Genomic DNA, 140,807 nt, shown 5'->3' on the forward strand with positions numbered 1-140,807 from the left:
CTACAGTGCCACCACGTGTTGTAAAAGCTGAGAGACAATAAGTTGTTTCTTCAAATATTTCTCTCTAAAAACAAAAAAATGAACCAAATTTACCACCTTCTAAATAAAGTCAAATCTAGGACTTCAAATCTAATAATTAGAAACAGAAAAAAATGCAAACTGAAATATTAAGAAGGAATATACGACGCCGCTGCCGCTGTCCATTGTACTGAAGTGATTTTTCTTTTTTAAAACAAAATAGGCTACAGTTAAGCCATGAAACAAACAAAACCAACAAACAGAGAGCAGCATGGTATCAAAAGGTAATTGTCACAACATACAAAAATCTTTAAGTAAGCTAAAATTTAAAAAAAAAAATAAAATAAATAAATAAAAATAATTAAAAAAAAAAAAAAAAAAAAAAAAACTTCCATAAATAGGGTATGCTGTCTCCGGCGTACAAAAGCAAAGCAAATTCTATCATGAAATGTCAAAGCTGTAAAGCGATATAGGAATACAAATACAAATACGCCACAGTCACGAGATGCTGAAATAACTTACAAAACTAAAATGTATCATCTTAACAAGTTAGCGGAAATATCACTTTTTCAACAGGAATATACGACGTCACTGCCGCTGTCCGTGGTACTGCAGTGATTTTACTTTTTAGTTACAAAATAAGATATAGTTAGGCCATAAAACAAACAAAGTCAACAAACAGCAGCATGGTATCAAAATGTAAATGTTCCCAAAATAAAACAAAACAAAACAAAAAAAAACTTTTATTAATATGCGTGGTCTTCCAGTGTATAAAAGCAAAGTCACTAAGTAAAAACACAGCAAATCAGACTCTTTTGATTAAATCCCAGAGCTGTACATTGATAGTAATACAAATACGCCAGAGTCAGAAGATGGTGAAATAACCTACAAAAATGCATCATCTTAACAAGATTAAAATTAGTGAAAATATTATTTTTTCCACCTTGCCACATCATCCAGTATTTTACTTTTTAACTTGAGTTTTGGTTATTCTGTTTGTTATAAGTATATAAACGGAAAAAAGAAAACTAAACATAAACATCGTCGCTTACAATTTTACTAAGTCAAATACAGTAGAAGTGAACTAAAATTCAGTGTCTTACCTTCCCAGTAGTAGGAAGAGTTTGTGTGCGCGTAAAAGTATCGTCTCCATTAATGCTGATCAGTTCTGCGTCTGCTGGAGGAAACGGCGAGGGGAAAACGACTACATCACTCTTTATTGTGTCTGAACTAAAACACACGTCGTACTGTTGTGTGGATTTAGAGAAGGACCAGCTGCCGTCTGGATGTGTGCTGATCACTGGAGCGCTGTACCTGCTGAAACTGCCGTCTGTCCTGTAGCATTTAGCTGCTATTAAACCCACGAGACTCAGTAAAAAGATGACTGATACTGAGACAATAGCGATGAGCAGATACAGATTCAGATCTGAAAAACTCTCCTCTTTAACAGGAACTTCTCTGAATGATGTCTTTATGTCATCCAGACTCTCGACAACCACAACATCCATGGACGTAGTCGCTGAGAGTGATGGCTCTCCATTATCAGACACTGTGATCAGAAGTGGATGCGTTTTTAAGTCATTGTCACTCATTCGTCTCTTAGTCCTTATTTCTCCAGTGCTGCTTCCAATGCGGAAGAGATTCGTTCCTTTGGGTTCAGTTAGATGATAAGACAGAAGTGCGTTATATCCAGAGTCAGCATCAACAGCTCTGATCTTGGCTACAAAGTATCCCGCTTCAGCAGAGAAGGGAATGTTCTCGCTATTAACTGATCCAGGTTCAGAATAAGGCGGTAAAATAACCGGACTGTTGTCATTCTCATCCAGAATAAACACATTTACAGTCGCATTACTGCTCAGAGGAGGAACACCAGAGTCTGTTGCCATAACTTGAAACTGAAATCGTCTTGTTTCTTCGTGATTAAATGATTGCAAACTGAATATTTCTCCACTTAAAGAGTTTATATTTATCAGTGTTGTTATAGGAACACTGGAGCTGGAACTGTCTAACAGTGAATATGAAAGTTCTGCGTTCTCACCAGTGTCTAAATCATCAGCTGACACTTTTGTCACGAGACCTCCAGCTTGACCATTCTCACTTAGAAAAGCGTTAATAACGGGAGCTGGGAAATGTGGAGCATTGTCATTAACATCAGAGATATGTACAGAAATAACAGTGCTGCTAGAAAGAGACGGAGTTCCTTCATCTGCAGCTGTAATTGTGATGTTATACAGAGAAACAGTTTCTCTGTCCAGAGATCCGTCTACCACTAGAGAATAATGATTGTTATATGACGTCTCCAGTTTGAAAGGAAACGAGCCTTTCAGAGCACAGTGTACAATGCCATTTTTACCTCCATCTTTATCAGATACTGTGACTAAAGCAACTGCAGTTCCCGGTTTTGCATCTTCTTTCACGTTTTCCAACAGAGGAGTCGTAATAATCTCTGGCGCGTTGTCATTCTCGTCCACAACTTCTATTAAAACTTTACAGTGTGTGCTTTTAGGAGGAACGCCTTTATCTCTCGCCTGAACACGCAGTTCAATTGCAGGATGTTCCTCGTAATCAATTTGACCTTGAGCAACAATTTCCCCTGAGTTAGAATTTATTGCAAACCGGTTCAATTCATCGGTATTTCCATGTCCAAGAAATGAATACTGTATTTCGCTATTGATACCCTCATCCAAGTCACTAGCAGAAACAGTAATAAGTTTGGTTCCAACTGCTGTGTTTTCCTTCATTTTAACTTTGTACAAAGGTTTGTTGAAAATAGGTTTATTGTCATTTATATCTATGACGTCAACAACAATACTCAATGTTCCAGATTTAGGAGGTTTTCCTCCATCAATAGCAGTAAGTACTAAATGAATAACAGCTTGTTTCTCTCGATCTAAAGCTTTCTGTAGTACTAGCTCAGCTAACATACTCTGTTGCCCGCTATGAATATCTAAAGAAAAATACTCATTTGAACTGAGTTTGTAGTCTTTCAGAGAATTATTGCCAACGTCTGGATCTTTTGCAATAGGAAGAGGAAATCTGTCCCCCTCATTTGCATTCTCTGTGACACTGACAACATAAGTGCTGCCTGGAAAAAATGGAGCATTGTCGTTCACATCCACAATTATAATTTCAAGCCGGTAAAGTCCGTGAGGATTTTGAGCAAGAGCCTCTAAGTTCAGCGCACATTTCTGATTACTGCCACACAACTCCTCACGATCAATCCGGTCTTTAACAAACAGCGAGCCCGTTTTCACATTTACATCAAAATATTTTGCATTTGATCCAGGCATAATCTGAAACATGCGCGATTCTAGTTCCTGAGCACTGATCTTCAGGTCTTTTGCTATATTCCCGATCACAGTTCCTTTATTTACCTCCTCGGAGACGGAATAGACAATCTGGCCAAGTGAAGATTCCCATACAGACAGAAATACAACGACCCAGAAGCCATAAGATTCTGTAACATCCATGATTGTGCAGCAAAATGTCCTGCGATTATTTAGTGTAAAAACGATTAAAACACCTAAACAGACCTCTCTCGATACAATCCGACATCAAGACGCTGAAGCTACTATAAGCCTCAGTTATTTATTTACACCCCTTTAACGCATTTCCTCTGGTTCTGATGCTGTAAAGGAGGAGCTCAAGTTACTCTCAAAGTTGTGGTCTACAGTGCCACCACGTGTTGCAAAAGTGAAGAGACAACCAGATGTTACTTCATATATTTTCTCTAAAACAAAGAGTGAACCAAACTTATCACCTAAAAAAGTCACATATAGGCCTTCGAAACTACGCAATCATTAGGAAGCAGAAAAAAATGCAAATGGGAATACTGAGAAGGAATATACGGCGCCGCTGCCGCTGTCCATTGTACTGAAGTGATTTTTCTTTTTAAAAACAAAATAGGCTACAGTTAAGCCATGAAACAAAGTGTATCATCTAAAGAACTTCGTGGAAATATAACTTTTTCAATAGGTTTATTTGACGTCACTGCCGCTGTCCGTGGTACTGAGGTGATTTTGCTTTTTAAATACAAAATAAGCTATAGTTAGGCCATGAAACAAAGTCAACAAACAGCAGCATGGTATCAAAATGTAATTGTTCCCAAAACAAAACAAAAAAACGTATATTAATGTATGCTGTCTTCCAGTGTACAAAAGCAGTCACTAAGAAAGTAGAAACACAGTACAAGCAAATCAGACTCTGTTGATGAAATCCCAGAGGTGTACATTGATAGTAATACATATACGCCTGAGTCACAAGATGCTGAAATAACTTATACAACTAAAATCCATCATCTTAACAACAAGTTTAAAATTTGTGGAAATATTATTTTTTTCCACTTTGCCACAGTATCCAGCATTTTACTTGTTAACTTGAGTTTGGGTTCTTCTATTTATTTTATGAATATATACACGTGGAAAAAGAAAACTAAACATAAACGTCGTCGTTACTTGTGTAAGTTAAGTACAGTAGAAGTGAACTAAAATTCAGTGTCTTACCTTCGCAGTAGTAGGTAGTATTCTTTTTTTACACCTTGCCACATCATCCAGTATTTTACTTTTTAACTTGAGTTTTGGTTATTCTGTTTATTTTATAAGTATATAAACGGAAAAAAAGAAAACTAAACATAAACGTCGTCGCTTACAATTTTACAAAGTCAAATACAGTAGAAGTGAACTAAAATTTAGTGTCTTACCTTCGCAGTAGTAGGAAGAGTTTGGGTGCGCGTAAAAGTATCTTCTCCATTAATGCTGATTAGTTCTGCGTCTGCTGGAGGAAACGGCGAGGGGAAAACGACCACATCACTCTTTATTGTGTCTGAACTAAAACACACGTCGTACTGTTGTGTGGATTTAGAGAAGGACCAGCTGCCGTCTGGATGTGTGCTGATCACTGGAGCGCTGTACCTGCTGAAACTGCCGTCTGTCCTGTAGCATTTAGCTGCTATTAAACCCACGAGACTCAGTAAAAAGATGACTGATACTGAGACAATAGCGATGAGCAGATACAGATTCAGATCTGAAAAACTCTCCTCTTTAACAGGAACTTCTCTGAATGATGTCTTTATGTCATTCAGACTCTCAACAACCACAACATCCATAGACATAGTCGCTGAGAGTGATGGCTCTCCATTATCAGACACTGTGATCAGAAGTGGGTGAGTTTTTAAGTCATTGTCACTCATTCGTCTCTTCGTCCTTATTTCTCCAGTGCTGCTTCCAATGCGGAAGAGATTCGTTCCTTTGGGTTCAGTTAGATGATAAGACAGAAGTGCGTTATATCCAGAGTCAGCATCAACAGCTCTGATCTTGGCTACAAAGTATCCCGCTTCAGCAGAGTAGGGAATGTTCTCACTATTAACTGATCCAGGTTCAGAATAAGGCGGTAAAATAACCGGACTGTTGTCATTCTCATCCAGAATAAACACATTTACAGTCGCGTTACTGCTCAGAGGAGGAACACCAGAGTCTGTTGCCATAACTTGAAACTGAAATAGTCTCGTTTCTTCGTGATTAAATGATTGCAAACTGAATATTTCGCCACTTAAAGAGTTTATATTTATCAGTGTTGTTATAGGAACACTGGAGCTGGAACTGTCTAACAGTGAATATGAAAGTTCTGCGTTCTCACCAGTGTCTAAATCATCAGCTGACAATTTTGTCACGAGACCTCCAGCTTGACCATTCTCACTTAGAAAAGCATTAATAACGAGAGCTGGGAAATGTGGAGCATCGTCATTAACATCAGAGATATGTACAGTTATAACAGTGCTGCTAGAAAGAGACGGAGTTCCTTCATCTGCAGCTGTAATTGTGATGTTATACAGAGAAACACTCTCTCTGTCCAGAGGTCCGTCTACCACTAGAGAATAATGATTGTTATATGACGTCTCTAGTTTGAAAGGAAACGAGCCTTTTAGTGCACAGTGTACAATGCCATTTTTACCTCCATCTTTATCAGATACTGTGACTAAAGCAACTGCAGTTCCCGGTTTTGCGTCTTCTTTCACACTTTGCATAAGAGGAGTCACAATTATTTCGGGCGCGTTGTCATTCTCGTCCACAATTTCTATTAAAACTTTACAGTGTGTACTTTTAGGAGGAACGCCTTTATCTCTCGCCTGAACACGCAGTTCAATTGCAGGGTGTTCCTCGTAATCAATTTGACCTTGAACAACAATTTCCCCAGAGTTAGAATTTATGCTAAAGAAGTTTGTTTCATCAGTATTTCCATGAAATGAATACTGAATTTCACTATTTATGCCCTCATCCAAATCACTGGCAGAAACAGGGATTACTTTGGTTCCAACTGGTGCGTTTTCCTTCACTTTAACTTTATACAAAGGTTTGCTGAAAATAGGTTTATTATCGTTGACATCTATAACGTCAACAACAATACTCAATGTTCCAGATTTGGGAGGTTTTCCTCCATCAGTGGCGGTGAGTATTAAGTGAATAACGGCTTGTTTCTCTCTGTCTAAAGCTTTCTGTAGTACTAATTCAGCAGACAAACTCTTTTGCCCGCTATGAACATCTAAAGAAAAATATTCATTTGATCTGAGTTTGTAGTCTTTCAGAGAATTACTGCCAACATCTGAATCTTTTGCATTGGGCAAAGGAAATCTATCCCCAATATTTGCATCCTCCGTAACATTGAGAATATAGGTGCTGTCAGGAAAAAATGGAGCATTGTCGTTCACATCCACAATTATAATTTCAAGCCGGTAAAGTCTGTGAGGGTTTTGAGCAAGAGCCTCTAAATTCAACGCACATTTCTGATTACTGCCACACAACTCCTCACGATCGATCCGGTCTTTGACAAGCAGCGAGCCCGTTTTCACATTCACATCAAAATACTTTGCATTTGATCCAGGCATAATCTGAAACATACGTGATTCTAGTTCCTGAGCACTGATCTTCAGGTCTTTTGCTATATTCCCGATCACAGTTCCTTTATTTACCTCCTCGGAGACGGAATAGACAATCTGGCCAAGCGAAGATTCCCATAAAGACAGAAATAAAACGATCCAGAAGCCGTAAGACTCTGTAACATCCATGATCGTGCAGCAAAATGTCCTGTGATTATTTAGTGTAAAAACGATTAAAACAGCTGAACAGACCTCTCTCCAAACAATCCGACATCAAGACGCTAAAGCTAATATAAGCCTTGGTTAGATATTGACACCCCTTTAACGCATTTCCTCTGGTTCTGATGTTGTAAAGGAGGAGCCCAGATAACTCTCAAAATCATGGTCTGCAGTGCCACCACATGTTGTAGAAGTGGAAAGACCAAGTTGTTACTTCATATACATAAAAGAAAAAGTAAACTAAAAGTGTCACCACGCTCATTCAGTAAAATCGAAACATTCGTGTCAACTCAATCATTACGAAACAACAACACCGCTGAGAACGAAAGTACGTCACTGCCGCTGTCCGTGGTACTGAAGTGATTTTGCTTTTTAAATACAAAATGGGCTATAGGTAAGCCATGAAACAAACAAATTCAGCAAACAAACAGCAGCATGGTCACACACACACACACACACACACACAAAAAACGGTGTATTAATATACGCTGTCTTCCAGTGTACAAAAGCAAAATCACTGAGAAAGCAGAAATGTAGTACAAGCAAATCGAACTCCACTGATAAAATCCCAAAGCTGTACAGTGATAGTAATACAAATATGCCAGAGTCACGAGATGCTGAAATAACTTACAAAACTAAAATGTATCATCTTAACAAGTTTAAAAATCGTGAAAATATAACTCTCTCCACTTTGCCACAGCATCCAGTATTTTACGTGTTAACTTGAGTTTTACCTTTAGTGTCTTACCTTTTCAGTGGTAGGAAGAGTTTGGATGCGTGTAAAAGTATCTTCTCCATTAATGCTGATCAGTTCTGCGTCTGCTGGTGGAAATGGCGAGGGGAAAACGACTACATCACTCTTTATTGTGTCTGAACTAAAACACACGTCGTACTGTTGTGTGGATTTAGAGAAGGACCAGCTGCCGTCTGGATGTGTGCTGATCACTGGAGCGCTGTACCTGCTGAAACTGCCGTCTGTCCTGTAGCATTTAGCTGCTATCAAACCCACGAGACTCAGTAAAAAGATGACTGATACTGAGACAATAGCGATGAGCAGATACAGATTCAAATCTGAAAAACTTTCTTCTTTAACAGGAACTTCTCTGAATGATGTCTTTATGTCATCCAAACTCTCAACAACCACAACATCCATGGACGTAGTCGCTGAGAGTGATGGCTCTCCATTATCAGACACTGTGATCAGAAGTGGGTGAGTTTTTAAGTCATTGTCACTCATTCGTCTCTTAGTCCTTATTTCTCCAGTGCTGCTTCCAATGCGGAAGAGATTCGTTCCTTTGGGTTCAGTTAGATGATAAGACAGAAGTGCGTTATATCCAGAGTCAGCATCAACAGCTCTGATCTTGGCTACAAAGTATCCCGCTTCAGCAGAGTAGGGAATGTTCTCACTATTAACTGATCCAGGTTCAGAATAAGGCGGTAAAATAACCGGACTGTTGTCATTCTCATCAGTTATAAAAACATTTATTGTTAAGTTACTGCTTAGTGATGGAACACCTGAGTCTGTGGCCTGAACTTCAAACTGAAATGATTTAAGATCTTCGTAGTTGAATGATTGTTTACTGTATAAGTCTCCACTCTCACTATTTATGTCAATCATAGAGACCATGGGAATGACAGTTTTGTCTCTGCTAATTATAGTATAGGAAATATAAGCATTCTCGTTACTGTCTGGATCCTGAGCAGTCACTGTCGCTATAATGGCACCTGCTGGACTGTTTTCCTTTAAATATACGTTCATTAGAGCTTCTGGAAAGCGTGGCGCGTTGTCATTCACATCAGATACGTGAACTGTGATAACACTGGTACTAGAGAGTGAAGGGGACCCTTCATCTGAAGCTATTATTGTGATATTATAATTTGCAATTTCTTCTCTGTCCAGTGCTCCATCTACAACTAAAGAGTAGTAGTTTTTATACGAGGACTCGATTTTAAACGGCACCTGGCCTACAATATTGCAGTGCACTATTCCATTTTTACCTCCGTCTTTATCGGAGATTGTAATTAGAGCCACAGCGGTTCCGACTTTTGAATCCTCTTTAATAGTACTCGCCAAAGACGTCACCATCAGCTCTGGTGGGTTGTCATTCACATCAACAACTTCAACTAACACTTTACACTGTGAGCTCTTAGGAGGGTGGCCTTTATCTTTGGCTACCACCCTCAATTCCACAGCAGCATTTTCTTCATAATCAATATTACCTTTTACAGTTATAAGTCCGCTGTCGGGGTTAATTGAAAATAAATCTGATGCTTTGCTAGTTCCTTGTTTAACTATAGAAAATGTTATATCACTATTTATTCCCTCATCTAAATCTGAAGCGGAAAGGGAGATGATTTCGGATCCCAAAGCAATATTTTCGTTCACTTTAACTTTGTAAAGAGATTTGCTAAAAACTGGAGAGTTGTCGTTAAAATCCAAAACATTGACGATTATGTCTAATGTTCCAGACAACGCAGGTTTCCCTCCATCAACTGCAGTAAGTGTTAGATGAATGACAGGCTGTTTTTCTCGATCTAAAGCTTTAACCAGAATCAGTTCGACAGTGACACTCTGTTCTATGTTCTGCACATCCAGAGAAAAGTGCTCGTTGGGACTAAGCTTGTAGGTTTTAACCGCATTGCTGCCCGAATCCGGATCTTCAGCTAAAGGAAGAGAAAATTTCTCTCCAGGAGAGGAGACTTCTGTTATATTCAGTATCTGACTGATAATCGGAAACGATGGCGCGTTATCGTTGATGTCAATTATATTTATTTCTATTCTATACAGGCTCAATGGATTATGGGCCATTGCTTCTAAAAGCATCGTGCATTTCTGATCATTAGAACAGAGCGATTCGCGATCAATTCGAATATTTACAAACAGAGTCCCAGTCTTTAAATTCACCCCAAAATACCTTTTGTTGGTTCCATATACAATCTGAAACATACGAGGTTCCAGTTCCTGCACATTGATGTGAAGATCTTTTGCTATGTTTCCTACAACGGTTCCCACATTCACTTCCTCCGAGACGGAATATGCAATCTGACCGGAAGATAAAGTCCAACAATACGACAGCAGAATCGCAGTCCATATAGATCCAACATATTGATTCATCTCTGCTTAAACCCAACGATTCAAGATCTAAACGAAACAAATAAACACTGAAATAAAACAAACAAAGCCAGCTCGAACGTGGTTCACTACACAACCGCAGAAGACACCGCTGATTTGAGAAGGTTAGGATTGGTGCTTTGGAAGGAGGAGACATACAAATAAGCGAGTAATTATGGTCTTGCAAAATTTTCACGGTTAACAGCGGCTCCAGGTGGTTTCTAATGGAATAGCAGTGCACTATTATTGTTGCTCCAGGACTGCTTCAAGTATGAAAAGAAAATAGAAACTATGTAAATCGTATTTTTTTAAAAACGCACTTCCACGACATAATAGAATAGAGAGGCAAAAAACGACTTGTGTGATGAGATTATCTTAAAAATCAGGTGAACAGTCTACTATCAGTTTCCACAATGAACATCTATAACATAATCAAGTGCAAACATTTTGCAAGCAATGAAATAAATAAATCAACAAATTCGTAAAACAGTGAATCTTATCTCAGTATGTTCTTATTTAAATCACTAATAAAAAAACAGTGAAGATAATAATTTCAGCTGTGTAAGAAAATATATACACAATGACCACAACTGTCGCTGTCCAGTGGAAAGTTCTGAAATTTAAACAAGGAACTCTGTTTCAGGAAATATTTTAAGAAAAGAACAAAAATACGAAAGAAGAAGTATTTGACGTTATGATAACTTTTATGAACTACTTTTAACTGCAAAAATAATAATTATACTACTAATAATACTAAAATAAAATACATAAAAACGAAAACATCTGTCCCACATTTCACATTCAATCCTGATGACCAGATGATTGTCACGTTGAAAGATATAAAATAAAATAACACCCATAAAACTGTGACACTCAGGACGTTACTTATTTGGAATCATTTACCAATGAGTAAAATAAATACCATTCCATTTAGTACGTTTTAACAAATATTTTGCAGACTGCATTTCTCAAAACCATTCAGCAATTTGGTTCTGAATTCTGTTGTCATTCTTTTTGTTGCGCACACAAATCATGATTTTAAGCTATATTTAGACCTAAATTTGTATGAAATGTGAGTACAAACTAAATAAAAAATGAAAGGACTATAAAACAGCTCCAATTTACCCTAAGGTTAATAATCATTTTCAAAAGAGGAGTACCTACTATATATACGCAATTTAAAGGGTTTACACACACACACACACACACACACACATATATATATATATATATATATACATATAGTTATATATAGTTATATATATATATATATATATATATATATATATATATATATATATATATATATATATATATATATATATAGTTGGTGGATATTGCACATAATATTCCTTAAAAAAAAAAAAAAACACAATGAGTTATTTGCACCAAATAAATGATGAGAAATCATGATTTTTCACTTTCTATACATAAAATACACAGCGTTATGGACACATGATGAAAATTATATGTAATGACAGCTAAACAACTTCTTAAAGCTTGAATAATTGTTTTAAAAAAAATAATAATATTTAAAAAGAAATCACCAGTGCCTTACCTTCTCTGAGGTAGGAAGAGTTTGAGTACGCGTAAAAGTATCTCCACTATTAATGCTGATCAGCTCCGCGTCTGCTGGTGGAAATGGCGAGGGGAAAACGACTACATCACTCTTTATAGTGTCTGAACTAAAACACACGTCGTACTGTTGTGTGGATTTAGAGAAGGACCAGCTGCCGTCTGGATGTGTGCTGATCACTGGAGCGCTGTACCTGCTGAAACTGCCGTCTGTCCTGTAGCATTTAGCTGCTATCAAACCCACAAGACTCAGTAAAAAGATGACTGATACTGAGACAATAGCGATGAGCAGATACAGATTCAAATCTGAAAAACTTTCCTCTTTAACAGGAACTTCTCTGAATGATGTCTTTATGTCATCCAAACTCTCAACAACCACAACATCCATGGACGTAGTCGCTGAGAGTGATGGCTCTCCATTATCAGACACTGTGATCAGAAGTGGATGCGTTTTTAAGTCATTGTCACTCATTCGTCTCTTAGTCCTTATTTCTCCAGTGCTGCTTCCAATGCGGAAGAGATTCGTTCCTTTGGGTTCAGTTAGATGATAAGACAGAAGTGCGTTATATCCAGAGTCAGCATCAACAGCTCTGATCTTGGCTACAAAGTATCCCGCTTCAGCAGAGTAGGGAATGTTCTCACTATTAACTGATCCAGGTTCAGAATAAGGGGGTAAAATAACCGGACTGTTGTCATTCTCATCCAGAATAAACACATTTATAGTGGCATTACTGCTCAGAGGAGGAACGCCGGAGTCTGTTGCCTGAACATAGAACTGCAAGGATTTTACCTGCTCATAGTTGAAAGTCTGCATGCTGTAAATTTCACCAGTCACAGAGTTTATGCTGATTGCCGTCGATAAAGGGACACTGGGATTAGCGAGTAATGAATACGTTACCTGAGCGTTTTCTCCATAGTCATAATCTTGTGCAGAAACAGTGGCTATCTGACCACCAGCTGGACTATTTTCTTTCACATAAACATTAATAGCTGAATCTTGAAATCGAGGGGTATTGTCATTCACATCAGAAATATGAATTGCTATAACTCTGGTTTTCGATAGAGGTGGAGTTCCTTCATCTGTAGCCGTAATTGAAATATTATACAATGCAGTTTCTTCTCTGTCAAGAGTCTCGCTTAAAACAAGCGAATAGTATTTCCCCTGTGTGGTTTGTAATATAAAAGGAGAGTTTTGCGGAATAGAACAATGCACCTTTCCATTTTTACCTCCATCCTTGTCTTGGACCGTGATAAAGGCTATTACAGTGCCTTGTTTTGCATCTTCACTTACATTATCCAGCAGTGATGAAAGTGTAATGTCAGGTGCATTATCGTTGATGTCAAGTATTTCCACAAGGACTTTGCAGTGAGATGCAAACGGAGTGTGGCCTCTATCCCAGGCCTCCACACGGATCTCGTAAGCGCTGATGTCCTCATAATCCAAAGTGCCAATAACTGTTATTTCCCCCGTGGTGTTGTTGACCGCGAATTTATCTGCTATTCCCTTTTGGCCTTGTTTAAAATTATAAACGACTTCGCCGTTGAGACCCTCATCAGGATCAGTGGCATTAAGCTTTAGTATTGTAGTGCCAATAGGCGCGTTTTCTAAGACTTGAGTTTTGTACACAGTTTTCGAAAATACCGGTGCATTATCATTTGCGTCTAAAACATTAACAATAACACTCGTTGTGCCAGACCGTGAAGGTTTTCCTCCATCCAAAGCAGTTAAAACCAGCTTTATTTCTGACTGTCTTTCTCTATCCAATGCTTTTTGCAACACCAGCTCAGGAGAAGGACCACTTTCTGCATCTGTATTCACTTCTAGGCTAAAAAACGGATTGTTTGATACTTTATATGTGGTAATCGAGTTGCTTCCCACATCTGGATCTTCTGCGGTTAGCAAGGGGATTCTTGTTCCTGGTAATGTTACTTCAGATATACGTATAAACTGTGCTTTTTCTGCAAAATGAGGGGAGTTGTCGTTAATATCGGATATTTTTACTTCTATACTGTAAATATTCAAAGGATTATTAACAATGGCCTCCAAGCTTACTGTGCAAGCCTGAGCATTGGGGCACAGTTGTTCTCTGTCCATTGTCTCTTTAACATACAGGACGCCAGTTTTTAAATTCACCGCAAAATTATTCTTAGATGATGCTGAAACAATCCTCAGCCCGCGGGACTCCAAATCATCCACTTTTAGATTTAAATCCTTGGCTAGATTTCCAACAAATGTTCCCGGACTCACCTCCTCGGACACTGTATAAACAATCTGCCGCGACATCACATTCCCGGCTAGATAGGAGAGCAAGAATATAAGGATAATCCATACAAACGTAGCTTGGTTGAACGATGCCATCATTTCAATAATTAAGTAGTTGTGCACAAACAGCGATTTTGTGAAGGTTTATCCAAAGAGAAAAAAACGTTGCTGTCCTCAATCTCCTTTTCCAGTAGACAACAACATTTACCCCCAACATGCAGCTCTTCAGTGATCATATGTGTGTAAGGTGGAGCTCCACGGAATCAAGACTTTATTTTATTTGCTAGTGGATAGTGCCACCATATGGTCAAACTGTATAAGGAAACAAAAGTCTGCATTCTGTCTAGGAATACTGTATGTATTAATTATTCCACAATATATATTAATATAAATGTACTTTGTGTAAACCTAAATCATTTTATTTTCCCTGATTTATATTTGGACATTTTTTGTGTACTTTATAAACAATCATAAAAAAATAATGTTACAAAAGATTCAAAATGTTGAAAGAATATGTCTCTAAAATGTATTTAGAGAAATATATTTGAATTTATATGTTTTTGTCAGATTATTTTATCTTTCATAGGGCTTTTCTTGTAATACATTACATTTATTTTCTCTCGTTTACCTAAAACACTTTGAAGTGGTGGACTGATAAAATCACTTTTCCCCCCTTCTTCTTTTTCTTCATTAAAATTGTTTTTATTGTGGTTTTAAAAGTGGTTTTATTAGTATTTTTTTATGTAGTTTGAAATGTAATTTTAGTTAACTATTTATTTAGTTCTTAACATATTTATTAATACTTTGTAATACTTAAAATACTTAATACTTAAATACTTAAAAAAAATAATAATTAATTAATTAATAATACAATTCTCTAAAATATCTTTTCTGTACAACAGAAGAAACAACCAGCTTTTATAAATTATTATTATTATTATTATTATTATTAATAATAACACAATTCTCTAAAATATATTTTCTGTACAACAGAAGACACAACCAGCTTTTATAAATTAATAATAATAATAATAATAATAATAAAACTCTCTAAAATATATTTTCTGTACAACAGAAGAAACAACCAGCTTTTATAAATTATTATTATTATTATTAATAATAATAATAACACAATTCTCTAAAATATATTTTCTGTACAACAGAAGACATAACCAGCTTTTATAAATTAATAATAATAATAATAAAATTCTCTAAAATATCTTTTCTGTACAACAGAAGAAACAAAGCTTTGCTAAATAGCCCCGACTAGTGCCAGTGAGATGCATAACACTGCCAAAGAGATACTAACATTACACGTTTAAAAAGGCTGCAGAATTTCTTTTTTGCCTATGCAATGGTTATTAAACAAATTATAAATCATATGCTTGACGTTGAGGGCACCCAGTTATATATTTTAATACATTTTATTTATTCAGTAGTTGTTGAAAACATTATCATTATATTACTTGTATTATTGATGCTATCATTGTAATATATATATACATATATATATATATATATATATATATATATATATATATATATATATATAATATTACGTCTTAAAAATCACTTTTTATGTCTTTTTTTATGTATTTGCTGGCTATATATGCCTCAGCAATTAGGGGCTAATGTGTTGGAGCCACTTTGCATAATTTTTAATTTGTTTCTTTTGTCTATGTGATGTCATTACATCTGATTAATAATAATAATATTCAGCTGGAAGAGGACATTTTTTATTATTTTTCTGTAAATAAGGTTAGAGGTTATGACCTCTTTATCAGACAAGTTCTCTCTCTCTTTTATTTATTATTTATTTATTAGTGTAAAATTACTTCTCAGTGTATATTTTTTATTCCGACGTTGTGTTCTTGTACTCAGACACTAAAAGAGATAGTGTGAAAATGATATAATTGTTTACTAAACCGTTTGTGGACTGTGAAAAACATGCTTTTAAAAAATGTCTCTAAATCTTTCTTGTAGCTGCTTAACATACTGATGTTGCATGATCTTGGACTTCACACATTGGAATGGTTTCACAACATGGTTTAGGTGCTAAAAACGCAAACAGAACATTTTAAGATCTTGCTTTGTCATTTATAAAATGTCATTTTATAAAAGTGTTTGATCTAAGTGTATTAAATACCATCAATGAATATTTTATATAATCAATTTCAAATTTACAATGTTAAATTCATTACATTTAATGCAACATACTTGTGGTAATGGACAGCATGTAAGCATAAAACCATTAATAATTGAAAGCTCAATACAATATGGATCATAAATTTAATTTCTCCGTCACTTACTTGCTTAGTAGAGAGAAGCATTGTTAACTAAACACAGCTGGTCACACTTATATGATCTGTAGGGGAAAATTAAAAGGGAAAAATGTAATGATTGAGCAAACCAGCTACAATGCAAAGGTTAAATTTAAAAACATTTTAAGAAGGATATTAAGTACCTGCCTGAATGGCTGAGCCCCAGAAAATTAATAATATGGTGGGTTTGAAAGGATGTTTTGACAGTTACAGATTTAAAAGCAAAATGGTAGGAATAAAGAACCCTAAACTTTAACACAAAGAACAAATTTATAAACGATTCATCAGAACAATATGATTTTTGATAAAATTGTTGTACGTACTACACTGTAAAAAAACAATTTGTTGAGTCAACTTAAAATAATTTGTAACCTGGCTGCCTTTTAGGTTCAGTCAACTCAAAAAAAGTTTATTCAACTTGAACTGTTAAATTTTACTAAGTGACAACTTAGATATTTGAGTTGAATCAACTTAAAATTTAAGGCAGCTGGGTTACTTACCCATCTGTTAAGTTTAGCAAACACAAATATCTAAGTTGTTACTTAGTACAGCTTAACAATTCAAATTGACTAAATTTATTTTAGTTAACTGAACTTAAAATTTTAATGCAGCAGGGTAACAAATTATTTTAAGATGACTCAACAAATTGTGTTTTTTATTTTTTACAGTGTACCTCTGTGGAATATTGACTATTTACAATATATATATATATATATATATAGAATTTTACTGTTTTTAAGTTGCAAAGGAAAGTATTGTAGTGCTTTTTTACTTGGTCACATCACTTGACATTTTTGGAGTCATTAAATTTGACTACAACTATGAAAAATAAATGTTAAAAATGCAGTGATGGCAAACTTGATGTTGCATGTGTTTTCATTTGACACTTTGACCTCAACTTCCTCTTCTTATGGAACATAAAAAAGGAGAATAGAAAGTGGTGCATTTCACCTGAAGACACCAACAGTAAAACAACGATTATCATTTGTATGCATCAGATAGATCTGAGAATATTTACGACAGCATGAACTCTACTGAACCACAAGCAATGGAAAAAGAAGATGAAGAAGAGATGGTGATCTATGCTAATGCAGATGAGATATTTAATGAAGATCGCAGAACAGGGGTGGAGGACTCAGATACAGATACAGACTCATTATGTTAATAAACACTAGCACAAAGAAAAAAAATTTCAGAGCTATAAACAAAGATTTCAAAATATTTCTTTCAGGTCTGTCATTTTTAGGAAGTGTGAGGAGCAGAATGTATGGAGGAGCTGCAGTGTGTGTTCTGCTGTTGTGTGTTCTGGTGACTGTCATCATAGTGCAACGCGTCCAGCTTCACTACTGTCAAACTGTGACCAAGAACTTTGGAGATGAGAGAGAACAGTTTCAAAACATGTCTACAGACCTCGAGAAAGAGAGAAACCAGTTACAAAAAGAGAAAACAGACCTTATAAACGAGAGAGACCAGTTACAAAAAGAGAAAACAGACTTTATAAACGAGAGAGACCAGTTACAAAAAGAGAAAACAGACCTTATAAACGAGAGAGACCAGTTACAAAACAATTATACAAACCTAATGACAGAGATAAACCAGTTACAAAACGAGAATACAGACCTCATAAACCACACACTAAATGAGACTAAAAATAATGTAACTCTTTAATTAAGAGAAATCAAGATTGCCAACCTCATGGAAGAGTTAAAACTACCCAAGATGACCGAGGGTATCTCATTGACTTATAAGAAGCCATAAATTGTTCATTATTAACCAATAATAATTTTCACAATCAGTATGATATCATGAAGTCACACAGAAAGCAACAATGAAAATCTAATTCTGATCTGTCGGTTCAGGTTATGGAGGTCTGATGAGTTCAAAAACCTTTTCTGCCTAATAACTCATTACATGAAATCTATGTTTATTTGGAACAATTAAATCATCCATAAAGGACATTGTATCTGAAATATAATAGACTGTATATGTGATGTGTCTTTTAATACTTTGTTTTTGTATGTTTAAAAGTACTTTTTAAGTACTTTATAATGCTGTTTTTCTCATTAAATGAAGTGATGAACTCACACTTGTCTCAAACTTGTCACCCAAGCAGAACAAATAAACAAAGTGAAATAAGCGATTTCAAGTAAAATATATAATGAATTATTTTACGTTAAGTAAAATCAGCTAAACATGTATTTTATGTGCATGAGGACAGACACTTAGCCGTTACAAGCTTCAAACTAATTTGTTCAAGATCATGCTGTAAAAATAAATGGTTGAGAAACTTTAAAAATCTAAAGCAAATTAATGTGTTTAGACTGAGAACCATTCTCTCAACTATTGTCCTAATAATTGTACTAAGCAGCTACTTTTTAATTCAGTGTGAATTTATTTGTTGACTAAATCCAAAATGCCTCATTCAGCCCATACATTTTTCAGGACAACAACAGATGTCTTGTTCAGCAAATTTTAATTTAGTAACAATAAATTAATTAGAATAACTGATTGGAAACTATCATCTTTGTAAAAAAAAAAAATCATTGTACAAAGCAAAGATTATATAATATATAATTTTGGTTGAACATACTAACAATCAACAAATGTAAAAAGATGAGCTCTTTACAACTCAACAAATAATCACAACAAATTAACATCAAAAGTTTAAATGAAGTCAGCAATGGCAAAACGCGATCCCTATATAGCACTAACCACATAATCTACCTGTATTTGTCTAGTTGGGACAACATTTGGGGGGATTCCATTGGTCAGACATTTTTTCGATGTTCATTTTTATTTGTTTAGCTCTGTCTCAGTGAGAATCCAGTCATAACCATATCAAAATGACAAATAACTGAGAGTATAAACTAGCAAAACCAACAGCTAAAGAAGTAAACACACAAATGCATGGAACTCATGTCGACTTGCAACAAATTACAACATGCAGTGTTAAAAGGGTCATCGGATGCGAAGTTGAGAATTTTTAACCAAAGCATGTTATAGACTTTCATTAAGACCCTAAAGAGTCATATCAGCTTGTGGAAAATGGGTATCCAATGACCCCTTTAAATTCTTTACATTTACAACAACTTATTTGTTAAATAATAGTAATAAAGTTTCACAGAAGAAAGAACATCCAGCACTGTTACATATAAAAGACCAGAGATTACAGTGCATCCGAAAAGTATTCCCAACACAACACTTTTTCCACATTTTATCATGTTACAGCCTTATTCCAAAATGAATTAAATTTGTTATTCTCCTGAAAATGCTACAAACAATATCCCATAGTGACAACGTGAAAGAAGATGTTTCGAAATCTTTGCAAATTTATAACAAATAATAATAATAAAATAAATAAATCACATGTACATAAGTATTCACAGCCTTTCAACTTTGTTGAAGCACCTTTGGCATCAATTACAGCCTCAAGTCTTATCGAGTAAAAAGCCGTGAGCTTGGCACACCTATTTTTGGGCAGTTTCTCCCATTCTTCTTTGCAGGACCTCTCAAGCTCCATCAGGTTGGATGGGAAGCATCAGTGCACAGCCATTTTCAGATCTCCCCAGAGACGGTTCAAGTCTGGGCTCTTGCTGGGCCATTCAAGAAAATTTACAGAGTTGTCCCATAGCCACTCATTTGTTATCTTGGCTGTGTGCTTAGGGTCGTTGTCCTGTTAAAAGATGAACCGTCACCCCAATCTGAGGTCTAGAGTGCTCTGGAGCAGGTTTTTATCAAGGATGTCACTGTATATTGCTGCATTCATCTTTACCTCGATCCTGACTAGTCTTTCAAGCCTGCATTTATTTGAGCAAAATCAGTAATATTGTGAAATATTTGTATTATTCAAAATAGCTGCTTTCTATTTGAATATATTTTAAAATGTAATTTATTCCTGTGATCATTCTAATATGCTGATTTGCTGTTCAATAAACATTATTATTATTATTATTATTAATAATAATAATAATTATTATTATTATTATTATCAATATTTAAAACACTTGAGTAATTTTTTTCAGGAATCTTTAAAGAAGAGAAAGTTCCAAATAGCAGCATTTATCTGAAAAATGCATTTTAAAATATATTCAAATAGAAAACAGTTATTTTAAATAGTGACAATATTTCAGAATGTTACTGTTTTTGCTGTGCTTTGGACACTTCTATGACGTTTTGGAGCTTTATGGGGTATTATATTATTCACGAAGAAAAACACAAAGCAAAGAATAGTTAATTTCATGTCTATTACTTTTAGGAAGTGACTTTACGTGTTACAGCTAAAGCGTGCCTGTGGTCAGATACTGTGAGACAGAACTGCAAAGTGCAAACTGCACTGTCAGGCTATGCGTGCTAAATAGCACCTACTAGTGGCAGAAATACGTATAACACAAATGCATGCATTACACAGTATCAGCAGAATTTCCTCCCATTCAAACCATATCAGGTGTGTAATACACACATACAAACTGTAGAAGCACTCTTAAAAACACATAAATAGACGGCTTATTAAAATTGTTTTAAAACATTAAGTATATTTAACTATCCCTTTAGTTAGAAGTTTAATGCAATATCTACTGGAGATTGATGCAAAAATACATGTGAATCCGCATGTGTGTTTCTAAAAGAAAGAGGTAAAGCAAGATGAATAGGCAGACATTATTTGTTAGGGAGGTTAGAAAAGGTGTGCTTCTCAAAATCTGAAGAGATGGAGGTGTTGTCATGGCGACTGTTTCTATGGAGACAGTGCTGCCTAGGTCAGCACCAATGAAGCAGTGTATTTTGTCATTATGCAACATATATCCTTACACACACTCTCCCAATACAGAACAGCAGAAATATATTGTAAAAGCTTTTATTCACATTGCAGTATTTACAAGCAAAGGGCAAATCATAAAGTCCAGCAAGGATACAAAGGCATTGTTTACTGTTTGCATAAGGACATTTCGCAAGTAAGGCAACAGAAATACAAATACTGAAATGAGTAACCCAAGGCATGTCAATGAGATTGTGACATATATGTCAATACTGAACTTGATCCTGTCTTTTATCATGTAAGATTTCAGGCACACTGTTCTCTGCCCTAAAGCAAACAGCTAAAGGCACCAGCATTTTTGACCTGTGTCTATCTGTAAATTCTCAAATCTGCTGCAGGAACTCCAATTTGACTTGTCACTTTTCAGGAAAGTAAGTTCAAATGAATTACATGGCTGTCAATACTAATGGCAACTTGTGGTGTTGTTCTCTGTCCTGGTAACAGGATGTGTCAATCTGAATACAAATCACATGTTTCAAGTGACCTATATTGCTGTTTTTTCTCTCTACACCACATTTTCTTGCACTGTTCTTACGCCTTTTCACCTTCCCACTCACTCTTCAGTAGCTGACACATTGTTTAAATACAAGGAAAGGAATACAGTTTTGATTTCTGCCATGATATCATTAGATCTATAAAATCATATAATGAAATTGCCAAATATTTCACCACAAATAATAAATGCTCAACACATTGCACTGTCATTATATAAGAAGCAGCATTAAATACATTAACAAGCATTTGAATCTCGTTTTCATAATACAAAACAATATAAACCTCAAAAATGTATGTAAACAAGGCCAAAAATGACACTGAATAGCAATTTGATAATACAATTGTTGATTCTTGTACAAAAAAAGATCTAGTTTATATTATTGTTGTCGATTATTGATGTTTGTGGCAAGGCGATATTCTAGCACTGGCTACATATATCTGCAAAAAGGTCGAGTAATAAATGTTTTTTGATAAACCTTTTTTGTTTTCGCACCAAGTGTGAAGTTCAATTTGCACTAAATTAACATTTTTTATGTCTATGGTTTTCAGTAAAATGTTGCTAACACTTTTCAATAAGGTTGAATTAGTTCAGATTAATTAATACCGTAGCTAACATGAACTAACAATAAACAAGACTTTGCTGCTCTATTTATTCATCTTTATTAACATTAGTTAATACAAATACAACTGCACTGTAAAGAGTTTTCACCAGTTTCAAACCTAAAAACTTAAGCTCAGCAGCTGCCTTAAAATTTTAAGTTAAATCAACTCAGACTACAAGTCATTTCAACTCACTACAACAAAGTGAAATAACTTGTACTTTTAAGATGATTTAACTTAAAATTTTAAAGCAGTTGCTAAAAACTTTTTACAGTGTTTATTGATAGCTCATGTTAGCGCATGTCTGTAATATTAGTATTTTATAGTAATATTAAGAAATAATTATTAAATTAAAAGCATTTTATTGTTAGTTCATGTTAAATAACGTAGTTAACTAATGTTAACAAATGAAAACTTTGTAAAGTGTAAAAGTGTACATTGTAAAGTGTTACCGATGTAATTACTTTCATTTTTTTCTTAAATGCTCTTGCCAGAGAAAATCAGTTTTAGGCCGTTTATGGTATTTGGTAGACAGGATAAAAATAAACATTAGTTTCTGTATACATGTGCACCACATAGCTGGCAAACCAAGTGTTTTGAGGTATAGACGATGCCTGGTTCGTTAGATTGTGCTCATCTGATCACAGCTTTCTCATCAGCGTGTTTTAACGTGTAAAAATAGAGCATCATTAATACCAGAACGCTTTAACAGTCTTGACCCTCTTTTTACCTCTTTACCAGCTGTTTTGCAGTTCATATCTGACTAGAACCAGACAGGTCCAGTTTTTGTAGGCGTCTAGTGTCACTTCTCTCTTTCCTCTGTGGTAGAGTCTGTTAGGAAGTCTTTTAGATAAAAAAAAAAGTCCATCTTGTTTGTCTTAGCCATGCAAAGTCATGCTTTATGTGGTTACAAGTGGCTGATATACAGTTGTTAGACCCAGCCTTATTCGCCACAAAGCCGCACTGAATGTCTCTCTCTCTGACACAATGTAGGTCTTGAAAGTCAGATTAAAGTGAATTCTTCTATTAGCCAAAAAGGCAACATGAAGATCAGGAAGTAGGAGAAGAAGTGATGGTCAAAATAACAGAAGTAACTGAATAATCTGAGTTGTGTCTTTATGTCTAGTCTGACACAAGCTTTGCAAGAGCACGGAAAATAAGAAGTAATATAAATAAATAAATATAAATGAGGTGACGAACTACATAAATACAAAATATGAAAGGATATTAAAAAATGCTCTCTTGAAGGTACACACAGAGGTGTTTGAAAACCTTGATCCTTCACAGTCTTGAATCGATTGAAACCCTGATGAACAGTAAAACAGAAGATCAATCTGTCTCTCATGGACAGTGAGCCTGGTGTGGAAGGTTGTAATCCATCAGTCAGCATGTCCAGATCACGGTAAATCACTGCTTGACTCCTGTCAGTGGATGAAAACACCATTAATCATAGAGAGTCAAGGCTGCAATCTTTCTGAGCACATTAATGTTGACATTTTGCATTTGGCAAAGCAACTTATCATTGAATTTGATGGTATACGTTTTTAGCATTTTGAACAATTCTGCACCTCAAGTATTCCTTTAGTTCTTAAATACTGATTTTTAAATAGTTTACCTGCCTACTTATCCATCAAAACAAGTAAATAATAAAAACAACAGGGAAAAAAAAAGTGGAAAAAGAAATAACATTACTGGTTGTTCTTATACATACGGAAGACCATTTCTGTCACTGAATAAAACATAAAAAAGGTAACTGGGACTTTTTATCACATAATTCTGACTTTTTTTTCACAATTTCGAGTTTACATCTTGCAATTCTGACTTTTTTTCTAAGAATTGTGAGATATAAAATCGCAATTCTAAGAAACAAAGTTGCAATTCTGAGCAATAAGTCAGAAATGCATGATATAAACTCAGAATTGCAGGGGAAAAAAATAAGAATTGCGAGATATGAACTCGGAATTGCGAGAAAAAGACAGAATTGTGAGATATAACCTCGAAATTGTGAGGAAGAAAGACAGAATTGGGAGATATAAACTTAATTGTAAGAAAAATGTCAGAATTGTGAGATATAAACTCATAATTGTGAGAAAAAAAAGTCAGAACTGTAAGATATAATCTCAGAATTGTGAAATAAAAAGTCTGATTTGCAAGATATAAACTCGGAATGACAAGAAGAAAAGTCAGAATTGTGAGATATAAACAACTGTGGAAAAACGTCTGAACAGCAAGATATAAACTCACAGCTGCAATATAAACTCGGAATTGTGAGGAAAAAAGTCTGAATTGTGGGATATAAACTCAGAACTGTAAGAAAAAAAGTCAGAATTATAAGATATAATCTCAGAATTGTGAAAAAAAGTCTAAATTGTGAGATATAAACTCGGAATTGTAAGAAAAAAAGAATTGTGAGAAATGAATTCGGAATTGTGGGGAAGAAAGTCAGAATTGTGAGATATAAATTAGGAATTGTAAGAAAAAAGTCAGAATTGTGAGATAAATTCGGAATTGCGAGAAAAAAGTCAGAATTATAAAATATAATCTCAGAATTGTGAAAAAAAGTCTGAATTGTGAGATATAAACTCGGAATTGTAAGAAAAAAAGAATTGTGAGAAATGAATTCGGAATTGTGGGGAAGAAAGTCAGAATTGTGAGATATAAACTAGGAATTGTAAGAAAAAAGTCAGAATTATGAGATATAAACTTGGAATTGCAAGAAAAACTGAATTGCAAGATGTAATGTAAACTCACAAATGACTTTAATTCTCAGAATTGCAAATTTATTTTTTGAAATTGCAAGGAAAAAAGTCTGAATTGTTAGACATTCTCACTGGTAGTGCTTCTGTCTCACTCTTCCTTCACTTCACACCTCAATGCTTGTCATACTCTTTCTCCCACTCACATCCAAATTTAGACACATACTGGTGCATTAATACTGGTCCAACTTCATATATCAACTTAATATATATTCTGATAACATAAGCAAACAGCCTTCTTCTATAACAGCACCTTGCGGATGCCATGAAAAAACAGTGGCATGTTGTCATTTTGGTCCAGGATAATGATGTGTGTGATGTGTCACATTACTGCTAAGAGGAGGGAGTCCTGAATCTCAAGCTTTGATGTGAAACAGAAACTCATTCTCTCTTTTAGAGTCAAACGTGCGCAAGGCGTAGAGGTTGCTGTTCTCTTGATTGATGAAAAAACAGCATAGACATTGACGTCTTGGTGATCTGTTTTGTTACTGATTAGTATTTACAGTAAACACTTTTTTTACTTTATTTATTTTGTTTAACCAGCAGACCCAAGGCAATTTTAGTGGCTGTCTGAACTCAGGTTTAAACTATGAAAGTTTCCCTAAAGTTTGAAAATCACTGAGTAAACTTATTTTTGTGCGATTTTTTGCTTAAAAAGTGACCTTTGGCTATATTTATTTCAAGTAAATGCACTTGGTTTGATGTTGTGTTATGTAATGCAGTCACTGTTTTTTGAGAATGTCCTATATGTTTGAATACTTTTTGCGGTTACTGTATATGCATATAAGTACATACAACTCTAAACGCATTCAGTACCTGTAAAGTAGAAGACCTTGAAGCACTGGTCTCAGTCAGTGCAGCACTTCCTGGGATGCTTGACACAATAAACCCTGCTCCGTTAGGAAGGGGCTGCCGCACTACCACCTTCCCTTTTCTAGTCTCTGCCAAAAACAGACTGTACCAATAGGCATCACTTGAGATGAGAGTAGAGTCAGCGATGGTGGAGGAGTTCCTCTGGCTGACGATGCTGTTCCTACCCTGATGAGCTGCTTGTGACGGTTTCGGTTCTTGACATTTCAGCACGATGATCACCAGGACAGTTATGAGCAGAAGAAACAACACCGAGCCCAAACCGATCAGCAAATACAGGTTGAGATCAGTGAACAGGTCGTATTCGATAGGCACCTCTGTGGTTTCGGTAAACCTCGTGACCACTTGCTCCACCGTGGAGATCTTGATGGTCACCGTGGCGGAGCGAGGAGGATCTCCGTTGTCTCTGGCTATGATGACCAGGCGCTGCTGTCTGGGGTCTCTGTAACTGAACATGCGTGTGGTTCGTATCTCGCCGTTGTACTGGTCGAGGCTGAATAGCGTGGTGTCGGTGATCTGGAGGAACTGATAAGTTATACGAGAGTTCTGCATGGAGTCGGCATCCAACGCAATGACCTTGGTGACTAAAGATCCTTTATCGCTCGACCTCGGGATTATTTCCTCTATAACAGCACCTTGTGGACGCCATGGAGAAACTATGAGCGGTGTGTTGTCATTTTGGTCTAGGATGATAATGTGTACAGTCACGTTACTGCTGAGAGGAGGGAGTCCTGAATCTCTAGCTTCGATGTGAAAGAGAAACTCCTTCTCTCTTTCATAGTCAAACGTGCGTAACGCATAGAGGTTGCCGTTCTCGGGATTGATGGAAAACAGCATGGACATTGACGTGTTGGCGATTTCTTTTTCTACGATGAAGTAAACAAGATACTGATTTTCATGCAAGTCTGGGTCACGGGCGGTTAAGGAGGCGAGCAATGCCCCAGGCTCGTTGTTTTCCATTAGATGAATGGTATAGAGGGATTGAGGGAACGTTGGGGCATTATCGTTGACGTCTAGAATTGTAAGACTGATTGTTTCGTTATCAGTCAAAGGAGGGGTTCCTCTGTCAGTTACATAGAGTGTGATATCATAACTGCTTTTGACCTCGCGGTCAAGCGATTCGGTGACTGTTAACTCAAAAAAGTCTTCAGATGACTTTCTGAGAGCAAACGGTAACATCTCAGCATTGTGGATGGAGAGGACAACCTTACCGTTATCTCCAGAGTCCCTATCGCTCACGCTGATGACGGCAATCACTGTTCCGATAGGGTCATTTTCTTTAATCGAACTCTGAAAAGATTTTATCGTAATCTCAGGATGGTTGTCGTTTAGATCGGTGATGAATACTAAAATTTTACACTGACCAGAAAGCGGATTCACAGCCTTGTCCTTGGCTTCAACGTACATCTCAAAGCTCTTCACTTCTTCAAAATCAATCATGTCTTTTACTCTTATTTCTCCGCTGTTGGGATCCAAAGAGAACTTTTCTTGTGTTTTCTCAGATGTGTATAAAGTGAAGGAGTATGTGACCTCCGCATTGACACCCTCATCCAAATCGGTTGCGTTCAGCTGCATAATCAGTGTCCCGATTGGTGCATTTTCAATGAGGTCAACCGAGTACACTTGTCGATCAAATTGAGGGGCGTTGTCGTTGGTATCCAGCACTTGAACGATGATGCTGGCCGTGCCTGAGCGCGCAGGCAAGCCTCCGTCCACGGCGGTGAGGGTTAGTGTATGAACGGCTTGTTTTTCTCGGTCTAAACTCGCTTTTAGCACTAGGTCCACGTACTTAGTCCCGTCACTTCCAGACTGGATTTCAATCGTAAACGTGTCGCTGTCACTCAGATAATAGGTCTCGATTGAGTTCTCTCCAACATCTGCATCCACCGCGTTTGTTAAAGAAAATCTCTCTCCGGGTGTTGCTGATTCTGAAATATCGAGCGGTATTCTCTCCCTTCTGAATTGAGGCGCGTTGTCATTGATGTCCATAATCTCTAATTCGATATTAAATATGCGAATCGGACTCTCAATTATCACGTCCATCTTGAGGAAGCAAAACGATGATGTTTTGGCCGGGCATAAATACTCCCGGTCAATTTTCTCAGCGATGTACAGTTCCCCAGTGTCTTTGTTTATTTCTAGGTATTTCTTGCTATGGATATAATCCAGCTTTACCTTTCGTTCCAACAGGCTGTGCGCGTCAAGGCCCAAATCCGTGGCGATATTAGCTATCACGGTGCCCACTGGAATTTCTTCAGGGATGGAGTATCTTGTTACAGCCGAGGCGAGACTCCATATCGCGGAGAGGACGACAAAACCGAGCTGCCTTCTCCTCCACGGATCCATTGCAGAGCGCATGGCAATGCTTTCACTGTCTTTCACTAAAAATAAAACAGTGTGTTCCAAAACGAATCGAGGTTAGCGGGTATTTGGATTCTTGAAAACATCCAGCAGAGCATCGCCATAGCGCCGTGCTGTGGATCCCGCCCGCTCATCAGATTCAGCTGAGCTTCAGTGCACCTCTCTCTGCCTCCGTCCAATAGCATTATGAAAGCAAAGCATGGCTGTTCTTGCATCCCTCCTTAAAGTGAATATCAGCAGTGCAGCGACATCGTGTGAAGATAAAGGTTTGCATAAAAATATTTTTTTAAGACAAAATAAGTTATTTATGAAAGAATATAGTATTTCTGCTCAGCATTTTGAGCACTCCTTATTAATGTCCTTATTAATGAAAGTCAATAGAGAATGTGTAGTTTGGCTGCAAATGTTTAAAGTAACAAATAAATGTAGTGACATTTAAAGTACTTTTATTTCACTTTTCTCGACAAATTATAACTTTTGGGCGTCATCCAACAAGAAAAAGGTTCAGCACCACGGACAGATCCATACGGTGCTAACCATATATATATATATGGTATTTAAAAAGTATGTATACACTACCAGTCAAAAGTTTTTGAACACAAAAATGTTTAATGTTTTTTAAAGAAGTCTCTTTTGCTCACCAAGCCTGTATTTATTTGACCCAAAGTACAGAAAACAGTATTTTCTTTTTTTTTTTTTTTTTTTTTTTTTTTTTTTTTTTTTTACTATTTAGAATAACTGTTTTTTATTGTATATTTTTTAAAAGGTAATTTATTCCTGTGATCAAAGCTAAATTTTCAGCATCATTACTCCAGTCTTCAGTGTCACATGATTATTTAAAACAGCTGAGTGCATTTTTTCAGGATTCTTTGATGAATAGAAAGATCCGAAGATCAGCATTTATTTATCTGAACTAAAAAGTTTTAAGAGTTTTACACTATACCATGCAAAAGCTTGGAGTCAGTGTGTGTGTGTATATATATATCTTGAGGAAGCAAAATGATTATGTATATATATATATATATATAGCCCTCCAAAAGTTTGGAAACCCCCTAGAAAAGTGGGGTTTTGGACAATATTGGCATGAATCCTTTTTAATTTGTAATCATTTTGAACTGATAAGGGACAACACAAACTGCAAAAACATATTTTATGACATAAAAAGTTTATACATCTTACATTTTCGATTAATCACAATATCTACCATTAGCAGCTATTACAGCTCTGCATAATCTGAGCCTAAATTCATTGTATTCTAAACTTAATTGGCAATCAACTGTTGAAGCTGTTAAGGTGTGCTGACCCAAAAATCTTTTAAAAACCTGGGCCAAGTTTAAACCAGTAACCAGGCATCACAGCTGGCAAAGAGGCATGTCTGACTTTGACATGTATATATTGCCATTGTTATGTAATCAAAATGGAAATTATTATCGCTGGTCTTCAATGATAATGTCAAGTTACTTTAATGTATTTGCACCAAAAAATGATAAGGATTTATGCTGATATCGTCTAAAACCACACTTTGCCAGGGGTGTTTCCAAACTTTTGGAGGGCAGTGTATATATATAGCAAATCTTTCTGAAGAATCATGTGACTGGAGTAATGATGCTAAACAGGTTTTCAGCTTTGAAATCACAGGAGTAAATTACATTTTAAAATATATTCAACTGGAAAACAGTTACTTTAGATAGTAAACATATTTCAAATCATTCAAAATGTTTTTGCTGTACTTTGGATCAAATAAATGGTGAGCAAAAATTTGGTGACCAGAAGAGACTTCTTTAAAAAACATTACAATCTTACTGTTCAAAAACTTTTGACTGGTAGAGTTTATATAAATATATTCTTGCACTTTTGTTGGTTTGACTGTTTCTATTGTCCTCGTTTGCTAGTCATTTGGATAAAAGCATCTGATTAAATGTAAATTTTTATTTAAAAGCCAACTTAAAGTTCTCTCCTACTTTTTTCTTTTTATTCTAACTGTAGGAGAAAGTGTGAAGAGACAAGAGATACACAGTTTTATATCATTATGCTCTTAATGTTTCTTGTCATTTTGGCACAGTAAGCACCACTGTAGTGGAAACCCTACTTTTTTTAGCAAGAAGAGAGACCAATGAGTTCAAAGACAAATTCTAATAATTTTCTTTATTCTGTACATTTTGGTAATGAGAAGGATATAAAATAGGAAAATAGAACCTATATTCTCATCAGTATGGGTAATTACAATTAAAGCATCCATCTTAATGTTTTCAGAAATACTGCAGGTAAATAAAAAGAAAAAAAAAAATGCAAAATAATAATAATAATAATAATTATCACAGCACTTTTTTAAGTCCTGTTGTTGCCAAATCACAGAGTACATATAATCCAACTAAAATATACACAACTTATATACAGGAAGTAATCTACAGGTGAAAAATACAACTGGAAAAAATCATTTGAAAAAATCATTGGTTATTATTGCGTCCTCTTGATTGTTATTGTTTGGCTTTTTCTTTTTGCCAAACGTTGAGAATGAGTTGCAGACTTCAATGTCTCCATTGTTTGCCAGTTTAAGCGTACAGAGTGTTGATGGTGTTCCGGGAATGTAAACATTATGCTGATAGTCTGGTGGGGGTTGAATTGAATCTTGTTGGTTGTAACGTGTCCATGAGCGATTTGGAAAACCTCCACCTTTGGATGAGGTCTTATAATCTGTTTTAAATGACAAAGAAAAAATGGTTGGATAAACAGTACAAAACTGGTCTTTTTGATCATGTGCTTAGGGATGACAATTATAATGATTTTACCATGCATATGATTTCCCCAGGTCCAGTACTGTGGGACAGATGTGTAAGCATAGTTGTCTGAGTCCTGAATCAGCCTGCGCTGCAGTGTCCTGCCTGTGTTTATTGAAGTATGGCTAGAAAAACAAAAACGTGGACACGTCAGATGCTTTGTGCATGTGAGTGAGAATGAGGGGGGAGGGAGGACAAAGAGAGCAAATGAATCAGCTTTTAATGTTATTACCTTTTATATGTATAATTGAGCTGGTTCTTGGTCAGGGTTTGGTCTTTGTTTCCCTGTTTGAGCTGCAAAGGAAAAAAAGTTTAAATATTTACTACACTCACACATGAGAGGTTAAAGGATGTACTATAAACATAATGCCAATGGCCTCGGAATACATCAAAAACAGTCGCTAAAGCACTAAGTGACTTTACTAATTCATCACCTTGTTGCAGTACACCTACAAATTGGAGCAATGACTAAAAATGCATTTGTTTATGTTATCATTTATTTATGAACTATGCATTAAGAATTTTAAGGTCTAGTTCACAGTGAAAAAAAAAAACAAGTAGCTCAAAGGTAGAAAAACAATGAAACAAACAATATTGTTTACTCAATTGTTGACTTCACTGCTGTTCAGTAAATTAATCAAAATTATTATTATTGTCATTATTATTATTATTATTATTACATTATATTACTCTATTACAATAATTGTACATTATTATATTATATTATATTATAACTACATAATCATATTATTATTAATATGATTTTAATATTACTATTAATTTATTATTGACCATTATAATTGCATATTAATTATATTTTATTTTATTTTATTTTATTTTATTTTATTTTATTTTATTTTATTTTATTTTATCATGGGAACTTAAATATATTATATATTAGAAAATACAGTTTGCCCAGTAGTTATTATTATTAACTACATAATCATATTATTATCATTTATTATTAAATCATATAACAAGATTACTATTGATTTATTATTATGGAACATTCTAACTGCATATTATATTATGGGAATTTAAATATATAGTAGAAAATACAGTTTGCTCAATAGTTATTTTTATTAATTATATAATCATATTACAATATTACTATTAATTTATTAATTAAATCATATTTTAATATTACTATTAATTTATTATTATGGACCATTATTATGGATTATAATATTACAATTATAATTATATTTATTACTATTAATTTATTAATTAAATCGTTTATTATTATGGACCATTATAATTGCATATTATATTATATTATATTATATTATATTATATTATATTATATTATATTATATTGCATTGTATTATATTATATTATATTATATTATACTCAGTAGGTATTATTATAAATTACATAAATCATATTATTATCATTTATTATCATTAGACCGTTAGAATTGGACATTGTTTTATTTAATAATATATATTAATATATTTTATCTAATATATTTTACTGAATACATATCGTTTAACTATTAATTCCTTTGTGTCGTTTACAATGTCATTTTATGTTTTCAATTACAATTTACATGCTAGTATCCTGGGGTGATTTATGTAAGTCTCCATCTAGTGGACAAACGTGAGATTTGCGTCATATGTATATTATCACTTACTTCATTTGGGGAGGTCGTCCCATTTCTTGTACCAAGACTGTGGCTGGCTGGGCTCCAGGTTAAAGTTTTATTTTCCATTTCCTTGATGTTATTTCTAGAAGATGTTCCGGTCGGACTGCATGGTTTGAGAAACATGAAGTCACTTTTAGATGACTCTGGAGTCAAACACATTTTATAGCAGTAGTTTTGACCTATTGGGTTGCTCCCGTTTACTTCTACGCAGTGCGCGGGTCTGTTTGATCCCGGTGATATATGAATGTTCAAGTTAGACTTCTTAATGACGTCACTTTCGGAGTCGTTAGAATGAAATCCACAGCACGAGTTCCTGTCCTTCAATCCTTTAATTGTAGCCAGGACAATAATAGCCACAAGAAACGTGAATGAAACGGCGCCCAGAGATACGATTAAATACAGCGTGAGGTTTGACCGGTACTGAGGGCTGAGCGCGAGGTCACCAAAATCAGGCAAGGATTCTGGCACGCTGTCAACAACTGACAACATGATGGAGGCCGTGGCCGACAGCGGCGGCTGACCGTTGTCCTTGACCAAAACCACCAGCCTCTGCCTTCTGGGGTCGTTGTCCAGCAGCCGCCGAATTGTCCTGATCTCTCCAGTGTACAGAGCAACACTAAACAAACTGAGATCTGTAGCTTGGAGGACTTCATAAAAGAGACGCGAGTTTTGCCCGGCGTCCGCGTCCATGGCGGTGATTTTAGCCACTAGGTACCCGGCGTCAGCGTATCTGGGGACAACTACAACCGCTGCGGTGTCGTTCTCGGGCAAAGGGGATACAACGACTGGAGGGTTGTCGTTCTGATCCAAAACAAACACGTTGACTGTAACGTTCGCGCGGAGAGGCGGAAAACCAGCATCTTCGGCTTGAACCACGATCTGAAAGTTTCTCAACTGCTCGTGGTCGAAAGAGCGCAGTGCGTAAATGTTGCCGTTATCTGAGTTGATGGACACGTAGGTGGACACCGGCATTCCATGGATGTCGTTTTCTAGAATAGAGTAGGATAAGTAGGAATTCTGGTCCGCGTCTGCGTCTTGCGCGGTGATGGTGCAAATCGAGGCTCCTGGCGCGTTGTTTTCGGTCAGGTAAACCGTATATGACGGCTGTTTGAAACGCGGAGCGTTATCGTTGATGTCAGACACTTGCACTAAAATTGTTTTCCTAGTAAACAGCGGCGGTGAGCCCATATCACGCGCCGTGAGAGTGATGTTATATTCTGAAATAGTCTCTCTGTCCAGAAAATCACAGGTCACTAAGGTATAATAGTTTTTAAAAGAGGAATGCAGCTGAAAGGGAACGTGATGAGGAATTTCGCAATCAACATTTCCATTTTCTCCAGAGTCTTTATCCATAACGCTTATGACTGCTATGACAGTGCCAGGTGGCGCGTCTTCTTGAACAGGCGTGGATACCGATGTAAGAATCACTTCTGGAAGATTGTCGTTGACGTCTATGATGTTTACCATAACTTTGCAATGCACCGCCACCGCTGACGGTCCCTTGTCCTTGGCTTGTACATAGATCTCATGCATCCGTGCTTTTTCGTAATCTATAAGTCCTTTCACTTTGATTTCTCCAGTGCGGGAATCCACGCTGAACAACTCGCGCACTCTCATCGGAGCGTGGCCGCTAAAAGAGTACGTGATTTCTCCATTAGGTCCTTCATCGAGATCAGTCGCGTTTAGTTTGATCACGACTGTGCCTCTCGGCGCGTTTTCCACTAGTCTTACTTTATAAAAGTTCTGATCGAACACAGGAGCGTTGTCGTTGGCATCCAGCACCGTTATGTTTATTTGCGCAGTGCCCGATCTTTCTGGCAAGCCTCCGTCCACCGCTGTAAGAACCATCAGGTGATTTTTCTGCTGCTCCCGGTCCAGCGGACTTTCGAGGATCAGTTCTGCGAATTTACTGCCGTCGCTGCGCGTCTGGACATCGAGGACAAAGTGTTCGTTTACGCTCAGCAGGTACGAGCGAAGAGAGTTGTCACCGACGTCCAGGTCCTGTGCGCTTTCCAGTGGGAAGCGCGAACCAGGAGCGGCCGATTCGGAAATATCCAGGTTAAATTCACTCCATGGGAAAACAGGAGAGTTGTCGTTGACGTCTAATATTTCAACTTCCACTCTATACAATTCTAATGGGTTTTCGATCACAACCTGGAGATGGAATGAACAGTACGGATTTTGTTCGCACAACTCTTCTCGATCAATTCGTTCGTTGACAAACAAAACCCCGTTTTCTAAATTCACCTCTAAATATTGCCGCTTCGCGCCTGAGACTATTCTAAACCTGCGGATTGAGAGTTTGCTTGTGTCTAGTCCCAGATCCTCCGCGATATTTCCAACAAAAGCCCCGTGCTCCAGTTCCTCTGGGATCGTGTAACGAATCTGTGCCATAACTACATCCAACACAGACGCGATGAGCGCCAGGCAGGATACCTGCCATGTCCATATCCACATCTCCATTGAAATACAGGCTCCTTCTTAATATGTGCCTTCAGATGAACGACCAAACAAAACATTCATAATTAAAGCTTTAAAATGGTGGATAAAAACCCACCCAAGCGCACAGTAACATTTCGACAGAGACTGCGCACGCTAATGACAGTGAAGTGGTAAATGCCTGAACCTCGTACTTCAGCACTAGTGTGCGCGCCTTTGGCCAATGGCACGTGCGCGAGAGTGAGAGAGTGTGTGTGTGAGTGTGTTTGGATGTGGGAGACAGAAGGAGTGGAGGTGGAATGGGACCTGTGTGTTGGGGAGGAAAGGTGCCTCATGACAGTAGTCGTCGATTTAAGAAACACTAGTTTTTACATCTTTATCCTTTTTAATACATTACATTCTGTTTAAAAATTATTTGTTGTTATATGTGACCCTGGACCACAAAACCAGTCTTGTAGCACGAGTATATTTGTAGCAATAGCCAAAAATACATATTGGGTCAAAATTATCGATTTTTTAATTCCAAAAATCATTAGAATATTAAGTAAAGACAATGTTCCATAAGGATATTTAGTAAATTTCCTACCGTAAATACATATCAAAACCTAATTTTTGATTAGTAATATGCATAGCTAAAAACCTGGACAACTTTAAACGCTTTTTTTCTTAATATTTTGTTTTTGTTGCACCCTCAGATTCCAAATTTTCAAATAGTTTTATCTCGGACCAAATGTTATCCTGTCCTAACATCCCATGCATCAATGGAAAGCTTATTTATTCTGCTTTCAAATAATGTATAAATCTCTTATGACTGGTTTTGTGTTCCAGGGTCACATACAGTTATTCCTGATATTCAGCCGATCTCGTTTTTATAAATCATTTTGTAACGTAACCAGCTATTTAAAGTATTAGTTTATGTTTTTTGAGGAAAACTTTTTAGGATTTTTCTTCATATTCCCGATTTTGAACTTCCAAAATGTAGTTTAAATGCAGCTTCAAAAGGCTCTAAACGATCCCAGCCGAGGAAGAAGGGTCTTATCTAGCGAAACGATCTGTCATTTTTTTCGAAAAATAAAATTTTTTAAGCACAAAAGCTTGTGTAGCACAGGCTCTGGAATGCACGTTCTTGAATGATTCGTTCATTTTGAACAGATCTTTAATGTGACTCGGGAAGAATGAGTCGTCTCGGGGAGTGATTCGTTCAGTCGCGCATGCGCAACATCCTATTAGTGTCTGTACTGGAATTAGTTCACCTGTTTCGAGTCTTCAGGTTTTTCGAGTCGTTTGTCCATCTTATGGGGCTGTCACGTGATGAACGAACGACTCATACCCGAAAACTTGTCAGATAAGAGGTGAGGTGAGCTAATCATAGACTAAAGACCCAGGTAAACAATGAATTAATCTTTTCTGTTTCTTAAAAGATTAATCTTTTCTGTTACGTCATAACACGTATATTTTGCTAAAATGAACGAAATGACTCGAAAAAAGATTTGTTCATTTTGCTGAACGAGACTCAAAGGTCAGAGTTGGTAAAATGATCCAAGCTTCCCATCACTACTACAAATCATGTGTAAGTTCATCGTCTGTGTACTCCGGGTCAAAAAGATAAAGAATGGCGGAAAACTCCATCTTATTTTCTCCTACAACTTCAGAATCGTCCAACATCATTGTAGCTCGTGTAGAGCCTTTAGAAGGTGCATTCAAACTGAAATTTGGACCTTCAACCCGTTGATCCCCATTTAAGTCCATTATATGGAGAAAAATCCTGGAATGTTTTCCTCAAACACTTTCATTTCTTTTAGTAAACAGTATTTTTTCCATACTTTGGAAGCCAATGGCTACCGTCAACTATGTGATTGCCAGCATTCTTCACAATATCTCCTTTTGTGCTCAACAGAAGAAAGAAACTCTCACAGGTTTGGAACAACTTGAGGGTGAATAAATGATGACAGACATTTCATTTTATTATTCAGACTAATATTTAGCATTAAGGCTATATTGCGATGGGTTGCAAGAGCAGGCAACGAAGCTGAGACAAAGACTTTTCAAGATATTTCAAAAGAACTCTAGCTTCTTCCCTATGTAATTCCTCCAGTCTTATCCCTTTCTCATTCCTCCTGCCTTCTCTGACAAGTAAAGAAATTCTGTTTTAAATAAGCAGCAAACACAATCTGTCTATGGAATGAAACTGCAGCAGATGGCACGATCTTCCAAGGGCTCGTGCTCTTTTTAATTAATGTAGTGGGGATTAAAGGGCCGCGGGTCCGGATCATTAGTGAACAGTGGTATTAAAAGGTTTTGTGAGGCATAATCCAGCTGCTCGTGATTGGTTGAGCAGCAGACTACAGGGTTCCCATGATATTCTCCTGCTTTCCATTACCTTAAGTGCATACTAAATGGCATAGAGCCGAGTCGGAAATAAAGCAACTTAAATCGACCCACCGAACAAACACATTTACTCTCATTAATGGCCAAAAAGAGGACACGAATGTGGAGTGGTGTAAACAGTTGTTCTTTATGTTTATTATCATATAGGACTACTGGAGGAGTGTGACTTCTTGTCATTTTTTTAACTAAATTGTTTAAAACTTTTTTTAAACAAAATGCTAAATAAGCAGCCTACAGTATATACACTATACTTACGAGGAAGTCGATCAAAATTTAATTAAGGGTCTTGGACACCCCTTCCCCTAACCCAAATTTGCTGCACCTGAGGATATTTTAACAATAAATAAATAAGTGACCATATAAAGCACATATTATGAATATGTTTGCTGGTTTGTACTGCAAAAGTCTATACACATTTTTTATATAGCCTACCATACAAGAGATGCACCTTAATATAGCGATAAAATTCAATTTTTAAAATATAACCACCCCCACTAATTTCAGGGTGTCATGTGGTCCAGACATTAGACCGGCGCTAATTAAAGGCTCATTTTCCTTCTATCTCTGAATTGATTTAACCAGAGTGGTTTAATGATTTTGAATTAGTCTGTAGCCTACATTAGCCTCCGGTGAACTCCATAAATGCGGATTGACCTACAACAGCATTAGGCTACACAACCGGACCACTGATTATAATTCAAATAGTCTGAGGCTTCAGAATTGAGTTTGACAATTAAATAAATAGATATTTATAGATATTATAAATTTAAATAGTAAATAGTCTACCACATATAAGTTTTCATGTGCTCATCTGATTAAAAATACAGTAAAAATGTGATTTCGTGAAATATTATTATAATACTTTAAAAATTATAAAATTATAGTTTTAAAATGTAATTTATTTCTGTTGTGGCAAAGCTGATTTTTCACCAACCATTACTCATTCAATATGCTGACTGGCTGTTCAAAAAAACATTTCTTATTATTATCAATGTTAAAAATAGTTAAAACACGTAAAACAGTTAAACCGTAATACACTGCCATTCAAAGGTTTGGGGTAAGTTGGAAAAAAAGATGAATTTTATTCAGCAAGGATGCATTCAATTGATCAAAAGTGACAATAAAGACATTTATAGTGTTAAATAAAATTTATTTTTCAAATTAAATGCTGTTCTTTTGAACTTTCTATGCATCAAATAAATTAAGATTTAAAACAATGCTTAAAACAATTCTTTTAAATTGTAAAAAATATTCCACAAATTGAACCATTTTTGCTGTATTTTAAATCAAATAAATGCCACCTTGGTGAGCATGATGGACTTATTTAGAAATATTAAAACATAAAAAAAACTTTTATTTATCAAGGATGCATTAAATTGATCAAAAGTGGCAGTAAAACATGTGTAATGTTATATATATATATATATATATATATAGATAGATAGATATATAGATAGATATGTATATATATATATATATTAAAAAAATGCTGTTCTTTTGAACTTTCTATTTATCAAAGAAATTAAGAGACATTTATAATGTTACATAAAAATTATTAAAAAAATGCTGTTCTTTTAAACTTTCTATTCATCAAATTAAAACAATTCTTTTAAATTGTAATAATATTCCACAAACTGAACCATTTTTACTATTTTTTGATCGAATAAATGTTGCCTTGGTGAGCATAAGTGACTTATTTTAAAATATAAAAAAAAAAAAAAAAAAAAAAAAACAAGGACGCATTTAAATTGATCAAAAGTGACAGTAAAGGCTTACTAAGATTTATAATGTTAAATAAAATTTATTTTTCAAATAAATGCTGTTCTCTTGAACTTTCTATGCATCGAATAAATTACGTTTTAAACCAATTGTTTTTTAAACAATTATTTTAAATTGCAACAATATTCCACAAATGTAACCATTTTTACTGTATTTTAAATCAAATAAATGCCGCCTTAGTGAGCATGATGGACTTATTTAGAAATATTAAAACATAAAAAAAAACTTTCATTCATCAAGGAAGCATTAAATTGATCAAAAGTGGCACTAAAGACATTTGTAATGCTGTTTTTTTAAATGCTGTTCTTTTGAACTTTCTATTCATCAAAGAAATTCTGTTAATTGTAATAATATTCCACAAATGTAACCATTTTTACTGTATTTTAAATCAATAAATGCCGCCTTGGTGAGCATAAGGGACTTCAACTTTAAAATATTAAATAATATTAAAATTCAACTTTAAAATATTAAAACATTTTCAAAAAATGATTTGCCGTGTATGACAATACAGTCAATGATCATTTTCACTTTACCAAATACAGTGCAATAATACTTTTTTTTTCCTTTCCAGAAGGAAACAACAGGGCTTGGAGCCTCACAAATGTGCAAAACAGTAGTGTTAAGTTTAAGTTAGGCAATAAATGGTTAGACAGATACTGATATTGAAAACTATTATATTTCTGCATGAATAAGGAACAATCTAACAATGTAAATGTGAGATTTTTACATTTTAATCTTCATTTTTGTTTGTTTGTTGTTGTTGTTGTTTTTAGTAGAAAAAAAATTCCTGAGTTGAACTTTTGTTCAAATATGGACTAACCCAACCTTTGGGTTAGTCCATATTTGACCTGAAGTTGGGTTGAAACAACTCAGCATTTTTTAGAGTGTATTTATAAGTAAAAATGAATGCATATAAAGCAGTTCAAACAGAATTAATTGCAGAACTCTAGAAGGAAGAGGAATATCAATAAACCTGCAGTGCTGCCTTGCAAACTCAAAATGCATAAATTGGCACCACAGTATGGTTCTGACTGCAGATGTGGACCTATACACTAATTGCACCTTCGTGAACTGCCACGGGGTGGAGGTAGAGTCTTCTCCTAATTACCCCATTCTACCCTGCAGGCCTGTGGAAGCCAATCAGGAGAACAAAGTGTACATTTTCCTTTACGCATCAAATCTCTCTCTCACACATGTACAGACAGTGTGGAGATGGGGCAGAGTGCCACAGACGGAGAATGTCAAGAATGCCATAGGAATGTGGGCACTGCCTTCATCTCACTCTCTCTCTCACACACACACATAAACATGCTCCCACATCACACGTATACACAGACATAGACAGGGTTTGTCATTTTAACATGAGTAGTGGAGCTGGATATGTACTGGCAGGCCCTGCTGTAGGTGGTGGGGGACAAGAATAACAAGCAAAAGACACACAGAATGAAGATAGATTGAAAGAGCAGCTGGAAGGACGAGACTCAGGAGTAGAGAAGATAGTGAAGATGAAGGGAACGAGGGACAGGGGGAGGAACCCAGTGAATAACACCTGCTTCTCAGCTGTGTCAACTCAAGGATTCCCACAGAAGACAGACAGATATTTATGGAGTGGCTAAGGAAATCATCCAGCAGCCACACTGGTATTGGCACATGAGTGAGTCTCATGTATGCCAAACTAACTTAACAGTCAGGGTGAAAGCAAATTTAATACAGTACATTTTTTATATATATATATATAAAAATAATATTATATTAGTAAAATAAGGTTTTGGTTTCATCGTTTATTCTTCTTCTTCTTATTATTATTATTATTATTATATTACTAAAATAAGATTTTTTGTAAGAGTTTCCTTGTAAATTATTATTACTATTGTTGTTATTTTTAGTACTAGTACTAGTAGTGGTATCAGTATTATAGTGTTATATTACAATAATATTATTGTATTATTAAAATAAGGTTTTGGTTTTCTTGTAAATTATTATTATTATTATTATTATATAAAAATAATATAATAATATTATTAAAACCATGTTTTGGTTTCCTTGCAAATTATTATTATTATTATTATTAGTAGTAGTAGTAGTAGTAGTAGTAGTATACTATAATATAATAATATGGTTTTCTTGTAATTATTATTATTATTATTATTAAATACTTTTATAATATTATTAAAACAAGGTTTTGTTTTCTTGTGAATTATTATTATTATTATTGTTGTTGTTGTTGTTGTTATTGTTAAATACTATTATAATATTATTAAAATAATGTTTTGTTTCCTTGTAAATTATTATTATTATTATTATTATTATTATTATAATAAAAATAATATAATAATATTATTAAAACCATGTTTTGGATTCCTTGCAAATTATTATTAGTAGTAGTAGTAGTAGTAGTAGTAGTAGTAGTAGTATACTATAATATAATAATATGGTTTTCTTGTAATTATTATTATTATTATTATTATTATTATTATTATTATTATTAAATACTTTTATAATATTATTAAAACAAGGTTTTGTTTTCTTGTGAATTATTATTATTATTATTATTGTTGTTGTTGTTGTTATTGTTAAATACTATTATAATATTATTAAAATAATGTTTTGTTTCCTTGTAAATTATTATTATTATTATTATTATTATTATATAAAAAACAATATTATTAAAATGTTTTTGCATATTATATAATAATAATAATAATAACAACAACAACAACAACAACAACAATAATAATTATGATGATGATAATAATAATAATTATAATTTCCAGGCACTTCAATAATAAAAAAATAAAATTACATAATTTAATACAAATATGTACTTTACTAATATTTGCTTTTATTTATGTAATACTTAATTTTAATATTTTGTTTAATATTTAATAAATTATATGATTAATTTTATAATATAATATATTTATTAAATAAATACTAATAAAATAACACATATTTATATATTTTTTATTATTGGAATATTTTATAATCTATTTAGAAAAATAGATTTTTAATATATTTAGTTTTTAAATATCTAAATATATTTTATATTGTTCAAAGCATTTATAAAAAATCATAAAACATTTATAAAATGTATACATCTTATCAATTAATACATTTTATAAACATCTATAAATATTTGTATAAACATTTATAAAGTGTTCACCTAAAGTTAACTGTATGATTTAAGAAAATGTATTTTCTTATAAATGCATTTTCAATTTTAAAGTAAACAACATATTACACAGCATTTACATACATATGCTGTATCTATCTGAAATATATTTTAGCCTGGAAAAAAAATATATACTGAAAATGATAGACAAAACAAAGTTTAAAACGCAATGGGTTCTAAGAAGAATCTTTGTATATCTAGAAGTAGTGCCTTTCATATCAGCAGTTGCAAAACATGAAAACATTTGGACATTTATTTTTCAAGCAGTTCTCTATCCGTCCGAAGGGGGGGCAGCAGCAGCGCTCTTGAGTCAAACTTTCTTATTATAAGTGAAAACAGATGAAGCACGTGGCAAATAGCCACATGTAATGCATTTAAATCAGATTTTGTTCTCAAAAATCTTTTAGGGCTAAATGACTATCATAGAGTTGCAGTTTAGCCCAAACCACCAACTTACATGAGCAGAGAAATCTTACATAAAAATCAACCTCTAACCAATCCCATTTATTTTCAATTAGGATCAAAGCCCACTAAGGTTATGTAGATATGCCTTGATGGTTAATTGCACATGAGAGAATTTAATATTGTAAATAGATACATGATCCTGATCCACTTTATTACAGATTAAGCGGTGTGGATTCTCTAATCCTTTAATGACAGGCGTCTAAATGGTTGGATGCATTTGTGAATTGTAGCTATTTTGATTTACTCCACTATTGTAAATCAGAATAACACATACCTGAAGTTCCCGGAATCCTTCCTTTTATCTCACATCTGCTGTTATTTTCACAAAATAGTTGAACATCTTTCTGCACATTGTTAAATGGTTAAATACTTTCTCTTTGAACATTAAATCTACATAATGTGGTGGAAAACAATGGAAAAGACCACATTAGGAACTGAAGTGTGTGTGTGTGCAACCTCATCTGCAGGTGGAGTCCAGAGGAAAACACCACAGACTGGCAAACGCACAGGAGGTGCATTAGGGTTTGACCTTGAGAGGGTTCAGCGTGTGTGAGAGTGTGTGTCCGCAGGGTTGTGCATGCGTGTGTCCTCCCAACATCTGTCAGATGCATTATATTTCATTATCTAGGCTTTCACAACAACTGCTGTACCTGCATAAAACGCAACACTCCTACACTCAGATTTTATTAAAACGCATGAAACATGAAAGCTGTTTCACCTCAAATGTTTCATCTTGCATTTAGAGCAGGAGGGAATAGTACATTGGTTTCTGATTATGTAAACAGCATGTACAAAGTGAAAATTTTAATTTTACTTAATAATAATAATAATAATAATAATAATAATAACAATAATAATAGAAATTTTCAATTAAATAAATTAAATTATATAATATAATTTGATCCAACTGTATAATTTAATACATTAAAAAATATTGTAGAATTTAAATAAAATATATTTTGATATCATACATATAATATAATATAATTTATTATATTAAAATAATAATACAATATTTTTAAAATGATATATTTTTCCTTGTAAATTATAATTATTCTTAATAATAATACTTTTTACAGGCACTTCAGTGAGAAAACGTTACTATTATTCAATTTTATACAAACACATACTTTATTAATATTTACTTTTATTTTTTATTTGTATTTATTTTAGTTTTATTTATTTACTTTTATTTATTAACATTTTCAAATATGTTAATAATAATAATAATAATAATAATAATAATAATAATAATAAATAATAATACTTAAATGAGATAAATAAATTACATAATATAATTTGATCTAACTGTATAATTATAAAATAAATTTTACAATTTAATGTATCATATTTTAATAAGACACATGTATTATAATATATAGTAGTCAACATTTGAAGTGGATTAAAACCTTCCATCAAAGTTGCCCTAAAGCCAAAACAATTCCCATTATTTTCTTAGGACAACTTTGATTCACTTTTTTGATCCACTTCAAATGTTGACTTTTTTAAAATTTATTATTATTATTATTATTATATTAAAATAATAATATATTAATATTAAAATTAGGTCTTGTTTCCTTGTAATAATAATAATAATAATAATAATAAAATTAGGTATTGTTTCCTTAATAACAATAATTTATTATTATTATTATTATTATTATTATATTAAAAATATAATATAATATTATTGAAATTAGGTCTCATTTCCTTAATAATAATAATAATTTATTATTATTATTATTATTATTATTATTATTATTATTATTATATTAAAATAATAATATAATATTATTAAAATTAGGTCTTGTTTCCTTAATAATAATAATTAATTATTATTATTATTATTATTATTATTATTATATTAAAATAATAATATAATATTATTACAATTAGGTCTTGTTTCCTTGTAAATGATTATTATTATTGTTGTTGTTGTTGTTGTTGTTGTTGTTAATATACATTTTCCAGTCACTTAAATGATAGAATTAAATTATTTAATACAATTTGATCTATCTGTATGATTTAATAAATTATAAAATAAATTGTACAATTTAATTTAATGTATCATATTTTAATATAACCCATTTATTTATTTTAATAAAATAAAATAATAATATTATTAAAATGAGTTGTTGTTAATAATAATAATAATAATAATAATAATAATAATAATTTTTTCCAGGCACGTCAATAAGAAACACAAATACACACTTTAGAAATATTTCCTTTTATTTATTTAATATTTTCACATTTTATTTCATATTTAATGAAGTATATGATTAATTTTACATAATTTATTTATTGAATAAATATTAATAAAATAAAACAGACGCAATAATTATATAAATAATTACATTACATAATTTATTTAATATATTAAACTAATAATACAATTAAAAAAACATTTTATATGATTACATTATTAATAACTATTTGTATTAATATTATTATAAGAATTAAATTGAAATAAAACGAACCATTTACCAGAATTTTTAAATACATGATATATAGATATATAAGATAGATATATAAACATACACACACGTGTCTTATGGTATGGTATGCACCTGCTCTTATTTGTGTTTATCCATCTCATATTTCATCTCAGCCTTCATTTCCATGAATTCAGGCCGGTAAATCCTTCTGAGTCAATGTTGTTGCTCAAACAGCAGCATAAACCGCTGGGTTAAAACAACAGCTCCCCAAAATATACAGACGTACTCTGTAGAATAGCATGTTTGCTAAGGCACCTGGCAGCCGCACAGCTCTTGCAAAACTTGACGATAATGCAACCCAACATTCCAGCATCAGAAAAAGCACCGAAAAGTGCTCCTCACAAGACAAGAATTTTCGCTTTTTTTTTGTCAGCGTATGAGCGTGTTTATTTGCCAGAAGCCCTAAGGTCAATGATGTTGTAGCAAATTAGAGGTGAGTGACAGCTGGCTAGCACGGCTGACAGATTTGAGGAATTCGGGCAGTCTGTGAGGACGGCCCTGCCTGAATGTTAAACACTTTTTCCACAAAGCTCAAAGGAACAGTTCTACCTATTAGCAATTCAAACGCACACACATTCTCTTTTTCCTCCCGCTACTTACAGAAATCTGGATTCGGAGAGTTGTTTTAGGCAGAGCTAATGCCGTTTACGTCGACATATTGCCGGCAGATTGGATTAATTAGAAGCTGGAAGCGCACAGCGCGACAATGCCATTCTCTTTTGACCAAAACACGCACACAAACACATATAAAAAGTGCGTCGACATGAGTATGTGTCTGTGTGGTTACGAGAGACCTGTGGTCGGCACACTAAAACAAATTCGTTCCCACTATGCAGAAAGGAGGTAGAGAATGTCCATTTACGTACTTGCAGTTCAGTGGCTGCGGTCATGTGCTCTCGCCAGCGCACAGAGAGAGGAGACCTGTGGTTTTAACCCAGCCAGAAAGGAGGGAAAACGGGAGGGGAGGGAGGGAAGCGGAGCGGAGTGATGACAGCTCATGATGTTATACATTGCAAATGCGAGCTGGGAAGTGACCGAGCGTGGGTTAATAAGCCGTAGAACGAGGAAAGAGTCCAGAGATGACAATGTAAGGGCATGGGGAAGCTGAAAAAGGGGCTTGTGAAAGCAGCAAAAACACGCAAGGTATTTGGAAGCCGTTTTGGGGCGCAATCGCCAGTGTGATGACATCCATCACAGCTGAGTTTCAAAAGAGAGAAAACGGGCACGAGCCAAACAGCGCGTGTTTCTGTTACCTACAGTGACCTTCTTTCCTTCTCTGTCATTCCACAATCCTCTTTTCCCCCCATTATTCAGCTCCTCGCTTCCTTTTTCCATCGCTCTGTTCCTTTCTTTTCACACTTCACTCCCTTTTACACCTTCTTCTCCCTCGGCCGACTTCGGTTTGCCGCCGCTTCCCCTTCCTCCCCGGCCTGCTAATCTATTCCAGAAGAAAAGGCTACCATGGAGAACGCATAACAAGTGCTCATACTTCAGCACGGGCCAAGAGAGAAATAACACAGAGAAGGAAAAAATGGGAGTGGGGTACAGGCAGGCAGAAAAAGGAGAGAAAGTGTTTATTCAAACTCAAAGCTGAATCCTTTGTTGTGGTAGGGACCTGTCTTATATTAGAAGTCTGAACTCCCTTCAAAGTCTGGAAAGACGGAAGATGGGCCAAAAGGAAGAGAACGAACGAGACAGAGGGAGACGAACAGAAGAAGGAGAAACTCCTATTTTGTCTGAAACTGGTAGAATTGGACATGAGAAATGAGCGGAGGATAAAAAAGGGAGAGAGAGCTTGGAAGGGGGGACAGCAACTCCATTGAGAGAACAGATGAACTATGCTCGGTTCTGGACTGCGAACACATTCAAACCATTCAGCCAAAGCTCAAGCGGAGCCTTTGATTTCAAATATTGATATTCATAAGCGCTGTGGTATCTGAGATGCTCAGTCTACAGCACTTGTGGCATAAAGTTGACTTCCACAAGAATTCATTTTTCACTGTCTAAAGGCCTGTACACACCAAGAACGATAACTATAAAGATAACTACAATACTAGCATCAACACAAACGCACAATAACATTCTGGTTATTCTAAGCGTGTGCTTTAATAGGATAGTTCGCCCAAAAATGAAAATTCTGTCATTAATTACTCACTCTCATGTTGTTCCAAACCCATTAGACCTTCATTCATCTTCAGAACACAAATTAAAATATTTTTGATGAAATTCGAGAGAAAATAACAACTTTATTCAACAATTTCTTCTCTTTCAGAAAATACCATGACACTCTCGGATTTCATCAAAAATATGTTCATTTGTGTTCCAACAAAGGTCTTGGAACGACATGAGAGTGAGTTATTCATGACAGAATTTTCATTTTCAGGTGAACTGTCCCTTTAAAGCAGGATGGATTCTGATTGGCTGTCATTGTTTTTGTCATTCATCAGCTGGATTGTTTGTTACTCTTTGTCATTATCATTATGGTTGTGGTGTGGACTCTGCTATTATCTGAAATTTAGAACAACTTTTAAAACTACATTTTTTTTGTTATCCATATAGTTATCATTCCTGGCATGAACCGGCCTTTTCAGTGAGGCATTTACAATGGAAAATACATTTAAGCATATAAGGAAAAAGACATTACATATTATTTAGCAAGGCTGTACCCACGTAAATTAAATGGCAAATCCAGGTACACAGTAAAAAAAAAAAAAATGTTGTTTCAACTTTAAAAAGTAAGTGTTCATGCTGCCTTAAAATTGTAAGTTTAGTCAACATGAAGTGTTAAGTTGTACTACGTGAAAACGTGGATATTTAAGTTGAGTAAACTTAAAATTTTAAGGGAGCACTAACACTTTTCAACTTTTTTTACAGTGAAATTTACTATAGAAATATGATGTTTTGACGTTTATAACTGTTATGGTGCCAGTTGTGGTCCAATCCCCTTAAAACTTTGCATGCTTGTTTAGAATCACCTATTGCATGTGCTCAGCAGGTTTCATTTAGTTTTGAGTTCAACATTTTTTGATAATTATTGGCCTAGAGAGTACAGAGAATTGTACCGCAGTGTTTTTTTCCAGATTGAGAGTGAAAAACCTAGGACTAGTTCACAAAAGTATTTTTTTTTTTACATCTTCTTAATCTTTTAACAAACGATTTGATTGACAGCAGTGGTTCTAAAGGCAAAGTTGTCCGGAATGAGGAGTTCTATCCTATGATATGAATATTGCGTGTATGTGCGAAAAAACTCGCAATGTACAATCGTTTACACCCTTGAAAAATGCGATATAGTGTTCTGAGTTTGGTGGACATATCTCATTCCATTCAGGAGTTATAGGCATTTTACTACAAGTGGGCCTGCCACTTTTGGGCCCCTTTGCGACGATGAGTCAAAAGTTCAACTTTTTTTGATAATTATTGATATTCACTCTCCAGAAAATCTTTCTGCACTGATTTGGTTCCAATCAGGTGAAAAACCTAGGACTAGTTCACAAAGGTTTTTTACATCTTCTCAATCATTTAACAAATGATTTGATTTGACAAATGATTTGACAGCAAATTTCTCTCAGACCTTTTGGGGTTGTAAGTCAAACAGGCCCACCTAGTTTATTCCAATCGGCCTCTGTTAACCTTGTCTAACAGGTGCTCAAATTCCGTCGACCAATAGCGGACATGTTTTTTGAGATACACAAATGTCCCTGGTGAGTTGAAAGTTTAACTTTTTTTGATAATTATTTATATTCACTCTCCAGAGAATCTTTCAGCCTTGGTTCCGATCAGGTGAAAAACCTAGGACTAGCTCACAAAAGTAGGCTCATGATCGAATCTGTCTTCATGTGTTTTGTCCGGCGTGAGCCAAGAATTCCAATGACATAAGCCACTTGAGCCTGCGACTGACGAACGATTTCGTATTTTTGTTCGCTGTAGTGCCCCCGTCAGGCTGATTGGGGCGAGCCTTGGTCACATTGCTGGTAGTGTGAGTACTACCATCCCTCCATGTTTCAAGTCTCTACGACTTAACAGTTTGGTCTGCACAATAAGTTTTATATGGAGACTGCTGATCTGTGACCATTCTAACAATTACAATAGGGTTTCAGCGCTACGAGCTTGAACCCCTAATTGATGGGGCTAATTCAATGCAATTTAATGAGGAAACTTCAAGGGACAGTTACCCAAAACATAAAACCTTGTCAACATTTATTCACCCTCAAGTTGTTCCAAAATGAGTTTCTTTCTTGTTGAAAACAGAAAAAGATTTTTCATACTGTAAGTCAACGGCTACCGTCATTTATGATGTGATTTATATGGAAACACAATTTTTAGGGGGAAAAGTAAACATGAAGGTTCACTCTTAAACCCAACCATCAGTGGAGTGTAAGCAGGTCACACAAAAACATGAGCGAATCATATGTACGAAAACATATCATAGAAATGGATACGAATTACGGTTACGAATTGCTATGAGAATGTGCAATCTGTAAATGTTAAAATACTCAGTTTCAATAATACAACTACAATATATGTGACCCTGGACCACAAAATCGGTCATAAGGGTCTATTTTTTGAAAGTGAGATTTATACATCTGAAAGGTGAATAAATAAGCTTTCCATTGATGTATGGTTTGTTACGATAAGATAATATTTGAAAATCTAGAATCTGTGGGTGAAAAAATGTTTTGAGAAAATTGCCTTTAAAGTTGTCCAAATGAAGTTCTTAGCAATGCATATTACTAGTCAAAAATTAAGTTTTGATATATTTACGGTAGGAGATTTACAAAATATCATTATGGAACAGGAAGTTAATAATGACAGTGGAATGCCATAAACCATAACCCTATAAAACAACTATACAAATGATAATTAAATAGCTTTAAAGCTCAAAGAATGCTCAACTTTTAACAGAAAAATTTAAGTGCTCTTTATAAAATTGTCAGATTTTTGCTTTTAAATCCTCCAAAAATCGACCCTATTTACCTCTATTGTAATTGCCTCACAACAGAAGGATTTAAGGGATTTGCTGAATAAAGTCGTTATTTTTGTTTTCTTTGCGCACAAAAAGTATTCTTGTACCCTTATAAAATTAAGGTTGAATTACTGATGCGCATAGACTATTTTAACAATGTTCTTACTACCTTTTTGGGCCTTAAACGTGTCAGTTGTGTTGCTGTCTATGCAGGGTCAGAAAGCTCTAGGATTTCATCAAAAAAATGTTAATTTGTGTTGCGAAGATGAACGAAGGTCTTATGGGTTTGTAACGACATGAGGATGAGTAATTAATGACAGAATTTTCATTTCTAGGTGAACTATCCCTTTAATAGAAGATTTTTTTAAAGGACTGAAAACACAGTTTAGCCTTGTATTTTTCTTATTTTTATTTTTTAAGAAAACAAGGGAGTTGAAATCATTTTGCGGTAATCAACACAAATGTTCCTTCAAGAAAACTAAAACAGAATATTGAAATTCAGCGAGTTCTGAGAGAATGCGCATTTGATACCTTTCACATGAAGATCTCTGGACTTCATCTAAAAATTCAATCTGGGTGGAGGGCCTGAAGTCCAGACACTGAAAGACAAAGAGCAGAGAAATGCTGGTACAAAAGGTTATACAATCACAACGGTGAGTGTGATCCAGTCAACCAGGCTTGCTAACTCAGTCTAATATAGCTGTTCGCACAACCGGGTGTGCATTCGTTGAACATCAGATCATTATGACCTGCTAATTGCTCAATGCTCTCCAGTGGAGCTGAAATATCAAACCATTACACTAATCAAAAATGTTTGTTGTCTCTGGAAATTACGGGATTTTTAAGGTGAGAGGAAATGAGTTATAGTATTTTGGAAATGTGACACGGCTCATTTAGGATGTTCAAAACCGCCAAGCGGGCCGTGACCTGTCTAGCTACCCGCTAATTTACATCTCTCTCCTTCACTTGCACACATCTATTGCTCCTCCTGGATGGGGCACAGGGGTGCTGGGGCGAGAAAAGGGGGGGTGGAGGAGCATGCAGCGCTGGCGCTTGTTGGCTGACCCGGGTGTCTGCGGTTCTGTCGTGGTCAGAGGAGGGGGGAACGGGCGGTGTTTCTGAAATCCCTGTGAAATGTTCATTTTGGAACGACTTGTTGCTTACATACCTCTCTCACACCCTCTCTTCTATTTTAAAGTGTTTAAATATGGCCTAATATTGCTCAGTACCCCTTTTAGGTTTAACAGAAATCGAACTTTTAAAGGATGCACTAAGTAAGTGTTTGTTTAGGATTAGCTAGCGCTTATTTGCCTCAGCGGTCTTACACTTTTTACTGACACCTGTTGGTGTGGATCCACGAGGTTTGTTTATCTTTATGATTTTATGTTCACTTGTCCTTACACAACACATATCTAAAAATGGATATCCTAGATTTCATCACAACAGATTTCCATGAATGTATTTGCGAGTTGTGTTACACTGTTTTTAGCATATTCATCACAGCGTAGGGGTTTCAGAATACGTAGATTACGTTGTGCGATGAACTTTTGTTCAAATGTATTTATGTAAAGCGCGTTACAAAAAAAGAAACGGTATGTAAAGTAAATGTATATCAACATAATAATGACACGCAATGGGATGTCAACATAGCGGCGACCATGAGGGGGCGCCCCGCTCCATGTAGAATAAAACCGCTTTTTTATCCCTACAAGACTGACAGGACTTGAGTCTTTATCGCACGTGGTATTTCTCAAAACACCCTTTAAGATTTTAATGATCAAAAATGTGACTGAATGCACCGTTAAGCGGGACGTCCAGACTTCCCCCAGCCCTTTCCGTTTAATAAAAGGTCACTCGGTTTATGTAAGCAGTTTTAAAGTGCTGAAACTTTTGAATTCGGTTATTGCTGGACGGTCGAGCCGCTTCTCTTCCATCGCCCCACCTTGGTGATGATAAGTGAGCTAGAAACATCGTCCCATCATCATCCCTGCCCCTGCGCGCACCCCGCCCATCTCCGTTCCACTTCAGCTGCGCTTCCTTCTCATTCAGCAAACGCACTGTCCTGTGGCGAGAGAGGGGTCCTTTCCACCCCACAGCCAAACAAAAGAAGCCTGGAAAAGGAGAAAATCTCGCAAAGACTTCTTAAAGGGCAGGAGGACCCCTGAATTCTGCGTTTTTGTGTGAAGACAGCAGCGTTCTTGAGGATATTGCAGGAAGGAGCACTGGGAAGCTTTTTAATATCCATCTATTGTCAGTGTGTCATGTGGAGTGCGGGGTCACACAGGAGGATGACCTGTTTTTCACCTGTCGTTCTTCAGTGTGCATCTGAACTGCTTTGCTTGCGAGAAGACTCTCTCTGAACAATCCTCCAACACGCGCTCAGATGCTCACCTGGGTCTGTGTCCGGTTTGGGCTCCAGTTTTTCAAACCATCGCCTCAAAGATCTCACTGTCCGGGGTGATAGAAGCGCTGGAGCGATGCAGTCCATCCTGTCCTCTGCTGTCGTGCTGTAAGTTTCACGTGTAATTATTCAGTGTGACTTTTTTGTAGCGAGTCTCCATCTACTGATGGCTCCACCGTTTTGTCCAGCCTGAGCATTTGTTGTGTTTCCCATCTCTGGGTCAGACGATATAGCCTCAGCAGATGCTGTGTTCTCATAATAACACATCCCACCCAGTGTCTCCTCAGATAACAGCAGCATGCACACTGATGATGAGAGTTTCTAGGTCTGAATCCTGCTTAGACTGTAGGGTAGAAGTCCTGTGTTGGTCAATGACAAATAATGAATTAATAAAAAGAGAGAATTAATGGTGTTTGCTACACAAATCAAGCCGTGTAACCATTTACATTTAGCAAAACTCTTATTTTTAAAGTTCAAAAATACTTTATTGTATTATTTTAGTCATGAATATCACAAACGTTGATTTAGGCCACCTTGACCTGAAAAATGTGTTAAAATACGTGATTTTTTTTAACCTAATACTTCCGGCACCCAGTCATGAGGGTTTAAAGGGGGTCCCCTCTGTTTTATGGTTTTCTTGACACATGACAACAAAATGGCTTCCTGCATGTTACACCACAGTGACTTTAATTATATGGCCAGATGTTTTTCAATATTTTAAAAATAGTGCTGTCAAATCGATTAATCGCGATTAATCGCATCCAAATTAAAAGTTTGTTTAACCCTTTAACTGTCACCCCCCATTTTTTAAAATAGGCATGAAAGTGCACTCATCAACACGTTAGAATACAGATCTAAGGTTGGTCTCTTTTTTTTAAAGAAAACAGTCAGCAGATTATGGCAGAAGTGGAAAGAAAATGCGCTGTACCATTTTTATTGTATTTTATATAAAATGCATATTTTACATAACAGGTTTTACCCTAAATTTGATATCAAATTGAAGCCTTATGTCTAAATAAGTTATGTTCCAAATTTGAAGTTGACATGAAAAAAAAATGAGGTTCCTGTGAAAGTTTGTTTAGAAAGTTATACCACAAACAACCACCGGGTACCATACAAACTCTATAGAATTTTTTAAAATGCATTTTTCTGTCACAAAAGTCTAAATTACTTTTATCACAAAATAACCACCAAATATGAAATCCTGAGATTCAGACCTTTCCAATGACATGTTTTTTGTCAAGATTATAAAAAGTTTGGATTCTAAAAGACCGTAACGCATTTTGTAATATGACACTTGATACCGCTGCTAAGGGGGAGGAGACGGCCAAAAGATTTTACAGTACTATTTCCATGGTAACACGATGTCCGATTTCAAAATGGTTTTCATAGGATGATTTTTGGGCTTCTAAGCTTTCAAATGATATATAATTTATGATGATTACTGAAATATTTGATACAGAAAAAGGACAACGAAAAAAAGAGCGCCAAGCGTCCCACAGGTGGGATGGTGACAGTTAAAGGGTTAAATAACATATGTGTGTGTGCTGTGTATTAAATATATACATGTATGTGTGCGCATTTATATGTACTTAAAGGTATAATCAGTACACATACAAATGTAAACAAACTTTTAAATTGGATGCGATTAATCACAATTAATCTATTTTACCGCACTAATATATATATATATATATATATATATATACATGCACATGTAAATATTTCTTAAATATATACGTATGTGTGCATATTTATATATACTTAAAAATATACACAGTACACATACATATGTAAACAAACTTTTAATTTGGATGCGATTAATCACAATTAATCAATCTGACAGCGCTAATATATATACACATGCACATGTAAATATTTCTTAAATATATACGTATGTGTGCATATTTATATATACTTAAAAATATACACAGTACACATACATATGTAAACAAACTTTTAATTTGGATGCGATTAATCACAATTAATCAATCTGACAGCGCTAATATATATACACACCCACATGTAAATATTTCTTAAATATTTACATGTATGTGTGTGTATATAAATATACACAGTACACAAACGTTATGTAAACAAAAATGTTTATTTTGGATGCGATTAATCACGATTAATCGAATTGACGGCACTATTTAAAAACTTTTATTGTATTATTTTAGTCATGAATATCACAAACACCACCTTGACATGAAAAATTTGTTAAAATATGTGATTTTCTTTTTTTAAACTAATACTTCTGGCACCCAGTCATGAGGGTCTAAAGGGGGTCCCCTCTGTTTTATGGTTTTCTTGACACATGATGACAAAATGGCTTCCTGCATGTTAGTTACACCGCAGTAACTTTAATTATGTGGCCAGAAGTTTTTTTTAGTATTTTAAAAATAGTGTAAACTTATGTAAACTTTGTATTTAAATAAGATTAATCACAATTAATTGATTTGAGAGCACTAATATATACACACATGCACGCTCACGCATATTTCTTAAATATATACCTCTATGTGTGTGTATATAAATATACACAATACACACACGTATTATATGAACACAGACTTTTATTTTGGATGCACTTAATCACGATTAATCGATTTTACAGCACTATTTAGAAACTACTTGAGATAAAAATTCTTTTACTTCTTTTTTTATTTTTTAAATATTATAACATTGTACCACTACTTATACCAAGATTTCATCCTTCAGTAATTTCAGATTTTATTTTTAGAGACAGTTTTAGAGACATTTTTTATATGAAGCCCCAGAAAACATGTATTTTATTTAATGCACGTAATATATCCACACAAAAAAAATAAGCATCATTTACCCATATATCAAAACCAGTAGTAATATTTTATTTACCAAAAAGTGTTGTACACTAGAAGAGACCAGAGTTGGTTGAATCAGGGGTCATTCATGGGTCATAATCACCAAAATGTCACTTTGGAGTGTTTGTCCTCCTGATAGTAATAGATTAAAACCTGTCAAAACTTTTAATTTTTATGCCAAAACAAAAAGCCCTTAACCCCTCCAGCTAAAAATAATTACAGAAAGATATAAAACATAAGAATGTGGGTTAATAAAAATGGGAAGCAATTACATTTTGGTAGATTTGGAAGCCTGTGATACATTATGATGCTTGGCTGACATCATTTAAGAAAAGAGAGTGAGTGAGGTTGGTTGGCATATGTATAAAGTATTATTAACAATTTATAGCAGATTTGAACACTGATCTTTAAATACATGCAGACACTCACATGTGGTGCTAGTTTGAGCTAAAATAAACATTTTCATCTTCTCTTCTTGTTGTCTCTCTCTTATAACTGTAGTCTTTTAACACTGTGCCAACCAACCCTAAAATAATATAATGAATTTTGAAAAAAGAGAAATATTTTGTAACACTAAGTCCCTTTTACCTATAGACATATCTTAGCAGTTGATGCACCAGAGATTCAACAAAATTTGAAAAGTGTGCCATCCAACCACAGTTTCCCTTACATAGGTTAGAAGAGCAATTAGAGCGAATGCAAATGTCACACAATGACATGTGTCTTTTCTATTTCTCTTTGGCCAGATGCTTCCAGGTCGTGTTACTGTTCTACAGCCCATTACAGGTGCTTACAGTCTGCATGTGTTACGGATAATAAAACCATATATCAATTGATAGTTCATAAATCAATAAAAGTGATTTGTGACCGACTTCTGTGTTTGTGCAGGTGTTAGCGGTGGAGAACGTTAACTTTGGAGTACACGTAGAGAACCAGACAGGGGTGCGAGACGGCCTGAGCCGGAAACACCATCGGGTTTACCAACTATACAGTCGGACCAGCGGAAAACACGTCCAGGTGCTAGGCAAGAAAATCACAGCCATGGGAGAGGATGGGGATAAATATGGTAAGGAATCATTTGAATGTGTCAGCCTACCTGTATATTAATGTCTATCTATCTATCTATCTATCTAATAAAAAATATAATTATAAATATATAATTTATATAATTATAAAACAAATACATGTAAAATAATCTTTTGATGAAATCGCTAAATAAACCTAAATGTGTGTTAAATAAATGTATAAATACACATATAGCGAATATTTTTTTTAAAAAGTAATTACATCTACAATTATTGTAAAGAAGTTAAAAATCATCTGCCAATCATAGTTGTCTTGCTAAAATGTTATTTCTTTGACAGTGCATCTGAGTGTCAGTTACATCCATTTATATTCCTGCATGTTTGTATTTTTATGTTTCTTCACAAGCCCAGCTCGTGGTGGAGGCCGACACCTTTGGGAGTCAAGTGAGAATAAGAGGGAAAGAGACAAACTACTACTTGTGCATGAACCGTAAGGGGAAGCTTGTAGGGAAGGTGAGTTCATGAAAAATTACTGTGCTTAATATTGTAGGGCCAACATTTAAATCACTCATGCCCTGAAGAGACGTGAGAAAGTGATTTGAAATAATAACCACAAGTCGCCTGTCAGTGTGAAAACCCCATAAAATGCTAATCTTTGCTGGCAAAAACAAGCTTATTTCATATAAATTCAATGAGATTTAAATTTTAGGAGACTTCTTTTCGCAAAACAAAATTTTCAGAATAGATTTTGAGCCAATTATAGCAATATACCTAGAGCTAATTACACTAACTGGACACTTTATTAGGTACACCTTGTTAGTTTTGGTTGGACCAAGGATCAAGAAACAAGGTTGAGTCATAAAGGGTCAGCAACATTACTCAGGTTGGTAATAAGGGGCCCAAAGTTTGCAAGAAAATACTCCCATACTATTACATCACCAACCTGGACGGTTGATACAAGGAAGGATGGATCCATGCTTTCATGTTGTGTGCAAAATCTGATTCTACCATTTGAATATTGCAGCAGGAATTGAGACTCATCAGACCTGGCAACCTTTTTCCAATTTTCTGTTGTCCAAATTTTGCCTGTGGCTTCAGTTTCCTTTTCTTAGCTGACAGAAGTGGCACCTGGTGTGCTCTTCTGCTGCTGCTTCAAGGTTCAACGTATTGTGCTTTCAAAGATGCTTTTGTGCAAACTCGGTTGTTACGAGTCGTTGTTTGAGTTACTGTTGCCATTCTGTCAGCTATTCTCCTGACCTCTAGCTTCAACAAGGTATTTTAACCCACAGAACTGGCACTCATTGGATTTTTTTTATTCATATTCAGACAGTTCTCTGTAAACCCTTGAAAAGGTTGTGTGTGAAAATCCCAGTAGATCAGCAGTTTCTGAAATACTCAGACCAGCCCGTCTGGCACCAACAACCATGCCACATTTAAAGTCACTTATATCACCTTTCTTCCCCATTCTGATGCTCAGCACATCGTCTTGACTGTGTCTACATGCCTAAATGCACTGAGTTGCTGCCATGTGTTTGGCTGATTAGATACATTGCCTTGCAAAAGTATTCATACCCCTTCATTTTTTTTTTTTTTTTCACCTTTTATGGTTCTGCCTTAAGTTAAACTGCTTTAAATAACAATTTTTACATCAATCTACACTCCATACACGATAATGGAAAAGCAAAAAACAGGTTTTTAACATCTTTGCAAATTAATAAAAATAAAAAGCTGATTGCATAAGTATTCATACCCTTATCTGGGAAAGTTGAAATTGTAGCATTCATACTGCTTGTAGATTTTACTACACTTTAAGTGAAGTTAACCTGTGGCAAATTCAGTTAAACGATTATGACTTAGAAAGGCGCACAAGGTCTAATAGCTGAAAATGCATATCAAAGCAAAAACCAGGCCCTGAGGTAAAAAAAAAAAAAAAAAAACCTGCCTGTTTGCATCAGGACAGGATAGCATCAAGCCACACATCTGGGGAAGAGTTCAGAAAAAAATCTGCTGCATTGAAGGTTCACAGAAGCATTTTGTCTCCATTACCCTTAATGGAAGAAGTTTGAAACAACCACAACTCTTCCTAGAGCTGGCCTCCTGGCCAAACTGAGCAATTGCTGGAGAAGGGCCTTGGCTAGAGTGGTGACCAAGAAGCTGATGGTCACCCCAGTTGAGCTCCATGATCATATATGCAGATGGGAGAAAGTTACAGAAAGACAATCATCATTGCAACACTCCACCAATCTGGGCCTTATGGTGGTGTGGCAAGACTCAATCCTCTCCTCAGTGAAGACATATGAAAACACACTTTGAATTTGCAAAAAAGCAAAGGACCCTCAGACTTTGAGAAACAAGATTCTCTGGTCTGATGAACCTCAATTCCAAGCATCATTTTTGAAGGAAACCAAGCACTGCTTATTACCTGCTGAGTACCATCCCAAAAGTATAGTTTGCTGGTAGCTGTTTGTGGGGCTGTTTTTCAGCGGCAGGGACTGAGGGACTCGTCAGAGTAGAAGAAAATCTCAATGCATCAAAATATTGAGATAGCCTTAATGAAAACCTAGTCCAGAGCATTCAGAATCTCAGACTGGACAGAAGGTTCACCTTCCAACAGGACAATGACCCTAAGCACACAGCAAGAGTGGCTTACAGACAACTCTGTGAATGTCCCTGAGTGGCCCAGCCACAGCCTGGGATTGAACCCAAACAAACATTTCTGCAGAAACCTGAAAATGTCTGCCAGACCCCATCCAAGCTGACAGAGATGGAGAGGTGAAGAGGTAAAGTTAAGAATGGCAGATAATTGCCAAATGCTGATGTGCAAACTCTTGCTACCCTTGAGTTATGAATATGAATACTTATGCAACGTACTTATTTTAATATTTATGAAGTTGTGACAGTTCTGTTTTTGCTTTGTCATTATGATGAGTGTAAATTGATGTGGGAAAAAAAGTTATTTAAAATAGTTTAACATAAGACAGCAGCATAAAACGTGAAAAAAAAAGGGTATGAATACTTTCGCGATGCACTGTATGTGTTAAAGGAACACTCCACTTTTTTAAAAAATAGGCTCATTTTCCAACTCCCCTAGAGTTAAACAGTTTTACCTTTTGGTTGGTCAAATCAGCTTCAATTATCTATGCTAAGCTATGCTAAAAGTGCTACCGCCAGACCCGGAGATCAGCTGAATGGGTTTGAAAATGGTAAAACTCAACTGTTTAACTCTAGGAAAGTTGGACAGTGAGCCTATTTTCAAAAAAAGTGGAGTGTTCCTTTAATGAGCAGTTGAAAAGTTTGAAAAAACCTAATAAAGTGGCTGTTGAGTGGACATTAAACATGCCTTTTTTAAATTAAAATACATATGCTTTTCCATTTCAGAAAGACAGCAGCGTAAATGGAGGCTGCATTTTCATCGAGATAATGCTTGAGAATAACTACACCGCTTGGATGTCAGCTCGCTACGTGGGCTGGTACATTGGCTTCACTAAACGGGGACGACCACGCAGAGGTCCGAACACATTACCCAACCAGCGAGATGTGCATTTCATGAAACGCTTCCCTCCAGGAGAACAGCCCGACCTGCAGCCTTGCAGCTTTACCACGGTCAGCAAGAGGAGCAAAAGAGTCCAGCAGACCTCTACCTCTTCTCCACCACTTCAGTAATACAACACTGACAGCTGCACAAGGATCACCTCTTACAGAGGATCTAGAGACGCTCTTCCTTAAAACGCAAGTAGGTTAGACTTTAGGACCGACCTCTTGGCAGAAGTCACAAAGGACAAGGTTGCTTAAACATTGTGTAATCATGCAAATATAACCAAAGACTCCTGGGCAAGTGTCCAGTCACTGAACCCTGACAACAAGGGGACCAAGCACTTCAGAGGCCAAAGAATTCACCTCTAATGTCCAGTGCCACTATAAAAGAGCAAATAGCTCTACTTGCGAAGTTGAATGACTGGAAACTGGCAAGTGCGTGGTTTAATATGCATTAGTTGAGACTCTGCGACTTGGGTGCTTATGACCAAAAGGGCGATTAAAGGACCTGCTTTGTAAACTCATCAAATGTCAACCTTGGGCCTATAAGAGCCATGAGATTGTAAACAAGAACCAAAGTCAAACAGAATGTATTTGTCAAGAAAATCTTATTAGACCTTCATGGTGAATGTGTAGTTTGGGTTTTGCCTCAGATACTTAACATTTTACTAGGAGCATTGAGAGAATTTTATATTATATTCATCCAATGGAAAAAGTGTAATTTAAGGAGCGATACACACTACCATTCATAAGTTTGGGGTTGGTAAGATTTTTAAATATTTTTGAAAGAAGCTTCTATATTCTCCAAAAACTGCATTTGATTAAAAAATAATATTGTGAAACAATTACAATTTACAGAAACTTTTCTATTTTAATATATTTTAAAATCTAATTTATTCCTGTGATGGCAAAGCTGAATTTTCAGCAGCCGTTCCTCCAGTCGTAAGAGTCACATGATCCTTCAGAAATCTTTTTTAAATGCAGATTTTCTGTTCAAGAAATATTTCTTATTGCCGTCAGTTTTTGTGGAAATCAAAAGTCCAAAAGTACAGTACAACAGTTTTTAATATCACAATTGATCAATTTAATGCAGCTTTGCTGAAGAAAAGTACTTGCTTTCAAAGTACAATAATCTTAACGACTCTGAACATTCGAATGGTAGTGTAAATATAATTTGGCAGCACAGAATGTCAAACTAAATATTGTGACCACTAAAAAGATGGTAGAATCCCCCACCACCCACAAAAGAACATATGAGAAAAGGGCCTATAAATGAACACGTGAGCTAACACTGATCTGTATGGAAACCAGTTTCCACCACTTAATTAAAAAATAAATAATTGCAACTAACAATTCTGACTTTTTTTTTCCCCCTCAAAATTGCAAGTTTACATATCGCAGTTCAGACTTTTTTATAATTGCGGCTTATCAAGTTAGAATTGCAAGATATGTATTACTCGTAATTGTGAGTTTCTGAGATATATCCAGAATTGTGCAATATCAATTTACAATTCTGACTTTTCTCAGACTTGCAAGTTTATACCTCGCAATTGTGACTTAACTTGCAATTATGCGTTATAAATTCAGAATTTCAAGATATAAATTTACAATTGTGAGAACAAGTCAGAACTGGGAGATAGAAACACATTTGTGAGGAAAAAAAATTAACTGCAAAAAACTTGTTTTTGTGAGGAAAAAAAAAAAAAAAAAAAGTCAGGATTAAGTTATCTTGCAATTCTGACTTTATTTCTTCTAATTGCGAGTTTTTAATCATGCAATTCTCAGAGAAAAAAAGTCAGAATTGGGAGACTTAAATTCACAGTTGCAAGAAAACGTCAGAATTCCGAAATACAAATTCGCATTTACGAGAAAAAAAAAGTCAGAATTGTGACTTTAATCACGTTATTGAGGGAAAAAAAAAAAAAAAAAAAAAAAAAAAAAAAACTGAATTGTGTGATTTTGCAATTTTGACTATTTCTTGTAATTGCGAGTTTGAGAAATTGTGCAATATAAACTCACAATTCTGACTTCTCATAATTGCAAGTTTATATCTCACAATTGTGACTTAACTTGCAATTGTGCGTTATAAAGTCAGAATTTCGAGATAGAAACGCATATTTGCGAGGAAAAATTTAACTGCGAAAAAGTCAACAGATACAAACTGAGTTCCAATACAAACTCGCACTTACAAGAAAAAAGTCAGAATTTGTAGTTTAATCATGCAATTGAAAAAAAAAGAAAAGAAAAATCTGAATTGTGTTATCTTGCAATTTTGAGTTTATTTCTCAATTTCGAGTTTGAGAAAGTCCGAATTGTGCGATATAATCTTAAAATTATGACTTTTCTCAGAATTGCACATCTCGCAGTTGTGACATAACTTGGAATTGCTTGTTAGAAAGTCAGAATTGAGAGACAAATGCACAATTGTGAGAAAAGTCAGAATTCTGATACAAACTTGCATTTCCGAGAAAGTCAAAATTCTTTCAATTCTGACTCTAGTTCTTATAATTGGGAGTTTATAAAATCACGTCATTCGTATATTAGCATTCATAAATTCACAATTGCGAGAAAAAGTCAGAATTCCAAGATACAAACTTAGATCTGTGAGGAGAAGAAAAAAAAAAAAAAAAAAAAAAAGTTAAGAAATGCGAGATACAAAACTGTCAATTGTGAGACAAATTCACAGTTGCAAGAAAATGTTAGAATTCTGACACATTCGCAAGAAAGACAGAATTGCACATTTTTTGTTGAAATGTAAGAAGAAAAAAAAGTTTTATCTTGCAAGTTTCTAATTATGCAATTAATAAATTCACAATAGCAAGAGAAAATGTCTGAATTCTGAAATACAAAATGGTATTTGTGAGAAAGTCAGAATTGCAGTTTTTAAATCACGCAGAAAAGCAGTCAGAATTGTGACTGAAGTGTCACAACAACATTAATTTTTTATTCAGTGGTGGAAACAGGACTTCCATAGATCTGCACTGATGTTCATGGCTGTGTTACAAACAAAATATCCATTACTGGCCACAACATGAGTTGATTTTCACTCTAGAGAGTTACATGTATCAGAGCTATTTGAACCGACCCCGGAGCTTCCAGCCCTGCAAGTGTTGTAATTCTAAATGTTGCGATTACTGTTGCAAATTACTCTGTCCCAAAACTACCTGGGGCTGGTGAAATCTTGAGAGATGAAATATTTTGATACTATTCATGTTATTAAAATATTTATTTTGTGGATGCATTGATCAGTGGGTTTTCATCTGTTCCATGACACCTTTACTCTGAACATGAATGTATTTAGGGGACCAAACTCTCCAGGCCTCTGTTTTATTGCCACCTGGTGGACCCAGAGGGTATAAGCTACAGAAGGCACACACCTAGAAACTGCAAACCATCCATTATGGACTATCATAATAGCTCCAATCAATAAGAAACCTAAACTGTAGAGAAGCTCCTCAGTGGTAAACACATATAAGGACTGTTTTGAGGGTTTGTCTGACTCTAGTCATCTACTGCATTCCAGATCGACCATATTGGGCAGTATCGTCTCTCTCCCTCCCCCGTCTGCAGACGGACTTTGATCCTCCCTCTTTATAATGTCTCCATCTCTCTCACATCCACCCTTACGTCTCGCAATCTTAAAGTAGCATGCCATCATTCATTCTAATGCCTTATTTCAGTGGAATTCCATTCTGAAGTTCGCACAGACCGGAACTCTGCGATTCTTGAGATTTCAGACTAAAATATTGCCCCGCTTTCAAACATTTTTTGAATTGCTACAGCGTTGAAATGATTTCCCCAAACCGGGCTCGTATTGTGCCTGTTGCCATGGTGGTGTTCGTAAGGAAAGCTAAAATCAAATAAGACGAAAATGACAGCGCTGCCAATTTCCACATATTCGGAGCAGGAGGTAAACTTAAATATTTGAACAGCGGCCCTGCGATTTTGGAAGGTCTTGGCAGCCGCCGCAGCAGGTTACTGAAATCTGGGCCTGTCGGAAAGCCTTCATCTCAAAAGGGCGAATCATGCGTACAAACACACACGAAAAACACGACGGGCTTGTGCAAGCTTCGTAACACTCCTTCACAGTCAAGTACTTTATTCTTATTAATAACGCTTTTTTTCTTTAAAAAATCTTTTCAATATACAACACCATTTTAGACAAGACAATTCTGTTTACAACTAAATTCAGATCAGTTATGGGTCATTCAGAACCTAGACGAGCAGACAGTGAAAAGGGGAACGAGACAGACAGCGCTAAAAACGAGAAATGGAAGGACATATCAGGAGAAGAGTCAAAAAACTACAATTATTCATACGATTTCACAAGAAAAGAATATGAAGTCAATTTCCCAACTTAAAAAAAAAAAAAAAGGGGGGGGGAGGGGAAAGCATAAAAAAACAGAAAACGCAAGACAGAAACCGAGGGGTTGACCAGCACACGTTACACGTCCCATCGCTCGCTCATTCATGCAGAACAGTCCTGAGAGAAGCAAGGCACTCAGGCCTTGCCTTCTCCCTTTAGTTTTTCTTCTTTTTCTTTTTAAATCAATAAAAATAAAACAAACCAAAGATAGATACAGAGTTCATGGGCCCAGGGGGCGGAGCCGGGGCAGCCGTCACTCTGTACGCAGTGGCGGGGTGAGAGGGCGGGCTCCATGCCCACCCTTACGTTCTCTGCTTAATGGCATCGCTCTCTCCATCTTTTCTCCGCCTCCTCCTCCGCAGAGAGGGAGAAAGAGAACTGACGCGGTTTGTGTCGTGGGGCGGCCCTCAAAACGACCGAAGAGGGGGAGAAATAAAACGGACAGATGGAGAGAGGAGGGTGAAGGGGAGGGGTGGTGGTGGTGGCGTTCCTCGACCTTTGATCCTGGCACACTTCCACAGAGACTGGGTCACCCGAACAGTCCCCACACACACTCGCACACACTCCGCACGCCACCAGGGCTTCCCTGTCAAGAGATCACAATCACGTAAGCTTGCGTTTTATTTAATGTGTGTGAACTTGAATCAAAACGTGTGCTACCTGCTATCTGGATATATAGGTATACGTGCGGGATGGCGATCGTCCTTCCGTCTGCCCGTTGGTCGACACGTTGAGGAAGTCCCAGATAAGGATAGTGTCATCGTGGGAACTGCTGATGATCTGGAACTCGTCGAACTGGAGCCGGAACACTCGGCCAGAATGTTCCTACACGCAGACGGACTATTATTAAAACAATCCTTTCATGACCGCTGCAGATCAAAATTAGTCACAGACTGGGAATGACATGACGCAAGACTATGGTGCAATAAATGTGTGACAATGCAGAGGGCTGATTAACAACACATGACCGTAATGAGTGACAGATCAGAAACTGGGAGCGAAAAACAAAGCAGGTAGTCACAGATCTGATATTTGGATATTTGAGATTGTTGGTGTCCTTAAAACTTTTGAGAGCCTAAAAACAGGTCAGATGTTTAGAGATAATGAATTGAAAGCATGCATCAGATTTCTAAAGTCTTGTGTGTCAGGTGGATGGGTTATGAGGAAATGGAAACTCACCACTAGTGTACGTAGACACAGCGTGCTGGCTGGGGCTCGTGGATCGAGAGCGGCTTGGAGGTCCCATACTTTAATTTTACTGCGCACACAAATATTTTAAAACGCATTAGGCAATGCACAAAAAATCTGACGTCATAAATCCAGAGCACATCGGTTAAAATACCCTCTCATTCTTTTCAGCTCTAGAAGCGCATTTCACACATAATCTACAGATAATCTGTGATTCAGTTGTGGGCTTTGTGGGATTAAAAGTGACTGCTCCCTCGGCTGTGTGGGTTTTGTGCACTGCTCATGTATCAGATTAATGACAGGAGCATGGGGAGCAGACAAATGCAACTCTGCAATTAAAGATGTGAGAATAAAGAGATTATTCACATTAAGGCCAGGAATAAACCAGCCATAATCCAGACTAAAAAAAACAAAAAAAACAAAAAAACAAAACACTGCTTAAATGTAATCCCCCAGACTACATTACTTTTCAGATATAGCAGTGTGAGGAGATCAAGGAGAGAGTTTGCTAATGGATATATTTAAAAATGTGCATCTTAGTTCCAAGGCTACTTTTTTTATTTTAGACTTTTTACAAGAGCTTCCCCTCCCTGTCTTATTTGGCTGTCGGCACACTGTTGCAAAAATAGCTTTTCCACATTCTGTTATTCTTCATTGCGCAGCAATGCAAAAAATGACAATAAAACTCCCTTTAACTTCAAATTAATCAGAATCAGGCATACCCGTCATATGCTCCGCTCACGATCCGCTTGTTATCAAAGCGAATACAGCGAACAAGCTCCTCGTGCCCTTCCAAAACCCGCAAGCATGCTCCACACTCGATATCCCACAGCCTGGAGAAACAGATTAACACAAATTTTGTTAGAAAATAAATCAGACATGTAAAGAATACCAACTGGCTGAGTCCAGGTCACATTTTTACCCCCAGAAAGAACAGTTACACCAACCAGAAAAACAAAGAATTAGGTTACATTTCGCATGAAGAAAAAGTCTTTTATGATTTATTTTGCATATTTTCAATATATATAATATATATATATAAGAAAGAATCAAAAGTGTTTTGAATTAGACATCTTATGCTCACAAAGGCTACATTCATTTGATCAAAAATACAGTAAACAGTAATATCCAATGCATGAAATACTATAATTTAAAATAACATTTAATTGTAATATCTTTCCTGTGACAAAGCAGAATTTTCAGCAGCCATTACTCTTCAGTGTCACACAGCCCTTCAGAAATAATTCTGATATTTCATTGCTATTATAAAAAAATAAAACAAAATAAAATAAAATTAAAGCTGCAAGCAGCGTTGATAGGGCCCTTGTACCCGGCTCACCACCACCTGGTGGTTTTAGGAAAACAGCGAATGGTGAGCAATATGCATGTAAAGTGTTAAAGGATGAATGTGTCAAAGTCAGTTATATGAGCCAACCTTCCTGCTGCCAGCTGGTGGTGCTATGACTATAACTGAATATTGGCATGTAAACGTTTTGAGGCCAGGACTTTCAACTAAAATATGAAGTTTGGCACAGATAGTGTAAAGGACGACATACCCTGTCACCAACAGGTGGCGCTATGGTTATACCTGAATACTGGCTTTTAGATGTCTTCAGGCCAGGGTTCTTACTAAACGTGAAGTTTGGTGCAGATCGGACATTAGGGCTGTGCAGATAGAAGATAGTATCGTGTATCGATGATAGTCAGAGACATCAGCTGTTGCTGAAGTGTTTTATGACAGCAAGACGATTATTATTATTATTATTATTATTATTATTATTATTATTATTATGTCAGAAAAAAGGGAAAAAGAAGCTAGGCGCCTATCTTTAGTGATGCAGTGCAGAGAGCCACTTCTGGGACGCATCAGAATCTTGTCGTGGGGCAGCTGATTAGACATTGTATGCCTGAATTGTAACAACTTCCTGTTTCATGGCAAAACATCAAAGTTTGTCAGGCCGCCACAGACACGCCCTTTAACAAAAACGTAAGATTTTTGCAATTTAACGTCACAAAGGGCTTTAGATTACACTCATCAAATTTGGTGTTAATCCGTTTAAATCTCTAGGAAGAATTCGTTCAAATACAATGCCTGACAAGGCAAAAACAGCACAAAACTTGCAGAGAAAATTAAAAATAACAGACTTCCTGCTGGGTTTCGGACTTCGTACTGGGGAACTTTTTTTTGTAGGTGTTGTGTTACAAGTGTCTACCGAATTTCATACATGTATGTGAAACACAGCTCGAGGGGCACGTTGTTGACATTTTATAGGTGGTGCCATGGAGCCATTTTGCCACACCCACTTCTGAAACCCATATCATATGTAAATTTTCATCACTTTTGGCATGTGTGCAAAGTCTCATAAGTTTGAGAGCCTGTTTAGGCCCTCAAAAATGCTATTCATTTTGGAAAAGAAGAAACCATTCCAATAGGGTCCTCGCACCACTGGTGCTCAGGCCCCAATAAAATAAATAAATAAAAGAAGAACTTTTTAGTTTTTTTTTTTAAAAAGATTTACTTTTGGCATTTTTGCATTTATTTTTGATAGGATAGTATAGCAATGACAGGAAACAAAGCGGGAGAAAGACAGAGGGGGGGAAAGATCGGGAAAGGTTTATGAGCCGGGACTCAAAGCCAGGACGCCCGGAGCGCAACAGCACTACATGTCGGCTGCCCACAAGGCTATCGGCGCCGACAATAAGAACACTTTACTGGTAAAAATATACTTTATTATCCTGGGGTTAAATGTCACATGTATATTTTTAACACTTCTTGACATTTTCACAACTACTACTAATCAAACTTGAATAACTGCTTATTCACACACACCTGATGGTGTTGTCTGAGGAGCCGCTGACCACGAGTCTGTCTCTGTACTGCAGGCAGGCAATTCCACGCTTGTGACCGTTTAGTGTCCGAACAAACTCACAGGTGCTTGTGCTCCACACCTGCAGAACACATTACATCACACATTAGATCACACAATAGGATTAAACCATTAAACACTTTAAATCTGTTCCTGATCACTGTCATCTTTCTTTACTTCACTTTAATAAAGTACCAGTACATATAAGCTCAGGAAAAACACCTCTAGACATCTACACACACACACGCACACCAGCCCTGACTGCCCTGCCTCATTATTTAGGGAATGTTTTGATAGGGTGGGGGCTGCAGAATGACTTGGCACCCCTCCCAGAATGATGGGTGGGCTGGACCAGGGCTGTCCGTTTCTGGAATCCAACTGCCCCGGATCCAGCATCTAGAGCAGCAAGAGAATGCGTGCTGAAGAGGAATCTGAGCACGAGCAGTGGACTCTAGCGCTTCTGCAGTCTACAGAGAATTAAGAAACTTTTACACTGCTGCCCTCTGCTGGGAACTTCTGTGCTTTGGACAAACACGCCAACACCTGAATAGTCAAAGATCAGCTGCATGACAATATAGTCTAGCCCACTGCAGCTTGTCACCAAGAACAAATAAACTTAGACAGGATGGAGCCTGAATGATATGCATTGTGAAATCCGAAACAACTCTAAAAGCACTTTTTTGTGCATTGATTGACAGCTGATAATGTCATTCAGAGATCTGAGCGCTGACCTTTATGGTCCGATCCCCAGAGGCGGAGACAATGTACTTGTCGTCAAAGTCGACCACATTGACGGCAGCCCTGTGTCCGACGAGGACCCGGCGGAGACTGATGTCCGTAGGAGAGGCCATGTCCCACACGGCGATGGAGCGATCCTTCGAGCAGGTGACCATCAGCCCGTTACAGAATCGCAGGTGGAGAACAGCCTCGTTGTGGTGGATTAAAGTGTTCAGAACCTCCCCCGAGTTCACATCCCACACTCTGGGTAAAAAGAGAAGGCAAGCAAAGTCAGAGCTGATTTTATCAGCCTTTATTCATTCCAGCTGAACAGACATGTGGAGTGATGGGGTGGGGGGGGCTTGGTTGGTGGGACAAAAAAAAAAAAATGGAAAAAATGAACAGAGGGCTTATAGAGAGGGAGAGAACGATAGAAATCTGACCTGACAGTGGAATCAGAGGAGCCGGTAACAATGACTCTCTCATCGTATTGCAGACACAGCACAGAGCCCGTGTGCCCCGTCAGGATCTTCAAACACTCCAGAGTCTGTTTATCCCATATCTAAATGCAAACACACATATGACGTCTTTTTTACAATTGCAAAGATCATGAATTTCACAATGTCAAATATAAACTTCTGTTAACTATATGAAGGTCCAAACTGCAGTTTCAATGCAGCTTCAAAGGGCTCCACATGATCCCAGCTGAGGATCTTGTCTAGCAAAACGACTGGTCATTTTCAACAAAAAAAAAAAAAAAAAAAAAAAAAAAAAAAAAAAAAAAAAAGTGTATACTCTTTAATGACAAATGCTCATCTTGCACTAGCTCTGCGATGTGCGCCTGTGAACTTTACACATCATGTAATCATGTTGCAAGGCTCCAGACTAACTTTTGAGAGCATACAGTACCACAGGTGATGGCACCAGGAGCCGATTTTGTAACGCTGCGGACGTGTGGGAGTATCAAAAACATAGATAATTCATAAAATTACTAGGGTTTTAAATTAATAAGTACAGTTAGTAATAATACTACATGTACATTTCTTGTTTATTTCTTGTTTATACAGATCTGACAGTAAAGCACTAAGCTTGAGTTGGAAAGCATATTAAAAAAAAAAAAAAAAAAAAAAAAATACACTTTTATTAACAGTAACATGCAAAATCTAAATTTTATACAGAAAATATATTCTACTCTTATTAAATGTACTTTATTCTTCTTCTATAGCATTATATTCTGTGACTTTTCTTACTTCATAGTGTACAACTAAAAAGCAAAATAAATCAAAGCAAAATCTAAAAATGAATGACTAATAAGCTCATCTGCTGCCATCTATTGGTTATAATGATAATCTTATTCATTTTATTTTAATTTTACATAAGCGTTTGTTAACCAAAGTATATTTTGGTCATCCCATTAACAACGACATTAAAATTGGATCACTTAAGAGCTTTAAAATGCTGGAAATAGTTATGTGAAATGTTTGAAAGTCATGAAAAAGTGCTTGAATTTCTCAAAAGGCTGTACAAGCCTTGAAATTAATAATGTAATAACATCCAACTATTTCTGCCACAACATTTAGCGCTACTACTTCTGGTTTTCTGACGTACGTCAACGCTGTTTATAACACCGAATTCTGAGCAGAATTTTAATGATTCTCAGTAGATCTCGCAGCAACCTTAGGGTGTATTCACACCTGTATTGTTCGGTTCGATTTAATCAAACTTACGTTCATTTCCCCCCTTGGTGCGGATCTTTTGGGCAGGTGTGAATACAGCAATCACACTCAGGTGTAGACCAAAATCATCCATTATTGTTGTTTTACCTTTTTCGTAAAAGGTGTTGTTTGACTTTCTTTGCATGTTTGCTTTGTAAACATTGGGTCAATACTTCTGCTTATGTCACACGTGACCTTTCCAATGTGACTACGTAATCTGTGAAGTCATGGACACAGAGGAAGTGCAAGACACTAATTTGTAGGGTTTATTTTTCTTTTTTTTTTTTTTTTTTTTTTTTTTTTTTTTTTAGAAAAGGACCTCAGTTGGGATTGTGTAAAGCAGTGGTTTTCAGTCCTGGTCCTGGGGACTCAATGCTCTGCACATTTTGTGTGTCTCCCTTATTTAACACACCTGATTCAGATCATCAGCTCGTTAGGAGAGAGATCCATGTACTGAACTGTGTGTCAGATGAGACGACATACAAAACTTGCAGAGCAGTGGGTCCCCAGGTCCAGTTTGGACCTATAACCCACCGGCTCCCATTGAAGTCCACTATATGGAGAAAAATCCTGAAATGTTTTCCTCAAAAAAAAAAAATTTGGACCGTAATCTTGAATGACATAGGGGTGAGTAAATAATCAAGAAATTTAAATTCTAGAGTGAATTAATTCTTTAGTAATACTACTTCATATTTTAGTGGAAACTGTGATCCATTATTTTTTATTTTTATTTTTAAGTCTTTACTGTCACTTTTGACCAACTTAATGCATCCTTGCTGAATAAAAGTATTAATTTCTTCCCCCGTACTGACCCCAATAATTTGAGCACTTTTTAAAAACAACAATAACCTTTAACTGATATTGTCACCTACATGACACATCCCTAGAAAAGCATTTGCTAAAATTCTCTCCCACAAGAGCAGCAAAACCAAGGGACTTTACCACAGGGTTTAATACTAAGTAAGAACATTAAACAAACCCCTACATATAACTAGCACTGACAGTCATTCTTGTCTTAGAAAATGTGACTTGAATAATCTCACCCGTTTCAATACCATCTATCTAGTTTCAGTATCATAATACAAAACGAGAGAGATTTGATTGTGTAAATAAAAAACCCAAGCATGTTTCTATTCAACGAGTTCTGAAAGCATCTCTCAATTGTTCCTCTAACCGTTTAAAAATCACACATTGGCGAAATGTGTTTAAACACATCATTAACATAATTCGCAAGAACAGATTCAGTCTGATGTGGTTAGTATTTCAAAATGACACCAGCATAGGGATGCACTCAGACGGTGTGGTTTTTACTGGTGCTGACTTCACTAAACCCACACGAGGTTCACAAGAAATACAATAGCAGAGCGCGGTCGCACCTTGATGGAGTTATCGCGTAAACCGCTGATGATCTTTTCGTCGTCATACTGGAGACAGTAAACACCTTTGCTGTTCTCCGACCTACACTGGATCCTCTGCAGGTTATGTCGGCCACACCTCCAGTTCGCCTCGATGGTCTGGAAACAGGAACAGCAAAGTCAGCAATTTAGTTACTCTGCTAAGAGGCATAACTTATTTGATTTGATCAAGAAAGCGTCCCGTTTTATCAGTGCATTTGAAAATGTAGTATTAAAATAGCTGATGGCTGCATGTTCTGATTACTCAGAGGGCAGCTATGAAGACGACAAAGAGCTGGGTTACACGAGGCTTGCCGCCTACCCCTGAGGCGTAATCACTGGTCGTGCTCGTTCAAATGAACAAACAAACGCTCCTAGTTACTACCTCCTTTTCCTTAAAAACACTGACATGAGCAAACAAGATCTAGAATCATATTACACTAAAAGTACTAGAGAGAAAGACACAATGATTACTCTGCCCACCTCAATGTCTTGAATGATTTTTGGATAAAGAGAGCGGTAGTATGAGTTCGGAGGAACTTCTGTTGTTCGGTTCTTGAACAGGTATTTTTCCCTGCGAAGGAAACAGCAGTAAACATCCCTGATAAACTGACATAAACAAGCATCTTCATAATAAGATATACAAGACAGTCTAAGTGGAGGTTCCCAGCATGTCTGGTGGAGAATTACACCGCTGAGAGATAATGACGAGGTTGTTGTTAAACCTCATGTATAAATGAAGGGGTTTAGGGGATGTAAACAGTCATATCAGCATGGTGACTCACCACTGGTGTCTCTCTGAAAGGCCCTTCCACAGCGGGTCTGTCCGAACCATCCTCTCAATCAGCTTCTTCCACAACATGCCTTCGGATATCACACGCTGCCATTCTTTACACACCAGCTCAGCCGAACAAAGCGAGCGCGCATCAAGGAAGGACAAGATGTTCTCCGCTATATGATCCAGACCCTGAGCTGGAAGACAAATTGAGATGGTGTTTAAGTACCAGAGTGTAAAAGTTAAAAGCTGTAAAAGGAGGATTTCAGTGAATGGAGAGAGAAAAAAAAAAAAAGTTGAAGAATATTTAATCTTTTCTAAAGACAGCATAAAACCACATTCACACACAGTTTACTTCTGTAATCGGATGCATTTAAGTGAAATAGGACATGAAACTAAAGTAAAATGAAAGTAAAATGTATAGGGAAGGGACTGAATAGTAAAAAGTAGACATTAATGATAAAATTGAGATTGGAAAATGCAGGAGGGGTTTCAAAAAAGTAAAAAAGGTGGTTTGATGTCAGCTAAAATGAATTCTAATATGCTGATTTGGTGCTTGAGAAACATTGCTTTTTTATTATTATTATCAGTGTTGAAAACCGTTGGGTTGCTTAATATTTTTGTGGTAACTCATACATTTTCCAGGAGTCTTTGATGAATAGAAAGTTAATTTATTAGAAATAGGTTTTTTTTTTGTGACATTACAAATGTCTTCAGTGTCACATCTGATCAACTTAATGCATCCTTGCTGAGTAAAATTACTGATTTCTTTAAAAAAAAAAAAAAATAAATAAAATAAATAAATAAAATCTTACTGGCCACAACATTTTAATGGTAGTGTACATTTTGATGAAATACAAACAGGAATTTTATTCTAAGAATAGGGCCCTAAGATTTCCATAATGCGGAAACACAGACGGAATTGCAGAATCCAGTTACAAAAGCAGAAATGAATGTTTTAACGGAATATTGCGAAATGTGTAAAAGTTTGGATGAATTAATCAAAAGTAGGTCATAACACTTCAATCAAATTGCGACTTGGACTAGTATACGTAAATATTAAGCCATAAAAAGATTATTTAAATATAAACCCTGCATGTTCGTGTCTGTATGAATGAATGACGCAGACGCGCATTTTGTTTACTACACCTTATGAAGTGCGTGTGACGCTTGTGGTGATTTCAGCGTCTGCCATCTCACTAAACGAGGACATAAATACATGAACAACATCTCCAGAACTGCTCTGAGAGTACTTCATGAGCATTTTACGGGTTTCATTTGACTAAAACTATCATCATATATACACAGAAATTTAAAGGAATTCACGGCAACCCGTTAAAAAAGTTCAGTTTACCTTGAAGAGACCGTGCCAGAAATATATTACTATTATTCAGTATAATATACATACTCCTACTACTACTACTGTGAGTAATTAATAAAACTATTTTTAAAAAAAAAAAAAAAAAAAAAAAAAAAAAAAAAAAAGAAATCACACTATATTTCTTATTAGTTTTCATTTTAATAGTAGGTCTTCTTTATTTGCCAAAAAAAAAAAAAAAAATCTAATTTAATTTTCATTAAGAAAAAGATAAATTAATGTTTTATGCCTTCATCTGTTAATTAGAAAATTTTAAATACACAATACAATTTCATAAGCCTACTGTAGAAATAAATAAAAGTTCTTTTTATGTCAAATTTTCCATTCAAAAATTTAAAAAGGCCAAAACAGAATTTGGTAACCATAAAAATAGGCATTTAATAGGGCCCTAAACATGTAATTTTTGTTAAACTTTTAATAAATTGTGGTTAAATTGTATAAGTTTCATTTTAATTAGACATGCTTTTTCATTCATAAAATTCAATTTAACCATTAAAATGGAGTCCAGAAAATTTTAAAACGGAAAAAACAGAAATCAGGAAAATTAAAACGGAAAAAAAATAAATTTGGGAAAAAACTAATCAGATTTCATAGGGCCCTATAAGAATAAAATGAACTGATGAATTGTGATTCAAGTTTGATTTCAACTTTAGCGACAAAACAGGCCAAGACAAACATGGTCTCTTTAAACTTAATTCTTTTATTTATTTACTTAATTATCTATATTTCAAGCATAATGGACTCACCCTCCATGAGAAATAGCATTTTCAAAACAAGGACTGTGTGTGTGTGTGTGTGTTACCTGGCAGTGCCGTTATGAAGTCCCTTTGGAGCATGGGTTTGAGGTAGGAGTTTATGTGGCCGTGTTGGTAATGGCACATGCGTGAGATCAGGTGTTCCACAAACTCCACCTGGTCAGCCTCAGACCACTGATCAAAGAGCTGGATGCACACGTCCTTCTCCTTCTCGTAATTCCCCTCTGACGGCCGCTTTCTAGAGCCCGTCAAGGGTCCATTACTCACCTGAGGACAGATAAAAGTAGGCTGGGAGAATTGTAAAAGGAAAAACAAACAGATACATATGTTAGATTAGACCAAAACAAGTTCTGTATGGAAAAGGATTGGGCAGAGGCAAATTAGAAACATACTAATCATGGTATTTCAAGGCAGATGCATTTACTTGGTAAAGAACAGTGCTGCAGGTGCTCTACTATTAAAGGGAAAGTCAAAAATGAAAATTCTGTTATTAATTACTCACCCTCACGTCGTTCCAAACCTGTAAGAAAGATAGTAAGGACGTTGTTAAAATAGTCCAAGTGATGTCAGTGGTTCAACCATGTTATGAAGCTACGAGAATACTTTTTGTGCACAAAGAAAACAAAAATAACGACTGTAATCATTACTTTCTTCTCTTTTTGTGTCAGTCTTCCCCACGTGTTTGAACCACAGATGTCACATGGACTATTTTAACGATTTCTTTACTACCTTTCTGGGTCTTTAAAGGAGAACTCCACTTCCAGAACAACAATTCACAAATAATTTACTCACCCCCTTGTCATCCAAGATGTTCATGTCTTTCTGTCTTCAGTTGTGATGAAATTATGTTTTTGAGCAAAACATTTCAGGATTTTCCTCCATATAATAAACTTCATTGGTGCCCCGATTTTGAACTTCCAAAATGTAGTTTAAATACAGTTTTAAAGGGCTCTAAATGATCCCAGCCAAGGAAAAAGGGTCTTATCTAGCGAAACGATCTGCCATTTTTTTCGGAAAATAAAAGTAGCACAGGCTCTGGGATGCGCTCACGTACTATTGAATCACGTCGAAAAGCAAACGCGCAAAGACTAAGAAAGTGCAAGTAAGTCAAACGCTGTTTACGAACAAAAAGGCACAACGATGTCGGACGATTCTGAAGTTGTAGGAGAAAATAACATGGAGTTTTTCAACATACTCTACCTTTTTGAGCCAGAGTACACAGACGATAAACTTGTGGTGATTCGAAGACGTGATCCGTAGTAGTGATGGGAAGTTCGGATAATTTTACAGATTCGGACCTTTGAGTCTCATTCAGCAAAATAAACAAATCTTTTTCCAAGTCATTTCATCCATTGTAGCTGAATCACCATCACGTGACAGCCCTATAAGATGAACGAACGACTCAAAAAACAGCCTAAGACTCGAAACAGGTAAACTAATTCCAGTACAGAACCTAACAGGATGTTGCACATGCCCAACTGAACGAATCACTCCCCGAGATGCATCATTCTTCTCGAGTCACATTAAAGATTTGTTCAAAATGAACGAATCATTCAAGAACGACCCGTGGATGCGAATCCCAGAGCCTGTACTACACAAGCTTTTGTGCTTAAAAAGCATAAAAAATTTTTTTTGAAAACAATGACCGATTGTTTTGCTAGATAAGACACTTCTTCCCCAGCTGGGACCGTTTAGAGCCCTTTGAAGCTGCATTTAAACTGCATTTTGGAAGTTCAAATTTAGGGCACCAATGAAGTCCATTATATGCAGAAAAATGCTGAAATACTTTCCTCAAAAACCATAGTTTCTTTACGACTTAAGACAGAAACACATGAACATCTTGGATGACAAGGGGGTGAGTAAATTATTTGTGAATTGCTGTTCTGGAAGTGGACTTCTCCTTTAACGTGTCAGTTACGTTGCTGTCTATGCAATGTTAGAGAGCTCTCAGATTTCAGCAAAAATATCGTAATTTGTGTTCTGAAGATGAACAAAGGTCCTTACTGGTTTGGAATGACATGAGTGTGAGTAATGACAGAATTTTCATTTTTGGATGAACTATCCCTTTAAAAGAGCCACATACTGTTCTTGTCTTCAGATGCAATAATATAAGTTTCTACAAGAAGTTCTCATGCTATTCATCCCAAACAACTTATCTCACTTGGTGTTCTGTACATATAGTGATACTTGAGCGCTTAAGTGACACTTAAAAACATTTTAAGAAAAATGGCACAAACAAACTTTAAGCAAAACTAGAATGTTTGTCTCTTTGTAGAAAAGTTTAGATAAAGATTCTGGCACTTTCTGGTAGTCAGAAGTTAGGAACATCATGATCTAACGGTGTGGTTGCTCTGCTAAAACATCTGTACGAGCTTTAGGGGAACTGGAACCCGAACACATTTACTAAAATACAATTGGTTTCATTAAAAGTAAATGCAAAAATATCTCTGAAATGTAAAGTTAGCCCTGGAAGTCTAGCATTACATGTCTGCAGATCATGCCACTTGGTTTCATATGATATTCATCTATTTTGAAGTGTCTTACATCACTGTTCAAAGGTTTGGTGTCAGTTAGATTTACTTAAGCAAGGACACAATTAATTAAAAATGACACTAAACACATTTATAATGTAACAAAAAAAAGTTAAATGATGTTCTTTTAAAGTTTCTATTCATCAGAAAACCTTAAAAAAGAAAATAGATAAACATTTTCCAAAAAAAAAAAAAATACTAAGCAGCTGTTTTCAACACTGATAATAATCAAAAACGCTTCTTGAGCAGCAAAGCAGCATATTAGAATGATTTCTGAAGGATCATGTGACTCTGAACACTGGAGCAATTTATTAAATAATAATATTAAACTAATAATCTCACATTATTACCGTTTCATTGTACTTTTTTGGTCAAATACACCCGTCAATAGTTTTTGAACAGTAAGATTTTTAATATTTTTTAAGAAGTCTCTTCTGCTCACCAAGCCTGCATTTATTTGATCCAAAATACAGCAAAAGCAGTAATACTGTGAAATATTTTTACTACTTAAAATAACTACTTTCTATTTTAATATATTTTAAAATGTAATTTATTCCTGTGATCAAAGCTAGATTTTTAGCATTATTACTCCAGTCTTCAGTGTTATGATCCTTTAGAAATCATTCTAATATGCTGATTTGCTTTTCAAAAAATGTTATTATTATTATTATTATTATTATTATTATTATCATCATTATCATTATCATTATCATTATCAAATTTAAAACAGTCGAGTACACTCTTTCAGGATTCTTTGATGGATAGAAAGATCCAAAGATCAGTAATAATCTGAAAAAAAAAAAAAATGGATCAAGTTATGATAAAGACATTTATAATGTTACAAAACGATTTCCATTCAAATAAATGCTGTTCTTCTGAACTTTCTATTCATTAAAGAAACCTGAACACAATTCTACTCAGCTGTTTTCAACATAATAATAAATGTTTTATTATTTTATTGTATTACAATGATTTCTGAATATCATGTGACTGGAGCAATGATGCTAAAATTCAGTTTTGAAATCAGAGGAATAAATTACATTTCAAAATATATTCAAACAGAAAAGTTATTATAAACAGTACAAATATTCCAAAATTACTGTTTTTGCTGTACTTTGGATCACATAAATGCAGGCTTGGTGAGGAGAAGAGACTTAAAAAAATAAAAAATCTTACTGTTCAAAAACTTTTGACTGGTAGTGTAAATGCCAAGCTGAGCACAACAGACTTCAAAAACATTACAAAATCTAACGAACACCACACGTTTGAACAGCAATGCAAGTGTCCAGACAAGTTTGGGGCCTAATTATCCAGTACACCTCAAAAATGCAAAATGAAACCTAAATGTAGATAAAATAAAAGCCTGCACAAATGGACACTTAGGTCTTCCAGACGCAGATTAGGCCGTGCCCTATAACAAACTCCTAAATCAACAGTACTTCAATACTGAAAATCCTGCATAGTCCAGGGAGAGGCTACTCAAAAGTTTCTTATTGTTGCATCCACTTATTATTTTATCAGACTTTGATGCACTTTACTGAGGTACGGCTCGTCCACCTCACCTTAATTACTGTGATCTTTGGGGAGCGGTCTGCAGTCTGCGGGTCCATGACAGAGATGTTCTGCAGAAGAAATCACATTTCATTATTTTTCATAAATCAATAGTTATGTCTGCTTCAAAATAAAAAATAAATCAGAGATGGACCACAATATAAATCAAAACCACTCCTATACATAACCTACACATGAAGACCCTTTCATCATCCACTTGCATACGTTCATAATCACATTGCATTGTTTGTTGGAAAGCAGATGAAAGGACCAGCCTACGATCTGCGCGTGCTGAATAATTGGACAGATTCTCCATCAGCATGCGGCAAAGATGTGGGATCGGGCAGGGTGTGTAGGCGTTTGGGTAACGTGTCAACAGCTGTCCCCTAGCCAAGGCCACCACAAGGATATGCTTACATCCCAAATACAGCCATGATAGAGATGATACCGTGCATATCGCTGCTCTTAATATCCACGACTCAGCACCTGCTTTAATCCGTAATCACTGTTCTCATGAATATCAGCCAGAAACTTTAGAAAGGTGTGTGATATTGAAGCTAGCCACTGACACTAGTGTTATTTTACCAGCACTGAGATAGTATTATAAAGTTTATTAATATAAAAGAGTTTATTTATTTATTTTTTAATGTCTACAAACTTTGAATTACTTCAGTTTCAGCTGTAGTTACTTTAGTAATTAGTAAGTTAGACCTGAAATACAAACAAGTTTTTTTCCCCCCACCTAATAAATCTTTGTTTGTGGTTTCAGTTAACAATAATAACCTAGACTGACACATTATGACAAAGTCTGGGATTCATTTTAAACCATCTTTCTAGGTCAGCAGAGCAGGAAGTGTAGATTTATTATGAGTCTCTGCACTCTATACACAAATGCACATGGCTTGTTATCTTCAAGCAAAGCCATTTATCTATCTTCCTCAAGCTTCACAATACAAGTGGACAAACTCAAGTGCATTCACTCCTACCCTTCTCACAGTATCCATGGCAACAAGAAGCAAATCCACTCTGCAAAACTGATTCTATAATGTTATTGTATTGACTGGGAGAGATATTGATTCAGACGCGGCCTTATTAATTAAAAGCACATTTAAGTCATACAGTTTTATTTTTGAGGATGTTAAAAATGTTTTAAGTTAAAAATAGAAATGTTATATTTAAAATTAATAAGGAGGCTACAAATGCAAATCACGTCAAAAATCTATTTTAATATCAAAAGCTGAATGTTTTAGTAGTTAAATACACTTTTGAGGAATTCAGTTCATTTTTATCATACGTCTTTCATAGGATCGGTGTTCAGAAAAGTGTGAAACAAAAATGAGTGCGTTTAATATGAAAATATCGTAATTAGTTCGCGTAGGCTAATGGTTTGGTGTGGTTAGCCACTTAGCCGCTTGCTATAAACGCTGCTTTCACATCAACAATAACCGTTCGTACCTCGCTAAAAAAAAGTGTGGGGTTACTAAAACACACATATTCACTCATCCAAACATGATTGTTGAATCTATTATCGATATTTGTATATTCGCTGATCGTTTGGCTCACAAACGTCATTTGAAATTGACAGCACGAGCGGTTACTTCCTATTACGCAGCTTTAAAGTCCGGCTAAAATGTGTCGTGAGAAGTAAATATTGCGTTGTTGTAACTGAGAAACGGTTATTTCAAACACATTTTTAAGTAGTTAAGTGTCTTGAGACTTTATATGAAGCACAGCTCGTCAATAGAGCCAAATTATAGGTAGGATTGAGTGGCGCAGAGGCGCCGCAGTGAAGCTCAAGGCACCGGCTAAAGTCGATGAGACTCGGACTCACCACGATGCCGCGGCAGCTTCCCTTCCTTCGCCTCCGCGACTAGCTCAAGAAATATCCTCAGCCCTCGCCAAGAACAACTGTTCGCCTTGTCTACTAACGTCCCAGCTGTTGTTTCAAGGGAAAGACACAGGCGAGAGTTGTTAAAAACGACCAAATCGGCTAGCGATACCTAGCAGGGCCCTCCCTGTCAGCGGAGCCAGCCATTTCTCTCTCTGTGTCTCTCTCTCTCACTCTCTCGCTCGCTCGCTCTCTCTCTCTCCTCACCCCTCCTTCTCCCCCCTCAACTCAGCCGATCCCTACCCACTCCACAAGCTGGTTATACTCAACCAGGCTGTCCTTATAACCGCTAATATAACTGTATAGCCTCTAAAGTCTTGAGAACTTACTAGAAAATGTTTATCAAAGCACAACCGAGTACTCACCATCAGCTCTAAGGTTTTGTCCTCCATCTCCGGCTCCATGTTTGTTCCCCGAAACTCGCAGTGAAAATGGAAACCCCGCCCTGCGACACAAACACGTCACGAAAGGAGGCGGAGCAAGCAGGCAAGAATCTAATTCTCCCATTGGCTGTCAAATAAAAAAGCGTGCGCCAAATGGGCGTTGTCCGCGTCGTGATTGGATCACTTCTGGTGCTAAGGTACAAAGCGGGTACAGACGCACTACGTCATAATCGAAGGGGGATGTAATTTGTAAGAACGTTCGTGGTTGGTCGTTGAATGACAAAAAGGGTTTTGTCTGTTTTGTAAACTGAACAGCGATTGGCTGCGGTCTGGTGCTAGGGTAAAGAATGGGGTTATCCCCGATGGTTCAGATTTTAGGAACATTTCTGATTGTTTGGTTGTGACATTCGTGCCTGCAGCCAAATATTATTATTTTTAAGTACGAATAAAGAATTTATCAAGTTACTAAATGCATAAAAAACTGAAGCCATTAGAATAATGACTTTCTCCTTACCTCAGCAAGTGAAATAATCTTGTCGGACTTCGAACCCATATAAAATAAGATAAAAAAATTCTCCGCAAAATAAACAAGCTGTAAGTGCAGTTTGCAAACAATGAGAACGTTTAATGTCTGTGTCCAGATGTAACAAATGATTTATACAAAATAGTGATGGATCAAAGAAAATGAGAAAATATACAACATAATATTTGCTAAAATATTGTGGGCCCGTAATTCGGATCATTTTTTTTTATTAGTATTCTCCTTTTACATGACCGGATTGCGTGTTCGTTTTAGCAGGCGTCAAAACGCCAACCATGCCACAATTGGTTCAAGGTCCAAATTATTGATTTGCAGCTTGTCTTTCTAAAACCAATCTGTTGTTAAAATACGACTGGACAAAATGGAAAGAAATTAGAGGCTTGTAATCTGTGGCGGGTCACAGACTCTGACATGTGACTTTTTAAAAGGGAATTAAACAGCCAAACTGACATATACTCACTCACACATCACAGTTAACACAGTAACCCCCCACCCTCACCCCATAATCGGTCCGAAAGGACATTCCCATGCATAAAGCCGTCGAATACCAATGAGTGCTGAAGGCTTGAGCTAAGATTTTATGTTCGCAAACAGCAGGAGGCTGAAGTTAGGGTCCAGATGCTGGTACACTGTGCTGTCATATCTCACAAACTGCAAAATTCAGGCACTCATATATAGTTTATTTTGAAAAGTAGCATCTCCTGGGGGGCTGAGGAAAACAAGTGAGGGAAATGTACTGTGAAAGACGGTTCTCGGTCTTCAAGAAGGGATGGGTCCAGTTACTATATGGTCCATTTGAGAGCAAGAAACGCCTCAATGTGGGCACAATGCGATGGGAGGAGCAGGGTGTACCGCTGGCTCAGAGTGCATCACCACCACCATCACCATCACCACCACACTGGTTTACAGCAGAAACAAGGCAACAAATCAAGTCTGGGCTAACCAGGAAATTAAAACGCAGGCCTGGCAATGGGCTTGAGGTGGCTAGAGGTAAGCAGTACAGATCTAATCATTTGCTACTGCTTTCTTCATACACTGAATAAGAGAAAATATAATACATTTGAATAAAATACAACAGCAGCAGATGCCATTATAAAAGGAGAGGCAAAAGGAAGAAAAGGAGTGAGATTAGAAGGGAAGAGAAAAAGTAGATCTGAAAGCCTAGAGTGTTTTCGTGAAGAGCTGAGGCAGGACAGGCAGGCGGGCCACGGCCATGCTGTTGCGATGACCTGGTAATTAGTGGAGAGGAGAAAACTCAGTCTCATCCAGTCCAGAGATGGAGTCGCTGTATTCTAAAGCCAGGGACACGCAGACCTTCCGCCACCTTCTCCAATTCGTATTCTCCCTCCTGCTGATTCGATCTCCTTCGCTCCCCTGCCGTTTGCGGGGTAGGTGAAGGGGGAAAATCTTATATTTGAATTTTGTGTCAGTCCCGACTACCTAGTAGTCATCTAAATCAAAGAACTCATCATCATCTCCCTGGTACTCCATGCCTTGGAAGTCCACCCGGTACCGCAAGATTCCTGAAGAAACAGAAAGATATTGATATAACAAGATCTTTTTCCATTTCTCTACAAATTGTAATTTTTAAAGAACACTTACCACCAATGCCTCCAAAGCCTTTCACAAACTGCGAACCCTCCTGGCTTTTGTCTGTAACGATTTCCAGCGTGGCCCCAAACTTCTTGTAGTTATTGGCGAACCACTCAAGCAGCGGCATGCTCTCAATCAGCTCATGCTCCTGACCCGTCTAAAACAAGAACATAAAGTACTGTTAAATTATACACCTGTCTGAACAACACATTAGCTAAAGTGAAAAGGAAACATTAGACAAAAGATGCAAACATCACGCAGAAGGTTTTCGTTTTTAGAAATTGAGTAAAATGAAGGAAATGTTGAATTTAACAAGAATTTCAGAATGACTACACTCCTAAGAAGGTTCTTTATTCGCATCAATGGTTACAAGAGACTTCTTCAACATCCATAGAAGCTTTCCATTACACAAACAATCCTTTATAGAAGAAAACGTTTAAGATGATTCATATATTCTACCACACTTGGAAAAATAAAGTTACTTTAATAACTGTTCACTGAGAGGCTCTTTGAAAAACCCCAAATGACCCTACTGCTTTGCTAAAAAAAACCCTTCATTTTTACTTCGTTTACTACTCTTTTGCTTTAATGAGCTGAATGAACTCCAGAAGTGTGTGTGAAATCTAAAGATCATATTCCTCACCATGATTTGAGGATGATTCAGAAAGATCCAAGAACATCTGACCACAGATATATTTTAAAATCTGTCAGAGCCAGTTTCTTTCAGTTGAAACAGCTCAGACTTGCATTTTTGTCTGGGACAAGGTTTAAGCCCTGTCTGTGAAACCAGGGGCAAGTATTTCAACCCATAAGCTGCTGATTTGATTTCAGGCCATGAGAATTGATCATTGGTTGCTTGAGTATGGCACTTCAACTCCACAAGAAAGTCACTCAGAAGGAGTTACAGCCATTGGTGCTTCTACATTAATTTTCATAAATAAGACCTGCTGAATCACATATAATCTGAAGGTGGCTGAACGTTTGCTTACCTCCTTGTCAGTGAAATGAGACTTGTCCTTCTCCTGTTCCGGTGTCAGATAGAGTATCTTTTCATCTGATTACAACAACAAAAAAAAGCAATTAAAATTAGAATTTTTTTATATTTTGCAAATATTGTCCAACTGTGAGTGTGAGAGTTTAGGGTGTGTTTACCATTTTCCGGTGTAGTATTTTCTCCATGACAGCGTAGGACATAACGCATAGTGTCCAGGTTCTCGTAAACTATAAGAATCTCCACCGCTCCCATCTCCAGCGCTTTGAGTGTGTCTTCAACTCCAAAACAATACTTCCCTGTGTCCTGACTGATCTCATCGAAGTATCGACCTAAAATCAGAAACACAAGTTAACACACACACCGTACAAGTACAGAACGCCCAGTGTTTTATGCTACAAAAATATTTCTGGCATCTTCATCAAGCGTGTAAATTAACTACCTATTAGTTTCTTTTCTTGGATGAACTTGACATTGGACAGCACTTCCGCCGAAAGCTCAATGGCCTGGTTGAAACCGTTCTCTCCTCCATACGATATGTCAACCAGCTTCAGAACCTTGGCTTGTAACCTCTACATGTGCAGAAGAACCACAGTCAGAAAACAAGCAGAATGATAAATGAAGATTGCAAATCATTTGATGCCAAGGGAACATACCGGATCAAACATGTCTGACTGGCTGAGCTCCGTCTTGAAGTCAGCCGATCCGGCGAGAACCAGTCCTGCCACGTTGACCTTGTCATTGGACACGAAGAGTTGCACAGCCGTCTCCGCTACCTTACGCACATAGTTATGTCTCTTCTCCATTCTCAAACGAGCAAATCGAAGAGCAGACTGTCCTCCTCTACCTAGAGTTAAAGGAAACAAGCTGGTAAACACAAAATTCTATAAAAAAACAAAACAGCCACAGTAAGCGATTTGAAGACATGTTTACCGTGTTTTTTGGGCAGGTCCACAGTAAATTTGTGCAACACCTCCCTTGTGTTGCCTTGTAAAGTCCCAAACAGGGCACCACTACCATCAATCACAATGAAGCCAAATTTGCTGTCATCTGACAGCAGAGCTGTTAGAGCCTGTGGATATAAAAATTGTATTTGGTATTACAGTGTTTTGGTACAATAGATAGACAGATAGATAGATAGATAGACAGATAGATAGATAGATAGATAGATAGATAGATCTTACCTCAGTATGGAACTTGTTGTCACATAAATACAAGGATGTGTTGATTGGTTTAAAAGGCTCAAAATCAATGTTTACTTTCTTCTCTTTGCCTTCCTCTGTCACAATGGTGCCACAATACACCACCAGGCCATTAGGAGGCACTGCAAGATAAACAGAAGGCTTATAGGAGGGGGATCAGGAGAGACCACACCTATTGAAAAGATTAAATCAGGTGCAACACCCAATCGTACCCTCACATACAAAGCAAATATGCATGAACCGCCAGTTTAATTTTTAAACAGCCCCATTTCAGAAAAGATAAACATAGCAAGTACAAAAATTCAGTCATCTGAGAAGTTAAATGGTTGTGAAAGATCTTAGATGAAGCTAAACCCACTCATTTACCTTTGTTGTACAGTTTTAGTCTCTGCTGTACTGAGGTAATGGCTCCCAGCACAGAGAGTCTGTTGACTCTGCTCTTGATGTTCGAAGCGGTGCCGAACTCGTCGGCCAACATCTTCGCAACACGCGAGATTTGATCCTTGGGTGGGATGATGAGGGAAATCATACTGGTGCCATTTCTGTGGAAGAAATAACGTAACAGGAATATAACAGCAAAAGTTTAGGATCGTAATATTTAATAAAAATTAATGTTTTTGAAAAGTCTATTATGCTCACCAAGGCTGCATGTATTTGATCAAAATACAGTAAAAACTATTTAGAAATATTTCTAATACGTTGGTTTGTTGCTCAATATTTTCTTCTCTTTTCTTCATTATCAATGTTTAAACAGTTGTGCTGCTACACATCTTTCTGTAAACTGTGACATGTTTTTTCTAGTTTTCATTGCTGAAAAGATAATTAAAAAAAGAACAGCATTTATTTGAACCTGAAATCTTGTGACATTAGAAATGTCAACTTAATGCATCCTTGATAAAATCTTGCTGACACCAGACTTTCAATGTAATTGTATATTCAATGCATCAAGTAAAACTTTGTCATAAAGTGTCATATGATAGAAACTGAATGGTTCGAGCATACTTGTTGAGCCGTATTCAATATATTTAAAGTTATCATTAAATGGATAGTTCTCTCAATTCATTTACATTGTTCCACAACCAGAAAAATGATGACTGAGGCAGTCATTCTGCTTAACCATTCACTTTCATTGTATAAATGAGAGAACAAAACAAACGCCACTAACTTCCTTACATTTTGGAACATTTCACAAAAGAAAACACAAAAGAGGTTCAACATGGCTGTCAGAAAATGACCGAAAATGAAATATTTTAGGGTGAATGTCTTTGACAACGGCGACTGGTTGTATAACAACATTGAACATTGAGACAACATTCAAGTGCTACGTTTCAACACCGTGATATTAAAAACACGTTTACAAATACTAAATACGTATTAAAAGAAACAAAACATTAGCCTATTTAGCATGATTTCACCCATTTAACACGCGTCATATCCACCAACCCATTTTAAGACGTGATCTCGAAAGTGCTTCACATTTCAAACGACACCATTTATAACATTTCCCGCTCTTTATCCTACAACCACCAGTATTTCATCGAAATAAAGAGCTATACGGTGCGCGGTCTCGTTCTCCGTCCACCATGCTGCTCTCTCCAACAGCTGTTAGCAAGCTGGTTAGCATGTGGTCTCCCCCCCAAAGAACGAAACGAATCGTACATCAGATGTGCTACTGTTTGTCATCCAACACCTGTAAACAAAAATAGAGGATCTGACAGAGCGAGCCTCACCCTCTAGCCGCCTCAAGGCTTTTGATCAACTTCTTAATCTTCCAAATTTCCACGTTCCTGTCCGCTGCGCTGGGGTCGTCCGCCATCTTCCTCGCGCTGTCTGGACCTGCTGAAAAAGAGAATCCAACTTTAGCTTGCTAGCGCGAACTGCTTGAATTAGCAGCTATTTAAAACGCGGATAATCAACAGTGGAAATCTTAAAAGGTCAATCGGGGATCGGACAGAACTGTTAACTCATTCAAATAAGGCTTATTGTGGGTAAAAGAAGAAAAGCGCGAATGAAGTTTGACGCGCTAACTGGCTAAAGCAGTACTGTGCGCGGGCCTCTCGCGCCCGAGAACATCCCTGCCACGCGCCGCTCGCGCGAAACCACCCTTTTGCAAATTATTTCTTTTTTTTAACACGTGGTCCGTTTTCTCGAAGCAAATTTCGTTATCTTAAGTTAATGCAGTGTACTCACAGACTAGAATTATCCGCTCCGCCGCGTCCGTACGGCAGTTACTTTGTGGTCCAGAGCTCGCTCGCCGCTGTTTCTCAGTGACGTGATATACTTATCGTTAGCAGCCGGTTTGGTCTTGCTGCGCGTGGTGCTTTGGTGGAGGCTCACGTGGGGGGAAAGACAGAAATTCCATTTAGTATCACTTCCTGAAAACGACACGCATGGGGGTGTATTTGGAACTGTGTGATTGGAGGATTTTGCTGTCAAACAAAAAGGGAGGAACAATTACTTTTTTATTCTTTTATTATTATTATTATTATTATTATTATTATTTTTAATGCTTTATTTAGTGACAACTCACATAGCAAATAGATACAAATGAAAAATAACAGCAAGTATATAGTAACAATAAGTATTTAAACTAATAATAAAAAAATAAATAACTATATATGTGACCTGGATCAAAAAAACAAACAAAAAAAAAAAAAACAGTCATAAGGGTCAGTTTTTCAAAATTAAGATTTATACACCATCTGAAAGCTGAATAAATAAGGTTTCCATTGATGTATGGTTTGTTAGGATAGGGCAATATTTGTTTGAGATGCACCTAATTTAAAACCTGGAATCTGAGGGTGTACACAAATCACCTTTAAAGTTGCCCAAATAAAGTTCTTAACAATGTATATTACTAATCAGAAATTAAGTTTTCATATATTTACAGTAGGAATTTTACAAATATCTTCATGGAACATGATCTTTACTTAATTTCCTAATGATTTTTGCCATAAAAGAAAAATCAATCATTTTGACCCATACAGTGTATTTCTGGCTATTGCTACAAATAAACCCCAGCGACTTAAGACTGGTTTTGTGGTCCATGGTCACATATGGGGTAGTGAAATCAAATCTGAAATATTTTTGTGTAATTTTTACACATTATTTTGCTTGCAATAGAGAATATTTTCACTTTTGTATTACTGTAATGCATATATTTATTTGTTGTTTGGTAATTTCAGTTTTCAAATGAGCTTATTTTTCATTTTAAAAATTGGATAATAATTTTTTTTCTTTTCTTTTTAGTTAAAAAATACGACCCAGACTCTCAACCGTTTTTGTGAGATGGACCCTTCTGTTTTAAAGGGGTCACGACATGGATTTTTAAAATTATTTGAATACAGTTGAAGTTAAAAGTTTACATACACCTTGCAGAATCTGCAAAATGTTAATTATTTTAACAAAATAAGAGGGATCATGCAAAATGCATGTTATTTTTATTATTTATTACTGACCTGAATAAGATATTTCACATAAAAGATGTTTACATATAGTACTCAGGAGAAAATAATACTTTGTTCAAAAGTTTACATAAACTTGATTCTTAATACTGTGTTGAATGAACCACAGCTGTTTTATTATTATTTTTATTATTATTGTTATTATTTTAGTCATAGTTGTTCATGAGTCCCTTGTTGTCCTGAACCATTAAACTGGCTGCTGTTCTTCAGCAAAATCCTTCAGGACCCACAAATTATTTGGTTTTTCAGAATTTTTGTGTATTTGAATCCTTTCCAGTAATTACTGTGTGATTTTGAGATCCATCTTTTACACTGAGGACAACTGAGGGACTCGTATGCAACTATTACAGAAGGTTCAAATGCTCACTGATGCTTCAGAAGGAAAAAAAAATACGCTTTAAGAGCCGGGGGTGAAAACTTTTGAACAGAATGAAGATGTGTACATTTGTCTTATTTTGCCTAAATATTATTTTTTTTTCATTTAGTGCTGCCCTTCAGAAGCTACAGAAGGTACTTACATGTTTCCCAGAAGACAAAATAAGTTAAATTCACCCTCTTCAAATTTAAAAGGTTTTCACACCCCTGGATTTTAATGCATTGTTTTTCCTTCTGAAGCATCAGTGAGCATTTGAACCTTCTGTAATAGTTCAATATGAGTCCCTCATTTGTCCTCAGTGTGAAAAGATGGATATCAAAATCGTCCAGTCGTTGTTGGAAAGGGTTCAACTGCACGAAAATGTTGAAAAAAATTTGTGGGACCAGAAGGTCTTTTTTTTCTTCTGAAGAACAGCGGGCAGTTTAACTGTTCAGGACAAACAAGGGACTCATAAACAACTATCACTCAAAAAAAAAAAAAAAAAAAAAAAAAAAACAGACAAAAACACAGCTGTGGATCAATATAACCTTTTAACTTCTTTCTTGTCTTTTTAGCTAAAATATGACCCAGTTTTTGACTCTTGGCAGTTTTTGTGAGATTTGTGAGAAGGAACACAATTATTATTGGTAACACTTTACAATAAGCTTAATTAGTTAACACGAGTTAACTATATTAGTTAACATGAACTAAGAATGAACAATATTTTCTATATTACAGCATTTATTAATCTTATTTAATGTTAATTTCGGCATTTACTAATGCATTATTAACATCACAGGTTGTGTTTGTTAACATTAGTTAATGCACTGTGAACTAACATGAACAATGAACAACTGTATTTTTATTGACTAACATTAACAAAAATGAATAAATGTTTTGTTAATTGTTTATTCATGTTAGCTAATACATTAACTAATATTAACAAATGACACCTTATTGTAAAGTGTTACCATTATTATTTGTTTCAAAACAAATAAAATATATATTTGTTTAAAAAAAATACTAATATTGAAACATGCTAAATAAATATAAGACGTCTCTTTTAATATAATTTTATTTTCATACTGAAAACTGACAATACATTGTCATAATGTCCAGTACTAACACACATAGTCCTGTCAGTTTGCATTCACTTCTACTTTACATAAAGAAAACCAAGCCTTCCATTAGGATCATTTTACATTTACTTTTTTATTTCTTTTTTGTAAATGAAAATTATTTATTGTTTTTAGTTTAGTTTAATTTAATTTATTTTAATTGCACTGTGGACTTGGAAGGAAAATATGCTTAACTGTCATAAACTGTTTTAAAAAAGGCTTAATTTTCTTTAGGCAAAATATAATTACATATTTCTTGATGTTACATGATTTAAAAAAAAAGAGAATGAGAGAGAGAGAGAGAGAGAGAAGTGGTATTGCATCCCTGTCCAGGTTCTGGAGTTCCCAATGCACATTTTAGATGACTATGTTATTTAAAACACATTTATTTTTATCATAAACTCATAAGTCAAGGAATGTGCAGCTCTGGGATACTAGGACTGAAGACTAACGTCAGTACTAACACATTTAGCTCTGTTGTTGTCATGTTAATAATATATACAGGTGCATCTCAATAAATTTGAATGTCATGGAAAAGTTCATTTATTTCAGTAATTCAACTCAAAATTGAGAAACTTGTGTATTAAATAAATTCAGTGCACACAGACTGAAGTAGTTTAAGTCTTTGGTTCTTTTAATTGTGATGATTTTGGCTCACATGTAACAAAAACCCACCAATTCAATTGTTGGCCTTCTGGAAAGTATGTTCATTTACTGTATATGTACTCAATACTTGGTAGGGGCTCCTTTTGCTTTAGTTACTGCCTTAATTCGGCGTGGCATGGAGGTGATCAGTCTGTGGGACTGCTGAGGTGGTATGGAAGCCCAGGTTTCTTTGACAGTGGCCTTCAGCTCATCTGCATTTTTTGGTCTTTTATTTCTCTTTTTCCTCTTGACAATACCCCATAGATTTTCTATGGGGTTCAGGTCTGGTGAGTTTGTTGGCCAGTCAAACACACACACACCATGGTCATTTAACCAACTTTTGGTGCTTTTGGCAGTGTGGGCAGGTGCCAAATCCTGCTGGAAAATGAAATCAGCATCTTTAAAAAGCTGGTCAGCAGAAGGAAGCATAAAGTGCTATAAAATTTCTTGGTAAACGGGTGCAGTGACTTTGGTTTTCAAAAAACACAGTGGACCAACACCAGCAGATGACATTGCACCCCAAATCATCACAGACTGTGGAAACTTAACACTGGACTTCAATCGACTTGGGCTATGAGCTTCTCCACCCTTCCTCCAGACTCTAGGACCTTGGTTTCCAAATGAAATACAAAACTTGCTCTCATCTGAAAAGGGGACTTTGGACCACTGGGCAACAGTCCATTTCTTCTGATGTTGTCTGTGGTTCAGGAGTGGCTTAACAAGAGGAATTCGACAACTGTAGCCAAATTCCTTGACACATCTGTGTGTGGTGGCTCTTGATGCCTTGACCCCAGCCTCAGTCCATTCCTTGTGAAGTTCACCCAAATTCTTAAATCGATTTTGCTTGACAAACCTCTCAAGGCTGCGGTTCTCTTGGTTGGTTGTTCTTTTTCTTCCACACTTTCCCTTCCAAGTAACGTTTTGTTAACATGCTTGGATACAGCACTCTGTGAACAGCCAACTCCGTTGGCAATGAATGTTTGTGGCTTACCCTCCTTGTGAAGGGTGTCAATGATTGTCTTCTGGACAACTGTCAGATCAGCGGTCTTCCCCATGATTGTGTAGCCTAGTGAACCAAACTGAGAGACCATTTTGAAGGCTCAGGAAACCTTTCCAGGTGTTTTGAGTTGATTAGCTGATTGGCATGTCACCATATTCTAATATGTTGAGATAGTGAATTGGTGGGTTTTTGTTAAATGTGGGCCAAAATCATCACAATTAAGAATCAAAGACTTAAACTACTTTAGTCTGTGTGCATTGAATTTATTTAATACACAAGTTTCACAATTTGAGTTGAATTACTGAAATAAATGAACTTTTCCATAACATTCTAATTTATTGAGATGCACCTGTATATTGTGATAATACATTCATCTGAATTTATAATTATTCTATCTCTCCTGAGTTAGAGTTGCTAAAATTACGATTTATTAAATTGCTTTATTAAATACTTTATTAAAGTCCTACACCCAAACGCCAACCACAAATCATAGCTACCTTCAAAAACCAATGTCTAAAACAGATAAAGAGTATAAAGAGACTTTAAAGTTTGTATCTAAACTAAATATTGCAGCAGCTCTAGACTCGGCCTAGGAGACTTCAGCTACAATCACAAGAGTTCATTTTTCATGGTCTCTTGGTTCCTTTGCTCAGTTTGTCTCCAAGCTCCTGGATCAGTTCAGCTAGTTCTTCAGTGGCCTGTGACTTTTCCTCCAGGAGCTCATAGCGGAGACTGGAAATGTCTTGCTTGATTTCCTTCAACTCACCTGAGAAAAAAAACACGCATGAAATCTAGAGTTTAACAGGTTTGAAGTCAAATCACAATTACAGCCATTTTTAACGTTTTACGGGTAATCGCTTGACATATACTTGATCAATCAAAGAAATGTGTTTAGGGCCTAAGTCAATCACACGAGAGACACTAATGGATGAATAAATGAGTCTCACCTTCATTGATCTCATCACTTTCACTGTCAATTTGGGCTTTCAGAACATACCGCTTGATGAGACGCTTCATGAGTTTCTGTGAGAGAAAGAAGGTTTAGAATGAGGTTTTCTTATACATGAACAACTCAGGATAAAAAAAAATCAATCAGTACCTGATATCTCGTGGGGTGTTTGATGGGATTTCTAACCGTGAAGCCCTCTTGTGAGTGGTACGGTCGAAAGCGATGAAGCTGAAAAGATATCAAAATCACGAACTGCGATTTCTACATTTAAACAGTTTGAAAACCCTTGCTGATCTCTGACCTTAGAGCGTGAATTGGCCATTCCCACATCCTGCTGGCTGCTGTTGCTGCGAACCCTGGCCTTGCATAAACTCACTAGGCATGCTTTGGTGCGCTGAGCCATGTAATAGAAGGATTTGGGGCTGGGTATTAGATTAAAGGGGGGTGGAAGAGTGCTGCCTTCATCAAAATAGGAGAGCCACAGCTTTGCACGAGCAAACTTCCATTCTACGTCAGCGTCCTCCTGTTCTCACACATGAAAATGTAAACACATGTATGAGAAATTATCCTTTTGAGTATAATTATTTTTATTTTTTTTTGCAAAAGTATGTTTGTCTTACCTCTATCTCCTGGTATGAGTGGTTGATCATGGCTATGAGCATGTTGAGCAGGACCACCACCATTGTGACATTATAGACTCCATAAAGCACATAACCGATGTTCTCAATGAACTTATGATCATACTTTAAAACTACAGAGATCACCTCAGATAAACCAAAGATGGACCAGAATAGAGTTTTAAAGCTTTCCTCTACCCTGCAACATATACAAACATGAAAAACGTTAATTAAACATTCAAAAACAGTGCTTTTTTTAAAAACACATAAAGCTTACTTTCATTGGTGGAACATAAAAAAATATATTTTTAAGACATTGTCATATCTGCTATTTTCAAACACCTAAATCAGACATTAATTTGAGAGCTGAGAGGAAGATTTTTGGCTTTTTTTGTGTTTATATCAGGGGTGGCAAACTCCGATCCTGGAGAGCTGCAGCCCTGCAGAGTTCAGCTTCAACCCTACTAAAAACTCACCTGCCTGTAGCTTCCTAGTCTAGGAAGCTTCATAACCTTTCAGACCTTGATTAACTTGTTCAGGTGTGTTTGATTAGGCCTAAAGCAAAACTCTGCAGGGCTGCAGCTCTCCAGGACCGATGTTCGCCACCCCTGATATACAATTGCGAGTTATAAAGGTAGAATTGCGAGACGTGAAGTCGCAATTCTCAGAAATAAAGTCAGCACTGTGAGATATAAACTCACAATACTGAGAACATTTTCCCCCCTCAAAATTGGACTTTATAACTCGCAATTGCAAGTTTTTATCACACAATTCTGAGAAAAAAGGCCAGAATTTTTTTTTTCACAATTCTGACTTAATTCTAACTCGCAACTGCAAGAAAAACAGTCATAATTGCAAGTTTTAATCATTTACTTCTCACAATTGTGAGTTTATATCATGCAATTCTGACTTTATAACTCACAACTGCGAGTTTACATCTCACAGTTCTGAGGAAAACAGTCAGAAATGCAAGATATAAAATCACAGTTGCAAGAAAAACGTCAGAATTGCAAAATACAAACTCGCATTTGCAAGACTAAAGTCAGAATTGCAAGTTTTAATCATGCAATTCTGACTTTGTAACTTGCAATTGTGAGTTTATATCATGCAATTCTGCCTTTATTTCTCGCAATAGTGAGTTTATATCTCGCAATTCTGGTTTTATAACTCACAATTGCGAGTTTATATCTCACAAAAAAGAATTGTGAGAAAAAAGTCAGAATTGCTAGATATAAACTTGCAATTGCTAGAAAAAAGTCAGAATTGCAAGAAAAAACATCAGAATTGCAAGATACAAACTCGCATTTGTGAGACAATAGTCAGAACTGCACATTTTTATCTCAGATAGATATGAACTCTATCTGAGATAAGAACTCGCAATTGCAAGAAAAACAGTCATAATTGCAAGTTTTAATTACGCCATTCTGACTTTATAACTCACAACTGCAAGAAAAAAGTCAGAATCGCAAGTTTTAATTAGGGGTGCTCTGATCAGGATTTTTGAGGCCGATCGTCGATCACAGGAAGCTGTATCTGCCGATCAGATCACCGATACCGATCTTTTAAAAACCTTCTATTAATAATGTAGAATTATTTATAAAGATACTCCAATCAGGATTTTTAGACACTTATTCGGGGCCTGATCGGGGCCAGTTCTACTGCCTTTTCTTTTGAATTTAACTCTTTATTACAAGCAATCCGGTTTTCCTACCTCCACGAGTGCCATCTATTATTGCCTTGTTTATCTAAAAGTGCTCTTTTCCTTTAAACCTAGCCAAAAACCCATATGTGTTGACTGTGAAACACAGTAGACTTTAACGATATGCATATATGGTGTAATTATGATATTTTCGTGTCAATCCTTCTTCATATTTACCGCAAACAATGAGCTGTCACTTTAATTCTGCTTTAAAACCGCTCCTGGAACGCACTTAATCCGTTAGCATGAGCGTGGAAAAAATATGCACTGCAAATGGAGATATGTGAACGTGGCGTTATGTGTGCTTTGAATCGGAAGCTTTAGATTGGTTTATAAGATCGGCCTTTTTAGAGACCGCCGATCAAACATCCCCAAGCGATTATCGGCCAATAGTGACCGGTAGCCGATCAATCGGAGCACCCCTAGTTTTAATCACGCAATTCTGAATTTATTTCCTGCAATTGTGAGTTTATATCATGCAATTCTGAGAAAAAAGGCAGAACTGCGAGACAAAAGTCAGAATTGCAAGATGTAAACTTGCAACTGCACAAAAAAAGTCAGAATTGCAGGTTTTAAACATGCAATTCTGACTTTATTTCTTGCCATTCTGACTTTATTTCTTGCAATTGTGAGTTTATATCATGCAATTCTGATAAGAAAGGCAGAACTGTGAGAAAAAGGTCGGAATTGCATGATATAAACTCGCAATTGCAAGAAAAAAGTCAGAACTGCAATTTTCAATCACACAGTTCTGACTTATTTCCTCCAATTGTGAGTTTATATCATGCAATTCTGAGAACAAAGGCAGAATTGTGAATTTATATCTTGCAATTCTGACTTAATTTCTCAGAACTGGGAGTTTATATCTCAATTCTGAGACAAAAAGTCAGAATTCTGAGTTTGTATCATGCAATTCTGTAAAAAAAAGTCAGAATTGTGAGATAAAAAGTTGCAATAACTTTTTTTTTAATTCAGTGGCAGAAATGGGCTTCCATACTTCAGTGTCACATGATCCAATGATTATCAAAATTATCAAAATTTAGCTACACTGTAAAAAATAAAAAAACACAATTTGTTGAGTCAGCTTAAAATAATTTGTTACACTGCTGCCTTAAAATTTTAAGTTGAGTCAACTAAAATAAGTTTAGTCAACTTGAAATGTTAAGTTGTACTAAGTAACAACTTATTTATTTGTGTTTGCTAAACTTAACTGATGGGTAAGTAACCCAGCTGCCTTAAAATTTGAAGTTAATTCAACTCAAATATCTAAGTTGTCACTTAGTATAATTTAACATTTCAAGTTGAATAAACTTTTTTGAGTTGACTGAACTTAAAATTTTAAGGCAGCCACGTTACAAATTATCTTAAGTTGACTCAACAAATTGTTTTTTACAGTGTACTTAATATTTTTGTGGATATCACAATATATATTTTTAAAGATTCTTAGATGAATAGAAAGAAATACACAACATTTATCTGAAATGGAAATCTTTTGTAACATAAATATGTTTACTGTCATCTTTGTCCAATTTAGTGTGTCTTTGAAAGAAAGAAATCATACTGACCCCAAACCTTTGAATGTTGTGTGAGTCAAACAGACTAATTTTTTGTATTTTTTAGTATTTTTTAGTATTGTTATGATGTTTTTGTCTTTTGTTGAGCTTGACAGCCACTGGTCACAAAAGAGCAGCGTGAACATTCTGCAAAACATCTACTTTTGTATTCCACAGGAGGAATTTGTAAAAGCCTCTAATTTGTAACAAAACCATGGGAATAAATCATTGATTTTTATTATTTATTTATTCATTCATTCATTTAATTTTGGTGAACTATTCCTTTAACAAGTAAACCTTAAATATAATAATTGTCATTGTAACTTTTTTGGACTTACGTGGTAAAAGCAGGGTTATATTTAGCACCCAAGTAGTAGGAATACAAATTAAACATGCCAATCATGAAGGCAAGGAAGACCATGATGAAGATGACCATGAATTTAAAAATATCCTTCACAGTGCGCCCAAGAGATATCTGTAAGGGTCCGAAACTCTCGTTGGCCGGCAGAACGTAGGCGATACGTGAGAAACTAAGCACCACAGCGATGGAGTACAAGCCCTCAGAGATGAGCTGAGGATCTGAGGGAAGCCACCTGTTCCTGGCTGAGAGACAGGAAGCATTTTTTGGTGTCACCACTTGATGGCAGCATTTTGTTTCAATTCAGACGGCTACAGGAAAGTCTGAGTAGCACGTTTAAGCATTTGATTAAAAACAGAAACAGACCTTCTGGTCTTTTATACTGGTACAGTATGTTACAGTTCACTTTAGATCTTAATTTATTGAATATACCGATTCTGATTTTGCAACATACCATAAGTGAAGTAGGCCACGTCTTCTGGTAATGAGGCATTGATCAAGTCTGCATTAGTCACGTGCAAATCCACATACAGCTGTGCATGGGAGGCTCGCAGGAAAGCCATGAACCGTGCCGTGAATGACGCCACGAAGACTGACAGCATGCCGAAGTCTAACACGTTCCACAAATGCATGAGGTATTCACGCGGCCCATCAGCCCAAACCTCCTTACACTCCGTCCAGATCATTCCTGATGAGGGGAATCAAAGAAAAGAAATAGGATTCATTCATCATGATTGAAATATTTAGCAATTTATTCTAGACTATTCCAGAGTTCAAAAGTGACACGGAACAGAAGAAATAGTTGAATAAAGTCATTATTTATCTTTATGTTTTCTTTGCACAAAAAGTATTCTCGTAGCTTAATAAAATTATTGCTCTCTACACAGGGTCAGAACGGCTCCCGGATTTAATTAAAAATATCTTAATTTGTGTTCCAAAAGATAAACGAAATGACAGAATTTGGTCAGAATTTTCATTTTCAAATGTTAATTTTTTGTGAAAACTGTGATACATTGTCCTTTAGGATTCTTTGATGAATAGAACATATTAATCTTTTGTACATTAGAAATTGTGTTCTTGTTGCTTTTGATTAATTTAATATGTGCTTGCTGAATAAACCTATTAATTTAGTAAATAATTTACTTTTTTATTTACATTTTTTAAAACTTATTTAACCCTTTACTTTTGAACGATCAGAGAATAAATCACTTTTTAATGAATGTGAATAGATGTAACCAATGAATATAATCAATAATCATGCCAATGACATACAGCTTTTTTTTTTTTGTCCTGACCTATTCATCGTTTATTTTAAAAATCATAAAAAAGTGCACTCACATTAGCAAAATTTCAGCCAAATTTTGTATGCAAAATAGTCCATTGTCAGTAGCGTAGAGATGCATAGAAGTCACAATCAAACCAAACAGGTTTCTGTTAGTCAGCAAAATCCGTTTGGTGAAATCTATCATCCTCACACAAAACTTTAGATCATGGAAATTCCTATTGGAATGACTGGATTTTGCCTATAAAATGTCACAGAGCAACATTAAATGTGAAAACTGTGCACTCACATCTATTCAAAATGTAAATATTGCTACTATAATCCAGTGGTGTGCGCTAGTGTTCTGAAATGAGGAGTCCTCAAAGTTTTTTTTTTTTTAATCAAATAAATTCATGTCACATTTTCTTGGTTAAATAAACTTTACTCAGACTCATTCATTCAGACTCACACATAAACACACGAGGCGAGATTTATCGCATGAACCAATCACAGCCAAATATAACCAGTCATATCCAATCATATCACGATGGAGGCATTGCCTTCTCTCACGTAACTGTCCCCCTTTCATTCTTAATTACCCCTCCCTAAACTCACCACATGCTTTAGGGAGACTGTTAAAACTAAATGGGCTCAGGGGAGGCAAGAGAGACGTGGACTCCAGCTGTAACTTTACCTGCTGGTGTCGACAATAGGGCTGGGTGATTTTTCAGATTTTATCGATTACTTTTTAGAAATCGGGTAATCGTGATTTTGAATAGAAATATTACCAAACGTTAGAATTAGACAGTTTGACAATATGGCTGTGATAACAGTAAAGAGAAATGAACGATCCAAACGCATGTCAGCTATTGTGATTAAAGGAGAAGTTCACTTCCAGAACAAAAATTTACAGATAATTTCGTGCAACAGAAAAAAAAAAAAAAAACCTACTATACTAGGTTTCTTTCCATTATAAACAGTGTAGTACAAATTACAATTTTTTCCCATGCACCTACACATGAAAATACTAAATATTATATCCAATTAATGTCATATATAGGCTATAAAATCCACATTACATATATACATACAAGGAGTAAATACTTTATATATATTTAATTTAGTTAACTGACAGACAAGGGAAAAAAAAACTGAGACACGTAACGTAGCCTACATTTGCTGAGTTTCAGTCCATTTTTGTGACAGAAAGGAAACTCAAATGAGAGAAAGCGACATTCTATTTGGTTTTTGTTCACGTTTATTTTGCTGGTATGAGGAAAGTTGAAGTAATCGCACCGGCGCACACAAACACAAAACATATCAGTTCCAGGCTTCTAGCACTGCTAACTTGACAGCGCAGTTGGTACTTTATCAAAATAAAATACAGCGAACCAAACATCAGCTGTGTCACTGTTAGAATGCGACTGAAGTACAAAGTCTATCATTTACATAATAAATAATAGTTTAGCATTTAGATGCATCACAAATATGGACATATTATGGAATATTTGGATTTGTGCTGAATGAGAGAGGTAGGATACAAGAGCACAAAGCTCCATTTTGCAGACAGTTGAATCTGCAAGCTTTTAAAGTAACGTTAAACTCCTTTGTCTGTTAGAGACGCGTTCAGAATCAGCACATGATCACTGTCTAGTGGTCTTTGTTTTCAAGTGCGCAACTCCTAGCATTCGCTGTTCTTCTGCCGGCAGGTACTGCGGGCGCCGCCTTCTGGATTGAGGGTGAATAGCATGTATTCGCTGTAAGGCCTCATGCACCGAACCAAGATGCCCGTACCGTGATGGTTCGGTACGAATACAGGTATCGTTAAACCCCTATCGCAACTTTTTTTTAGAAAATAACTGATCGTTTCACTAGATAAGACCCTTCTTCCTTGGCTGGGATTGTTTAGAGCCTTTTGAAGCTGCATTTAAACTGCATTTTGGAAGTTCGAACTTGTGGGCACCATAGAGGTCCATTACATGGAGAGAAATCCCAAAATGTTCTCCTAAAAAAAAGCATAATTTCTTTACGAACGAAAAAAGAAAGACCTCAACATCTTGGATGACAAGGGGGTGAGTGAATTATGAGTAAAACATGCAAGAAGATGGTAGTGAACCTCTTTTAACTTGAGCGCCGCATTTTTAGAATGCCGTTTTATGTGCAACAGTCAAACGTGTCAATGTTTACAAAGAAAAAACTATGGAAAAGCAGCGCAATCGAATAAAAAACCTGTGAAGAACTACTACTGCATGTCTGATATTTCATGTTTGCATCATGTTGACAGGCTGAAAGCTGCTGATCATTGTTTTTACAGAAGTGATTAATTTAATACTTACATTATGTTGAGAACTTCATGTGTGGTGCACTTGAAATAGAATTTTCTTTAACTAGAGTTTTAATAAAGAAAAAGTTACTTGAATCATGTTATAGTTACATTTTCAAGTTGACTAGTTAAAAATCGTAAAAAATCGAGAATCGGTCAAACATTCTGAAAAAAAGCGTCGAGATTTGAATTTTTTGCCATTTCACCCAGCCACAGTTGACAGAGTGATTTATACATATTTTAATGTTATGTTTTTGTACTACAAATTTTTTTCTCATCCAATAAAATAATAGGAAACACCCCAACGATATGCAGCTCATGCTTGACTGATACTCACCCAGCACCCATTCCATTATTAACATCTCCGTCCACGAGAACTGAGTGGTTTTAATGCGAAAGATTTGCCGTGGATGATCAGTGATGGTTTCGTTAGGAAGGTTTTTGACTCCCGCGAAGCGATCCGAAGCATTGAGAACCAGAAGACCCAGGAAGAGGGTGAACGAGACGGCGTGAGCTACAAACTTCATAAAGGGACTGCGGAGAACCTGGCCCACCTGGAGAGAAGATCAAATGCAGAAATACACTTAACAATGGAGGAAAAAGAGAAGCCTGCCCAATGTTATTAAATGAAATGATTCTGAATGATGATGATGTACCTTGCTGTAGGGCATAATCCAATATGCAATGGCAAGAAATGGCAGGCCAACCATCACTCCCAGCACTGTCCAACACTTCACGCCGATTGACTGTTGCCTAAGGCCTGATAGATTCTCATACCACAGCGTCAGTAACTGCTGCTGGCAGTTCGGATGAGCCACAAACTGTAAGGACATCATTGAATTAGACACTGTCTTGGGAAGCCATTCCAGTTTAGTCTATAAATCATTTCCCAGTACCTTCTTGACTTCATACTTAATGGCCAGTTTGACCCGGCTAAGGCAGGGCCGGTGGTGTTCGCTCGGGGGGCTCTGGTCCACATCTCCATTCAAAATGGCCTCCACTTCCTCCGTGTTTCTGCAGAGATCCAGAACGCCAACCACAAAGTCCTTACACTGCATGGAGAGCTTCCTGTAGTCATTCTGAAACAAAACAGAGGCATGCAGGCTATTAATCACTGGAAAAGTGAACGCTCTGCTGTGGAAAAACATGGATGCGTGTGAATTCATGAAAGTCCCATGTCGCACCTCCAAACGGAAGTCTGATTGATGTTTGCATCAGATCTTCTCAAACAGAAATGTATCTAATGGAGGGCACCCAAGAGAAGCCCATCCTGCTAATTATAGCGTGGCAGTGGTTTAGGAGAACAAATATTTTATGTGAAATTACAGAAGCGGAATCACCGACACGCCATTACAACTGTCAAAGTGATCGTCTGTAGAGAAAAACGGTGATGAGAGAATAATAACGGGGTGATTACAGGAAGCTCTCGATGGAGCAGTTTCAATTAATAGCTCACTAAGCACAATAAGGGGAAAACTGTCTGGATTTGAGAACTCCTGATTAGATATTTCCCCAGAGTGACTTTCAGTGAAGAACTTTTCCTCTACACAGTTAAATCTAAAACAACACACGTCGGCGAAGCGCGCGAAGCTCTCTGGAGAAACGTTTTCTTTTTGGAAAAATGTTGTGTGGAGAGATTCTACTGAACCAGAAACTGTCATCGAACAGCCTCTAATTTATAATGAGGCTAATCTCAAGGGTGGGAAATTGGTTTTCGTGTGGAATAATCTGCCGGTCTGTGAGCTCGAATGAGTGTAGACATTTCTCTCAGAGAAACGCAGCTCATTACAGGGCCATGAGCAGACTTTTCACGATTGGACACTCCCTAGATTAACTGAGAAGCTGTGCTTTGAAATAATCATGAGAGCGCCTTAAAGGAGTTTGTAGTGTGCACAAAGTACATAATGATTAATAGCGATTCAAGTAATTGTAGACCAAAAAAATATTATTATTATTTTTTTTTTTAGGGTTTGCATGAACATGATGCATTTATATACTAAATATGTTTAACATAAAATTTTTAACACATTTACCAAATTTTATGTATGTAGAAATCATAAGATAAATCATTGTTATTATTCTATTCTAATGACAGCCCTATTTTTTTAGAGAAATAACCACTATTTACCACAAATACACCTGACATTACTCTGATAGAGGATCCAGGTAATTATGGTTTAATGACAACAACAGATAAAATAAAATAAAATAAAATAAAATAAAATAAAATAAAATAAATAAAATAAAATAAAATAAAATAAAATAAAATAAAATAAAATAAAATAAAATAAAAGTTGTAATCAATCGTAATTATGACATGAGTCGAAATTCTGACAAAAACTATTAAGACATAAAATACAACATTTAAGATAAAACATCATAATTATGACTTTTTTGTCAATACATAATTATAATATCATAAATATATAATTATTTTGATTTATTTTGAATTATAACTTTTTACTGAAATGTATACTTTTTTTATTAATTAAAACAGCAACAGGTGAAAAATAAAATAAAATAAAATAAAATAAATAAAAAAGTAAAAAAAATAAAAAATAAAATCACAAGACATAAAAAAGCCGTAATTATGACATAACTCAAAATTATGACAAAATCTATTAAAACATAAAAGACAATATTTTAAGATAAATTTTAGTATTTAAGACATAACTATTTCATAAATTTATCATTATTCTGATTTATTTCATAATTATGTTTTTTTTTTCTCAGAAATTAAAATATTTTATATCAAAAGTTTTACTTTATATTAAAATAATGACAAAATGTTGAAATCATGAGATAATAAGTCATGATTATAATGTAAGTTGAAATTATGACAAAAACTACTGACACATAAATAAAAGGTTGACCTAAATAAAAGGTTGAAACTGACATAAAAGTAAGATTTTTTTGTCATAATGTTGACTTTTTGTCAATACATAATTATAATATCATAAATATATACTTAAGATTTATGTCATAATAATGACTTTTTCTCAGAAATTAAAATATTTTGTCAAAATCTTGACTTTTTATATTATAATAATGACTTTGTCATACTATTTTCAAAAACAGCAACAGGTAAAAATAAAATAAAATTAAATTAAATTAAATTAAATATAAAATAAAATAAACATTGAAATCATGAGATAAGAAGTTGTGATTAAGACATAAGTCGAAATTATGACAAAAACTGTTGAGACATAAAACGACATTTTAAGACAAAAAGTCAAAATTATGACGATTTAAACGTTAAAACTGACAAAATATTGACTTTTGCCAAAACATAATTATAATATCATAATGATATAATTAATATGATTTATTTCAGAATTTTATGACTTTTTCTCTCTCAGAAATTAAAATATTTTATGTCAAAAATGTGACTTTTTATATCATAATAATGACTTTATCATACATTTAAAAACAGCAACAGGTAAAATAAAATAAAAAGTTGAAATCATGAGATAAGAAGTCGTAATTATGAAAAAAAAAACTATTAAGACATAAAAGACAACATTTTAAGATAATAAGTCATAATTATGACATAAATGTAACTATAAAAAAGGACATATCATTTCAACTTTTTTGTCAATACATAATATCATAATATATAATTATGATTTATGTCATAATTATGACTTTTTTCCCTCAGAAATTAAAATATTTATGTTTAAATATTGACTTTTTACATCACAATAATGGAATAAATAATAATGACAATAATAATCATGAAATATATATTTTTTGAAAGTATGGCGAACATACTTTCAAAAAAAATAAATTCATGATTATGACTTCATATCTCATAATTTAGCCTTTTTATGTCATATGATTAACCAAACATGATTGTTTTTCTTATATGGCAGAAACGGGCTTCCTTATGTTGTTCTTAACCTGTATGACCTTTTTTTCTAAGTAAAAAATATATAAAATATATAAACAAAATTAAATGAATGAATGAATGAATAAATAAATTCAAATGATCTTCTTTTATGTCCTACAGAAGAAAGAAAGTCACACAACACTGTCAGAAAAAAGGTACAGTTCTGTTGCTAGGGAGGTACCTGTGATTTGTTAGTGACACCTCTGGATAAAGCACTTCTGTGCACTTCCTCACCTTAAATTCAGTTTCGATGTTGGCGAGTTGTGCCAACTCATTGCTGAGCTCCAGCGCTGTGAGCACAGGGTCTTCACTAGACAGTGACAGATAGGCAGCGCTGGCGAGGCCTTTATAGGCGTTCATCCTTGATCGAGAGTGGCTGAAAGAATCCTGCTTCTGTTTCTCCGCACACTCGCCACACTTGCAGAAATAGTCATGAGGTTTCTCAATGCGAGCCCCCTTGAGTAACAAAATGTGCACGATCTCATACTCCTTGCAGTGGGCCGCCAGAATCATAGGCGTGATGTCCTGGGAAAAGCGAGTCCCGTCTTCATCGTACGCGTAGAAGTCGTCATCTCGTAGCTGTTGCTCCAGGGGACTCAGGGTCAGACGAAGACCGCCTTCAAATGCCGGATGGGCCAGGATAGCCTCCACTATCCGCACGTAGCCTTTACTGATGGCTAACAGCAGGGCGTCACCCACTCGCGCCAGTCCCTCTTTCTTCAGCAACAGTTCTGTGACCTCCAAGTGCTCGTTCCCGACAGCGAGCTGCAATCCATTCTGACCCATGTAGTCTACACAGTTTACATTCAGAGTCTTGGATTCCTCAAGCATCTTACGGACCACAGGGATGTTTCCATACTCTGCAGCATCTAGGAAACGCTCCTCCTCTTCAGTCAGGCTGGTGCCTCTCTCACTGAACATGTACGCAGGGCCGCGGACGGCCTGTCTGCGGCATTTCTCTCTGAGGGTGGTATGTCTGCGCTGAATGGCCTCAAACCTGTAAAACCCAGAGAATGACAATGTATTGCTGATACACACAGATTTTTAGACAGGATTTTTATAAAGTGACATTAAAGACATTTATAATGGTATATAAAATATATATTTCACATAAACTCTTTAAGACATTCTATTCTTCAGGGTCTTCACAAAAATATTAAGCAGCCCAACTGTTTTCAACACATTGTTTTTTTGAGTACCAAAGCAGCATATTAGAATTTCTGAAGGATCATGTGACACTGACGGCTATTCTGTCACCGATGGAGTTTTGGTTCCTTGCCGCTGTCGCTTCTGGCTTGCTTAATTGGGGATAATTTTTCTTCAAACGATATCGTATACTATTTGAACTGAACCGAGCTAGATAAAGACATCATTGAATCCAATGATGAACTGCCTTTACCTGAAAATTGAGTGTTTACTGTTGCCCTTTTGCATTATTGATGCAATATTTTCTATTTAACACTGTACAGCCGCTTTGTCACAATTGTGTATTGTTAAAAGCGGTATATAAATAATGGTGACTTGACTTGACTGAAGACTGGAGTAATGATGCTGAAAATTCCGCTTTTCTATCACAAGAATACAGTCATGGCCAAAAATATTGGCACTCTTGCAATTCTGTCAGAAAATGCAACCCTTCTATCAGAAAATTGTTGCAGTTGCAAATGTTTTGGTACTCACATGTTTATTTTTTTATTTTTTGTTTGCATTGGAACGACACAAAAAAACAGAGAAGAAAAGTCAAATCTGATACAATTCCACACAGAACCCAAAAAATGCACTGGACAAAATTACTTTTACCCTTAATATTCGGTAGCACCCCCTTTGGAAAAAATAACTGAAATCAGTCGCTTCCTATAACCATGAATGAGTTTCTGACACCTCTCTACTGGAATTTTGGACCACTCTTCTTTTGCTCCAGGTCATTCAGATTTGAAGGATGCCTTCTCCCAACTGCTGTTTTGAGATCTCTCCACAGGTGTTCTGTGGGATTCAGATCTGGACTCATTGCTGGCCATTTCTGAACTTTCCAGCACTTTGTTTGTAACCATTTCTGAGTGCGTTCTGAAGTGTGTTTCAGGTCATTGTCCTACTGTAAGACCCATGACCTCTGGTGGAGACGCAGCCTTCTGACACTGGCCACTACGTTGCGCCCCAAAATTCTTTGGTAATCATCAGATATCATGATACACACAGTCAAGGCATCCAGTGCAAGAAGCAGCAAAGCAACCCCAAAACATCTTTGAACCTCCACCATGTTTGACTGTAGGGACTGTGTTCTTTTCTTTGAAGGCCTCATTTAATTTTCTGTAAACAGTGCCATGATGTCCTTTACCAAAACGTCTTATCTGTCCACAGTACGTTCTCCCAGAAGAATTGTGGTTTTGTCACATAAGTTGTGGCAAACTCCAGTCTTGCTTTTTTATGCCCTTGTGTCCTCCTGGTCCTCCTACCATAGCGTCCCTTTTCATTCAGATGACGACGGATAGTGTGAGCTGACACTGCTGTACCCTGTGTTTGCAGATCAGCTTGAATTTGTTTGGAAGTTAATCAGGGTTCTTTATCCACCATTCGAACAATCCTTCATTGTAATTTTTCATTAATTTTGCTTTTCCGTCCACGTCCAGGGAGGTTAGCTACAGTGCCATAGGCTGTAAACCTCTTGATGATATTGCACACAGTGGACACAAAAACATTAAGATCTCTGGAGATGGACTTGTAGCCTTGAGATTGTCCATGTTTTCCACAATTTTTTCTCTCAAATCCACAGACAACTCTTTACACTTCCTTCTGTTCTCCATCCTCAGTGTGACACACACCACAAAGGTTAAGTCAACCTTTCTCCATTTTAACTGGTTGCAAGTGTGATACTATATTGTACTATATATTGTATATGTACTATATTGCCCACCCCTGTTACTTGCCTGTTACCTGTTACTTACACTCAGTTATTTTAAGTTTTGAAAATATATTTCAGTGTTTTAAAATATATTAATATATTAAAATAATACACATTTGACATTATACAAGCTGAACTAACCTTGCCTTTTAAAAACAAAATGCCAAAATGCCAAATTTTTTTTTTTAAGGTTCACACACAGGTGAGTGGGCTATACAAACCACTTGTAGTAACACACTTATGTACATTAGACACTTTCTATAAACACATGCTGCTACAAAGACTCAATCGGATTATATATGTTTATTTGTGCATTGCACTATGCGCTGCTTCCCTCAAAATCTCTCTTCTGCACAATTTAATGCACAAAATATTTCTTTTGCACAATTTCATGTACAAATGTCTCTCTTGTAAAACGTCATGTACAGTACTTATGTAAAGTTTTTGTTGTCTCAGTTTTGTATGTGTAGTCAACTATTTATTATAGTTATAGTATTTATAGTATATGTATAGTCAAATGGTTAACTGTTGTATAAGTCTGTAATTTTGCTTTTCTTATTCGTGTACTGTTGTATGTTTATATTATGCTTAACTAGTATGTAGCACCGTGGTCCTGTGAGACACGACATCTCGTTCTACTATATGTCCACACATGTAGCAGAATGACAATAAAGCTCGACTTGACTTGACTTGACTTAATGATTTTTTTTTTTAAAGACCTTGACACACAGCCTTTTTTTCTCTATTCTCTATGATATCTCCTGTTTTGTGTGTGTGTGTGAGTGAGAGAGAGAGTTTTTACACATTTTTCATAAGGTTTAGTTAATACTTTTAGTTATGTTTTTTTTTCTTCATTATGAAAATAGGACAGTTGTATCACCCAGACATTTCTGATGTTAAACCCCTCAAAAAATATTAAGATGAATTTGAATACTGAAATTAAACACATGCTCAACAGAGGTACAGTGGTCCAAATTTTACATACGCTTTGCAGTATCTGCAAAATGTTAATCATTTAACCAAAATAAGAGGGATCATAAAAAATACAGTTATTTTTTATTTAGTGCTGACCTGAATAAGATATTTCACATAAAAGATGTTTACATATAGTCCACAGAGAAAATAATAGTTGTTTACATAAGCTTGATTCTTTACTGTGTTGTTACCTGTATGATTCACAGCTGTTATTTGTTTGTTTTTTTTGGTGACAGTTGTTCATGAGTGCCTTGTTTGTTCTGAACAGATGAACTGCCTGCTATTCTTCCAAAAAAATCCTTCAGGTCCCAGTCCCACAAAATGTTTGGTTTTCCAGCATCTTTTGAGTATTTGAACCCTTTCCAACAATGACTGTATGATTTTGAGATCCATCTTTTCATATATATGATATTTTGGGCAAAATAAGAGAAATGTACACATCTTTATATATATAATGCATCTTCCGTAATAGTTGCATATGAGTCCCTCAGTTGTCCTCAGTGTGAAAAGATGGATCCCAAAATCATACAGTCATTGTTGGAAAGGGTTCAAATACACAAAAATGCTGAAAAAAACAAAGAATTTGTGGGACCTGGAAGATTTTTCTGAAGAACAGCAGGCTGTTTAACTGTTCAGGACAAACAAAGTACTCATGAACAACTATCACAAAACAAAAAACACAGCTGTGGATCATTTAGGTAACAACAAAGAATTAAGAATCAAGTAAACTTTTGAATGGGGTCATTTTTAAAAATGCAACTATTATTATGGACTAGACATATCTTTTTTCAGGTCAGTAAAAAAATAACATGCATTTTTTATGATCCCTCTTATTTTGGTAAAATAATTAACATTTTGCACATACATTTTGACCACAACTGTATATTCAAGTTATTGTATTGGATTGCATTTTAATGTATTTTTTTTTAAAAAATAGATTTTTAAGACAAAAATTAGTCATGATGAACCCACAGTAGATAATGCCAATGTTAGCTTTCTCCAAGTATTACAGACTTTCTTAAATCAACCTAACACTGCGTGACTTTACAGTACAGTACAGTACAGTATAGCACCATAAATTACAGCTGTGGTCAATGAGATCAATGCAGATGGACTTCTAATTACACGCCTCCTTTACTAGAGCTTCAGCTCATTACAGGAAGCCCCTCTAAGAACAGATGTTCCTAACATCACATTATAGTGTGATCTTCACCTCAGGACTTCATTTATTTACTTTATTGAATTAACCAGAGCTGCTTTGTAGTGTCAATCTACCTTGAACTTAAAAAGGCTTCAAAGAAGCTGAAGTAGTTAAATCGTAAGCAAGTTATATTCAAACACAAGCCAGGTAGACAGCAAAGGATGAAATCTAATTTTATTCCATTTTGCAAAAACCTCAGCACAAGTTGTACTGCGTAACGGATCACAATTGTGGGTGTCACTCGGAATAAAACTCATTCCTTGCTTCACAACATGTTAAATCAAACATTGCGATTCTGTAGTGTGTAAAATGGCATTTTGTTCAATCTCTAAATCTTTACTGATCAGTTTTCACAGAGCGCCGGGGACAGAGAATCGTAAGCTTGCAAATGTATCTGTCAATAGCCCTGAAATTAAACAAGATTGAAATAAACAGGCTAAATAATTTATGTTTCAATATGGGCTGTGTGAACTGTGTCAATCTAATAACTGCAATGTTCATTCATGAGAAGGCCAAGGAGATTTTACTGCTCTTTTACAACTCAGGAGACTTAAAGGAGATGTCCACTTCCAAAACAAAGATTCACATATAATGTACTCACCCCCTTCTCATCCAAGATGTTCATGTCTTTCTTCAGTTGCAAAGAAATGATGTTTTTTGAGGAAAAAATTTCAGCATTTTTCTCCATATAATGGACTGCTATGGTGCCCCGATTTTGAACTTCCAAAATGCAGTTTAAATGCGACTTCAAATGATCCCAAATGCTGTTGTAAACGTTCCCAGCCAAGGAAGAAGGGTCTTGTCTTGCGAAACGATCGGTTATTTTCATTTTCAAAAAGTACAATTTAAATACTTTTTATTCTCAAATGCTCGTCTTGCCTTGCTCTCATTGAACTCTGTGTATTCTGGCTCAAGGCAGTTAGGGTATGTCGAAAAACTCCCATCTCATGTTCTCCCTCAACTTTAAAATCGTCCGTTTTACCTTTTTTTGTTAAGGGTGTTTGATCTTCTTTGCATGTTTACTTTGCAAAGACTGGGTCGGTACTTCTGCAGTGATGTAGGATGATTTTGAAATGATTTTTGAAGTTGATGGAGAAAAAAACGATTGCAGTTTTTAATAAATTTAAAATAACCGATCGTTTCGCTAGATAAGACCCTTCTTCCTTGGCTGGGATCATTTACAACCACATTTGGGATTTAAAGCCACATTTAAACTGCATTTTGGAAGGTCAAAATCGGGGCACCATAGCAATCCATTATAAGAAGAAAAATGCTGAAATGTTTTCCTCATACATAATTTCTTTACGACTGAAGAAAGAAAGACATGGATGTTGGACATGGATCTTGGATGACAAGGGGGTGAGTACATTATCTGTAAATCTTTTGGAAGTGGATTTGTTTTGGAAATGTCATGTTTTTTCTTCACCAAGGCTGCATTTGATCCAAAAATAATACATTGTAATTTATTCCTGTGATTGCAAAGCTGCATTTTTAGCATCATTACTCCAATCTTCAGCGTCCCATGATCCTTCAGAAATCATTATAATATGCTGATTTGTTGCTCAAGAATCATGTCTTAATATTGAAAACAGTTGTGCTGCTTAATATTTTTGTGGAAACTGGGACACATTTTTTTTCAGGATTCTTTAATGAATGAAAAGTTTAAATGAACAAAATGAACATTAAACAACTTCTGTAACATTCTAAATGTCTGTACTATTACTTTTGATCAATATTATGTGTAACATTGTAAAAACTGTAAACTTCTGGAAAAGATTCTTCTGCAACTCACGCTTTGCTCTGTTGCTCTCATTACTCAATATTTGTGCCTATTTTTATATCTAGAAGTACTCAAACAAGTTTTTTAACGTTTGCCGTGATGTTGGGAGGTGATGCGCTTCATCACACATCAGGCTTCACAACAGGCTGACATTTACTTTAAGAGTGAACTTATTAACATGCGTATGGCAGTTGGCTGGAAGCGATGGTTTATAGATAAAATGGTTTCAAATATAGTATTGTTCTTACACACACTTATCATTTAGCTTCAGAAAACACTGATTCATCAACTGGGGCCCACGTGGGCCAAATGGGGCTTTGAGAGTCCCATCATACACTTGCATTTTATAAACTCACAGAGATGGACTATTTTTCTAAACAATCTTTGTTTGTATTCGCCTGAAGAAAGAAAGTCATATTTATCTGAGACGTCATGAGGGTGAGTAAACCATGATAAAATTGTAATTTTGTGGTGAACTATCCCTTTAAGTGCTTTTAAGTGCAGTGCAGTGATATTTATTATTTGTTTCTCTGTTTGACATTAATGGGATAGTTCATCTAAAAATGAAAATGTTGTTGTTAATTACTCATCCTCATGTCAATCCAAACCCATAAGACCTTCATTTATCTTTGAAACACAAATTAAGGTATTTTTAATGAAATCTGAGAGCTTTCTGACCCTGCATAGACAGCGACACAATACCACATTCAATGCTCAGAAAGCTACAAAAATACTTTTTTTGTGCACAAACAAAATGCGCCGTGGTACTCTTGTGAACGTGCATTGAAGACTGACACTGAAGAGAAAATATTGTTGAATAAAGTCATTTTTTTTTGTTTTCTTTGAAACAAAAATACATGAGTTAACACCAGAACGCATTTTATTTCAAGCGTGGAAAGACGTTAATACACAATTTTTTAATTATAAGTCGAAGTTAATCAACTCTCCTGTCTCATTTGTTTGCCAGACAGAATGCCGGATTATGTTTGGTGAAATCGCCTGTCAATCAAGCTGTTTGTGATATGGTCAATTAATGACAGAATTTTCATTTTTGGCCATTAAGTTTTAATCATAGACTGTTGTTACAGTAAAAAACTTAATTTGTTAAAAAATAAACTGAATCTACAGTGATTTTTCCTAACTTACAATTTATTTTCTTGAAGATCTTGACCTTTTTTTTATATATATAAAATCAAATACAAAATAAGTATTAATAATGGACATAATAATATTATTATATTTAGATTAATATTATATTTAGATATAACTATTTTAATATAGTTTCAAATGTAATTTATGATGGAAAATGTGAATTTTCAGCAGCTATTACTTCAGTCCCCATTGTCATATAATCCTTTGAAAATGGATAAAAATAATGTTCTTATGCTGAGTGTCTGAGGTAGAGCTACTCTACAAACACAAAAGAGGCTTTAAACAAAAAAAAGATAATCAATAAGTAATAAATTAATCAGTGCTGGGCAACTATTAATTGCGATTAATCGCATCCAAAAGTCTTTGTGTACATAATATATGTTTGTGTATTGTACTGTGTAGGCACACATGTGTGTATATATTTAAGAAAAATATGTTATGTTTATATATTAAATACATTTGTAAATTAAATGAATATAAATATATACACGCAAATACATGTAAATATTTTCAATATATATATATTGTATGTGTGTGTCTTTATAGGCCTATATACATAATAAATATACACAGTACACACACATATGTGACCCTGGACCACAAAACCAGTCAGTTGTTTTATACATCATCTGGAAACTGAATAAATATGCTTTTTTTTATTGATGTATAGTTTGTTAGAACAGGACAATATTTGGCTGAGATACAACAATTTGAAAATCTGGAATCTGAGGATGCAAAAAAAATCAAAATATTGAGAAAATCACCTTTAAAGTTGTCCAGATGAAGTTCTTAGCAAAAATTAACTTTTGATATATTTATGGTAGATAATTTACAAAATCTCTTCATGATCTTTACTTAATATCCTAATGATTTTTTGGCATAAAAGAAAAAATCAATCATTTTGACCCATACAATGTATTTTTGGCTATTGCTACAAATATACCCCTGCTACTAAAAACTGGTTTTGTGGTCCAGGGTAGGTAGGCCCTACACAAAAACTTTTATTTTGGATGTGATTAATCGCTGCCCAGCACTAAAATGAATACATGTACTGCAAAATCACCTGAAACACGTGCCAGCTGAATCCAATAATATAAAAAAACGGAATTATTCGTGTATATTAGACAATCTTTTGAACTTAGTTATTTTCAGTTTAATTTTTTAGTGTTACACTTGACAGTTTACACGTTTTTTTTTACTTACGAATAGTGTGAGTTGCTCTCATGAGGATGCCAGTGATGGTGCACGTGATAGTCCAAGTCATCATCGCTGTCGAATAATCTGTGCCCGTGATGGCCGAACTCATGTTTGGATCCCTCAACTTGATGAAGATCTGCTAACTCTGTCTTGGTGGGGTCGTTTTCTATCAGAGTACCAGGCAGAGCCATACACCTGTTTAACATAGGTCTGTTAGGGCGACAGCAGGTGTTTCTGTCGCTGTAGGTGAACTCTTCGCCGTGAGTGTCGGATACGCGCTCGGTCTCCGCTGCGGCGATAGCATCATCTCCCGCCGAAAGCGCGAGCGGGATGGTGCAGAGAGCGGCGTGAGACATGATGAACTGCTCTTTGGCGTGCATATCGCGGTCGTCTCTCTCATTCGGCATTTTGAGAGCAAAGAAGCTGCAGGTCAGTGAGAGATTCGGTCCATGTCATGTTCTGCAACAAGTGTGACAGTCGGTTTGGAAAACACGGACTTTTCTCCCTCCCAGACCCTTCAGATTAACACCTCCCATCACTGTTGTGAAGAGTTCACAAAGTACATACTGCAAAAAACAGTAGCTTAGTATGTTTGTCTTGTTCTCAATTAAAAGTGTATAAACAAGGTCAATTAAGTTATAAAATAAAATTAAGTTAATTAAAAAGGCAAACTACACGAGAGTATCTTTTTTCCAAAAAAAAAACAAACAAACAAACAAAAACAATAAATATTAAAATGTAAATAAATATTAAAAATAAAACACAGAAAAACTATATGTCCTTAAAACAAGATTTATTACAAATAAAAAATAAAAAAAATGAAGAAAATTACAGAGAATTTCTGCCCCACCTGGAGAGAAAACATATTCTGATAAATAAATATATTTATAATTATACGTCTCTTAAATATACTAAAAAAAACGTTTTCTGTAATTCTCTGCATTTTTAAATAAACCTATATACAACAATATTGTTTATATACAACACAAAACTACTATGTATATATTTTTGCGTGTGGTTATTTTTAATATTTTAATATTTATATGGACTGTTTTTGTTTTTTCTCAGTTAAAAGTAATTAAAACAAGTAAAACGAATAAATTATAAATTAAAATTAAGATAAAATAATAAACTATTCAAAGAATTACATGAATTTTTCAGAACACAGACAATACATATTTAAATGTAAATAAATATTAAAAATAAACAATTTATATCCTTAAAACAAAATGCAAAAATACTATATGTATATATTTTTGTGTTTATTTTTATTTTAGTGCTGTCAAACTGATTAATCGCATCCAAAATAAAAGTTTGCGTTTACATGTCTAAAAGTATCTAAAACAAGGTCAATTAAATTCTAAATTCAAATTAAGATAAAATAATTTAAATCACAAAGAATTACATAAGAGTATCTTTCTTTTCACGAAACAGACAATATATCTAATTAAAACAAGGCCAATTCAATTATAAATTAAAATACATTACAGGAGAGTATCTTTCTTTTCAGAAAACAGACAATACGTATCAAAATATAAGTAAATATTATAAATATTATAAATTGTAAATTACATATTGATTAATTGCGATTACTCAAATCCACAACAAAAGTTTGTTTACATACAAGTATATATTTAATAAATATATGTAATGTATATTTATATTTATATATAATATAAATCATACCAAATTTTATTGAGTCACTGATAATACATTTGTTTGTAGGAAGGAATCAGGTGGATGTTAATGTCACAAGAATTTGCATAAATGGGCCTTTGAGTGCTTTGAGATAGTGTGCCAACTAGTCTCTCCTACAGTGTTTCATTAAAATGCAATCCCATGCTACATCTGAACATCAGCATCAAGCCACAAATACACAGTTTGAGATTTGAAACCCGTCCATGTTAAATGCAGAGCAGCTGCTGGATGGACTGCAGCAGATCACCTGTTGAGGTGCTTTGATGCTCATCAAAGGCTTCATGCAGGGAGATCTTTCTCTGAGGTCTGGCCTATCTCATCTCATCTTGTGTGAGTCGCAAACTTAATTGTGTGATGTCACAGTTTAGAATTCAAAGGGACTGTGAGATACAGCCAACTGATGCTCAGAATTCTCAAAAAGCAAGCAAAACTCTACAACACAAAGATACTACATTACATCCCTTCAAATCATATGTTAACTGCAAATAATCTCAGTCCTGGCCTGATCGATATTGTGTAATGAATAGCCAGGTTTGTCAGTGTCTTTCCCCACAGGTACAATGTGCTGCTCAGACAGTATCTCTAGAAGATTATTCTGCCTTTGGGGAAATAGAGGTGTCAATCAGAGGGGAGATGTTGCAGTAGAATCTCATTCAGCAGATGTTGGGATAGGAGTGTGGGTGAGAGGAGATGAAGGAAGGTTATGAGAGGACATTTACAAGTGAGAAAGCAGGATTTTCCCCATTGTTTTGGTTGACTGGATGACAAACAGTGAGAAAAAAAGACAGAGAGTGATTTATAACAACCGCTACAGCTGTAATCTTGTCACTGATAGATTTATTGCTGTCAGGTCTTCCCACACACAACTGGATTTACACAAGGGTTCAGCTGGGGAACTTTTAAATCATTGTACTTTTTTTTTTATTTTATTATATGTATGTATATATATATATACATATATATATATGAACAGTTCAGATGCAAAACCAGCTAAATCCATCTGACGTCTTTCTTTAAAAAATGCATTTTTATCAGGCTCAGATGTATAGGTTTCTATGTAAGTACTGGTACTTCTGATTTGGCTGAGGCTGGTATTTTTGCGAGTTTGAAGAAAAAGTTTTGCATCCGAACTTTTTTATATATATATATATATATATATATATATACATACATATAATAAAATAAAAAAAAAAAGTACAATGAAAAAAAAAAAAGTACAATGATATACACGCAACACTTTTGTTTTTGCCCCCATTTTTCATGAGCTGAACTCAAAGATCTAAGACTTTTTCTATGTACACAAAAAGGCCTATTTCTCTCAAATATTGTTCACAAATCTGTCTAAATCTGTGTTAGTGAGCACTTCTCCTTTGTCTAGATAATCCATCCACCTCACAGGTGTGGCATATCAAGATGCTGATTAGACAGCATGATTATTACACAGGTGTGCCTTAGTCCGGCCACAATAAAAAGCCACTCTAAAATGTGCAGTTTTATCACACAGCACAATGCCACAAATGTTGCAAGTTTTGAGGGAGCGTGCAATTGGCATGCTGACTGCAGGAATGTCCACCAGAGCTGTTGACCGTGAATTGAATATTCTCATCAGGGTCTCGACCTGACTGCAGTTCATCGTCGTAACCAACCTGAGTGGGCAAATGCTCACATTTGATAGCGTCTGGCACTTTGGAGAGGTGTTCTCTTCACGGATGAATCCCAGTTTTCACTGTACAGGGCAGATGGCAGACAGCGTGTATGGCATCGTGTGGGTAAGCGGTTTGCTGATGGCAACGTTTTTGGATCGAGTGGCCCATGGTGGCGGTGGGGTTATGGTATGGGCAGGCATATATTATGGACAGCGAACACAGGTGCATTTTATTGATGGCATTTTCAATGCACAGAGATACCGTGACGAGATCCTGAGGCCCATTGTTGTGCCATTCATCCACGACCATCACCTCATGTTGCAGCATGATAATGCACAGCCCCATGTTGCAAGGATCTGTACACAATTCCTGGAAGCTGAAAACATCCCAGTTCTTGCATGGCCAGCATACTCACTGGACATGTCACCCATTGAGCATGTTTGGGATGCTCTGGATCGGCGTGGATATGACAGCGTGTTCCAGATCCTGCCAATATCCAGCAACTTGATCTGATCAACTGTCAACAACCTCATCAACTCTTTGCGAAGGAGATGTGTTGCACTGCATGAGGCAAATGGTGTTCACACCAGATACTGACTGGTTTTCGGACCCCCGAAATACAGTAAAACTGCACATTTTAGAGTGGCCTTTTATTGTGGCCAGCCTAAGGCACACCTGTGTAATAATCATGCTGTCTAATCAGCATCTTGATATGCCACACCTGTGAGGTGGATGGATTATCTCAGCAAAGAAGAAGTGCTCACTAACACAGATTTAGACAGATTTGTAAACAATATTTGAGAGAAATAGGCCATTTGTGTTCACAGAAAAAGTATTAGGTCTTTGAGTTCAGCTCATAAAAAACAGGGGCAAAAACAAAAGTTTCGCATTTATAATTTTGGTCAGTATATATATATGTGAGCTTTTAAGTTTTATGTGTTTGTTTGTTTTTTTTCTCCCTAAATTTTAAAAGTAGTTAAAGGTTACATTTATTTAGTTTTTTTTTTTTGGACTCCTTCTGAGATTTTAGAACAAAAATTATAAAAAGTGTAAAAACGAAAAAAAAGAAAAATAAAAGCAAGAAAATGTTAATTTGTACTTTTTATATGAACTTACAAAATTATATGTATGTGTACCATTTTACAATTTATAATTTATGAGCTATAATATTATAGTATATAAAAACTGAGTTGATATAGACTGAATAAACTAAATATACTATATACTAAAGTTTAAATAATTGGGATCAAAAAAATTGGGAAGATTTTTTTACCAATAATTGTAATTTAGCATGCATGCATTAAATTGCATTAAATGGCAGAAAAACATTTCAGTTTTAAATACATGCTATTTTTTTTTTTACTTTTTTATTTAAAGACAAAGAGTCCAGGAAAAATATTATATTACTGTTACAAAAAGTTAAATTTTAAGATTTTTAAAGAATTCTCTTACGCTTATTATGGCTGAATAAAAAGAAAAAAAAATAGTAATATTGTGAAATATTATTAATGTTTAAAATAATGGTTTTCTATTTTAATATATTTAAAAAAATATATAATTCATTATCGTGATGCAAAGCTGAATTTTCAGCATCGTCTTCAGCGTCACATGATACTTCAGAAATCATTGTAATATGCTAATGTAGTACTTTTATTATCAATGTTGAAAACAATTGTATTATTTATTTATTTATTTATTTATCACGTGGTTCTTTTTTTCAGGATTCTGAGGAATAAAAAGTTAAAAAGAACATCTTTTATTCAAAATATAAATATTTTCTAACAATATAAGTCGGTGCTATCACTTTTTATCAATTTAACACATCCTTGGTGAAAAAAAGTATTAATATCTTTCAAAAAAGAAATAATACAAATTTACTGACCACAAACTTTGAAATGGTAGTTTATATTGTTACAAAAGATTTATATTTTAAATACATTTCTGTTCTTTTTAATTTTTTATTTATTAAAGAGCCCTAAAAGTATCATCGGTTCCAACAAAATATTAAGCAGCACAGCTGTGCTTATGTATTATATTATATTATATTATCATATTTGTGTTTATTGTATTTTTGATCATAGTCATGTGCATGTAAAAATTATATTAGTCATTTCACAATCAATTTTTTTTCCATTCAGATTCTTTAAATATTTTCCACTGACCTAAAGATTTTGCACAGTACAAAAATAACATTTTCTTCTGTGTATTTTGGGATTTGTTGTTAAACTAGCAATGCTGTCCAATGGGACAGGGATTACTGATGCAACCAGCACCCAAGCGACTCAATAATCCTTTCAAAGAAGAAAGAGAACAGCAAAGGTACGAATATACACACACCTATTCTTCCAAAAGAAGAGTGACAGAAAAAAAAAAATAAAAAAAAAAATGAAAAAATAAAAAAATCAGGCCACTCCAGGCACAAGCTGCAACTTCTATTAATATTTACACATAAATCTTCAGCTCTCTAGCCTCCCAAAAGCGTGTACATATTTAGATATCGTAGAGAACAGGCATTTTTATGCAGCAATATCATGTTTAAAAATAAATAAAACATACCAGAGGACCACTCCTGTTACTCACATGTGATTTCATCTATACAAACTCAGATTATCCACACTCACAGTGTGTGGCAGTTCGCTGAAAAACGGAAAAAGAAAAAAAGCTTTAGTGTCTGTGAACGAACATAATGAGCACATAACATAATGCTCTCTGAAATGCCACATGAGTGTTGCTTCCTCTCTGCAGCTGTTGAGTGAAAAACCATTAATGGCACACAAGGCCGCGCAGCAGCCTGGAGTAACCTGTCATTTCGCACAATGTTTACTTGCTGAGTCATAAGAGGAAGATTTTCTCCAACAGCTCAAGCATAGACTTTAAAATCAGCTGAGGCATGCTCACATAAAATACCAGATGTACTGGGAATTGAAAAGGTCAATGGTATTGGAAGATAATTATTACGGAGTTTGGGAGCATTCGTTCTTATTGTGTGTCACTTGCATTTTTGCTTTACAGTTCTGATTTCTTGTTCACAACTGTGTTCAAAATGAGCTGAAAAGCCTAAAATTGGCTGTTTAATGGCAGGTTCCAATGTGATAACTTACCCCACACAGTGTGACAAAACCACACACTAACACACACACTTGTAAAATTTTAAATGTTTTTGAAATAGGTCTTTTTCTTACCAAGGCTGCAGTTATATTACAACGATTACAATTTAAAATAAAAGTTTTCTGTTTTAGTATATTTCAAAATGTTCCGAAGCAAAGCTGAATTTTCAGTATCATTACTCCAGTCTTTAGTCTCACATGATCCATTAAAAATCATTCTAATATGCTGATTTGCTGCTCAAGAAACATTTATTATTATTATTATTATTATTATTATTATTATTATTATATGTTGAAAACAGTTGTGTTGATTAACATCTTTGTGGAGATGTTTCTATTCTCTGATAAAAAGAACAAAATTTATTCGTAATAGACATCTTTTACAACATTATAAATGTTACCCTCAATCCTATTCAATTTAATGCATCCTTGCTAAATGAGAGAGAGAGAGAGAGAGAGACTTCGACTTTTAAAACACTTTAATTGACATTAAGACCTCCAAATACAACATGTAATACCACAAAACACTTACAACAAATCACAGAACATCACCAATTAAGTGATATACTCCCCTCTTCACAAAATATAAATAAAGCTTCATTTGCACACCATTTAAATTCAAATTCAAATAAACTGCCTGTGATTTGATCAAATCTATATTCCATTCTAATTCTAAACTCAACCAAGGCAGTAAAAAATTTCAATACATCTACATTTTGCCCTTCAGCAGCCATTCTATGGGTTTTCCAAATGGCTAATTTAGCTTGACCAACTATAAAAGTACATTTCACTCTGCGTTCTTTAGAACACTTGCATCCATAAATAAAAAATACATTATTAAAATTAAAACCCAGATTTCCAAGTATTCTTTCCAATAATGCAAACAGTGGTATCAATCTAGAACATTCAGCAAAGACATGAAAAACAGTCTCTGATGCAAAACAAAAATTAGAGAGAGAGAGAGAGAGAGAGAGAGAGAGAGAGAGAGAGAGAGAAACCAGTCTATTCAGTCATCTGTTGAGAAATAAAGGCAAACAAATGATTATACAACACGCAGTTATTTTAAATAGTCCAAACTCATTAAATATGTATATTTTAAGACAACAGTGCCTCCCCCTGGTCATTCTAATTAGTAGTTTCTAATAATGAGGGAAAAAGAAATAGGCTACCCTCATTTAAATACGACCAATAACAAGATTACCTGCATATGCAAATTAATTAGCTAGATTACCTTAGGCAGGGTGAAGCGTGAAACATGACCCGCTGTTGTTTCACAGTTTTGGACCAAGATGAGCTCATTAATGTGGTATTTGCTTTTTGCAACTTTGATTACCTCTGGAATGGTGTCTGCAAATGAGTCCTCGACGCTGCATATGAAGGTAGCCTGTTTGATTTTCACAGTAGCGAGATGACAAATCGGTATCATGATTTTGTCACGCATGCAGCCTAATTAAAATGAACGTTTGGTCACCGAAGGTCAGTTTTTGTAATATTACGGGCGTTTGGCGCAATGAGCTGGGCTCCACGATCCGTCTGAAAGCAGAAGGGTCAGAGGTCAGAGGTGTGTATCAGACCGCGGTGGAGAGCACGCACGGCGCCGCCGGTTTACACCGAACGGCACACATCATCGGGATAGCTGGTAATGGGACTCAACCTACCATTTCGTTCTCCGTGTTGTGGGAGAAAGGTACTAAAACCCCTTCACCGGTAACGTTTTCCATATTCATAGACCTTCATACTGTGTCAAACAAAGTAACATTACCACACATTTGTTTTGTGTTGTTTTTTTTCCCTCAACTTCCCTAGTTTAGCAAAACCTGTGTGTATGTAACATTTAGTTTCGTTTGTAATTATTCACATATCTGCTACAGATTAATAGTTTAGTGGTTTAGAATTTGTTCTAGCACTTTTTACATAAATACAAATAGACCCTGGTAATTATATTTAATTGTTTGGTATGTAGTCATATTTCAGTTGGCAGACCAAATTTAAGATGGCTAATCTACAGTTAATGTTTACTTTTGTTGTTTTTAAGTTTATATACAGCATGAAACATTGTGCTTTCACACATTTTTCTCTTAAGAGCCATTTATTTTTAATTTTTTTGGACTTTGTGGCTTTAATGAACAGGACAGCAGAGAGATGACAGGAAAGTATTGGGCAGAGAGAGGGGAGAGGGATCTACAAAGGACCTCGAGATGTTGGCGCACTAACCTGTTAATTTAGGAAACGCGCTATTAATATAAAATGCTTATTATGTAAAAATATATAAATATTAATGTTAAAAGTTATTTGTATTCAAAATGCCTTTCCCCATTTTTTAAAAAAAATAAACCGTGATCAAAATTTGTCAGCTCTGATACTGCTTCCTATTAGTTTTTAATTAGCTGCAACGTCCCTGATATGAAAGCATGCCAGCCAGTGGTAAATTAATGGTAATTTTGTGTTGCGTTAGAAAGAAGACAAATTAACAATGCAAAGGTTTATGCTATAAAGGGTTTAAACTTGCGTCATGATTTGATCAGTTAACCGGATGTGCGGCCATACTGGCGATACTCGGATGTAAACAACAGCATGGGTTTGACAAATAACATACTACTGAATATGTTGTTCTGTTAATTTATGCTGTCTAAACCACAGAAGAAATGTGGAAGCTGCTAAATCATATAGACAAGGACTTAGTAAGCAGGAAAGGGTGCAATATTTTGACAAACTAAAGTTAATAGGTGGTAAAGATGCATACGAGTAGTATTAAGATATTAGCCTAATATTTTACCTACCTGACTGAAAATGATAAGAGCAAACACGAATGTTGTCAAGATTCTTCTCCTGGAAATCCTGGTTCAGTTTGGCCAACTGCAAATGCCTTTTGCCAGTTTTTTGCACTCTTCTCCGTGGTTTGTCATAACTTTTGGCGGTCTAAAGTACTCCAAATGTTTTTCCCGGTCTGACTGATTAGTACAGCCCAAAACATGACAATACTTGACCAATTTCAGCAGCGAAATATGTGAGTTTTGTTCGGTTCGGTGGCATTGTTTACATTCAGTGCTTAAAATATGGCCGACCGATGACGCATTTTCATTTTTGAATAATGAGTTTCATTTTTGAAAAATCTCTTTTGTAGACTGACCCAGGCGGTATCCTTTAGAAAAATTTACCATGGTAACCAAACTGCCAAATTACCTTACTTTTTTCATTACTGCTATGTGTGGTTACTTATGAATGGATCTCAATGGGGAAAGCTTTTTGACAACATAATGATGTAGCTAATGCATCTACCAGCAAGCAACGCAGTTTCTCACTTCCTGCTAGTAACTGGTAATTTCTCAAACTATGGTTACCTTGAATACTTTTTGCAAGCAACCTCTGTGTAATTCTGTGTTTGCTTTGTTTGGAACACAATGCTATAGTCATGTGACAAAATTTCTGTTTATCTGCAGGTTCATGTTCTGCTTGGGTCGGTCAGTGTTTTATTTTACGTGATGGTGCACAAGTGCTGAAAACGTTCTGGATGTTGCGCAGTGTAGCTGACAACCTGGCAGGTGACTGGGGAAGTACCAGGTAAGCTGTGCTTAAATGAAAATTTTGTTGGAAGTGCCTGTTGAATGTCTATGTTTCCATGTCTCCCTCTTTTTGTATTCCAGGTTGGGAGAAGATCTTTTTTTTCAAGACTTGAATTTCAAATGAAGCCAGTAAAAGATTCAATGTCATTTAAATTCCTTGAAGATGTTGATTTTCAAGGAGCTTGAGAAGTATTTAAACCTACTGAGACATTTAAAAGCCTTGTATAAAACCCTCAAGCTTAATAAAAGACAGAACAGAAAAGAAATCACTAAATTGATTGTGACAGTCTTTATGCTGCTGATATTTCTTCAATTCCAGGCTGACACTATTTGTTTGAGCTTTTAATACATCCATTCTAACTACTGCTGAGGATAAAATTCACCTTAAAGGTGATTTTACTTGATATTAGCTTAACATGCAGAGATGACTATATACACCACCAGTCAAAAGTTTTTGAACCCTAAAATTTGTAATAAATTTTAAAGAAGTTTCTTCTGCTCACCAAGCCTGCATTTATTTGATCCAAAATACATCAAAAACAGTAATATTGTGGAATATTTTTGCGATTTAAAATAACTGCTTTCTATTTTAATATATTTTAAAATGTAATTTATTTCTGTGATCAAAGCAAAATTTTCAGCATCATTATTCCAGCCTTCAGTGTCACATGATCCTTCAGAAATCATTGTAGTATGCTGATTTGTTGTTCAAGAAATATTATTATTAATTATAATGTTACAAAAGATTTCCGTTTCAGATAAATGCTGTTTCCTCGGAACTTTCTATTCATAAAAGAAATCTGAAAAAAAAAAAAAAATCTACTCGGCTGTTTTCAACATAATAATAATAATAATAATAATAATAATAATAATAATGTTTTTTGGGCTGCAAATCAGAATATTAGAATGATTTCTGAAGGACCTTGTGACTGGAGTAAAGATGCTAAAATTCAGCTTTGAAATCACAGGAATACATGGTAAAATGTATTAAAATTTCAAATGGTATTATTAAATAGTATTATTACTATTTTAAATAGTAAAAATATTTTAAAATGTTACTGTTTTTGCTGTACTTCAAGTAGATCAAATAAATGCAGGTTTGTTAAGCAGAAGAGACTTCTTAAAAAAAAAAAAAAAAAACATGAAAAATCTTACTGTTCAAAAACGTTCGACTAGTAGTGCAAGTAAACCATTCATATTTTAATTTCCTTAAAGGTATAGTACACCCAGAAATAAAAATTAGCTGAAAAAGCCATTCAAGATGAGTTTGTTTCTTCAAAGGAACAGATTTGGAGAAATTTAGTATTACATCAGTTGCTCACAAATGGATTCTCTGCAGTGAATGGGTGCTGTCAGAAAAAGTCCAAACAGCTGATAAAAATGTCAAATAATCCACAAGTAATTGTTTTTTTATCTAATATCAGAGTCTTCTATTCATAAAATTGCTTTCTCCAATGAAAAAGTCATCTTGACTGAATCAGGTGAGAAATCTGCACAGATCAAGCGCAAGCAAAAACAGTCCAAAATGATTTTAAAGGTGTTGTTGGATGCAAAATTCACTTTTTCATGTTTTTTGAACATTAATGTGTGTTGGCAGTGTATGTACAAATCTACCCTATAATGATAAAAATCCATGCAGTGGTTTTTAATTAATCTGTAAAAATAATATCCCCTTTTTCAAATCAAGCAATTCTCAGATGCCTGTTGTTGTGGCGTCACACCCACAGAGGCCGCTTCCACGATAGTTGATTGACATGAGCGTCTTACATCAGATCAGCTGTAACAGTCCGACCTCCATTGTTTCGATGCTGGAGCAGGGATGTAAATTACACAAGAATATCTCCGAGTGAGCGATTGAGGTGTTGTGTTGTTGGATGTAATATTGAACATAGTGGTCGTCATTTACTCCCAACATCTGAGCCGCCGAAGATGCAGTGGATTTCATTTGTTTGTGAAGGGAATGCACTTCCCGATCTACATAAATGCGTCTATGTTCGCGCAAATCATTCGTGATCCAGCTTCACCTACAGCAGTAGTGAGTGTAAGGTTTTTTTTTTTTTATGAATCTCTGAAATCATCTTTTCTAATAACGTGCTAATTAACAAGTTTAGCAGCTCGTCACTCCACAGAGAGTGACGAGCACGGCAAGCAGAGCTCATTAACATTTTAAGCAGCCTCGACCTGAACAGCTGATTTTGACAAGGTAAAAAGGGTGTTGTTTTGCACAACCACTGAGAATTTTAAACCAAAGTATATTATAGACTTTTCATTAAGACCCTAAAGAATCATATCAGCTTGTGGAAAATGGGCATCCGATGACCCCTTTAAACAAATACGTTTGTGGATTTTGATGTGAGAGGACAACAAAGGAACTTTTTCACTGGAGGACGAATTATTATATTATTTTGTTAAGTGGTGGTTTAACATTGAATCCACCTTGGATTTATTTCTTACAAACACATAGCTTTTTACTTTACTTTGATGGCGCCCATTCACTTTAAAGGATCCACTGGTGAGCAAGTGATGCTCAATTTCTACAAATCTATCCTGATGAAGAAACAAACTCATCATGTTTGACTTTTTTTCTTTTTTTTCATTTTTGGATGAACCGTTCCTTTTTTAAAGTGTAACTCCTGCACTCTTGAGCATCCTGACCAGCTCCACAAAGCAATGTTGACTCAACCAGTGGTGATTCTAGTGTTTCAGAAATGGAATTAAAAATGCAGCACCAAACGGAATTGAGAAATTGGTTTCTCAGGCACCGGCTCCCTTCGTCCTCCCAAACCTCCAACTTATCTGCAGGTAGTTTTGTGCAGTTTAAATTATGCATGGTCTTGTCATGACAGTTACAAATGCTGCTTGGAGATGGGAAAACTAGAGTAAAAAAAATCATCCAGTTTACACAGTGGGAGAATATACAATGACTTCTACTTCTGTTCAGTTTTTCCAACCTCTCTGTGCAGGCAACCTTCTAAAAAGACAACCCACCCAGCACCTTCAGCTTCACCATTTCAGAAGGTTATATAAGCTATTCAACTGAAATTACTTTTGTGTTTAATTTTTTAATACAGAATATACATTGTGGCTTGACAGTCCTGCTGTTAATTTAAAATTCCATAAGCTTAATAATCACAATTGTATTTCTTTATGCATGTTTAGACATTGTGATAATGAGAATCCAGTAACTTTAATGGCCTAATGAACCATTCTACACACCTTTAGTTCTGTCTCTTTCACATGAACGGTTCTGCAGCCTATTAGTCAAGAGCTGTAAGGCCTTTCGGTGTTGCGCACGGCTTAATACAGCCATCACCATATTCCCATTGAGAACGGGGCGCTTCAGGTGATGCGCTCTGATGGATCTGGGCCAAAACTATTGCTATATATACCCACAAAATAGGCAGATTTTAAACTGCAGTTAGTATGTAAAAGTCTCTTAGTTGAATAAGTCCCAAAAAGGGGCCTAATGTAGCCAATTAATCATTGTATTCTTCAGGCAAGAGACTTCATGAGCATATTAAGTACACAGGTTCTTTGGTGGCTGGTTATAGATGAGATATGCCAGATATTAAGGCACACACATTAAATTTTAGTAGAATCTTATTATGATTATCAGTAGGGTATGCTAAATAAACTGTCTGGTAGGGCAAGAATGGTTCTTAAAATGTTTTCTTTAAATAATTACATGAGCTAAGTCACAAATCTTGTTGTGCATCTGAGCTCCAGTGAACCACTGGGTAAGAACATCTATAATAAATCTATAGCCTGTGGTATGTACACAAACAAGATACAATTAAGAAAGTTCTTTGTGTTTTTGTGTGCTGTAAAGCCCAATGAGTAAACTCAAACCATTTGAGGAAACAGATTGCCTTAAACCATTTAAGTTTAAAAAACAATTTTTGAGTGTATTCCACTTGAGTCTACAAAAAGAGAAATTTGTTTTCATATTAAATTATCTCCTCCTATATTAATCTTGTGCCCAAACACACAAAATAACACTTAATTTCAACATTTACTCTCCTTTAATAATCTGAAGCAGACCGTGCTGGGAAAATAAAATCTGCCATAATTCTTTCAGTTTTGCTTAATATAATCAGTTATTGAGTTCTTGTAGCGTTGGGTAATATACTGATTCAAACTGTAAGTCAATTTGAATTATGTAAGCGGTCTGAATTACAAAGGCCTAAGCAATTTACACAGTGTCCATTATTGCATACCCCCGCATACACTTCTGATTAATGGTTGGAAAACTTCAAGAACTATTAATAACACACAATTAATTCTTTAAATGGGCAAATAAACCAGTTGTAAACAGCTATTAAGAGAAGATGGAGATGCTGAAGATGGATGCAAAGAAAAGAAAATACTGTACCGTACCACCTTTTTCTTCCCATAAGAGTGGCCATTTGTAAATTTTATGGGTCTGGCTTCCAACCTCATCCAAATTCAGCTACTTGTAGCTGTTCAAAACAGCTTGTTTTGCTGCTTGATATTGCAAATTGGTGTGTCTATTTTAATGTATCATCTTAATTATGAGCACACTGGCTTTGTAGTGCAAACAGTTTAACCGTTTACTGCACATTGTTATTCATATAGCAGCTAATGAACTGGAAGTGTCACCCATAGACTTTCTTCTGCATTAAAGGAGAACTCCACTTCCAGAACAGCAATTCACAAATAATTTACTCACCCCCTTGTCATCCAAGATGTTCATGTCTTCTGTCGTGAAGAAATTATGGTTTTTGAGGAAAGCATTTCAGGATTTTTCTCCATATAATGGACTTCATTGTTGCCCCGATTTTGAACTTCCAAAAAGTAGTTTAAATGCAGCTGAAGTTGTAGAAGAAAATAAGATGGAGTTCTTCATCTTGCATGACAAGGGGGTGAGTAAATTATTTGTAAATTGTTGTTCTGGAAGTGGAGTTCTCCTTTAAAGAATAAAGTGGATAGAAAGAAAATTCTAAATACTGAACTGGTGGTGGAGGGTCTATTTGAATGCATCTCTGAGGGGAACTGATGTCTTCAGAAAAGTTTAGATGCATTATCTTATAATGCATATTAGTGCAGTGTTTTAAACCTCAGCAGCTTTGTGTACAGTGCTAACCAAGGAAACGCTGATTTACTGCTGTTCCGTAAGCGCCACCTGCTGTCAGAGAGTGAATTTGCGTTTTCAGTTTTCATTCAGCCTGTCTGATATTTTTGTTTTGTTCAGATATTTTTTTTTTGTTTGTTTTGTGCAGTATAGTATCACAAAGCTCAGGTCAGACCATTCTGTTTTTGCTTTAAATTCTGCGACCGGTGCATACAAAGTATGCGCAGTTATAAAAATCTGCTGGTGCGCATACACACAGTCTGTGATGGACAGATGATTAACGGCTGGTCTATGTGGTAATACAGTACATCGAGCAGGACATACAAACACTCACCTATCATTCATCGATCTTAAACATGGCTTATCATTTGAAACATGTAAGAAAGAGCAACTTTACATGGTCACTCAATCTAATGTTAACCTAATCGTCTGTTCGGAGTGGAAGCTGAATAGTAGTGCGCTCCTTGCATGACAGATGGAGGCGCTTAAAACACGCTGTCATTTTTGGTCATACAGATAAAAGTAATACACATTTCGAATCTGTAAAGACTTTGTTTGTGTGCACTCAGAATAACAACGAAACGTTGTGCTTTTGTAAAATAACGAAAGCGAACAGGATGCACTTGTTGCCATCTCAGGCTTTGTGAACTTTAGCACAAAGCTTCAAAACTCTGTATATACTTGTCTTACAGACATGAAAAATACAGCTATAGAGAGCAAAATGTATACTTTCAAATACCAATTCAAATGGAAAACAAATATTTTCCGCTTATGTAATCCATATGAAACATACTGCGGAGATGACGAGTCAGTGTCGCCGACTTCATCTCCTTAGCCAAAAGTCTTCTTGCTATTTTCTCCTGACATATTCATAATAATTATATCTGCCTCTGTGGCAAGCTTTATGTGTGCACTTGAGGGCTTATTAGGCTATGTTTTACGGTGTATTTCCACTACAGCATCAAAACCACGCTCAGCGCCGCCGGCAACGCTATAACGCCACTGCTTTGGGGCGTGTGAAATTGCTGGTAAAAAGCCGCTCTCAACGCTTTCTTCGCGCCGCTTTCAATCCCATAATGCACTGCGCAAGCGTTAAAGCTTAGCTTCCATAGGAATGAATGGAAAACGCTCCGCTCCGCTCCACTCGCTACGCTGTAGTGGAAATACACCGTTAGTCATAAAGAAATTATGGTTTTTATGGTTGGAACAAAACTCTGCAGGGCTGTGGCCCTCCAGGAACTGAGTTTGACACCCCTGCTCTAAATGATCCCAGCCAAGGAAGAAGGGTCTTATCTAGCGAAACAATGTGTCAATTTGTATACTTTTTAAGCACAAAAGCTTGTGTAGCACAGGCTCTGGGATGCGCATCCGCGATGCTACGAATTAGTAATGGGTCGTTCTTGAACGATTCTTTCATTTTGAACAAATCTTTAATGTGACTCGGGAAGAACGAGTCGTCTCGGGGGAGTGATTCTTTCAGTCGCGCATGCACAACATCCTATTAGGTTCTGTACTGGAATTAGTTCACCTGTTTTGAGTCTTCGGGTTTTTCGAGTTGTTCGTTCATCTTATGGGGCAGTCACATGATAAACAACACAATACCGAAAACTTGTCAGATAAGAGGTGAGGTGAGCTAATCATAGACTAAAGACCCAGGTAAACAATGAATTAATATTTTCTGTTTCTTATAGCATTATAGTTTTGTCTTGTTTGTAGTGTGATCAACATTTGCGTAAGCAGTAGATGTGTTAGGGAAGTAACGCGTAACATTTTAAATATATTTTGCTAAAATGAATGAAATGACTCAAAGAGATTCGTTCATTTTGCTGAACGAGACTCAAAGGTCTGAGTTGGTAAAATGATCCGAACTTTCCGTCACTACTACGAATCACATGTAAGTTTATTGTCTGTGTACTGAGTATGGTGAAAAACTCTTTTCTCCTACAACTTGAGAGGAGGACATCGTTGTACCTTTTTGTTTGTAAATAGCGCTTACAAACTTGCCTGCACTTTCTTAGTCTTTGCGTGTTCGCTTTGTAAACACTGGGTCTGTAGTTCCACCTACGTTCCACGTGTCCTTTTGACGTGATTCAATAGTACGTAGCGTTGTGGACGCGCATCCCAGAGCCTGTGCTACATAAGTTTTTGTGCTTAAAAAGTATAAAAAAAATTATTTTCCCCAAAAAATGACTGATCGTTTCGCTATATAAGACCCTTCTTCCTCGGCTGGGATCGTTTAGAGCCCTTTGAAGCTGCATTTAAACTACATTTTGGAAGTTCAAAATCAGGGCATCACTGAAGTCCATTATATGGAGAAAAATCCTGAAATGTTTCCCTCAAAAACCAGAATTTCTTTATGACTGAAGACAGAAAGACATGAACATCTTGGATGACAAGGGGGTGAGTAAATTATTTGTGAATTGTTGTTCTGGAAGTGGACTTCTCCTTTAAACTTGCGATAGATCGAAGGTAGTGATAAAGTTCTTTGCTGGTTTCCTGTATATAATTTATTTGCTGTTTGAATAACGATGGGAATGAAAACGTTATAATTAGCAAGTTTGTATACATTTTTGTATAAATACACGATAAATGATGTACTATAAATTAGCATTGGATATTTTGTGTTGATTCTAAATACTTAATTTACTATTCAATAAAATATACAATCATTTTTAACCAATACGAAACCAAAATATTGTGCATCCATAGCTGGAGTTTTCTATTGTTTTGTTTTGTTTGTAAAGTTTGTATTGACCTTCAGACGTCCCTTTCACATTACTGTCCCTGTCAGAATCATCATTTCTTCTACACTGGCACTTGTAGTAGAAGCACTGACTTTTAAATGACAGATGTGAGTGGAGAGGTTTTTCTGAATGTGTTTGGAGATTATCTTTAAATCATTGTAACCGCAGTGATTCATTCCACCACAGGAGTCAATTGACATGTGACTCTGTATATCAGCGGAAGCACTTATTTTTATTTATAAGTACTGTGATTAAGGACAGATGGATGCTTAAATAACAAGAACATTTCATTTTCCATTTTAAAAGGTGCCCAGTATTTTAAAATGAGCGCATTGAAAATGTCAAGAAATGTGAGATGACAAATTGCATTTCTTTATTGTGTTTCAACGCATTCCGCTTTGAATACAAAAAACGAATCTCTGAACGAATACCGCCTGGTTCTTTAGCAACCGTAAGACGTGTGGGAGTAAAATGCATTCGGTATAGAAAATCTGAGGACGCACGCTTACAATCCATCATTTAGACCATTTATCAAGCGTAGAAGCTTTCATCTCTCCAACCAAATTTGCAGCAGAGTTTGACTTGTCATAAAGATTTTCCGTGACTGTCAGCTCCTCAGACCGGCTCGTCTCGAATCATTAATTCTGTCACATGTCTAGGTTCTGTCATGTAACACGATTTGGTTTTGTTCCAGTTTCTTTCTAATTAGGTTTTTGCCCCTGGATCTCGGGATATAAGACGGAGGTGATCTGTTTAATAAAGATGTAGCAGAATCTGATTTACCCGCATTTCCTATCTCGAGCGTGTCAACTTCTCCCTGGAGAGCCACCACCCAATGTCTTCGAGTCTTTGAACCAGACTCATCCTCCAGAAGACGCTTCCATCATTCAGGGTTCCTTTGAGCTGAAAACAGAGCGAAATTATTTTTGGAAGATAAACCAACAATACCAAAATGCCTTGAGGATGACAAATGCTTGCAGGCAGGTGTCTCCCTAAATATTCACAGCTTTGAGAAAACGCCTGACGTTCACTTGTGTTCTGTCTGCTCAGACTGTCACTATAACAAGCTTCTGGCCTGTCATTGGAGTTGGCCTTCTCTTCGAGAGCATTCAGCGCCTGCTTTACCAAAATTAAATGTTTATAGGCCGATACATAAAAAATAATATAACCGGCCTCCAGCTGCTTGCTTTTGTCCACCGTTGGAATGAGTAATATCATACGAGAACTTCGCCTCAGGCTAGTTCACCTCAGATGGCAGGTTCACAGTTTGCTGTCGCTGGAGACCTCACATGGACAGGCCACACGGCCGGCATGTTCACTGTCTGACTAGATTTGAAGCAGATTGGAAAGAACAGCTTGAGAGAGAGTAATCTAATGGAACAGTACGTCACAGTCTATTAGCGTACAAGTATGATAGCACGGCCGTATTATACTTCACCGAGCTGCCGAGTTGTCTTTTAGCGCTGCGGGGCTTTGCTGGAGTATTTGAATTGTGTTCTGTGTTACATACTGGTACATTTATTCTACCTTAATATTTGTTGAATCTTCGCTGGTACCTTGTTAAAGAGTTTCATGCATTTTGGTTCCTCAGGGCTTTCACGTTTATGGTAAGATCCATCATTACTGCTTGAACTTTGATAGTGTTGGACCTGATCCTCGGGGCATCTGTTCACACGTTCTCAGCTGAAATTTTAAGCTCTTAAAACATTTTTTTAAGCGCTTTCCCTCAAGCAAACTCAACATCCTTCACTTGCACTCGCCCAGTGCATTTCTCGCTTACGGTCAGTCTTTTATCCTGAATATAAAGTAAACGAATTGACTAATTTCAAAAGACTGAACCACAGGGAGAATAGGGGGGGAAATGGATTTTTTCTTTTTCTCAAGAGAACTGCTGCTTGCCAACTTTTAGTATTTTTTTTTTTAGACTGTAAGTTTGGGGTCACTTGGATTTTATTTAACATAAAATACAACTTCTATTCATCAAGGATGCATTCAGTTGATTAAAAGTGAGAGTGGAGACATTTTATAATGTTACAAAAAAATTCTATTTTAAAAAATGCTGTTCTTTTGAAGGGTCTACTCATAAACAAAATCCTGAAGAAAAAAAAAAAAGTATCATGGTTTCCACCAAAATATTATGCAGCAAAACTGAAGACTGATTTATGAATGTTCATGTGACTCTGAAAACTGCGGGGGAGAAAAAAAAAAGAAAAGTAAGGTCCATACCAAAATTCAAATTTTTACCAAAATTAAAAATTATTTCCACTAATTGAAAAACTTTAACTTGATGTACTAGTTAAAAGTATTTTTTTATAAAAAAATAAAACTATAGTAAATAAAAATTTAAGTCTGAACCAAAAAAAAAAAAGAAAGTAACAAAAGTAAACAAAAATGACAAAAGTAAACCAAGAACGTAACTATAAAACAAACGTTTAATAGCTTAATATTAATATTTTTATTAAAATATTAAGAAATACTATAATAATAGATATACTAAAATATCACTGGTCGCTAGGGGGAGGGGTATACGAAACATTTAATTATCTGTAAATTGAAAATATTGTTTGCCCATTGAAGAAAATAAAAAGTATGAATCATAAAATATATATATATATATATATATATATAATCACTGGTCAGTATTAAAAATTATTTCCACTAATCGAAAAAAGCTGATGTACTAGTTAAAGTATTTTATTATAAAAAAATAAAACTGAAATAAATAAAAATTTAAGTCTAAACCAAAAAAAAAAAAAAAAAAAAAAAAAAGTAAACAAAAATGACAATAAATACTTAATATTAATATTTTTCTTAAAATATTAATAAATACTATAATTATAGATATACTAACATATCACTGGTCAGTATTAAAAAGTATTTCCACTAATTGAATATTAATATTTTTCTTGATTAAAATATTAAGAAATACTACAATAATATTTTACAGAAAATATCGCTGATCAGTAATGATATATATACTAAAGTATACTAGATGTACTAAAATATCACTGTTGGTTAGTATTAAAAATGATTTCCACTAATTAAAGTTGGAATTGAATATAAATATTAAATCAACAATAAAACAAAAACCTAAAATAATTTGAAATTTACTTAAAGTATTTCATTATATAACAAACTGAAATAAATACAAATTTAAGGCTGAACAGAATTAAAAAAAAAAAAAAAAACGTTGATAAAAGTAAACAAAAATGTAACTATAAAATAAATACTTAATATTTAATATTGATTACATTATTTCCACTAATTAAATATTCATATTTTTTCTTGATTAAAATATTAAGAAATACTACAATAATTGAAACAAAGCTGAAATTAAATATAATTAGATAAGCAATAAACAATAAAACAAAAACCTAAAGTAAAATAATTTAAAATGTACTTAAAGTACTAGTTATTTGTAGTAAGTATTTATATTACAAAAACAAACAAACAAACAAACAAACAATAATTAAATAAATAAATAAATAAATAAATAAATAAATAAAACTAAAATAAAAATTTAAGGCTGATATAAAAATGACAAAAGTGAACAAAAACATAACTATAAAATAAATACTTAATATTAATATTTTTCTTGATTAAAATAATAAGAAATACTATAATAATAGATATCCTAAATTATCACTGGTTAGCATTAAAAAATATTTCCACTAACTGAATATTCATATTTTTCTTGATTAGAATATTAACATTTTTCCTGATTTAAAATATTAATACTATAATAATGGATACACTAAAATATCACTGGTCAGAATTAAAAATGATTTCCACTATTTGAAACAAAGCTGAAATTAAATATATTATTATAAATAATAATTTTATTTTTAATAAAATAAAAACCTAAAATAATATTATTTGAAATTTACTAAAAGTGCTGTCTAAAGTATTTCATAATACTTTAAACAGCACTTCAATATAATAAAATAAAGAAAATTAAAATATATAATAATAATAATAATAATAATAATAATAATACTGAAATACATAAATTAAGGCTAAACAGAATTTTAAAAAAATGACAAACAAAAAATGTGACTATAAAATAAATGCTTAATATTAGTATTTTTCTTGATTAAAATATTAGGAAATACTATAATATATATTCTAGTATATATATAATAGATATACTAGAATATTACTGGTCAGTAGTAATACACTTCCTTTTTTTTTTTTTTTTTTGCATAGCAAGGTGCATGAATTAAAGATGCAGTTCACTTTCAAATGAAAATTCTGTTATTAATTACTCACCCTCATTTTGTTCCAAACCTGTAAGACCTTTGTTCATCTTCAGAGCACAAATGAAGATATTTTTGATGAAATCCAAAAACTATCTGAACCTGCATAGACAGCAGTGCAAACGATATGTTCAAGACCCAGAAAGGTAGTAGGCGTTGTTGTCTATGCAGGGTCAGGAAGTTCTCGGATTGAATTAAAAATATCTTAATTTGTGCTTAATTAATTTGAATTAATTAATTAAGTATCATTTACATACATAGCTCAAACATATTTGCATGCTTGTGTGAAGAAAATATAAAATAAGATGAAAATGACGACACAAAATGAGTACTCGCCTGCATTGTCTTCAGCTTTTCCATTTTCCACAGTTTGATTTTAACCTTTGAATCATTCAGCTGTGCGGTGTGGTCAGCCAGCTGGCTCTCTCTGACCCACCAGCTTGGGTCCAGACCTCACACCTTTGTCCTCTGACCTGGTCGGCCCCTTTGCCGCACCACCTGCCCCACTATCATGGACTGCTGCCACGGCTCTCCGCCTCTCCAGCCTTCAATGACGCATCTTTCTTACTTGGCTTTCCAGAAACTTCCCCTGGAGTCATTATTAGCCTTCTGACCCTCATCTTCGGCCCAGGTGTTGATTTTGCTCCTTGATGCTTCTGAAGAAGTTCAACTTGAAATTGTGTTTAATGGCTTTGTTTTGCTTTCTGCTGACAGTTGAAATGGTACCAGACGAGTTGGCGTAAACTACTCTCACTGTAACAGGTACGATCCAGGTCCCACCGCGCACAGCAACACCTCATTTTCCGACCAGATGGATAATCATCTAGAAAGAGTGACAAGAGGGTCACCTCTTATTTTTACAACACACCCTTCATCAGTATTCAAACCGTCATTTCATACAGTGGCCCTAAAGTATTTGGATATTCAGGCTACACTTAAAAGCGTAAATGTTTTATTGAATGTGATCAAAATCTTCAGCTGGTGTCAAGGTGGTTTTATTATTTATTATTATTTTTTTATATTTGCTTGAAGTACCTTTTTTCTTTTTGGTACTTTGCTATCTAACGCAGTGAAAATGTTTTAAGGGTGGCTTAAGTGTTCAAAAAAACATTTTGGTGCCACATGGTGCCACGTTCCTCTCATGGCTGCACTCTCTGACAGTTATAAATGCAACTCTTCAGTGTCAGGGTCTCACACAAGAGGCTTTTATGTTGTTGTTTGAATGAATATGTTTCCTCACCTTGTCCACCCTAAACCTGTATAAACACACGCTTCTCAGTTGAGCATAGATAGTATATTTATTTTCACTCAGTTCCTATACACTGTTTTTGGCCCTTTCATTCTCTTTCTTTCTTTCTCTCACAATATATAATCATTGCTGTAAATAGTGTTCACTGTTTCTGTTTGAGTACGTCATTAACTAACTGCATGATTTTAGTTCTCCTGCACTGTTCTGGGGTGCATTTCCCAAAAGCATCGTTAGCCAGCTACGGTCGCAAGTTCCGTCATTACCAACACAGTTCAATGATTCGGTGTTTCCCGAAACCATAGTTCAAATGAACATTCGCAAACAGCGTCACAAACTTATGTGACTGGAACTACAGCTCGCAACCTGTGGTTAGAAGCATAATTCCTTGTTAGTAAGACATATAGGTTCAGTAAATTATGCTACTGGGCACAGTAAGCAAGCTAGCATGAAGTGCAATCTATATCATTCTGTCTAAATATAAATGCATTTTAATCTATGTATTTTTGTGCACCCTCTGTAAGCGCCGTTTTTGAATAGTGCGCATGTGCATACGTGCCTAAGGGAGCCCCGGAGTATGACGTAAGAGGGAACCCGCAATGAATCAAACATCAAATAGAGAGAAATGACAGGGAACAAAAAATAGTAAATTAGTCATCAGGTGCCATGTTCAATATAGCTGCATTTTAGAGATCTCTCATCAGTTAAATAGCAGAAGTTATTACTCGGTGATGTCATTAACAATGGCCATACATTTTTGAACTAATGTGGTTCAAACGAAGGAGATGCGACCGTGTTTGGGAAACAGTAGTGACAAGCTAGTTTATTTCCACAACAATGCATCATACTATGGAGGATAATCAGTGAGTTATGTCGTTGTACGGGAAACGTACCCCTGGTCTATTCTCTTCCCTTTGTAATTGATTAGTTAGTTGTTAGTTTTAGTTAGTTAGTTTCTTGTCTCCTCTTTAATTATTTTTTTTAGTTTTAGTTGATTAGTTAGTTATGCCCCTAAATTGCTTCTAGTCTTTATTTATTTTACACTGTTCTGTTCTCTTCTCTTTCCCTTGTATTTGGTTAGTTAGTTGGTTAGTTAGTTAGTTAGTTAGTTAGTTAGTTAGTTGTGCCCCTGCACTGTCCTGGGGTGTGTTTCCCAAAAGTTCTGTCGTTATCAATAGAGTTTAGTGGAACTAACGACCATAGTTACCTAACAGTGCTTTTGGAAAACGCACCCCTGGTCTCTTCTCATTCCCTTGTATTTGATTTGTTAGTTAGTTAGTTAGCTAGTTAGTTAGTTAGCTAGTAGTGCCCTTAGAGTGTTCACTGTGTCCTGTTTAATTATTTATTATCAGTTAGTTAGTTGTGCTCCTGCACAGCCCTAGTCTCTTCTCTTTCCTTTGAATCTGATTAATTACTTAGTTAGTTAGTCGTGCTCCTGCACTGCCCTGGTCTCTTCTCTTTCCTTTATATCTGATTAATTAATTAGTTAGTTAGTTGTGCTCCTGCACTGCCCTGGTCTCTTCTCTTTCCTTTGTATATGATTAGTTAGTTAGTTAGTTAGTAAGTTAGTTAGTTGTGCTCCTGCACTGCCCTGGTCTCTTCTCTTTCCTTTGTATCTGATTAGTTAGTTAGTTAGTTAGTTAGTTAGTTAGTTAGTTGTGCTCCTGCACTGCCCTGTTCTCTTCTCTTACCTTTGTATCTGATTAGATAGTTAGTTAGTTGTACCCCTGCACTGTCCTGGGGTGCGTTTCCCAAAAGTTCTGTCGTTACCAATAGAGTTCAGTGGAACTAATGACCATAGTTACCTAACGATGCTTTTGGGAAACTCACCCCTGGTCTCCTCTTTTTCCCTCTGTATTTGATTTGTTACTTAGTTAGTTAGTTAGCTAGCTAGTAGTGCCCCTACACTGTTCGTTGTGTCCTGTTTAATTATTTATTATCAGTTAGTTAGTTAGTTACTTAGTTGTGCTCCTGCACTGGCCCGGTCTCTTCTCTTTCCTTTGTATCTGATTAGTTAGTTAGTTAGTTAGCGGTTAGTTAGTTAGTTGTGCTCTTGCACTGCCCTGGTCTCTTCTCTTTTCTTTGTATCTGATTAGTTAGTTAGTTAGTTAGTTGTGCTCCTGCACCGTCCTGTTCTCTTCTCTTTCCTTTGTATCTGATTAGTTAGTTAGTTAGTTAGTTGTGCTCCTGCACTGCCCTGTTCTCTTCTCTTTCCTTTGTATCTGATTAGTTAGTTAGTTAGTGGTTAGTTAGTTGTGCTCCTGCACTGCCCTGGTCTCTTCTCTTTTCTTTGTATCTGATTAGTTAGTTAGTTATTTAGTTAGTTAGTTGGTTAGTTAGTTGTGCCCCTGCACTGTCCTGGGGTGCATTTCCCAAAAGTTCTGCCGTTACCAATAGAGTTCAGTTGAACTAATGACCATAGTTAACTAACGATGCTTTTGGGAAATGCACCCCTGGTCTCTTCTCTTTCCCTTGTATTTGATTTGTTAGTTAGTTAGTTAGTTAGTTAGTTAGTAAGTTAGTTAGTTAGCTAGTAGTGCCCCTATACTGTTCATTGTGTCCTGTTTAATTATTTATTATCAGTTAATTAGTTAGTTAGTTGTGCTCCTGCACATTTATATGGTGTAGTTTTATTTAGATAGAATGGAAGATATAGATTGTATTGAATGTCAGCTTGCTTATTGTACCCAAGAGCATAATATATTGAGCCCATATGCCTTACTAACAAGGAACTATGTTTCCAACCAGAGAGCTGTAGTTCCAACCACGTAAGTTTGTAATGCTGTTTGCGAATGTTCGTTTAAATTACAGTTTCGGGAAACACAGTTGACCTATGTTGGTAACGGCTGAACGTGCGACCATAGTTGGCTAATGATGCTTCTGGGATACGCACCCCTGGTCTCTCCTTTGTATTTGTTTTGTTAGTTAGTTAATTACTTAGTTAGGTGTGCTCCTACACTGTTTCCTGTCTCTTAATTATT

The 140,807-nt window shown here is 35.6% G+C and overlaps 8 protein-coding genes across 20 annotated transcripts in view; 2 read left to right on the forward strand and 6 right to left on the reverse strand.

Annotated features, from left to right (window-relative positions):
- LOC127171680 (protocadherin alpha-C2) overlaps nt 1-14,261 on the reverse strand; it is a 95,811-nt gene extending 81,550 nt beyond the window's left edge. The window contains exons 1-2 of one of the 6 annotated variants that reach the window (XM_051120482.1): nt 5,692-7,175; nt 1,122-2,095 (exon numbers count right to left, since the gene is read on the reverse strand). In XM_051120482.1, coding sequence (XP_050976439.1) covers nt 1,122-2,095; nt 5,692-7,078 — 2,361 coding nt within the window. In that variant the 5' untranslated portion in view covers nt 7,079-7,175. Of the gene's footprint in view, nt 1-1,121; nt 3,593-4,717; nt 7,176-7,856; nt 10,353-11,778 lie in introns of those variants that run through there. The other 5 variants (XM_051120467.1, XM_051120468.1, XM_051120478.1 and 2 more) reach the window with 5 other exon arrangements.
- Nucleotides 14,262-21,230: 6,969 nt separating this feature from the next.
- LOC127172472 (protocadherin beta-6) lies at nt 21,231-28,534 on the reverse strand. Its single transcript, XM_051121746.1, has 2 exons — nt 25,860-28,534; nt 21,231-23,708 (listed from the first exon to the last, which is right to left on the reverse strand). The coding sequence occupies exons 1-2, from the start codon at nt 28,269-28,271 to the stop codon at nt 23,685-23,687; spliced, it is 2,436 nt and encodes an 811-aa protein (XP_050977703.1). The 5' UTR covers nt 28,272-28,534; the 3' UTR covers nt 21,231-23,684.
- A 2,018-nt stretch (nt 28,535-30,552) lies between these two features.
- Nucleotides 30,553-35,272, reverse strand: LOC127172469 (protocadherin-10). Its single transcript, XM_051121744.1, has 4 exons — nt 32,686-35,272; nt 31,284-31,345; nt 31,064-31,176; nt 30,553-30,968 (listed from the first exon to the last, which is right to left on the reverse strand). The coding sequence occupies exons 1-4, from the start codon at nt 35,158-35,160 to the stop codon at nt 30,709-30,711; spliced, it is 2,910 nt and encodes a 969-aa protein (XP_050977701.1). The 5' UTR covers nt 35,161-35,272; the 3' UTR covers nt 30,553-30,708.
- A 17,041-nt stretch (nt 35,273-52,313) lies between these two features.
- fgf18b (fibroblast growth factor 18b) lies at nt 52,314-60,333 on the forward strand. The gene is made up of 5 exons (XM_051121756.1): nt 52,314-52,910; nt 56,392-56,431; nt 56,534-56,711; nt 57,077-57,183; nt 60,049-60,333. The coding sequence occupies exons 1-5, from the start codon at nt 52,879-52,881 to the stop codon at nt 60,331-60,333; spliced, it is 642 nt and encodes a 213-aa protein (XP_050977713.1). The 5' UTR covers nt 52,314-52,878.
- A 2,487-nt stretch (nt 60,334-62,820) lies between these two features.
- fbxw11b (F-box and WD repeat domain containing 11b) lies at nt 62,821-81,820 on the reverse strand. Of its 5 annotated transcripts, XM_051121751.1 has the most exons (14): nt 81,695-81,787; nt 81,273-81,377; nt 79,453-79,512; nt 75,407-75,647; nt 73,237-73,423; nt 72,935-73,025; nt 72,434-72,571; nt 69,786-69,904; nt 69,357-69,606; nt 68,589-68,707; nt 66,481-66,591; nt 65,750-65,828; nt 65,231-65,395; nt 62,821-65,156 (listed from the first exon to the last, which is right to left on the reverse strand). In XM_051121751.1, exons 3-13 carry the CDS (start codon nt 79,498-79,500, stop codon nt 65,234-65,236), a joined length of 1,545 nt encoding a protein of 514 aa, XP_050977708.1. In that variant the 5' UTR covers nt 79,501-79,512; nt 81,273-81,377; nt 81,695-81,787; the 3' UTR covers nt 62,821-65,156; nt 65,231-65,233. The 5 variants fall into 5 exon arrangements, with proteins under 5 accessions (XP_050977708.1, XP_050977704.1, XP_050977705.1 ...); XM_051121747.1 differs by lacking the exon at nt 81,273-81,377 and having other exon boundaries at nt 81,695-81,820; XM_051121748.1 differs by lacking the exon at nt 81,273-81,377 and having other exon boundaries at nt 75,407-75,621; nt 79,448-79,512; nt 81,695-81,779.
- Nucleotides 81,821-82,311: 491 nt separating this feature from the next.
- On the reverse strand, nt 82,312-88,396 carry etf1b (eukaryotic translation termination factor 1b). 3 transcript variants are annotated; one of them, XM_051121753.1, is made up of 11 exons: nt 88,230-88,396; nt 87,770-87,878; nt 86,406-86,581; nt 86,022-86,161; nt 85,771-85,909; nt 85,494-85,684; nt 85,280-85,409; nt 84,999-85,169; nt 84,836-84,900; nt 83,856-84,003; nt 82,312-83,776 (listed from the first exon to the last, which is right to left on the reverse strand). In XM_051121753.1, the coding sequence occupies exons 2-11, from the start codon at nt 87,853-87,855 to the stop codon at nt 83,694-83,696; spliced, it is 1,329 nt and encodes a 442-aa protein (XP_050977710.1). In that variant the 5' UTR covers nt 87,856-87,878; nt 88,230-88,396; the 3' UTR covers nt 82,312-83,693. The 3 variants fall into 3 exon arrangements, with proteins under 3 accessions (XP_050977710.1, XP_050977711.1, XP_050977712.1); XM_051121754.1 differs by having other exon boundaries at nt 87,770-87,875; nt 88,230-88,394; XM_051121755.1 differs by lacking the exon at nt 88,230-88,396 and adding an exon at nt 86,679-86,849.
- Nucleotides 88,397-92,975: 4,579 nt separating this feature from the next.
- Nucleotides 92,976-114,699, reverse strand: trpc7a (transient receptor potential cation channel, subfamily C, member 7a). The gene is made up of 12 exons (XM_051121745.1): nt 114,481-114,699; nt 105,505-106,267; nt 102,278-102,460; nt 102,038-102,202; nt 101,719-101,935; nt 98,252-98,485; nt 97,778-98,042; nt 94,191-94,386; nt 93,872-94,093; nt 93,721-93,798; nt 93,569-93,644; nt 92,976-93,387 (listed from the first exon to the last, which is right to left on the reverse strand). The coding sequence occupies exons 1-12, from the start codon at nt 114,678-114,680 to the stop codon at nt 93,248-93,250; spliced, it is 2,739 nt and encodes a 912-aa protein (XP_050977702.1). The 5' UTR covers nt 114,681-114,699; the 3' UTR covers nt 92,976-93,247.
- Nucleotides 114,700-122,141: 7,442 nt separating this feature from the next.
- On the forward strand, nt 122,142-124,748 carry avd (avidin). 2 transcript variants are annotated; one of them, XM_051121757.1, is made up of 4 exons: nt 122,142-122,304; nt 122,402-122,612; nt 124,366-124,486; nt 124,570-124,748. In XM_051121757.1, the coding sequence occupies exons 1-4, from the start codon at nt 122,215-122,217 to the stop codon at nt 124,610-124,612; spliced, it is 465 nt and encodes a 154-aa protein (XP_050977714.1). In that variant the 5' UTR covers nt 122,142-122,214; the 3' UTR covers nt 124,613-124,748. The 2 variants fall into 2 exon arrangements, with proteins under 2 accessions (XP_050977714.1, XP_050977715.1); XM_051121758.1 differs by lacking the exon at nt 124,570-124,748 and having other exon boundaries at nt 122,402-122,632; nt 124,366-124,488.
- The last annotated feature ends 16,059 nt before the right edge of the window (nt 124,749-140,807 follow it).

Source organism: Labeo rohita, chromosome 10 (genome assembly GCF_022985175.1).
Source record: "Labeo rohita strain BAU-BD-2019 chromosome 10, IGBB_LRoh.1.0, whole genome shotgun sequence".
NCBI lineage: Eukaryota > Metazoa > Chordata > Actinopteri > Cypriniformes > Cyprinidae > Labeo > Labeo rohita.

What these genes read in the sequence shown, in the direction of transcription:
- LOC127172472 (XM_051121746.1), bottom strand. Translation starts at nt 28,271, where the DNA reads ATGCGCTCTGCAATGGATCCGTGGAGGAGAAGGCAGCTCGGTTTTGTC. An exon ending in CAAGGTCTTCTACTTTACAG is followed by an intron (nt 23,709 to 25,859) that starts GTACTGAATGCG and finishes ATCCACTGACAG; the next exon opens with GAGTCAAGCAGTGATTTACC.
- LOC127172469 (XM_051121744.1), bottom strand. Translation starts at nt 35,160, where the DNA reads ATGGAGATGTGGATATGGACATGGCAGGTATCCTGCCTGGCGCTCATC. An exon ending in GGACGACCTCCCCAAATGAA is followed by an intron (nt 31,346 to 32,685) that starts GTAAGTGATAAT and finishes TTTCCTTTGCAG; the next exon opens with CTCAAACAGGGAAACAAAGA. An exon ending in CTCAATTATACATATAAAAG is followed by an intron (nt 31,177 to 31,283) that starts GTAATAACATTA and finishes TTGTTTTTCTAG; the next exon opens with CCATACTTCAATAAACACAG.
- fgf18b (XM_051121756.1), top strand. Translation starts at nt 52,879, where the DNA reads ATGCAGTCCATCCTGTCCTCTGCTGTCGTGCT. An exon ending in CTGTCCTCTGCTGTCGTGCT is followed by an intron (nt 52,911 to 56,391) that starts GTAAGTTTCACG and finishes CTCTTTGGCCAG; the next exon opens with ATGCTTCCAGGTCGTGTTAC. An exon ending in AGGGGAAGCTTGTAGGGAAG is followed by an intron (nt 57,184 to 60,048) that starts GTGAGTTCATGA and finishes TTTCCATTTCAG; the next exon opens with AAAGACAGCAGCGTAAATGG.
- fbxw11b (XM_051121747.1), bottom strand. Translation starts at nt 81,733, where the DNA reads ATGGAGCCGGAGATGGAGGACAAAACCTTAGAGCTGATG. An exon ending in ACAAAACCTTAGAGCTGATG is followed by an intron (nt 79,513 to 81,694) that starts GTGAGTACTCGG and finishes TTTCTTCTGCAG; the next exon opens with AACATCTCTGTCATGGACCC. An exon ending in CTTCATAACGGCACTGCCAG is followed by an intron (nt 73,424 to 75,406) that starts GTAACACACACA and finishes TTTGTCTTCCAG; the next exon opens with CTCAGGGTCTGGATCATATA.
- etf1b (XM_051121753.1), bottom strand. Translation starts at nt 87,855, where the DNA reads ATGGCGGACGACCCCAGCGCAGCGGACAGGAACGTGGAAATTTGGAAG. An exon ending in ACAACAAGTTCCATACTGAG is followed by an intron (nt 85,910 to 86,021) that starts GTAAGATCTATC and finishes TTATATCCACAG; the next exon opens with GCTCTAACAGCTCTGCTGTC. An exon ending in CTCATTTCACTGACAAGGAG is followed by an intron (nt 84,004 to 84,835) that starts GTAAGCAAACGT and finishes TTCTTGTTTTAG; the next exon opens with ACGGGTCAGGAGCATGAGCT.
- trpc7a (XM_051121745.1), bottom strand. Translation starts at nt 114,680, where the DNA reads ATGTTAAACAGGTGTATGGCTCTGCCTGGTACTCTGATAGAAAACGAC. An exon ending in ACATCGAAACTGAATTTAAG is followed by an intron (nt 102,461 to 105,504) that starts GTGAGGAAGTGC and finishes GTTTTGTTTCAG; the next exon opens with AATGACTACAGGAAGCTCTC. An exon ending in GGATTATGCCCTACAGCAAG is followed by an intron (nt 101,936 to 102,037) that starts GTACATCATCAT and finishes TCTTCTCTCCAG; the next exon opens with GTGGGCCAGGTTCTCCGCAG.
- avd (XM_051121757.1), top strand. Translation starts at nt 122,215, where the DNA reads ATGAGCTCATTAATGTGGTATTTGCTTTTTGCAACTTTGATTACCTCT. An exon ending in CTCCGTGTTGTGGGAGAAAG is followed by an intron (nt 122,613 to 124,365) that starts GTACTAAAACCC and finishes GTTTATCTGCAG; the next exon opens with GTTCATGTTCTGCTTGGGTC. An exon ending in GGTGACTGGGGAAGTACCAG is followed by an intron (nt 124,487 to 124,569) that starts GTAAGCTGTGCT and finishes TTTGTATTCCAG; the next exon opens with GTTGGGAGAAGATCTTTTTT.